The sequence below is a fragment of the Physella acuta genome, unplaced genomic scaffold (genome assembly GCF_028476545.2).
Source record: "Physella acuta isolate Inbredline_101_S28 unplaced genomic scaffold, ASM2847654v3 ptg000171l, whole genome shotgun sequence".
Taxonomy (NCBI): domain Eukaryota; kingdom Metazoa; phylum Mollusca; class Gastropoda; family Physidae; genus Physella; species Physella acuta.
Genome location: NW_026731690.1, coordinates 1,034,860 through 1,179,038, shown reverse-complemented (window position 1 = coordinate 1,179,038; position 144,179 = coordinate 1,034,860). Strand labels below are relative to the sequence as shown.

Genomic DNA, 144,179 nt, shown 5'->3' with positions numbered 1-144,179 from the left:
TTTTTTTTTTCAAATGTTGCAAATGGCTTCTTTAAATTTAATTGTATAATCGACAACAAATATATGATATCTAAATAACACTGTGATGAGGGCTAGGGCTAGGGCTAGGGCTAGGGCTAGGGCTAGGGCTAGGGCTAGGGCTAGGGCTAGGGCTAGGGCTAGGGCTAGGGCTAGGGCTAGGGCTAGGGCTAGGGCTAGGGCTAGGGCTAGGGCTAGGGCTAGGGCTAGGGCTAGGGCTAGGGCTAGCGCTAGGGATAGGGATAGGGATAGGGATAGGGATTTGGATTTACATTTTACATCAGACCCCACACATTATACATCAGACCCCACACATTCTACACCAGACCCCACACATTGTAGACCCCACACATTGTACATCAGACGCCACACATTGTACATTAGACCCCACACATTGTACATCAGACGCCACACATTATACATCAGACCACACATTGTGTATCAGACCCCACACATTGTAGATCACACACATTGTACATCAGACCCCACACATTGTACATCAGACACCACACATTGTACATCAGACCCCACACATTGTACATCAGACCCCACACATTATAGACCCCACACATTATAGACCCCACACATTGTACATCAGACCCCACACATTGTACATCAGACCCCACACATTGTACATCAGACGTGACACATTGTACATTAGACCCCACACATTGTACATCAGACCCCACACATTTTACATCAGACCCCACACATTATACATCAGACCCCACACATTGTACATCAGACCCCACACATTGTACACCAGACCCCACACATTGTACACCAGACCCCACACATTGTACATCAGACCCCACACATTGTATATCAGACCCCACACATTGTACATCAGACCACACACATTGTATATCAGACCCGACACATTGTACACCAGACCCCACACATTGTACATCAGACCCCACACATTGTACATCAGACCCCACACATTGTAGACCCCACACATTGTACATCAGACCACACACATTGTACATCAGACCCCACACATTGTACATCAGACCCCACACATTGTACATCAGACCCCACACATTGTACATCAGACCACACACCTCAGACCCCACACATTATACATCAGACCCCACACATTGTACCTCAGACACCACACATTGTACATCACACCCCACACACTGTACATCAGACCCCACACATTGTACATCAGACCCCACACATTGTACATCAGACCCCACACATTGTACATCAGACCCCACACATTGTACATCAGACCCCACACATTGTACATCAGACCCCACACATTGTACATCAGACCCCACACATTGTACATCAGACCACACATTGTACATCAGACCCCACACATTGTACATCAGACCCCACACATTGTACATCAGACCCCACACATTGTACATCAGACCCCACACATTGTACACCAGACCCCACACATTGTACATCAGACCCCACACATTGTAGACCCCACACATTGTACATCAGACCCCACACATTGTACATCAGACCACACATTGTACATCAGACCCCACACATTGTACATCAGACCCCACACATTGTACCTCAGACCCCACACATTGTAGACCCCACACATTGTACATCAGACCCCACACATTGTACATCAGACCACACACATTGTACATCAGACCCCACACATTGTACATCAGACCCCACACATTGTACATCAGACCCCACACATTGTACATCAGACCCCACACATTGTACATCAGACCCCACACATTGTACATCAGACCCCACACATTGTACATCAGACCCCACACATTGTAGACACCAGACCCCACACGTTGTACATCAGACCCCACACATTGTACATCAGACCCCGCACATTATAGACCCCAAACATTGTACACTAGATCCGACATTGTACATCAGACCCCACACATTGTACATCATACCCCACACATTGTACATCAGACCCCACACATTGTACACCAGACCCCACACATTGTAGACAAAAGACCCCACACATTGTACATCAGACCCCACACATTGTACATCAGACCCCACACATTGTACATCAAACCCCACACATTGTACATCAGACCCCACACATTGTACATAAGACCCCACACATTGTACATCAGACCCCACACATTGTACATCAAACCCCACACATTGTACATCAGACCCCACACATTGTACACCAGACCCCACACATTGTACATCAGACCCCACACATTGTACATCAGACCCCACACATTGTACATCAGACCCCACACATTGTACCACACCCCACACATTGTACATCAGACCCCACACATTGTACATCAGACCCCACACATTGTACATCAGACCCCACACATTGTACACCAGACCCCACACATTGTATATCAGACCCCACACATTGTACACCAGACCCCACACATTGTACATCAGACCCCACACATTGTACACCAGACCCCACACATTGTAGACCCCACACATTGTACATCAGACCCCACACAATGTACATCAGACCCCACACATTGTACATCGGACCACACACATTGTACATCACACCCCACACATTGTACATCAGACCCCACACATTGTACATCGGACCACACACATTGTACATCAGACCCCACACATTGTACATCAGACCCCACACATTGTAGACCCCACACATTGTACATCAGACCCCACACATTGTACACCAGACCCCACACATTGTACATCAGACCCCACACATTGTAGACCCCACACATTGTACATCAGACCCCACACATTGTACATCAGACCACACACATTGTAGACCCCACACATTGTACATCAGACCCCACACATTGTACCTCAGACCACACATTGTACCACACCCCACACATTGTAGACCACACATTTTACGTCAGACCCCCGGTCACACAAAATAGAATACGTACATCACTTTACAAATTAAATATTCATCTGCCATCTGTTAGGCCTTGTAGACCAGGGTAATTTAAGACGGTCGGCTGACTAGAAGTGGAAAAGTTCTCAACCAGAACAGTTTGATGCTGGTAAGCCATTCTACAACTTTAGATAGAATTCCAAAATATTATAATTATTAGGTGTTCTCAAATATTCAGTAACACTTACCATAGATGTAAAACTAGAAACAATGTCAGACCCATTAATCTGATTTTTGAGAATCTGTGCATAATTGAATCTTAATCAGGTAACTCCGCTTATCGGTATGAATGTAATTATATAATTAAGAAGTGACTGAAGTATATAAGGACCGTAATTTTAACAAACAGATCATCTCAACATTGGGTGCTGTTCTTCAGATTGCTGCTAATCTCAAGTCCTACTAGGCAAGTATTTTGATAGATTTTTGTTATGTTGTTAAATAATGCTTGTTAGAAGATTAAATTATTGTTGAGTTTTACGAAACATAAAATATGACGAAGACGTTAAAACAACTTGACTTTCTGGACTTAATCCTCTTTGCTCCTTATGGAACATAAGGAGCCTCCACCATTTCCTTCCATTTCTTCCGATCCACGGCTATTAATTTTGCCATCCTCCCAAGACATCCCTGTTGGCTTCAGTTCTTCAAGAAGACTCCGCCTCCAGGTCTGTCTTGGGCGCCCTCTCTTCCGCTTTCCCTGGGGATTCCACTCAAGCGCTTGGTGTGTAACATTTGGGTGAGCCTTTCGCTGTGTGGCCCACCCAGCGCCACTTCCTCCTTCTTATTTGCACACCCATAGGCTCTTGCCTAGCTTTCCTCCATAACTTTCTCCATAAAACAACAATCAACACTATATGTCACCAACGTTCAAAATCCATCTACACTATATGTCACCAACGTACAACATCCATCAACACTATATGTCACAAACGTACAACATCCATCAACACTATATGTCACCAACGTACAACATCCATCAACACTATATGTCACCAACGTACAACATCCATCAACAATATATGTCACCAACGTACAACATCCATCAACACTATATGTCACCAACGTACAACATCCATCAAACACTATATGTCACCAACGTACAACATCCATCAAACACTATATGTCACCAACGTACAACATCCATCAACACTATATGTCACCAACGTACAACATCCATCTACACTATATGTCACCAACGTACAACATTCCACAACACTATTTATGTAACCTGATTGTTCTAGACACTGGTGATCAAACATAGTGCAAAGACACGTTAACAATCGAATAGAGACACAATGTAATCGACACCATTAATGTAATAGACACTTTAAAAATGTAATAGATACTATTACAATGTAATCGATACCTTCACACTGTGGTATACTCTCTTACAATGTAATGGACGCCCTCACAACATAACAGACATTCTCACAAAATAACCGACACTGTTATTTTTAGTCAAACACACGTGAATAGTTAAATTGAACCAACTGAATTGAATGAAACAACTTAAAACCAGCGGTAGCTATAAAAAATAAATGTTCAAAGATTCTCTAAACCAAAACATTTTTTATGGCGGTATGCCGTTCCACACTTCTGGTGAAAATAATATCATAATTTTATGCAAGGCGTTCTCAAGTTTTTAACTAACACAAAGATAAATAAACCGGGAGTGATCTCCCCTAAACTTTCTCGAATATTCTTATATAACTCGGAATATAGACATGATTTTTAATTACTTAAACTTTTAAAAATAGAATAGAATCTCGTAGAAAAAAGAATTGCGCACCAAGCGAACGCCAAAACAAAATGTGCATAATAGTGCGCAATATTATTAGCACTTTTTAAATTTACATGCGTTTTTTGAGAAATCGGAAATAGCGTAAATTAGTACTTCCCGTCAACGGAAATTACTCAAAAATCGATAGCAGGTAGAGAATTAGATCTTTAACCAACATGTGAAATTTCATTTATCTATCTGATATATCACTGTTATAGGCTTTTTAAAAATTCAAAGTAGAAAAAGTACCACTTCCGGTTATCGGAAATCGCTCAAAATTTATACGGAACTACGATTTTGATAAAATACTTATTTATGAAATTTCATCAACCTAGCTATAACGGTACTCAAGTTATCGTTTTTACACACAGACAGACACGCACACACAGAGACAGACATACAGACTGCACAATTATGTTTTTCCATATCAGTGAGGTGTAAAACGTCGAGATTTGTAAAAATCTCGATTTTTTTTTGCACGATTGTAAGACTTTCTCTATACTTCGTATATACGAGAAAGTAAAAAGCTAAAAATTGTCATAGTTTAAAATCACATTTTTTTATAATAGTTTTGAAACGCATTTAAACCGTTTAAAATATATGTATGTAAACATGATCACTTGTGCATCAGTCATCTTAAAAATGTAAATCCCTTTCAAATTTAATTTTGGTGTACACTTTCCTTAATGCATTAGTTATATTAGAAAGAAATTTGATTTTAAAAAGCGACGATAAAAATAATGATACGCTTTGTAGCTAAAGAATAAATCCAACTGTCGTCATTTGATGAAGTCATTTGTCTGTTACAGGCTATAAAATTAGTAGAATTAAATATTGAATACTTCTAGCAGCGCAATTTATCACGAGTCAACAAATTAACAAATGTATTTAATTGTTAAAGGAAAAGAAAGTCTCATTGTTTTTAAATCTCAAACTCAATCATTTTAAAAGTAGAATAAACCATTTTTTTTTTTCAAATTAAAAAATGTATTCAATTTTGTTGCTCCTAATCACTTAAAAGTGTCTGTTACATTTATAAAATCCATAAGCTTATTGGTCATTAGCTCTACAATTTATAAAATTATTGATCTTACTTTGTGTACAGTTGATCAGCATGAATGCTCAATCCTACTCATGTGTGTCCTGCTATTCTGTGCTATCACTTATGCAAGCACGGAACACCAGGTATTGTAAAACTTAAAAATACTTTGAGAACATTTGAGGTACATTTAACTATACATTTTTCCAAGCACAGCGAATGATGTAAGACGTCACCATTTTGCCTTCTATTTTCTGAAATTTGACTGATTAGTCAAACCGTCCTATATGTTGCTTATATTATTTCATTCGGACATGCAGCTTAAATAAATTTACTTTAGCAATATTTTGTTACATTTTATTTGTGGAGTCCCACCGCAGTTTGTGTTGGTTGACTATAATGCCGTGAGCCTACGTCTCAACTACCCCCCCCCCCCCCCCCCCCCAGCTTCAGCGCTAGAGAAAGGAGATCTTGATGGTTCTCTTAAGATACACCATAAAGTCCACACTAACTAACATTTCTGGTTATTATTTTCAATTGCATTTTTGTTGCAGAATCAATTGTGTGATTGCAATTATTCTATCTGTGTTTGTCCTATTTACTTCTATTTATTTTTTAGTTTGTGGCATTAACTTTGTAAACTAACAATTTGAAAATATGTTCTAAAACGTCTTTAGAGTTATTTTTATTGTACGCTGTCTGATAGATTGACACAAAGGACATAGAGAAAGATGTTGAAGAAAAGAGAGAAGCTGAGGACAACGCAAGGGTCATCAGCAAGAGGTGTGCTTTTACCCCATGGCTATGTGATCCAAACTATGTAGCTAATGCTATGAAGTTGGGGAAACCAAAACAATAAACGTTGTTGTCGATGCATTATTAAGGTGTTTGTTTTTAAATTCGTGTTGTCATTTTGAGTTACGGAGAAATGTAAATGTTTGAAAGACACACTTTTAATATCTGTTAAACACTAAACATGGGGACGATGTGGCCTAAGCTGCAGAGCGCTAGGGTGCTAATCCTAAAGTCTCGAGTTCGATTCCAGGTCCAAGATGGTAGAGCGTCCCCGTGTCAGCCCAGCTCTGATTCGAAACTAAATCATGTTAGGGAAAGTAAAGGCAGCTGGGCAAAGTGCTGACCACACCTACCATTCATATGCCCAGTGATGGGACGGTATGGTCAGGCAATAGAGCGCAATACTGCTAACTGGAATATCTACAGTTCGCAAATTGGGATCAATTCAAATGAATGTCCATGTGTATAGCCAATTTTGGACATTATAATCAATTGTATGCCGAGGTCATAGAAACAGGTGGGTTCGACGTTGTCCTGTATGGCAAAGCTCATAGTCGTTTATCTGAAAAGTCCAAACAAGCATTAAAGCTTATTTTGTAGCATAAAAATTAGAAACAGTGGTTGGTGGGTGGGTGGGTGTTCTCGGGAGCCTAATTACCGTGAACAGTATGCTCAGCGAGAAGTCGAATACTCGAGTGAATGACATTACTTGCATACAGGATTCACACCGGTTACATCTGTTGCCAACACATACAAGTTTCTTGATGGTTGCTTGAGACAACTGAAACCTGCATTGAACCATAGCAATTTGAGAGTGACATGACGTTGGCAAAACAGATGCATTTTTTTACCAGTATCATTTGAATATGAATACAACGTTAGTCAGAGAATATGATACGATGTCTATATATGGTAATGTGTGCGGGTGGGTGTGGTCGATTTGGTATTGCTTATGGTTGGTTAAACAATCTCTTTATAGAGTTATATGTGCTGGTGGGTGTGGTCGATTTCACGAATGGACACTTGCCCGAATTCGACAAATGCCCGAATGGACACTTGCCCGAATGCGGCAAATGCCCGAATGAACACTTGCCCGAATTCGACATATGCCCGAATGGACACTTGCCCGAATGCGACAAATGCCCGAATGGACACTTGCCCGAATGCGACATATGCCCGAATGGACACTTGCCCGAATGCGACAAATGCCCGAATGGACACTTGCCCGAATGCGACAAATGCCCGAATGGACACTTGCCCGAATGCGACAAATGCCCGAATGGACACTTGCCCGAATGCGACATATGCCCAAATGGACACTTGCCCGAATGCGACAAATGCCCAAATGGACACTTGCCCGAATGCGACAAATGCCCAAATGGACACTTGCCCGAATGCGACAAATGCCCAAATGGACACTTGCCCGAATGCGACAAATGCCCAAATGGACACTTGCCCGAATGCGACAAATGCCCAAATGGACACTTGCCCGAATGCGACAAATGCCCTAATGGACACTTGCCCGAATGCGACAAATGCCCAAATGGACACTTGCCCGAATGCGACAAATGCCCAAATGGACACTTGCCCGAATGCGACAAATGACCAAATGGACACTTGCCCGAATGCGACAAGTGTCCATTTGGGAGTGTCAATTCGAGAAATCGGCCTTCGGGCAAACGGCATTCGGGCAAGTGTCTTTTGGGAATTTGTCGTAGACCCGTCATGCCCCTAGTTATATTAATGAATATCTTTTACATACGTCAGTCCATGAGATGCGGGCTGTGAATGGATGTGTTTGACTGCCTGTCTCTGCTGGGTCAGTTAACCTTGGAACGGGATATGAGTCAGAAATAACAGGTGTTAACAGATCACGGGATGATTAATCCTTTTAATTAACCTTTTGAACCTGACGGTCTATGAACCGGTGATGTAGAGTTCACCTATTGCAGTGACAGCGGCATATGAAGGGATAGTGTGGTCAGCCCATTGCCCAGTCGCCTTTCCCATTGCTTGAGTTAGGTACCCATCAGAGCTGGGTGGATTAGAGTTAGGTACCCATCAGAGCTGGGTGGAGTAGAGTTAGGTACCCATCAGAGCTGGGTGGACTAGAGTCAGGTACCCATCAGAGCTGGGTGGACTAGAGTCAGGTACCCATCAGAGCTGGGTGGACTAGAGTCAGGTACCCATCAGAGCTGGGTGGAGTAGAGTTAGGTACCCATCAGAGCTGGGTGGACTAGAGTCAGGTACCCATCAGAGCTGGGTGGACTAGAGTCAGATACCCATCAGAGCTGGGTGGAGTAGAGTTAGGTACACATCAGAGCTGGGTGGACTAGAGTCAGGTACCCATCAGAGCTGGGTGGAGTAGAGTTAGGTACCCATCAGAGCTGGGTGGACTAGAGTCAGGTACCCATCAGAGCTGGGTGGACTAGAGTCAGATACCGATCAGAGCTGGGTGGAGTAGAGTTAGGTACACATCAGAGCTGGGTGGACTAGAGTCAGGTACCCATCAGAGCTGGATGGAGTAGAGTTAGGTACCCATCAGAGCTGGGTGGAGTAGAGTCAGGTACCCATCAGAGCTGGGTGGACTAGAGTCAGGTACCCATCAGAGCTGGGTGGAGTAGAGTTAGGTACCCATCAGAGCTGGGTGGAGTAGAGTTAGGTACCCATCAGAGCTGGGTGGACTTAGGCACGTTCTACTGACTCACACCCGGGATTCAAACTCGTAACTTTCTGGTTAACAGTCGACCACGTCGTCCTTTCCATGAAGATAATAGGTTGTCAAACAGTGGTGATTCAAATAAGAAAATCGGCCAACTTTTAAGTAAAGTTCAACTGTTTCTGCGACCTCGGCCTATAAATGGGATATGTTCTCAGCACTCACATCCGACGCCCCTCACTTTCAGCTCCCCATCAGAGCTGGGTGGAGTCAGAGACGTGCTCCGACTCTAGCAAGGGAACCGAAGTCGAGACCTTCGAATTAGCAGACGTAAGCTATACAACTCGATCATGCCTCTAACAATGTTATAGTTTAAAAGGAAAGCAACACAACAATTTGTTTTACATTTTTAAACATATTTTTTCATCATACATATATTAGGAATAGAAATATTTCCCATTAAATCTGAGCTGATTTCAAACGCACGCAGTAGGCGCGCCGTTGACTATCCTACAGAATCGTCGTTTCTCTATCGAGAGAGGCTCCGCCGCTTCTCTCTTTTCTTCTAAATCACTTGATCTTTCACTAAGGTCAACCTGTATGAAAATAAAAATCAAATGTAAACATTTCAAGAAGATTCATATTTTTAAAGTGACAATTCTAAATGTAAAATTATCAAGAAAAACAATTTGGCAAATGCATACATCGTGTAAAAATGTATATATATATATATATCAATAATGTCTTCGTTTGTTTTGCTCTTGATATAGCGAAAGACAGTGCGGGGGAGGGGGAGGGGGTAGTGTGGTCAGCACTATGACCAGCCACCTAAGCTTCACTTATACACTCGAGCCCGAGATTCGAACTCGCGACCTTCTGTGTAGCGTTCAACAACGTCGTCCCAAACAACGATACTATTTTGAAAAATAATTTTACGATTTTAATGGGGATTTTATTTGTTTACAATTTTATAATTGAAGCAAAGGTATCGAATATTTTATTGTCATGCTCGATATTGTTAACTGATCTTGACAGAATTTGCAGGTAAAAAAAATCGTTTTTAATTAAAAGTTGTTCTAACAACAGTCCGCGAGTGGACTTGGTTGGAGTGGTCGACTGATATTTGTTGAATATGCAAACATTATGTGAAGCAACTGCGACATAAAATCAGGACGAAACACATGAATCAAATACGATTTTTTTTCGCGTTATACATTGCTTTGGAAAATACATTCATCAAATCTAAATAAACATGCTCAATTGTCTAGTTATTATTAACATAAGAAAATAATACCTCATGTTCTTGTTCAGCGCTGGTAATGGTAACGGCATGGAAAAGGGCGACACAAATAAGTAAGGCAAGAACCTTCATGATTAAGGGCTACAGAGAGAGAAAAGGGCGACACACATAAGTAAGGCAAGAACCTTCATGATTAACAGCTACAGAGAGAGAAAAGGGCGACACACATAAGTAAGGCAAGAACCTTCATGATTAACAGCTACAGAGAGAGAAAAGGGCGACACACATAAGTAAGGCAAGAACCTTCATGATTAACAGCTACAGAGAGAGAAAAAGGCGACACACATAAGTAAGGCAAGAACCTTCATGATTAACAGCTACAGAGAGAGAAAAGGGCGACACAAATAAGTAAGGCAAGAACCTTCATGATTAACAGCTACAGAGAGAGAAAAGGGCGACACACATAAGTAAGGCAAGAACCTTCATGATTAACAGCTACAGAGAGAGAAAAGGGCGACACACATAAGTAAGGCAAGAACCTTCATGATTAACAGCTACAGAGAGAGAAAAGGGCGACACACATAAGTAAGGTAAGAACCTTCATGATTAACAACTACAGAGAGAGGGAAAGGAAATGCTGATTGTTATGTTTTAAATCTTTAAATACTAGAATTTATGTTAATATAAAAATACTTTAATAACCCATTCAATATTTGGAATGTAACAGATTATAACTAAAGAAACAATTTACTCGTTAATAATTAGAAAATAAAAATGCAATTTAATTTGAAGAAAGTCGTTTATGTTTTAAATTAAACTTTTTTTTTCATTATAATATTACTGTATGTGATCTTCAAGAAAAAAATCAGCTGTTTTAATGATATTTAACACAAGTCTAAATCAACGCTTTGGTCCTGACACCCTACACTACACTTTAAGTGTGTATCTAAACATGTCAATGTACAAAAGTTGATAAAACACTTACCTTGTAGGGTTTGATGTAAAGAACAATTCTCGAACAGCTCACAGTTTATCTAAACTAAAAAACTATTGGGTTTATATACATTTATTTTATACAATTTTAATTCTATGCAGATTGGAAGCGAGATAATTTTACTCGAAATAAAATTATGCGCAGGTTCTCAAATTAAAACCTTAAACTTGTTATTGAACTATAGGCCTATACCAAATGTGCTTTCGAAAAATATTAACAACGAAAGTAAATGTTTTGAATTTAAAAAAATGATATCATTGCAGTTTTAACACTGTTGTAATCTTAAAAAAAAAAACAAAAAACAGGTGATTAAAGCGTATTTAATTAAAATTACATTTTAAAAAATATTCAAAAGACAATTTTGCGCTGTGAAGCTTACTTTAAAGAGCCCAGTTTAAAGGTCTTAATTAATTTTTAGCGTTTGTAAATGTGGGACGTTCATCCATAAATCAGGACACACTACCGAGTGAGGGTGTAATCGTAATTTACTGACGCTGCTTGATGTTGGGGTGGGATGTGTTCAAATAGTGTGAATTCACACCGTCACTCTTTTGCATTAAACGATTGTAATATTAGGAATCGAATTCTAGCCCTTATTTTGCGTTACAGAAATGTTTGTTTTTTTTGTTTAAAAAAAAAATTGCAATAGAAATTGATCAAACTACTACTAGGTTTACAATGGTCAGTGAATATTTTTAATGATAAAAAATAAAAATAAAAGTTTGTATGTCATTACATGCGTCAAAAAAGTATGAGTTGAGGATTCTATTCAGATATTCTTAAACGTTGATTCGTCTTCGTACATACAATTTCTCTCTGTTCATCTAAAGAAATAAAATGTTGATTAACTTAAGTCAATTCTCGATTCCATTAAAATATCTTTATTCGGTTTATGCTATTTATCATACAATCTGATTTACTAGAGTGACAATTAGATTTACAAAACAGACAATCGATATATACTAGAAAAAACAAAAACATTGACTTTCGATGATTAAATTGAATACAAAACTACACTTGTTATCAAATAAATCTATAGTAAGTACAAACACCAATAATACAATTATTATACACGCTATTCAACGAGAAGTGTTTAATTTCACAACGTAAAACGGCAAAGAAACAGCGATGAGAATTTCAACAGATATCAGAGTTACGAGATGGCAACTAAAGGTGACTGCCATGGAGTAGCAGATCCCAACATAAAAGAGCACGTCACTGCCAAGCAAGTATGCCTAAATGTTTTTTAAAAATTCATATTTGAGATGTTTCTAATTAAAACGTCTTTTTAAATCATCAATGTAACTACATAATAATATAAAATAACTCTCTTTATATATATATATATATATATATATATATATATATATATATATATATATATATATATATATATATATATATATATATATATATGTAGATGTAAATGAATCCTAATAAGGACACATTCAAATTCCGAATGAATATATTTAATTTTTGAAACACACTTTAGTCATGCATATATTTATTTGAAAATTATAATACCAAAAGTTTTAATCTGTGGAGTTTGCAAGAAACATTAAATGTTTTCTACACGTTACTTCTGCCAGCAATACAGGAATCTAAAAGCTTTAGAAAATCTGGAGCTCATGCTGACGTAGATGATAAAATTGACGGACGCCGTCAGTTGGTTGACGAGGTACGACAACAGCAGGGTTTCCTTACTCAGGTTATAGGTGAGACAGTAGTTGGCGTTGAAGATGGTGACGGGCACGACTAGTACCACGAAAACCACACACACCGTCGAGAGCATTCGGATTACTTTCACTTCCATCACCTTCTTCCGCACTGACGTACTGTGGCTGATCATGCTTTTAGTCGACACCTGCAGTTTTAGTATGGTCAACGACGTACAAAGAATAACAACAGTCAATGGTACAGTTGCTATCAGAATCTGCCTGTACACAGTGAAAACAGTTTGGAAGGTCATTCCACCGGCAAGTCGGTCAATAGAATGAATGTCTTCATTGGTAAGGAATTTATTTAAATAAAAAGACTTGATGTTGTTTTCGAATAAATTTATAGTAATAACATACGCCAATAATAAAATGATTATACACGTTATACGACGAGGGGTGTTTAATTTCACAACGTAAAACGGTAAAGAAACAGCGATGAGCCTTTCAACGGATATCAGAGCTACGAGATGGTAGCTGAAGGTGACTGCTATGGAATAGCAGTTCCCAACATAAAAGAGCACGCTACTGCTGCCCAGCAGGTATGAATGCAGGTCCCCTGTGTAGCAGAATCTGAGCATCCCCGAGACGGAAAACAACAGATCAGATACGGCAAGGGAAAACAGGAATATGTTTGTTGCCGTGTCTAACCCTTGCCGAGCAACGATACAAATTGTTGCCGAGTTGCCGAATATCCCAAGGCTAATAAGAAGCCCAAATATTACAAATTCCAGCTTATAGAAGAATTCTATCACTAAGTCAGGATTCACGTCTTCGGTGTGGTTAAATAAAATATCTGAAAACGTATCTTCTTCTTCACAATAATTACATATAAATATGGATTCCATGAGGCTTTTTATTGGGTATAGTTTCGCAAAACGAATGTTACTGATCTAAAGGATTCTGAAAATACATTACAATATAGAGATAGGTTTAAGATTTAAAATGTATTAATAACATGAACGTATATACAATTTTGCGAAAAAAAAACCACAAGTTATACAATGAAAAATGATCCAATAATACAATTTCAAACAGTACATTATCTAAGTTTATAGTTATTCGAAATCAGCATTCACTCAATAAAAATTGAAATTACCACACATTTAAAATATATATATTGAAAAATAAATTTGATGTTTTAAATTTTGATAACCACTCGTTTATTTTTCATTTTTAGTTCAGATTGTAAAAATAAAACTGTATCACGTTTTATAATTTCAGTAGTAAAAGCAATTTTCTCACCGCTAAGTGAATTATTCTTTTTCGTTTGTATTTAAAACATTTGAAATTATTAAAATTCGATTGCAAAATTAGATATTACATTCAACTAATCCAACAAAAATTTTAATTTAACCGTAATTGTAGAATTTAAATTTTACAAAATCAAGCTGTAAGTTTACTAATGAAATCTAGCCTTAAACTAGAAACGAAAATGTTTTGAAAATTTGGATCTCATCGTTAAGTAGATAACAAAATCTACCGTAGCGCTTAGCTGGTATAAAATCGATGTAACCACGCACACCATAACATCAAGCTGAGTTAACGCCCCTGGCAATAAGTAAAACTCCTGTAAAAGCTTGGATGGGATGAGAATGACAAGAAACACCACACACACAACGACCATCTTCCTCATCACTTTCAAGTCTTTGACGTTTGTAAAAACGAGGGAAGATGTAAAATTAGTGTTCGCCTTTTGAGACGAAAGAAAAATTCTGACTAGAATCAATATCGTGCACCCTAGAACGACGACCACAGGAACTGATGAAAAAACGAGAAATCTGTTCATGTTAAAATAATTCAATCCTCCACTAAATCCACTCACTTTAACATCCCCCATAGACGTCACCTCAAATAAATATCCACTGAAGTATATTTCAAAGAAACATACAAGTGATACATAAATAAAAACTGCAAGTAATATAATTTTGATTCGTGTTATTGAAATATATCTTAAACAAGCAAACGGCAAAAAGACGAAGACGAATCTTTCCACGGCCATCAGAGCTACTTGGTGAAAACTTGCTAAAATTGCAAATCGATTCACAAATACCAAAATGTTAAGGAATTCAGTTTTTATTCTGAAAATAAAGAAATAGCAATGTTGGGAACAGGTGAGTAAAATATTACATTGAATCCCTGTGATTGAAAAAAGTAGGTACGTTACACCTAGTGACGCCATGATGACGTCAGTTGAGTCCTTTAATCTTTGTCTTCTCAGGTCCAGTAAGGTCAAACTATTACCCATAATTCCTAGCAGGCTTAACAGATTCAGTAAAACGATGGTTATGGCATAATAGAATCTTTGTGTGGGCACGTAATCGGGCGTTATATCAGAAAATGTGAACGTCCTTGTTTTATTTACATTCAATAGATTTTTATCTCCAAGAATCAAATTTAATAAGAACTGCATAACTCTGTGAAGAGATATTTAAGCTGTCATTCATTTTGCTTCCTGTGACTCGATATAATATTATATTTATAAATATAAATATAAATATATATATATTATATATATATATATATATATATATATATATATATATATATATATATATATATATATATATATATATATATATATATATATATGTCACTTCGATATATACATATATATATATATATATATATATATATGTACATACATACATACATACATAAAGAATGTAGTGAAAACTCACTTATTGAATATATATCTAGAGTATTTTTGAGACACGAACAGGTACTCTAGTTTTAGTAGAGACACGTATATATTCTTTTGACCAGCCTGCTATGAACATTTATTGAAATCAATTTCCGTTTAACGCCCTCGTGTTATTGAAACTTCAAAAGTTTTTTTTTCCTTTCAAGGAAACAAAGGCTTTCTGCATGAGCACAACAAACCAATCCTTAGTGTTAGGTGATTATTTTTCTTACTGTTGGATTTAAATCTCATGAGCATAATTATTTTCTTTTCTCTGCTCTTTACGAGAAAGACTCTAGTTATGTCACCCACATAAACACGACTCATACGACTTGTAATGTATATTTTATTACTTCGCTAGTGGTCAGTATTAGCTGAAAGCACATATGACAACATTATTTTGCCAGTTGCTATTCTTAACGTACATTATGAATTTAAAAAGATAAATATATTAAATGTTATTGAAGTAATAACAAGCACATTGCATTGATGTCGCTTTTATTTTTATTACAACTTATAAACAACAAAAGCAACACAAACATTTTGAACATTGGCGTTTTAATGAAATTTTACATACTATAACCTCGAATAAATAATTGTTATACTTATGTTTATAACGATAACTTTAGTCAGTGTTTTTTTTTTTTTTTGATGACTGGTTTCAAACATTACATTGAAGATAAATGTTAACTTAGGTAAAGTTTGTGAGATATGTAATGTTGCAGTTATTTTAATGTCTCCGGAATCACTGCCCAACATGAAAATAAAACATTTAAAAAAATATTCATACATAAAATGTATATATTTATGTGAGTGTGTATGTGTGTGTGAGTTTCGTGCTACAGATCAGCTTGACATCTATGATTAGAAGGTCAATAATTCAACGGTAACGATAAATTCGACAGTTCGAAGTCTTGGATTTTGCAGATGTGCGCTGTCTTCTCGTAAACAGTTAACAACAAATGCAGAACTAATTGTACTGGTTAAAGAAATAGTAATAGCCGGATTAATAATAGTGGTACGGCTCATGACGTTCAGCAGCAATTAAACTAGTTTTAACATTCTAAACCAATGTAGAATTCAAATGCATTGTCAAAAAATTTAGTCAGGATCTTTAGCTAAATGTGAAGTGTGTTTCATTGTATGGCTCGGAGCTAGGTTACAGACAGTGTAATAAAATACTTAAAAAAACTTTTTAAAAACCACGTTTTTCATGTGTAGCAACGGACTAAAAAGGAGAAAATAAAATACTTAAAAAAACTTTTTAAAAAACCACGTTTTTCTTGTGGACTAACAAGTAGAAAATAAATTTTTCTTCCGACCCTAGGGGATCTACCAATGACTGCTCGTAGATTTTGTGCTTCCTCAAGCTGTGCAGGTTCTTGTGATGACTGTTCATACATTTGATGACAAAAAAACGTGGGTACGTTCACCATCAAATTTCCAAAATTCGTGTGTTGTGTGCTTTTCGCTTTAATCATAAATCTGCCCGACCCACGTTTTTTGTCATCAAATGTATAAACAGTCATCACGTTTTTTTAAAGTATTTTATTTTCTCCTTTTTAGTCCGTTGCTACACATGAAAAACGTGGTTTTTAAAAAGTTTTTTATATAGTTTATTTTCTACTTTATCTAATGACTTGATTAAGTATGACTTGACTAAGTGTTTTTAAATACACGGACTAAAAATCTTGAGCGACCGATACGCTTTAAACAGAGAAGGGGCGTAATATAACTAAGCTAATTTATTTAGGTCTCTAATTGCTAGTTTTTTATGATTGCATCTGAAATTGTTATGTGAGCTTGGCAGTGCGAGACCCACAGCAGCCTACATGCCGTGACCAGGATTCGAACCTGGGTTGTCGCGGCCACAACGCGAAGTACTAACCACTATACGATCACGGCCAGCGCGATCACATCGATTGGGGCCAAAGTAACTGTGTCAATAGGCCTCCAGTCTTGTCGGTATCTTTAGAAATCATGTCCTCAATTTTAGGGTCCTTGGGCGTAATTTAATTAAGCTAATTTAGGTCTCTAATTGCTAATTTTTATGATTGCATCTGAAATTGTTAGGCGAAAATAGCCTGCATGCCGAATTTCAGATGTCTAGAGCAATCAGAAGTGGGCTAATTTTCGTTGTCAATTTTAACAACAAACCCACAAACGCGAAGCTGAGTTAAGAAAAACGTGTTAAAATAAAATAAGAGCATTGAAAAAGTGGTGGTTAGGGCACAATACCAAAAAGACAGTAAATAACATCACTAAGCAGGTGCTGGTGTATTCCACGGGGAAAGAGGAAGAAAAGGAGACAAAAAGTCCTGAAGGAAATAGAGATGGGTGAGGTTGGATTATTAGGGTTTTATCTTCATGAAAATCAAGCGAGTTGAGGGAGTGCTGCCCACGCCTATGCTCGGTAGGAAACCGGAACGAATAAAAAGAAGAAATCAAAAGAGTTTAGAGCCGTGGTTCATAATACATGTTCGATCGAACCCGAGAAGTTCGGTAAGTCAGTCTCAGTGCTTTGGCGGAGGTCATGGCGCACACCCGACTCATAGGATTCACGATCAGATTTTGTCAATTTGGACGATACAACTATTAAGAAGGATTCGTGCAGGCGCATATCAAACTGATAGGGTTTGGTACCTCCAAAAATGTTAAGAACCACTGCTTTAGAGTGTAGTTTGTAAAATGTGCAAGCTTATGTTGTCTACTTTTAGTCTTGTCTTTAGAACAATTTCGATAATAGTGTATTACAGTTGTAAATTATCAGGTAGGTTGAACAAAGTAACAAAGCATTAGCAGTGGTCGTGTTGTACCATTTTTACATTGTTTAGTACATGGGTTCCCAACCTGGGGGTCGCGAATGGCTTTCTTGGGGGTCGCCAACTGGTAGACTAAACTCTAGCAATCAATAAAAAACATAAATATTTAGAAAAATATTTGAAATTCGGCATTACTAACATCACTGGAAGTGGAATAGAGAATAAACAATTTGTACTGTGCAAAGTTGTTCTTAGTCAGGAGTTTATGAAAATTTCTAAACGTCAATTTGAGACGAGTCATTCGGAACACACCAAAAAAGATATGTAGTTCTTTCGTTGGCATGAAGCTTGTTACAAACGTCAGAGACTTAATCGAACAGAACTTTTCACCAAGAAAACACAGCATTAGTGCAAGCATCACATGAAGTTGTATTAAAAATTGCCAAGCAAAAAACCTCTCGAAACAAAGGAGAAAATCTCATCAAACAATGTATGCTGAAGATGGTAAAATTAATTCTTGGGGATTCCAGTGCAGTAAAGATGCAACAAATATCTCTGTCTAACAATACTATGCAGTGGCTTATGTTAAAAGACAAATTTAGAATAAAATCAAGCTTTCACCATTGTTTGATTTTCAAGTTGACGAATCGACAGACGTGAGTTCGTGTTCGCAGTTGCTTGTCTTTGTGAAATATATTCATTCAGATGTTAGCAAATAAGAGTTGATGTTTTGTGAAGATATGATGGAGAAAATAAATACGTTTTTTGAAACTGGAGGATTAAAATGGGAAAACGGCTGTGGGGCTTGTACGGATGGTGCGTCATGTTTCAGTACGCTGGCTTCAATAGGGAATGTCAATCGTGTTTTTGAATTGAAAGATGAAATCAAGATGTTCTTGGAAGTGCAAGAGTGCAAGGAAACAAGACCTTTTGATATACTTTAACGACATGGTGTGGTTGGAGAGAGTATCATACCTAGCAGATATATTCGAACATCAACATAAGCTTAACCTGATAAAGGAACGATTGTTATCTCTTTTCATGATAATCTCTTGGCATTTTTATCAAAGCTGCAAAATTGGCGAGGAAAAAGACATATTTGAAATACTGCCATGTTTGAGAAACTCTGCAGTGTGGTGTAATAGATAAAATTTTTAAAGGATTCTGTGCATCTTGAATCTCTTGACAACGAACTGCGGCGTTTTTTTCCCCGAGCTGAAAGAAGAAGAATCTGAATTGTCACCCATTTTCTGCTTTCCTTGATGTTACCAGCATTGCCGATAAATGCAAGATGAATTCTTAAATTTGCGAAATTTAATTGTTAATGCTAGTTAATGCTTGTTAATAGCATGTAATTTTGCTCATCGTATTAAAACAGTTATCAAGAATAATTCATATTGAAAGTCTACTAGAAAATATTAATTTAGTGCTTATTATTTGCTTTACAAATTTCGACTTGTTAATTATATGGGGGTCGCTGGTCACTTACGTTTTATAAAAGGGGGTCGCCACTCAAAAAAGGTTGGGAACCACTGGTTTAGTAGGTTTCGTGACCATATCTATATGAAAATTCAAGTATTAGGATTTGTTATAAAAGAAGCAATCAAAAGAATGATTTATTCTGTAAAATATACCATTTTTTAGCTATTAAAATTTCGGCAAGAGTATCGTCTTCCGCCAACTGCTCCGACCGTATACCATTTTACTGATCGGATAGCGATTCAAGAATCCGTGATATTTATTTCTCTTTAATACAGTCATCCAGGCAAAATGCAATGCAATCAAGTAAAAGTATCTGATCTCTCACGTTGAAGTCGAGAGAATCGTAAGAATCTCATAAAGAACTAGTGGCGTCATTTCTTAACAAAACTGGCTAGTGAAATTGTACATTACGCGTTAATACAATTAGCTTAAATTCTAATAGTTAAACGATTTATCTAATCATCGTTCCTGTGTAAATCCTTCCCATTTACATAAGCGACGGCCACCCATCATATTTTTTTTATTTTACTGTTACACAATACGCTTTATTACAATTAATTTCTTTTCTAGGTGTTAAAACCAATCCAGTACAAATACTTGCGATTTTTGTTTTCGAAATAGCCCCCCCCCCCCACACACACTCATCCCCACAATCTTGGATAACGTTGGTAGGACAGGCTTTAACGTAACTCAGGGGCGTAGCGAGGGGGTGGGGGCCGAAGTCATAGAAACAGGTGGGATCGACATGGTCAGGTCGGTAAAGCTTATGGGTATTAAACCGAAAAGTCCCGAGTTCAAACCCCGGACTGATGAAAATCGACAGCTGGGGACAGCAGCCCAACAAGGAGTGGAAACTCCAAAATCAAACAACTGCTGTATTGTAGTTTGTTATTGGTTGGACAAAGGCTATGGAAGCAATTCCAAAAATTAAAAGCAGGTTGAATTCAAAGTAAATGGCGCATAACATGTCGACACTTAATACTTAATAGTTATGGAGGAAATCACTTCCAGCTTTACAATAAAGAACCAAGAATAAAAGGAACATTGACAAGTGAACTCTACACCATGTGCCCCATGGTCCGTCAGTTGGAATTTACCTCAAGATTAGATAATTATAGAAATGTATATAAAGTGTCAGCAACTAATCTTTCAAAATTCGATTTGAATGTTTAGCATTTACAAGTAAACAATATAACAATACGAAATTTGAACCCCCCCCCAATGTAATAAAAGCAACGACATTGTTAACCATTATCGAGTTGGAACCCTAGGACAGATAAGGCTCGTTAGCTGGAAACAGCCACTCCTCTAGGAGAGACAACTCCAAAATCAAACAACTGCTGCCTTGTAGTTTGTTATTGGTTGGACAAAGGCTGTGGAAGCAATTCCAAAAAGAAAAGCAGGCTGTAATCGAAATCTATGGCCTCAATGGCGCATGACCAGTTTACACATCTATCTATCTATATACTACTAAAACTCAAGTTAGTTTACATGTTTGAATTTTTTTTTTGTCCTCCTGGTTACGGAAGAGAATTTGCACTATGTGTAGAGCTGTAAAATAGTATTTAGGTAGACAACAATTTTCTTTTTGAAACAGACTTTTATTTACTAATTAATTTAAAGACGTTAATTAATTTATTGATTTATTCATTGGTAGATTAACCACATTAATTATAAAAGTTCAGAACAATGACTCTATAGTGATGTCACATGATTTATTTACTTTTTAAAACAATAATGGCGGCTTCCATACAAGATTTTGTTGCCCATTCAAAAATATAACGCATTATATAGGTATATTAAAATAGCAAACGGACGTATCGTTAAAGCTATAGCCGACAGAAAATTAGCTGTCAGCTATATCTTCAATGATACGTACGTTTGCTATTTTTTTACGTTCCAACACTTATACCAATTTTCAACAGTACTTTTCATTTAAGTATACAATAAATTTCTCTAGATCTAAAATCTAAAGATCAGCTGTTGAAGGAAGTTATTTATAGATCTAGAATCTAGGTCAAACCATAATTGATTAGTTAAAAATAAAAACCGTTTTAAAATCAGAATAATTTTTTTAAACGATGTAACATGTTGTCTGAGACTTGGCGGAACACTGGGCAGGTGAAGTAGAGTTGGTTAGGTGTATAGTTTACATGTGACGTCAGCATATGAAGGGATAGTTTTGTCAGACCCATGCTTAGCCGAAATATGTGTTTTAAAAGACAAAAACATGTCCTGAGTTTGCGGGACACAGGGCAGGTGAAGTAGAGTTGACCTATTTTTGCGATCTCAGCATATGAATGGATAGTGTGGTCAGACAAAGAATGACGGGTAAACTAGTTTACTTTAAAACCTGATCAGCATTTTGCGAAATCTGAAAGTCCATGGTCGACTCATAAGCAAGGATCCAGCGGATCATTTGGTTGAGTATATTTGAAGGAGGAGGAGTTGCAAGCTGAGTGAAGTGGGGTGGCGGTTGTGTTGGGTTGCGAGATAGTGGATGTGGGCCTTGTCTACCTTCGTGACAAATTACTGTAAGAGAGGACATATTATTCGAATATGTAAGCAGGTAAGTAAATTTCCTTTTCTGACCTATCATTCCACGGAATAGATAAAGAAAATTCTTTTCTGCGACCTCGGCATTGAAAAGGGATGTTTTTTAAGCACTCACTTCAGTCCCACTTTCTCCAACATACGCCAGGTCCCCATCAGAGCTGGGAGGACTCAAAGACGTGCTCCGACTCTAGCTAGGGACCCGAAGTCGAGACTTTCGGGTTAGGAGACGAAAGCTATAAAATTCGACCACGCCTTTATCTATGTTCTAGTTTAAAAAGAAAGCAACACAAGAATTTGTTTTTACATTTTTAAATATATTTTTTCAGCATACACATTTGTAAGGACTGGACATTTCCCCATGAAATCTTATCTTTTCAAACATTTCAAACGCACGCAGTAGGCGCGCCGTTGACTATCCTACAGAAACGTCGTTTCTCTACCGAGAGAGGCTCCTCTACTTCTCTCTTCTCTTCTAAATCAGGCGATCTTTCACCCAGGTCAACCTGCATGGAAAATAAAAATCAATTGTAAACATTCCAAGACGATTACAATTTTTTGATGAGACCCTACTAAATATAATATTGACTGAAAAACAATTTTGCAACTTCCCTAACAAGTTATTGATATCGTTATCTTAGTGTCGTCGGAAAATAAGTGTGTTCCCGTCCTCATCACATTTTTAAAATGTTAGTTATAGGAGTAGTCATCAAATAGATTAATACAGCAACATTTCTCCCCATCACAGATAGTGTGGTCAGTACTATGACCAGCCGCCTCAGCTTGCCCTAATAAGTGTTTGATATTGTTACCTTAGTATCGTCAGAAAATAAGAGTGTTCCAGTCCTCATCACAATTTTAAACTGTTACTTATACGATAGTCATCAAATAGATTAATACAGCAACTTATACATTTCTCCCCATCACAGTGTGGTTAGCACTACGACCAGCCGCCTCAGCTTGTCCCTAACACACTCAAGCTTATACACTCAAGCCCGAGATCCGAACTCGCGACCTTCTGCGTAGCTTTCGACCACGTCGTCTTAAACATCGATAGTATATTGAAAACTAATTGGTCCATGTTAATGGAATTTCTTTTGTTTACAAGTTTACAATTAAAACAATGTCTAAATATTTCAACGGTATGCTCGATATTGTTTACTGAACTTGACAGATTTTGCGAGGTAAAAAAATATTTTTATTTAAAAGTTACTTTGAATACAATCCGCAAGGAGCTGAATACCGGATTAGAAGCATTCATGAAATCAAACTAAACATGTACAATTGTATAGTTATTATTTAAATAAGAAAATATTACCTCATTTTCTTGTTCAGCACTGCTAACAGCACAGAAGAGGGCGACAACCACAAGTAAGGCAAGAACCTTCATGATTAAAAGCTACAGAGAGAAAATAAAATACTTAAAAAAAAACTTTTTAAAAAACCACGTTTTTCTTGTGGACTAAAAAGTAGAAAATAACTATTTACATACATTTGATGACAAAAAACGTGGGTACGTTCACCATCAAATTTCCCGACCCATCTGCCCGACCCACGTTTTTTGTCATCAAATGTATGTAAATAGTTATTTTCTACTTTTTAGTCCACAAGAAAAACGTGGTTTTTTAAAAAGTTTTTTTTTAAGTATTTTATTTTCTCCTTTTTAGTCCGTTGCTACACATGAAAAACGTGGTTTTTAAAAAGTTTTTTATATAGTTTATTTTCTACTTTATCTAATCACTTGATTAAGTATGACTTGACTAAGTGTTTTTAAATACACGGACTAAAAAAATCTTGAGCGACCGATACGCTTTAAACAGAGAAAGGGTGTAATTTACGTTGCTGGCGTGGAGATCTACTCACGAATCACGTGATCAAATCTCCCATAAACAAACAAATAAACGCGAAGCTGAGTTAAGGAAAAACGTGTTTATGTGTATTTTAGCATGCCCAGCGTACCAACCGTGTCACCGTTAACAATGTGTTACCGTGTCCGTTCTCCTTTTTAGTCCGTTGCTACACATAAAAAACGTGGTTTTTTAAAAAGTTTTTTTTAAGTATTTTATTTTCTCCTTTTTAGTCCGTTGCTACACATGAAAAACGTGGTTTTTAAAAAAGTGTTTATAAATACACGGACTAAAAATCTTGAGCGACCAGGATTCGAACCTGGGTTGTCGCGGCCACAACGCGAAGTACTAACCACTATACGATCACGGCCAGCGCGCTCACATCGTTTGGGGCCGAAGTAACTGTGTCAATAGGCCTCAAGTCTTGTCGGTATCTTTAGAAATCATGTCCTCAATTTTATGGTCCTTGGGGCGTAATTAAATTAAGCTAATTACGGTCACTAATTGCTAGTTTTTATGATTGCATCTGAAATTGTTAGGCGAAAGTAGCATGCATGCCAAATTTCAGGTCTCTAGAGCAATCAGAAGTGGGCTAATTTTCGATGTCAATTTTAACAACAAACAAACAAACAAACGCGAAGCTGAGTTAAGAAAAACGTGTTAATAAAATACTTAAAAAAAACTTTTTAAAAAACCACGTTTTTCTTGTGGACTAAAAAGTAGAAAATAACTATTTACATACATTTGATGACAAAAAACGTGGGTACGTTCACCATCAAATTTCCCGACCCATCTGCCCGACCCACGTTTTTTGTCATCAAATGTATGTAAATAGTTATTTTCTACTTTTTAGTCCACAAGAAAAACGTGGTTTTTTAAAAAGTTTTTTTTAAGTATTTTATTTTCTCCTTTTTAGTCCGTTGCTACACATGAAAAACGTGGTTTTTAAAAAAGTTTTTTATATAGTTTTTTTTCTACTTTATCTAATGACTTGATTAAGTATGAATTGACTAAGTGTTTATAAATACACGGACTAAAAAAATCTTGAGCGACCAGGATTCGAACCTGGGTTGTCGCGGCCACAACGCGAAGTACTAACCACTATACGATCACGACCAGCGCGCTCACATCGATTGGGGCCGAAGTAACTGTGTCAACAAGCCTCCAGTCTTGTCGGTATCTTTAGAAATCATGTCCTCAATTTTATGGTCCTTTGGGCGTAATTAAATTAAGCTAATTACGGTCTCTAATTGCTAGTTTTTATGATTGCATCTGAAATTGTTAGGCGAAAGTAACCTGCATGCCAAATTTCAGATCTATAGAGCAATCAGAAGTGGGCTAATTTTCGATGTCAATTTTAACAACAAACACATGCACGCGAAGCTGAGTTAATAAAAACGTGTTAACAAATGCTGATTTATGTTTAATTAATTTGAAAATACTGCATTAAATCGCGCTAAATTCATTATGTTTTAAAATAACAGATTTTAACTAAAGAAACATTTTACGGGTTAATTATGTTATAAAAGAAACACGCAGTAAATTTTTAAGCATGTCTTATATGAATTTAATTTAAAGAACTAAAGAATCAGCTGTTATAATGATAATGAAGGAATAAGTCTCGATCAACGATTTTATCATGACAAACGAACAATCCTCTTAAAATTGTGAATTGAAATATTTCAATGTAAAAACGCGTGTAAAATACTCACCTTGTAGGGTTGGGTGTACAGAAAAATACGACGAACAGATCACCGTGTCTCTTATCGTTTAAAACTATCGGGTTTGAATGAAAATATATTATAGAACGTTAATTACATGCAGATTGGAAACGAGATAATTTCACTAGAAATAAAATTATGCACAGGTTCTCAATTTAAAAACAGTTAAACACAACTTGGTGTTGTACCAAAGGCCTGAACCAAATCTTCCTGTTCTTTTCAAAATTATTAACCAAAAAATATGTTGTTTTGGATAAAAACATATTATCATTGGAGTTTTAACATTGTTGTTATAAAAGATAACTAGTGATTAAAATGTAATTAAGTAATTCAATCAAAGTAAATAAAAAAAAAACGACCTAAAAGAAAATTTTGCGCCGTGAAGCTTAAGTTGAACAGCAAAGTTTAATTGTCTTAATTAATTTTTAACCTTTAAAAGACATTTGACTTCTGATCAAGAATTCTAAATTTTATCTTTTGTTAGTAAGTGTGGGACGCCCATTAGTCAACCCCTGTGTCGCCCATAAATGACGCCACACTACTGGGGTGGGTGTGCTAGTAATTTACTGATATTGTGTTTAGATAGTGTGACGTCACACAGTCACAATTTTGCATTAAAAAAAGGTAGTGTTGGGAACTGAATTCTAGCAGTTATTTTGCGTTATAGAAAGTTTTTTTTAAATTGTAATAGAAGTTGATTAAAATATTCAATAGTAAACAAAATCAGTGAATATTTTAGAAAGAAATCGATGTTTTAAATAAATTGCAATGAAAATTTGAGGAGGTTTGTAGGCCGATGTGTGACAGCGTGTGACAATGTGTGACAATATGTGACATTGTTTGACGATGTGTGACAATGTGTGACAATATGTGACAATGTGTGACGATGCAGAGATGGATGTAAAAATTGTCCAAAAAAGATGACGTCGTTTATGGATGGCCACTAATTGTTACCTAACCTGGAGCATATACGTGTCTATGTAGATCAACTAGTTAAACTCAAATTTTCCCTTTTATATGTAGTAGCCAAGTAAGCAGAATAAATCATCATTGTCCGCTGATTTAATAAACGTTTGAAAATCGTAGAGGCGTCGCAAGGCGGGGACACATTGAGGTGCCGTACCGGGTGACACCCGACCTACAATGTTTCTTCCAGACAACTTTCTCCGAGGGGGCACTTGAAATTTTCGGGGGAGGGGGGCGGTAGACTTTCTTCGGGGGGGGGGGGGGGGGGTGGACACTGTTAAAAGTAAATATTTTCTATATAAATTATATAAATTTCATTTCGTTCGGGGGGGGGGGGGGCGGTAGAATGTTTTTCGGGGGAAGAGGTCCCCCGAAGAGATGCCTGGAAGAAACTCTTCCGACCTAGCAACGAAACTGGTATATCGTAACTTCTATGTTAAAATTAAGCTTATGTGTTTCTTACATTAGTTTGAGGACACCTTATGGTTATTTAATATAGGCAACACGTCACATACTTAATTCTGTTAATTAATTGCTACTGAATACCGTAATAACATGAGATGCAGGTAGAGAATTGTTTTGGCCGAGAGATTGTCTGTGTTGCTGTAGTCAAGCGTGAACACAACACAAATCCAGCAACACCAGATGTTGCGGACCATGGTATGAAAGAATAATTCATCCTACGCACAGTCCGTTTTTATTTTTAAAAAACAATTACATAAAAAAAATTCCAATTCAACATCGTCTGTCATTATAAAAATAACATTAAAAAAAAAGTAATTTATCCAGTTTACATTTCCCGCGTTGATTAAAATTTAAAAATGATGTGTATTATTTTACGATTGGTAAGTTTTTCTAATTCTATTCAGATGGTCTTAAACGTAGCTACGTCTGCGTTCATACATTTTCTCTCAATGTTCATCCAATGAAATAAACATGTTCATTAAGTCAATTCTCGATTCCATAAAGTGATCTTTTAAGTAAAACTCCTGTAAAAGCTTGGATGGGATGAGAATGACAAGAAACACCACACACACAACGACCATCTTCCTCATCACTTTCAAGTCTTTGACGTTTGTAAACACGAGGGAAGGTGTAAAATTAGAGTTTGACTGTCGAAACGACACAAAAATTCTAACTAGAATTAATATCGTACACGCTAAAATAATAATAACAGGGACTGAATAAAAAAAACGAGAAATCTGTTCATGTTAAAATAATTCAATCCTCCACTAAATCCACTCACTTTAACATTCTTCTGGACGTCACCTCAAATAAATATCCACTAAAGTATATTTTAAAGAAACATACAAGTGATACATAAATAAAAACAGCAAGTAATATAATTTTGATTCGTGTGATTGAAATTAATCTTAAAAACTTTAACGGCAAAAAGACGAAGACGAATCTTTCCACGGCCATCATAGACGTCACCTCAAATAAATATCCACTGAAGTATATTTCAAAGAAACCATACACCTGATACATACATGATAACGCATTATAATATAGTTTTGATTCCTCTGATTGAAATTAATCTTAAATAATTCAACGACAAAACGTCGAAGACAAATCTTTACAAATGCTAAGGATATTTGTCTATCAAAATTACAGATACACATCCACACATAATTATATATATAAAAATTATATATATATATATATATATATATATATATATATATATATATATATATATATATATATATATATATATATATATGTTACGGTCAAAGCCCGAAGTGCGGCCAAAGCACGCATTGGCCGGCCAATATGCGCATTGGGCGGCTTTCTTTGCCAAAGCCCGAAGAGCTTAGCACTGAGAGCGTATTTCGAACATTGGCCAGCCAATGCGCGCACTGTCTGGGATGACGTGGCCAATGTCCTATCTAGACTACGTTGTGATCGCGTTTTCGTTATTCTGGATGCTGTTTCATTGTGAGTAACGTATTGTTGGCTCTTGTTTGTATAGCGATCTATATGCAATACGACATGGACCAAAAGAACCGTCAGACCAAGAGACAGACATACCAGAAAAAAAATCTAAACCCTTGTCTTACAGAGTATGTGTGTCGTTCTACAGAGTGGTGTGTCGTGCTACAGACTAGTGTGTCGTCCTACAGACTAGTGTGTCGTTCTACAGACTAGGTGTGTCGTTCTACAGAATGGTGTGTCGTCCTACAGACTAGTGTGTCGTCCTACAGACTAGTGTGTCGTTCTACAGAATGGTGTGTCGTGCTACAGACTAGTGTGTCGTCCTAAAAACTACAGTGTAATCTGTGAACAGAGAAGTGATGAAGTCACCGCCTAATCAATACATTGCGTAATACTTTGCGTTGAAATCCAGGGGCCATCATTAACCACCTGTGCATAATGTGACTTAGATTATGAGTCATTATTGCGCATGTCTGACTTGTGATTAATGCAGCCAACCAGTGAAGTGGGCGTGTCCTGTGGGCCGAGAGAGTGGGAGGTTTCACATCGATTGAACAATGACTGGATAGGGTTATGTTGATCATTCATTACAATCAGAAGTGAGCAGTCTAGTTTTAACTAGTCAGAACTTTTTGCTTTTATTTGTGAACAATTGTCTAGAGTCATAAAGTCGCAGCAGTCGTTCTTTGACATAGGACGAGATTTTGTGTAGAAAGTAACAATCTAGTGAAGAAATGACAACGCAAAAATCTGAAGGGTAAATCCTTTGGAATATTAAGAACAAGCTGACCCGCGGCGTATCATACGCCGCTATTTAGTTGTTTTTATCTACTTTTCAGTAATTCATAATTTGTGAATTCGACACTACCAACGCTGCCACTGAAAATATTTCTTTAAAACACTATAAATAGCTCGTTAAGGACGATAACCCCCCTCCCCCCCTCCGTTACAGTAAACTCCACTTAGTTACTTCCCCCCCCCACGTTTAAAATCGTTTCAAACTAAATTATCTGCCCCTAATAGTCGTCACTGAAACCGGCTCTGCTTCTAACCATTTAGAGTGAACCACAGCTCACCAGACCATGTAGGGGTGGGGGTGGTAGGGAGCGCGCTTGCAGCTTGTTTTCTAGCGTCTCCCAGAAGAGAATTATATATATATATATATATATATATATAGATGGTGCTGATATTAATGTCGAATGCTTCATATTTTTCTCATGCTGAAGAATATACTTCACCAAAACAAACCCAACGCGTTATGTAACTGACTTTAGATGGAGAGAAGTAGGACTAGAAAAAAACTAAAAAAAAAAACACACATATGTACTCAATTTCCAACTTTGAAATATTCTATCATTAAAGATTTTCTTCTGGCGTACCTACTTTTCGTGGGCTTCTAACTAATGGCGAGTAAATTAGCCACTTAGTACGCTACTATGTGCCTCTACATCTTAAGTAGAGTTAACGCAGGTCTTCCATCTAGTACTCACCTCATTCATTCCCTTCCCCACAGCCATAGAGATGGGAGCCTTTGAAAAAAAGACATGCTGTGTTAAAGATATGACCCTATGACCTTGACATGCTGTGTTAGAGATGTGACCTTTTGACCTTGGCATGCTGTGTTAGAGATGTGATCTTTTGACCTTGATATGTTGTGTTAGAGATGGGACCGTTTGATCTTGATATGCTATGTTAGAGATGAGACCTTTTGACCTTGATATGCTGTGTAAGAGATGGGACCTTTTGACGTTAACATGCTGTGTTAGAGATTGAACCCCTGGACAGGGACATATTGTGATAGAGACAGTATCACTGGATCTTGTTATGCTGTGTTCGAAAGCGACGGATACCTTGACCATGACATGCTTAGGTAGTGTATAATCTTATTTTTAAACAAACGTATCAGTCACTCCACGACCGAGGCGCCGGCGGATTAGTATAGTGCAATTTTATCGCTGAATTAATTAGTGCCCCTAACTCTCTATGCAGCACGCCCAATCAACGGATAACACATGATAAGACAGCCACCCATTTTTTAAATTCCGATCTTCACGATATGTCTCTGTTGATTCAGTCCAGACTTTGTCCGTGACATTTTGCGACTTTTTAATATTCTCGAATGGGGTGGTCTTTTAGCTTATGTTCAATTAATTACCCGTACGGCGAATTAATTTCTAGAAGTTTGGGGTTTGTTACGACTGTGGTTTGACGTCACCTAAGCTGAAAAGTGTGTAAGGGGCCTCGCAAATATACAAACCTTTAAGTGATCAGCTAGTGACGGGGGTTGTCTGGCCGAGCAAGCTGTGTTTAGTGGCTGAAGCTTACTCTCATCAACTGACCAGGGGTGACCAAGGTAACAGTTGAACTCAGATCTCTTCTTACAAATCCGTTAATTAAGATTTGACACTTGTGTCGTTGCATAATTACTATGCACCTGAAGATTTGGGACTCCGCTAAAAATGGAGGGTAAAATAGACATAGAGGGACAGAGTGGGGTTTGGCGACGATAGAACAGGGAGGTAAAATAGACATAGAGGGACAGTGTGGGGTTTGGTGAAGATAGAACAGGGAGGTAAAATAGACATAGAGGGACAGTGTGGGGTTTGGTGAAGATAGAACAGGGAGGTAAAATAGACATAGAGGGACAGTGTGGGGTTTGGTGAAGATAGAACAGGGAGGTAAAATAGACATAGATGGACAGTGTGGGGTTTGGTGAAGATAGAACAGGGAGGTAAAATAGACATAGAGGGACAGTGTGGGGTTTGGTGACGATAGAACAGGGAGGTAAAATAGACATAGAGGGACAGTGTGGGGTTTGGTGAAGATAGAACAGGGAGGTAAAATAGACATAGAGGGACAGTGTGGGGTTTGGTGAAGATAGAGCAGGGAGGTATCTAGTGATAGGTGTAGCCCACTGGGACGTTTGGTACACCTCAGATTAGAATGGACCGTTAGGGACAAGTAGGTGGACTCGGAGTTTCAGTTATGATAGTGTTTTTTTAGATAGCATTTTTTTTCAATATGTTCTATGTGGTTGCGGTTTTGTGTAAGGTGTTTTTTATCGATGCATTAAAGTGTAAAATATAGTTGATAATTGTGTTTGTTTCCTTATAATTATTCTTGTTTACGAAACCCTGCCATGAAAAAAGAAACGGTTAAAAGATTCGTAACATAACATTTCGTTTACAATTCATCGTGAATGTATTTCAATAATAATTAAAAGAAAATTTCAGTTATTTATCTTTAGTTTTGTAATGACATGTCACCATGAATAATATAAAATGTTTTATCATAATGACTCACGTATTAATTAGTTTGTTACAATTATTTTAAGAACCCTTTTCAATCAACAGACAAAATCAATTGTTATTAAAAGAAGAATTTCCTATAAATGAAGTAATATAACTCAGTTTAATTTACCCAGTTTGTAGATCGACAAATTGTGGAATATTAATTAAACCCACTTTCCATTATCTGATTGAGCTGAAAATTGCCGCAGAGATAGTTCTTGGTTGACAATGTAATAATATAGAAATTTTAATGTATTAGATAGATTATGTAGTTTAACAAATATCGCAATCTTAAATTACAATATAGAGTATAATGAAAGGGAGGTAACAAGATAAAATACTAGCGATCTATTAATCATATGACCGTTAAGGATGAACTGTTTTCGCTGTTGGCTGGTTTTTGCAATTTTCAAGAGATTGTCACACGCAATAAACACATTCAGACTTTTACGTTATTGACTTAACACATGCAGCAGAAGTGTTGGTATTCGTTACCATGGAGACACCTGCCTAAAGATCTTTTCAATCCTTGGCCAAACAACACCAAAATGAACAGTCACGTTAGAATTTCAATGAAAAAAATTCCATCAAGAAACGACAATCAGACTGACCAGACTTAATTATAGACTTGAGGTGTATAAGTTTTAACAAAATAAATAGTCCACCAAATCATTATCATAGCAAGTTACAATACATTTATTTTATTAACACTAATATATGTTTCTAATTATAATTTCTTTAAACATCAATGCCACTACATAAAACATTATAAGAACGGAACAAATATATATAAATGTAATAATTCCGGATTGAGAAACACATATAAACTACAATTTTCGATATACAAATTACGTCATGAATAAATATTTTAAACGAGAAGTTTTCAACGAACATTGCATGCTTTGTTCATGTTACTTCTGCCAGCAATACAGGAATCTAAAAGCTTTAGAAAATCTGGAGCTCATGCTGACGTAGATGATAAAATTGACGGACGCCGTCAGTTGGTTCACGATGTACGACAAGAGAAGTGTTTCGAAAAAAAACACAAGTTATACAATGAAAAATGATACACTAATACAATTTCAAACAGTACATTATCTAAGTTTATAGTTATTCGAAATAAGCATTCACTCAATAAAAATTGAAATATATATTGAAAAATAAATTTGATGTTTTAAATTTTGATAACCACTCGTTTATTATTCATCCTTAGTTCAGATTGTAAAAATAAAACTGTATCACGTTTTATAATTTCAGTAGTAAAAGCAATTCTCTCACTGGGACGTGAATTATTCTTTTTCGTTTGTATTTAAAACATTTGAAATAATTAAAATTCGATTGCAAAATTACATATTACATTCAACTAATCCAACAAAAGTTTCAATACTTACATATTAATTCAATTTAACCGTAACTGTAGAAGTAAAATTTTACAAAATCAAGCTGTAAGTTTACTAATGTAATCTAGCCTTAAACTAGAAACGAAAATGTTTTGAAAATTTGGATCTCATCGTTAAGTAGATAACAAAATCTACCGTAGCGCTTAGCTGGTATAAAATCGATGTAACCACGCACACCATAACATCTAGCTGAGTTAACGCCCCTGGCAGTAAGTAAAACTCCTGTAAAAGCTTGGATGGGATGAGAATGACAAGAAACACCACACACACAACGACCATCTTCCTCATCACTTTCAAGTCTTTGACGTTTGTAAACACGAGGGAAGATGTAAAATTAGTGTTCGCCTTTTGAGACGAAAGAAAAATTCTGACTAGAATCAATATCGTGCACCCTAGAACGACGACCACAGGGACTGATGAAAAAACGAGAAATCTGTTCATGTTAAAATAATTCAAACCTCCACTAAATCCACTCACTTTAACATTATTCATAGACGTCACCTCAAATAAATATCCACTGAAGTATATTTCAAACAAACATACGCCTGATACATAAATGATAACTCCAAATAATATAATTTTGATTCTGGTGCTTGAAATATATCTTAAACAATTCAATGGCAAAAAGATGAAGACGAATCTCTCTATGGCCATTAGAGCTACTTGGTGAAAACTTGCTAAAATTGCAAATCGATTCACAAAAACCAATATGTTAAGGATTTCCGTTTTTATTCTCGAAATGAACGCGTAGCAATACTTGGAACAGATGAGTAAAATATTACACTGTATTCCTGTGATTGAAAAAAGTAAATGCGTCACAGATAGTGACGCCATGACGACGTCAGTTGAGTCCTTTAATCTGTGTCGTCTCAAGTCCAGTAATGTGAAAATATTACCCACAACTCCCAGCAAGGTTATCAGATTCAACAAACCGACAGTTAGTACATAACAATTTTTCTGTTCTGGTGGATAACTTGGTGCGGCGTCTAAAAGTTGGAGCGCCCATATTTTACTTACATTCGATAGATTTTCTTTTCCACGAATAAATTCAAGAACATATTCCATTTTCTGCGAGGAGAAATTCAATTTGCCACCTATCTTGCAACCTAACAATTTATGAATGCTAAGGATGTTTGTCTATAAAAATAACTTACACATATATAAATAAACACACAGGGATACTCATACACACGATTATATATATATATATATATATATATATATATATATATATATATATATATATATATATATATATATATATATGCTGGCGTGCCCGTCCCCGCGCGTTACCGCGGGTTTAGAAGAAAGTCCATGGATAGCCCGGGGAAAATTGCGCCCAGCCGGTGCTCGGTCAGACGCGCCTGATTCAATTTAGTTACCAAATATAATAGTTTTCTAATCCATATTCTAGCACAGTCTTTAAAACGAAAGTATGTGCCATGGCTCAAGGGATAGCCCTGGGCGCCAAATCGCACCTTACTGGGCCGTATGCAAGCGCACCTAATTCAGTGAAGAGAAAGACTATAATGCCCCATTTTATCCATTGTCTATCGCACAGTGTAAAACGAATGTAAGCGTCATAGTTCTCACGGGATTGCCCTGGACGCCAAATGGCACCCTGCCGGGTCGCCGTCCGTGCCAAATTGAAATTTTGGGTAGCAGTTGTGAATACGCTAGGAAAGGTTTCTGCAAAAAATCTTTTTTTCAATTTTTCAGGGGCTGCGCCCCGGGAGAGTGTAATTTTTCTCTGTATACGGCATATACAAATAAAAGTCAAATGCGGCTCGACATCGTTCATCCGGACATCAAGCGGACCCCGGCAGGGTGCGACTTGGCGCCCGGACTTTCCCGTGAGCAATAAGGCGACTACGTTTTTTTTTGAAAACACGGATGTTGACTATGGATAAGATGGAGCATTACAGTCATTCCTTAAATATAATCAGTCGCGTTCACTGGTGCCCCCACAGGGTGCGATTCGACCAAGCACAAGACTGCATAAAATAGGGGCTTAGAGTCGTTCACTAAACATAATCACGCGTCCGCCGGCACACTGGCATGGTTCGATTTTGCATCCTGCGCCATCCAACGCGCCATCCTATCAGCACTATCGCGCCTACGTTAGTTTTAAGAAGCACCCTATATTGACTAATCGGCACACGACATTCGATGGATAAACTGAGCCATAGACCGTACGCGGCGCCCCCTGCGGTAATTTAAGGGGATATGCTATGTTTTTTTATTTTTATTTTTTACAGTTTAAGATCTAAAGCCTTTTGACTACTTTAATCATATTTGGCATATAAAAGTAAGTATTAAACAGCAAAAAAGGGTCGGAAACAATTTTGGTTGTCATGGAAACCCAAAAACCTCCGCCATTTTGAATTTTTCTGTACTTTTAAAAATGCTAAGGCTTTTTTATTTATCAATCTATAGCAATCAAATTTAAACTGCTTATATTTCAGTATATATTAAAACTTTTGTCATGACAACTTTTTGAAATAATTACTAGTAAGAATTTTACAAGGTCTAAAAAATCGTACCCTTTTTAGGATTCTAAAGTTTCAAAATGTGCATATTAATTACCAAATACTTTTTTTTCTATAAAAGCAATCACAATTCCCTCGTGATAAAAGTTGTATTTTCGCATCAAGAACATTTGCTGAAAATATGGTTGGTATTGTTTAATAAATAAAAAAGTAGTAAGCATTTTTGTGTTAAAATCCTGCGAACTGAGAAAAACAGCCAAAAGTAACGAAAACTAGGTCAGGAAAGTACCATATCTGTGTAAACTGCAAAGCCGATTGTAAGCTTTGGACGTTTCCGAGATGTAGGAAATTAAGTTTATTAAATACTTGAGAAATCCAGCTTTCCAATGATGCCAAATACAACATAATGACGGATATTAAACTTTTCATAGAGAGCTTGTAAGATTGGGAAAAATTGATTATTTTTTAATTGATAGGGTCATAAAAATCGTAATTCAAACACATAATTTTTTTTTCTCTTTAAAGTTATTATTTTCTATGTACAAAATGGACAAAGTATCCAAAAGTGCAAGAAACCCATCATGACGAAAAACAGGAAATTTTGTGATTTTTTAAAAATCGGGGCTCTGGAGAGCGGCTTCTACGTTCCCGACACTTAGAAGGTGAATGATTAAAGGTGATATTACTGTGAGTAATCTAGGTAAACCCGTGCCCCGATAAAGGTGATCCAAACGAAGGCATTGTTTGAATTTAAATAACTTAGTTTTAGAAAACATGGTCACACGTCTAAAATATATGATTGGTAACTTGGTAACACTTTAGTGAAACCCCTCTTATATATTTCTTATATATATATATATATATATATATATATATATATATATATATATATATATATATATATATATATATATATATATGTATATATATATATATATATATATATATATATATATATATATATATATATATATATATATATATATATATATGAGTATACCTGGAGTTTTTTTTAAACGGTCGCGTATTCAAGTTTTAATAGAGATATCTATAATTTCGTTTGACTAGTTTGTTGGTGCCTATATAGAAATGTTTCCTTTTAACGGCTTGCGGTTATTCCTCATGAAAATGTTTTATTCCATTTTTTTATAATAAAACTCATTTTTCTGCAGAGACTATAAAGGTTAATAGTTATTCTTTGATTCCACGAAGAGTAGATGTTCTTCCTTTGATCCAAACTTCACTAGTTAGGTCAACAAATATGACATTAACGTTACAACTGTTTGTAAAATGATGTAATGTTTATTTTTATTTCTGGGGCTATAGGAATTCAACGACTGAAAGAAGAATTATATATTTCCAGAACGTTTCTAAATGTACTTGTTAAACAATACAGAGAGAAATTCTTTGCACAATGTACACATTACATTTGTATTTATTACAAATTACAAATCTTATCAGCGTTCACACCACTTTGATTTTTTGACGATGCAGTAACAGTTTAGATACCATAACGTGGTGTGTTTCATTGTTATACTGATGTCTGTATGCCAACGCTAACTTTAGTTTCAACCATTTTCTTGTATAAACGACTTGTTTTAAACATTTTATGTTGAACAATAACGTTGAAGAAAAATCGTGCAAGACTTGAGTAAGCGAAAAAATAACTTGTTATTGTCTTTTTAATGCTTTAAGTTAACATTTTAAAGATGTTATTGAAAAAATAAAATTTAGAATGTATTAACTAATGTAATAACTAATGTAATAACTAATGTACATATTTATGCGTGTATAAGCGTTTGTCGTTCTACAGACTAGGTGTGTCGTCTTACAGACTGGTGTGTCTTCTTACATACTAATGTGTAGTCTTTGAGCAGAGAAAATATGAAATCTTCTCCGCCTAATTAGAACATTGCGTACTACTTTGCGTTGAAATCGAGTGGCCAACTTGAAAGACCTTTACAGAATGTGACTTAGAGTATGAGTCGTCATTGCGCATGTCTGACACGTGATTGATTCAGCCAACCAGGCATGTGGATGTATCATGAGAGGGAAGGGTATAACAGCGATTAGACAATGACTCGATATAGTTTTGTGGAGAAGTCATTACAATCAGAAGTGAGCAGTCTAGTTGTGAAAATACATTAAAAAGTTTGCTTTTCTTTAAGATTACCAAGCTAGCGTCATATTTCAGCAATCGTTCTTTGACATGGGGCGAGAATGATGTCGAAAGTGACAAGCTGATGAAGAAATTACATCGTATAAATCTAAAGTTTAACTAATTTGGAATATTTAAAAAGTGCATTAAACGGTCTAATAACAAGCTTTTGGCGTACATTACATACATTAGTCTCTTTGCTCCTTATGGAACATAGGGCCTCCACCATTTCCTTCTATTTCTTCCGATCCCCGGCTATTAATTTTGTCATCTCCCAAGACATCCCTATTGGCTTCAGTTCTTCAAGAAGACTCCGCCTCCAGGTCTGTCTTGGGCGCCTCTCTTCCGCTTTTCCCTTTGGGTTCCACTCAAGCGCTTGGCGTGTAACATTTGGCTGAGCCTTTCGCAGTGTGTGACCCACCCAGCGCCACTTCCTCCTTTTTTTTTATAAAGAAAGGCGTGGGCCACTATGTATCCCACCAACTTTGAAACAAATCTGTCAGTTAAAAGTGTTCGAAATTTCTCTCTCCCGTATCGATCAATGACGACAGACAAACAAAAGCACGAAATACATTTGAAGCAAGTTAGATTTAAAGCTTGTAAAATATTGGTGATATTTATCATCGATCTGCCATAATTTTCTCATGTGAAAGAAGAAACTTTTCACCATAACAAACCCAACGCGTGATGTAACTGAGAGTGATTATGATTCAGAGACGTAAAACTAGAAATAAACACATATGTGCTCAATTCCCAACTTTGAAATATTATATAATTTTAAATAGTATTTTTTTTCTCTTGTACCTGCATCTTGTGGGCTTCTAACTTATGTCGGGTTAATCAGCTACTTAATACATATCTGTTTGCTGAAGTAGAGTTATTGAATCTCTTCCATCTGGGCCTTATAACATTAATTTTTTCCACACCCAGACGTAGAAATAGGACCCTTAAACCATTACATGCCGTGTTAGATACGAGACCCCTGTATCACAACATGCTATGTTAGGGAGAGGATCACTGGATAATGATGTTCTGTGTTAGAAAGAGACAGAAATTAACCACGACATGCTGTGTTAGAGAGAGATGGTACCCCTGAACCATGACTTGGTGTATTTGAAGATACGGTTCGCTAGACCTTGAGATGCTGTGATAGAGTGAGATGGTACCCCTGAACCATGACTTGGTGTATTTGAAGATATGGTTCCCTAGACCTGGACATGCTGTGATAGAGAGAAGGCCGTGACACTGGACCATGACAGGCAGTATTAAAATGAGACGGAACAACTTTAGCATGACATGCTGTGTTAGAGATGGGACCGCTGGATTATTGTACCGAATCGTGCATATCCCTATTGTATGCGTCACTGAACAGCCGCTTGGCCGGTGGATTAGTCTAGTGCAATTTTACCGTTGAATTAATTAATTACCCTAGGCAGCAAGCCCAGTCAACGATTACGAAATGATAAGATAGCCACCCATTTTTAATCTTGATATGATGTCTCGGTTGTTTTAGTCAAGACTATATTCGTGACATTCTTGGACATTTTGGTATTTTAGGATGGAGTGGAAAAATAGTTGCTAATTTTTTTGTTTCTTTATTGTTCTTCTTCTAGTAACGAAGTTAAAGGGGATCGTAACATGACATTTCTTTTACAAAAAAGTAGACCTATCTAAACTAATATATGAAGTTCAATTTAATACGTGGCGTACAGCGGACACACGGACACGTTATTACAATGACATAAAGTAAAAAATAGACTTGATTGCCATAGTGTTATATATCTAAAGTGCTCAATATCTAAATTAACGATTAAAAAATGTAATATGAAAGATGTTATAGAACAAATTGCATTTACAAAACTCATAGTGTTAATTGACGGAATGTGCATTAAACAAAATTAATGACAACGTATCACCCTTCACAAAAATTCAAATTGTGTTTGAAAAATATTTTTATTTTGTCCTTTAGCACTAAGTACGTTCCTTGATAAATTACGAAAACACAATTACTTCCCTTTTTAAAAAAAATTTCAGCGGGGAAAAAATACTTTTTATTACTGTGTTTTGGTGTTGAGATAAAAAATAATTACATAATTAGCGTCGATTGATAAAGTGCAATTTGGTAAGTAAAACACAGAACGTACAGGTTACTAAATATTATTTGTAATCAATATCAGTTTAGAAGCCGCTCCAAAATGTCCTCAATGTTTACTTCTATGGTTACGTCTATCTTTCCATTTGCGGATAAGCTTAGGGTATTGGAGTATTTCGTTAACTTGACTGTGAGCGCTACGGTGCATTATTTCGTTTTAAACAGTGCGATAGACTATGGATAAGAAAGGTTACTATAGTCTTTAACTTAATCGAATCCGGGCGTCCTCCAGCGCCCCAACAGGGTGCTATTTGGCGCCCCGGGCCTTACCGTGTTTGCTATGGCGCTTACGTTCGTTTAAGTGAGTGCAAAATACTATGAATAAGTTGGGGTGCTCTAGGCGTTTAATAAGTTGTATAAGGCGGTTTAGCCTGTATCCCAGCATTTTGCAATTTCGCGCCACGGACTAGACTGTGAGCACTTAGCGTTTATGTTTGAATTTAAGTTTGTGTTTATGTTTGCGTTTATTTTCATTATTTTGAGTAATGGTTTGCGTTTTGGTTTAGATTTGAGTTTCTATTTATATTTGCGTTTGTGTTTGCATTTGGATTTAGGTTTGTTTTCGCATTCTTTTTTATTTGAGTTTCTGTTTGTGTTTTCTTTGTGTTTGCGTTTTTGTTTATTTTTTGTTTCTGTTTGTATTTGTGTTTGCGCTTGTTTTATGTTTGCATGTTTTTGTGCGTTTTGGTTTTGGTTGGTTGTGGTTTGGGTTATTCGAAAGTAATATATTTCCTAAACCTGGGCGATGTCAGGTATATGCTTGATACTAAACACAATTCTCAAGTTCCTATACAGATATGTTTATTATTGTGGAATAATAAGTTAACCCACTTATCAATTACTGATTGGACATATAATTATGTCTTAGACGACAATGCAATAATAAAGAATTTTTAATGTAATTAGATTATGTCGTTTAACAATTATTACAATCTTAAATAACTATATACACCAAAATAAAAGTGAAGGTAACTATCGATCACGTGATAATATGGCCGTTAAGGATGAATTATTTTCACAATTGGCTGTTTTTTGCCCATTCGCCGAACAGGAATTAAGTATTGGCAATTAAATGAGTTTTAGAGATTACACGCAACTGGATGGATTAGAGCACACAAAATTTGAGTCGTATTTTATGCAGTGTCAAATTTATTGTAAACAAATAATTAGAAAGTGGGAAATAATTCTCACTTAAAACAATTTTTAGGAAAAAGACTTTTATTATATTCATAAATCCTAAAAAAATTGCAATTAAATTAAAAATACAAACAAAAAACCTGCCATTTTCTAGTGTTTGCTACTCGTCATAAACACTTTCAGACTTTTACCTTATGGTGTTGTTTATTGACTGAATACATGCAGTACAAGTGTTGGAAGTTGTTACCATGGATACGCCTGCCTACAGATCTTTTCAATCCTTGGCCAAACAACACCAAATGAACAGCCAGGTTAGAATTTCGATCTCGTACATTCTTAATTTCATCAAGAATAGACAATTAAACTGACAAAGCATAATTATTGCGAATTGAAATAAATAGTCCATCATCCTATTAACATTGACGTTAGCCTCAATTGTTTTATTGACACTAAGATATGTTGTTAATTAAAATTTCATTTAATCATCAATTCCACTATATAATCAAGTACAAGAACGCAACAGAAGACCGCGAAATTAACATTAGATATACATTTACTTTGTGAGTAAATGAATAAAAAATGTACGCTATATTAAACATGACAATTTTGCAAGAAACATTGAATATTTTCTACATATTACTTCTGCCAGCAATACAGGAATCTAAAAGCTTTAGAAAATCTGGAGCTCATGCTGACGTAGATGATAAAATTGACGGACGCCGTCAGTTGGTTCACGATGTACGACAAGAGAAGTGTTTCGTAGGTGAGGTTACAGGTGAGACAGTAGTTGGCGTTGAAGATGGTGACGGGCACGACTAGTACCACAAACACCACACACACCGTCAACAGCATTCGGATCACTTTCACTTCCGTCACCTTCTTCCGCACCGAAGTACTGTGGCTGATCATGCTTTTAGTCGACACCTGCAGTTTTAGTATGGTCAACGACGTACAAAGAATAACAACAGTCAATGGTACAGTTGCTATCAGTATCTGCCTATACACAGTGAAAACAGTTTGGAAGGTCATTCCACCGGCAAGTCGGTCAATAGAATGAATGTCTTCATTGGTAAGGAATTTATTTAAATAAAAAGACTTGATGTTGTTTTCGAATAAATTTATAGTAATAACATACGCCAATAATAAAATGATTATACACGTTATACGACGAGGGGTGTTTAATTTCACAACATAAAACGGTAAAGAAACAGCGATAAGCCTTTCAACGGATATCAGAGCTACGAGATGGTAGCTGAAGGTGACTGCTATGGAATAGCAGTTCCCAACATAAAAAAGCACACTACTGCTGCCCAGCAGGTATGAATGCAGGTCCCCTGTGTAGCAGAATCTGAGCATCCCCGAGACGGAAAACAACAGATCAGATACGGCCAGGGAAAACAGGAATATGTTTGTTGCCGTGTCTAACCCTTGCCGAGCAACGATCCAAATTGTTGCCGAGTTGCCGAATATCCCAAGGCTAATGAGAAGCCCAAATATTACAAATTCCAGCTTATAGAAGATTTCTATCACTAAGTCAGGATTCACGTCTTCGGTGTGGTTAAATAAAATATCTGAAAACGTATCTTCTTCTTCACAATAATTACATATAAATATGGATTCCATGAGGCTTTTTATTGGGTATAGTTTCGCAAAACGAATGTTACTGATCTAAAGGATTCTGAAAATACATTACAATATAGAGATAGGTTTAAGATTTAAAATGTATTAATAACATGAACGTATATACAATTTTGCGGAAAAAAAAAACACAAGTTATACAATGAAAAATGATCCAATAATACAATTTCAAACAGTACATTATCTAAGTTTATAGTTATTCGAAATCAGCATTCACTCAATAGAAATTGAAATTACCACACATTTAAAATATATATTGAAAAATAAATTTGATGTTTTAAATTTTGATAACCACTCGTTTATTATTCATTTTTAGTTCAGATTGTAAAAATAAAACTGTATCACGTTTTATAATTTCAGTAGTAAAAGCAAGTTTCTCACTGCGACGTGAATTATTCTTTTTCGTTTGTATTTCAAACATTTGAAATTATTAAAATTCGATTGCAAAATTCGATATTACATTCAACTAATCCAACAAAAATTTCAATACTTACATATTAATTCAATTTAACTGTAATTGTAGAAGTTAAATTTTACAAAATCAAGCTGTAAGTTTACTAATGTAATCTAGCCTTAAACTAGAAACGAAAATGTTTTGAAAATTTGGATCTCATCGTTAAGTAGATAACAAAATCTACCGTAGCGCTTAGCTGGTATAAAATCGATGTAACCACGCACACCATAACATCTAGCTGAGTTAACGCCCCTGGCAGTAAGTAAAACTCCTGTAAAAGCTTGGATGGGATGAGAATGACAAGAAACACCACACACACAACGACCATCTTCCTCATCACTTTCAAGTCTTTGACGTTTGTAAACACGAGGGAAGATGTAAAATTAGAGTTTGACTTTTGAGACGAAAGAAAAATTCTGACTAGAATCAATATCGTGCACCCTAGAACGACGACCACAGGGACTGATGAAAAAACGAGAAATCTGTTCATGTTAAAATAATTCAATCCTCCACTAAATCCACTAACTTTAACATTCTCCATAGACATCACCTCAAATAAATATCCACTGAAGTATATTTCAAAGAAACATACAAGTGATACATAAATAAAAACTGCAAGTAATATAATTTTGATTCGTGTCATTGGAATATATCTTAAACAAGCAAACGGCAAAAAGACGAAGACGAATCTTTCCACGGCCATCAGAGCTACTTGGTGAAAACTTGCTAAAATTGCAAATCGATTCACAAATACCAAAATGTTAAGGAATTCAGTTTTTATTCTGGAAATAAAGAAATAGCAATGTTGGGAACAGATGAGTAAAATATTACATTGAATCCCTGTGATTGAAAAAAGTAGGTACGTCACACCTAGTGACGCCATGATAACGTCAGTTGAGTCCTTTAATCTTTGTCTTCTCAGGTCCAGTAAGGTCAAACTATTACCCATAATTCCTAGCAGGCTTAACAGATTCAGTAAAACGATGGTTAAGGCATAATAGAATCTCTGTGTGGGCACGTAATCGGGCGTTATATCAGAAAATGTGAACGTCCTTGTTTTATTTACATTCAATAGATTTTTATCTCCAAGAATCAAATTTAATAAGAACTGCATAACTCTGTGAAGAGATATTTAACCTGTCATTCATTTTGCTTCCTGTGACTCGATATAATATTATATTTATAAATATAAATATAAATATACATATAAATATATATATATATATATATAAATATATATATATATATATATATATATATATACTATATATATATATATATATATATATATATATATATATATATATATATATATATATATATATATGTCACTTCGATATATATATATATATATATATATATATATATATATATATATATATATATATATATATATATATATATATATATATATATATACATACATACATACATACATACATACATAAAGAATGTAGTGAAAACTCACTTATTGAATATGTATCTAGAGTATTTTTGAGACACGAACAGGTACTCAAGTTTTAGTAGAGACTCGTATATATTCTTTTGACCAGCCTGCTATGAACATTTATTGAAATCAATTTCCGTTTAACGCCCTCGTGTTATTGCAACTTGAAAATTTTTTTTTTTCTTTCCATGAAACAAAGGCTTTCTGCATGAGCACAACAAACCAATCCTTAGTGTTAGGTGATTATTTTTCTTACTGTTGGATTTAAATCTCATGAGCATAATTTTTTTTCTCTACTCTTTACGAGAAAGACTCTAGTTATGTCATCCACATAAACACGACTCATACGACTTGTAATGTCTATTTTATTACTTCGCTAGTGGTCAGTATTAGCTGAAAGCACATCTGAGAACATTATTTTGTCAGTTGCTATTCTTAACGTACATTATGAATTTTAAAAAGTAAATATGTTAAATGTTATTGAAGTAATAACAAGCACATTGCATTGATGTCGCTTTTATTTTTATTACAACTTATAAACATCAAAAGCAACACAAACATTTTGAACATTGGCGTTTTAATGACATTTTACATACTATAACCTCGAATAAATAATTGTTATACTTATGTTTATAACGATAACTTTAGTCAGTGTTTTTTTTTTGATGACTGGTTTCAAACATTACATTGAAGATAAATGTTAACTTAGGTAAAGTTTGTGAGATATGTAATGTTGCAGTTATTTTAATGTCTCCGAAATCACTGCCCAACATGAAAATAAAACATTTAAAAAAATATTCATACATAAAATGTATATATTTATGTGAGTGTGTATGTGTGTGTGAGTTTCGTGCTACAGATCAGCTTGACATCTGTGATAAGAAGGTCAATAATTCAACGGTAACGATAAATTCAACAGTTCGAAGTCTTGGATTTTGCAGATGTGCGCTGTCTTCTCGTAAACAGTTAACAACAAATGCAGAACTAATTGTACTTGTTAAAGAAATAGTAATAGCCGGATTAATAATAGTGGTACGGCTCATGACGTTCAGCAGCAATTAAACTAGTTTTAACATTCTAAACCAATGTAGAATTCAAATGCATTGTCAAAAAATTTAGTCAGGATCTTTAGCTAAATGTGAAGTGTGTTTCATTGTAGGGCTCGGAGCTAGGTTACAGACAGTGTAAAATAAAATAAGAGCATGGAAAAAGTGGTGGTTAGGGCACAATACCAAAAAGACAGTAAATAACATCAGGTGCTGGTGTAAAGTCCACGGGGAAAGAGGAAGAAAAGGAGACAAAAAGTCCTGAAGGAAATCGTTTAAAATAGAGATGGGTGAGGTTGGATTTTTAGGGTTCTATCTTCATGAAAATCAAGCGAGTTGACGAAGTGCTGCCCACGCCTATGCTCGGTAGGAAACCGGAACGAATAAAAAGGAGAAATCAAAAGAGTTTAGAGCCGTGTTTCATAATACGTGTTCAATCGAACCCTAGAGGTTCGGTAAGTCAGTCTCAGTACTTTGGCGGAGATCATGGCGCACACCCGACTCATAGGATTCACGATCAGATTTTATCAATATGGACGATACAACTATTAAGAAGGGATCGTACAGGCGCATATCAAACTGATAGGGTTTGGTACCTCCAAAAAGGTTAAGAACCACTGCTTTAGAGTGTAGTTTGTAAAATGTGCAAGCTAATGTTGTCTACTTTTAGTCTTGTCTTTAGAACAATTTCGATAATAGTGTATTACAGTTGTAAATTATCAGGTAGGTTGAACAAAGTAACAAAGCATTAGCAGTGGTCGTGTTGTACCATTTTTATATCGTTTAGTAGGTTTCGTGGCCATATCTATATGAAAATTCAAGTATTAGGATTTGTTATGAAACAAGCAATCAAAAGAATGATTTATTTTGTAAAATATACCATTTTTTAGCTATTAAAATTTCGGCAAGAGTATCGTCTTCCGCCAACTGCTCCGACCCTATACCATTTTACTAATATTTATTTCTATTTAATACAGTCATCCAGACAAAATGCAATGCAATCAAGTAAAAGTATCTGATCTCTCACGTTGAAGTCGAGAGAATCGTAACAATCTCATAAAGAACTAGTGGCGTCATTTCTTAACAAAACTGGCTAGTGAAATTGTACATTACGCGTTAATACAATTAGCTTATATTCTAACAGTTAAACGATTTATCTAATCATCGTTCCTGTGTAAATCCTTCCCATTTACATAAGCGACGGCCACCCATCATATTTTTTTTATTTTACTGTTACACAATACGCTTTAATACAATTAATTTCTTTTCTAGGTGTTAAAACCAATCCAGTACAAATACTTGCGCTTTTTGTTTTCGAAATAGCCCCCCCCCCCCCCACACACACTCCTCCCCACAATCTTGGATAACGTTGGTAGGACAGGCTTTAACGTAACTCAGGGGCGTAGCGAGGGGGGGGGGCGGGGGTGCGGACCACACCGGGTGACACCATTTATGGGGTGACACCAAGGCAAAAAATAGCAAAATATATAGAGAAAAACTTGAGGGGGGTGCAAATCGAAAGTTTGAGGGGGGGGGGGTGCAAATCAAAAACTTGAGGGGGGGGGGTGCAAATCGAAAGTTTGAAAGTTTGTCCCCGGGAAGTGTCGCTACGCCTCTGGGGGGGTGACACCATTAAGTGCCGCACGGGGTGACACCCGACCTCGCAACGCCACTGACGTAACTAACTTTTTTTTCAAATGGTACACAATCTTACAATGCGTACATATACGTACAATACGTACATCACTTTACAAATTAAATATTCATCTGCCATCTGTTAGGCCTGGTAGACCAGGGTAATTTAAGACGGTCGGCTGACTAGAAGTGGAAAAGTTCTCAACCAGAACAGTTTGATGCTGGTAAGCCATTCTACAACTTTAGATAGAATTCCAAAATATTATAATTATTAGGTGTTCTCAAATATTCAGTAACACATACCGTAGATGTAAAACTAGAAACAATGTCATAGCCATTATTCCGATTTTTGAGAATTTGTGCATAATTGAATCTTAATCAGGTAACACCGCTTATCGGTATGAATGTAATTATATAATTAAGAAGGGACTGAAGTATATAAGGACCGTAATTTTAACAAACAGATCTTCTCAACATTGGGTGCTGTTCTTCAGATTGCTGCTAATATCAAGTCCTACTAGGCAAGTATTTTGATAGATTTTTGTTGTGTTGTTAAATAATGCTTGTTATAAGATCAAATTATTGTTGAGTTTTACGACACATACAATATGACGAAGACGTTAAAACAACTTGACTTTCTTGATTTAATCCTCTTTGCTCCTTTTGGAACATAGGGCCTCCACCATTTCCTTCCATTTCTTCCAATCCCCGGCTATTAATTTTGCCATCTCCCAAGACATCCCTATTGGCTTCAGTTCTTCAAGAAGACTCCACCTCCAGGTCTATCTTGGGCGCCCACTCTTTCGCTTTCCCTGGGGGTTCCACTCAAGCGCTTGGCGTGTAACATTTGGGTGAGCTTTTTGCAGTGTGTGACCCACCCAGCGCCACTTCCTCCTTCTTATTTGCACACCCATAGGCTCCTCTCACAGTATAATAGACACCTTCACAATATAACAGACTTTTCTCGCAAAGTAACCAACACTTTGATTATCACACCGACACCCGTGAATAGTTAAATTGAACCAACTACTTGAACAAAACAACATAAAACCAGTAGTAGCTATAAAAAAAATCAACTTCCAAATTTAGCCAATAGAAAAGGCACTTGCTTGACAAAACTGAAAGATTTTAGATGACGGTATGTCGTTCCCCAATGCTGGTGAAAATAATACATAATTTTATGCAAAGCGTTCTCAAGTTTTAACTAGCACAAAGATAAAAAAGCTAAAAATTGTCATAGTTTAACTCTCAAACTCAAACTCAATGATTTTAAATGGGTCGGCTTGGTCGAGTCGGTAAAGCTCAAGGTTGCTAAACCGAAAAGTCTCGAGTCCAAACCCTCGGGACAGTAACTCTTCTAGGAGAGACAACTCCAAAATCAAACAACTGCTGCCCTGTAGTTTGCTCTTGTAGTTTGGCAAAGGAAGGAGATCCAAAAAGAAAAACAGGCTGAAATCGGAGACAATGTCCTCAATGGCGCATAACCAGTTGAGACGTATCCTTCATTGTGATGGAGGCGTTGTCGGCAAAAGCTCATGGTTGATTAATTCGAAAAAAGTCTCGAGTTCAAACCATCTAGCAGATAAGACTCGATCCTTTCCAACACTAAAAATTAAGAACGAAGCAGAAGAAGAATGATTTTAAAAGTAGAATAAGCATTTTCTTTTCAAATAAAAAAAAATTATTCAATTTTGCTAAGTTGCTAATCACTAAAAAGTGTCTGTTACATTTTAAAAATCCATTAGATTATTGATCATTAGCTCTACAATTTATAAAATATTGATCTTACTTTGTTTACAGGCGATCATCATGAATGCTCAAATCCTACTCATGTGTGTCCTGCTATTCTGTGCCATCACTTATGCAAGCACGGAACACCAGGTATTGTAAGTTTAAAATTTAAAAATACTTTGAGAACATTTGACGTATATTTAACTATACATTTTTCCAAGCACAGCGAATGATGTTACACGTCACCATTTTGCCTTCTATTTTCTGACATTTGACGGATTAGTCAAACCCTCCTGTATGTTGCTTATAATTACTTCATTCGGACAGACCGCTGAAATAAATTTACTTTAGCAATATTTTGTTACATTTTATTTGTGGAGTTCCACAGTTCGTGTTGGTTGACTATAATGCCGTGAGCTACGTCTCAATTACCCTCTAAGCTTCAGCGCCAGAGGAAGAAGCTCTTGATGGTTCTCTTAAGAAACACCATAAAGTTCACACTAAGATCTCTGGTTAATATTAATTAGAAATTATTCTCATTTGCATTTTTGTTGCAGAATCATCTGTGTTATTGCAACTATTCTAAATTGTTCTATCTGTGTTTATCCTATTTACTTCTATTTATTTTCTAGTTTGCGGCATTAGCTTAATAAATTAACAATGTGAAAATAAGTTCTAAAACATTTTTAGAGTTATTTTTATTCTATGCTGTATGATAGATTGACACAAAAGACATAGTGAAAGATGTTGAAGAAAAGAGAGAAGCTGAGGACAACGCAAGGGTCATCAGCAAGAGGTGTGCTTTTACCCCATGGCTATGTGATCCAAACTATGCAAAAAATATGTTGAAGTCGGATAAACCAAAACAATAAACGTTGTTATCAGTGCATTTTAGGTGTTTGTTTTCAAATTCGTGTTGTTATTTTGAGTTAGGGAGAAATCTAAACGTTTGAGTGACACACCTTTAATATCCCTTCAACACCAAACATTGGGACGATGTGGCCTAAGCTGTAGAGCGCTAGGCTGCTAACACTAAAGTCTCGAGTTCGAATCCGGGTCCAAGACAGTAGAACGTGTCTGTGTCTACCCAGCTCTGATGGGTACCTTACTCACGGTAGGGAAAGTAAAGGCAGATGGGCAAAGTGCTGACCACACCTTCCCTTTCATATGCCCAGTAATGGGACGGTGTGTTCAGGTAATAGAGCGCAATACTGCTAACTCGAATATCTACAGTTCGCAAACCCGTTCAAACTCCGGACAGATGAAAATCGACAGCTGAGGACAGCAACCCAACAAGGAGTGAAAACTCCAAATTCAAACAACTGCTGTCTTGTAGTTTGTTTTTGGTTGGCAAAGGCTATGGAAGCAAATCCAAAAATTAAAGCAGGTTGAATTCAAAGTAAATGGTGCATAACATGTTGACACTTAATTCTTAACGAGCCGAAACACTATTTAGTTGTTTTATTTTCTACTTTTCAGTAATTCGTAATTTGTGAATTCGACAGTACCACTGCTATCACTGAAAATATTTGCTTTAAAACACTATCAGTAAGTCGTTAAGGACGATAACCCCCCCCCCCTTTCCCAAACCCCCCCCCCCCCCCCCCCGTGAAAGCAGCCTTCTCTAAGCTACCTCCCCTAATTTTAAAATCGTTTCACAATAAATTATCTGCCCCTAATAGCCGTCACTAAACTCGGCTCTACGATTGTAAACATTTAGCGTGAACCACAGCTCACCAGACTTCCTAGAGAGGAACAGAGGGGACTGCAAGGCGCGCTTACAGCTTGTTTTCTAACGTCTCCAAGAAGAGAATTATATATATATATATATATATATATATATATATATATATATATATATATATATATATATATATATAGATATAGATAGATAGATAGATAGATAGTGATGGAGGAAATCCCTTCCAACATTACAATAAAGAACCAAGAATAAAAGGAACATTGACAAGTGAACTCTACACCATGTGCCCCGTGGTCCGTCAGTTGGAATTTACCCCAGGATTAGATAATTATAAAAATGTATGTAAAGTGTCAGCATTTAATTTTTCAAAATTCGATTTGGATGTTTAGCATTTACAAGTAGACAACTTAATAATATGAAAATTTATCCCAACCCCCCCCAATGTAAAAGAGCCCACACATTGTTAACCAGCTGAAAAGTCTCGAGTTCGAACCCTAGGACAGATAAGGCTCGTTAGCTGGAAACAGCCACTCTTCTAGGAGAGACAACTCCAAAATCAAACAACTGCTGCCTTGTAGTTTGTTTTTGGTTGGACAAAGGCTATGGAAGCAATTCCAAAAAGAAAAGCAGTCTGTAATCGAAATCTATGGCGTCAATGGCGCATAACCAGTTTACACATCTATCTATCTATATACTACTAAAACTCAATTTTTTTAAAATATATTTTTTTTGTCCGTCTGTTTACAGAAGAGAATTTGCACTATGTGTAGAGCTATAAAATAGTATTTAGGTAGAGAACAATTTTCTTTTTTAAACAGACTTTTATTCACTAATTAATTTAAAGACGTTAATTAATTTATTGATTTATTCATTGGTAGATTAACCACATTAATTATAAAAGTTCAGAACAATGACTTTATAGTGACGTCACATGATTTATTTACTTTTTAAAACAATAACGGCGGCTTCCATACAAGATTTTGTTGCCCATTCAAAAATATAACGCATTATATAGGTAAATTAAAATAGCAAACGGACGTATCGTTAAAGCTATAGCCGACAGAAAATTAGCTGTCGGTTACATCTTAATGATACGTACGTTTGCTATTGTTTTACGTTCCAACACTTATACCAATTTTCAACAGTACTTATCATTTAAGTATACAATAAATGTCTCTAGATCTAAAATCTAAAGATCAGCTGTTGAAGGAAGTTATTTATAGATCTAGAATCTAGGTCAAACCAAAATTAATTAGTTAAAAATAAAAACCGTTTTAAAATCAGAATAATTTTTTTAAACGATGTAACATGTTGTCTGAGACTTGGCGGAACACTGGGCAGGTGAAGTAGAGTTGGTTAGGTGTATACTTTACCTGTGACGTCAGCATATGAAGGGATTGTTTGGTCAGACCCATGCTCAGCCGAAATAGGTGTTTTAAAAGACAAAAAAATGTCCTGAGTTGGCGGGACACAGGGCAGGTGAAGTAGAGTTGACCTATTTTTGTGACCTCAGCATATGAATGGATAGTGTGGTCAGACCATTGTTCAGCCGAAATATTTTGACGATAAGTGACAGACGTGATGTCATTTATGGATGACCCACGAAACCCACAGTTTTCCAAAGGATGACGGGTAAACTAGTTTACTTTAAAACCTGATCAGCATTTTGCGAAATCTGAAAGTCCATGGTCGACTCATAAGCAAGGATCCAGCGGATCATTTGGTTGAGTATATTTGAAGGAGGAGGAGTTGCAAGCTGAGTGAAGTGGGGTGGCGGTTGTGTTGGGTTGCGAGATGGTGGATGTGGGCCTTGTCTACCTTCGTGACAAATTACTTTAAGAGAGGACATATCATTCGAATATGTAAGCAGGTAAGTAAATTTCCTTTTCTGACCTATCGTTCCACGGAATAGATAAAGAAATTTCTTTCCTGCGACCTCGGCATTGAATAGGTATGTTTTTTAAGCACTCACTTCAGTCCCACTTTCTCCAACATACGCCAGGTCCCCATCAGAGCTGGGAGGACTCAAAGACGTGCTCCGACTCTAGCTAGGGACCCGAAGTCGAGACTTTCGGGTTAGGAGACGAAAGCTATAAAATTCGACCACGCCTTTATCTATGTTCTAGTTTAAAAAGAAAGCAACAAAAGAATTTGTTTTTACATTTTTAAATATATTTTTTCAGCATACACATTTGTAAGGACTGGATATTTTCCCATGAAATCTTATCTTTTTAAACATTTCAAACGCACGCAGTAGGCGCGCCGTTGACTATCCTACAGAAACGTCGTTTCTCTACCGAGAGAGGCTCCTCTACTTCTCTCTTCTCTTCTAAATCAGGCGATCTTTCACCCAGGTCAACCTGCATGGAAAATAAAAATCAATTGTAAACATTCCAAGACGATTACAATTTTTTGATGAGACCCTACTAAATATAATATTGACTGAAAAACAATTTTGCAACTTCCCTAACAAGTTATTGATATCGTTATCTTAGTGTCGTCGGAAAATAAGTGTGTTCCCGTCCTCATCACATTTTTAAAATGTTAGTTATAGGAGTAGTCATCAAATAGATTAATACAGCAACATTTCTCCCCATCACAGATAGTGTGGTCAGTACTATGACCAGCCGCCTCAGCTTGCCCTAATAAGTGTTTGATATTGTTACCTTAGTATCGTCAGAAAATAAGAGTGTTCCCGTCCTCATCACAATTTTAAACTGTTACTTATAGGATAGTCATCAAATAGATTAATACAGCAACTTATACATTTCTCCCCATCACAGTGTGGTTAGCACTACGACCAGCCGCCTCAGCTTGTCCCTAACACACTCAAGCTTATACACTCAAGCCCGAGATCCGAACTCGCGACCTTCTGCGTAGCTTTCGACCACGTCGTCTTAAACATCGATACTATATTGAAAACTAATTGTACTATTTTAATGGAATTTTTTTTTTACAAGTTTACAATTAAAACAATGTCTAAATATTTTAACGGTATGCTCGATATTGTTTACCGATCTTGCGTGGTAAATTTTTTTTTTTATTTAAAAGTTACTTTAAATACAATCCGCAAGGAGCTGAATACCGGATTAGAAGCATTCATAAAATCAAACTAAACATGTACAATTGTATAGTTATTATTTAAATAATTACCTCATTTTCTTGTTCAGCGCTGATAACGGCACAGAAGAGGGCGACAACCATAAGTAAGGCAAGAACCTTCATGATTAAAAGCTACAGAGAGAGAAAAGGGCGACACACATAAGTAAGACAAGAACCTTCATGATTAAAAGCTACAGAGAGAGAAAAGGGCGACACACATAAGTAAGACAAGAACCTTCATGATTAAAAGCTACAGAGAGAGAAAAGGGCGACACACATAAGTAAGGCAAGAACCTTCATGATTAACGGCTACAGAGAGAAAACAAATGCTGATTTATATGTTTAATTAATTTGAAAATACTGCATTAAATCGCGCTAAATTCATTATGTTTAAAAAAAAACAGATTTTAACTAAAGAAACATTTTACGGGTTAATAATGTTATAAATGAAACACGCAGTAAATTTTTAAGCATGTCTTATATGAATTTAATTTAAAGAACTAAAGAATCAGCTGTTATAACGATAATGAAGGAATAAGTCTCGATCAACGATTTAATCATGACAAACCAACACTTCTTTTAAAATTGAGTATTTAAAGATTTCAATGTAAAAACGCTTGTAAAATACTCACCTTGTAGGGTTGGGTGTACAGAAAAATACGACAAACAGATAACCGTTTCTCTTATCGTTTAAAACTATCGGGTTTGAATCAAAATATATTATAGAACGTTAATTACATGCAGATTGGAAACGAGATAATTTCACTAGAAATAAAATTATGCACAGGTTCTCAATTTAAAAACAGTTAAACACAACTTGGTGTTGTACCAAAGGCCTAAACCAAATCTTCCTGTTCTTTTCAAAATTATTAACCAAAAAAGTATGTCGTTTTTGATAAAAACATATTATCATTGGAATTTTAACATTGTTGTATTAAAAGAAAACAAGTGATTAAAATGTAATTAAGTAATTCAATCAAAGTAAATTTAAAAAAAAAAACTACCCAAAAGACAATTTTGCGCCGTGAAGCTTAATTTGAACAGCAAAGTTTAATGGTCTTAATTAATTTTAAACATTTAAAAGACATTTTACTTCTGATCAATAATTCTAAATTTTATCTTTTTGTTAGTAAATGTGGGACGCCCATTAGTTAACCCATGTGTCGTCCATAAATGACGCCACACTACTAGGGGAGGGTGTGTGTGTAATTTCCGGACATTGTGTTTAGATAGTGTGACGTCACACAGTCACAATTTTGCATTAAAAAAATGTAATGTTAGGAACTGAATTCTAGCAGTTATTTTGTGTTTTAGAAAGTTTTTTTTCTTTTAAATTGTAATAGAAATTTATTAAAATGTTCAATGGTGACCAATCAGTGATTATTTTAAAAAGAAATCGATGTTTTAAATAAATTGCAATGCAAATTTGAGGAGGTTTGTAGGCTGAGATGATGTCATTCAATACGTTATGTGTGACGATATGGGCCGATGTGTGACAATGTGTGACAGCGTGTGACAATGTGTGACAATATGTGATAATATGAGACATTGTTTGACGATGCAGAGATGGATGTAAAAATTGTCCAAAAAAAGATGACGTCGTTTATGGATAGCCACTAATGGTTACCTAACCTGGAGCATGAATGTGTCTATGTAGACCAACTAGTGAAACTCAAATTTTCCCTTTTATATGTAGTAGCCAAGTAAGCAGAATAAATCATCATTGTCCGCTGATTTAATAAACGTTTGAAAATCGTAGAGGCGTCGCAAGGCGGGAACACATTGAGGTGCCGCACCGGGTGACACCCGACCTACAGTGTTTCTTCCAGACATTTTTCTCCGGGGGGGGGGGGGGGCACTTGAAATTTTCGGGGGGGGGGGGGGGTGGTAGACTTTCTTTGGGGAGGGGGGGGGGGGGGGTGGACACTGTTAAAAGTAAATATTTTCTATTTAAATTATATAAATTTCATTTCGTTCGGGGGGGGGGGGGGGCGGTAGAATTTTTTTCGGGGGAAGAGGTCCCCCGAAGAGATGCCTGGAAGAAACTCTTCCGACCTAGCAACGAAACTGGTATATCGTAACTTCTATGTTAAAATTAAGCTTATGTGTTTCTTACATTAGTTTGAGGACACCTTGTGGTTATTCAGGCATCTATAGGCTACACGTCACATACTTAATTCTGTTAATTGATTGCTACTGAATACCGTAATAACATGAGATGCAGGCAGAGAATTGTTTTGGTCGAGAGATTGTCTGTGTTGCTGTAGTCAAGCGTGAACACAACACAAACCCAGCAACACCAGATGTTGCGGATCATGGTATGAATGAATAATTCATCCTACGCACAATCCGTTTTTATTTTTAAAAAAAAACAATTTTATAAAAAATTTTCCTATTCAACATCGTCTGTCATTATAAAAATAACATTTACAAAAAGTAATTCATCCAGTTTTATAAAATTTTCCGCGTTGATTAAAATTAAAAATGATGTGTATTATTTTAAGATTGGGAAGTTTTTCTAATTCTATTCAGATTGTCTTAAACGAAGCAACGTCTGCGTAGATACATCTCTCAATGTTCATCCAATGAAATAAAAATATTCATTAAGTCAATTCTCGATTCCATGAAGAGATCTTTTAAGTAAAACTCCTGTAAAAGTTTGGATGGGATGAGAATGACAAGAAACACCACACAAACAACGACCATCTTCCTCATGACTTTCAAGTCTTTGACGTTTGTAAAAACGAGGGAAGGTGTAAAATTAGAGTTTGACTGTAGAAACGACACAAAAATTCAAACTAGAATTAATATCGTACTCGCTAAAATAATAATAACAGGGACTGAATAAAAAAAAAACGAGAAATCTGTTCATGTTAAAATAATTCAATCCTCCACTAAATCCACTCACTTTAACATTCTTCTGGACGTCACCTCAAATAAATATCCACTAAAGTATATTTTAAAGAAACATACAAGTGATACATAAATAAAAACTGCAAGTAATATAATTTTGATTCGTGTGATTGAAATTAATCTTAAAAACTTTAACGGCAAAAAGACGAAGACGAATCTTTCTACGGCCATCATAGACGTCACCTCAAATAAATATCCACTGAAGTATATTTCAAAGAAACCATACACCTGATACATACATGATAACGCATTATAATATAATTTTGATTCCCTGGATTGAAATTAATCTTAAATAATTCAACGACAAAACGACGAAGACGAATCTTTCTGTAGCCAATAAAGCTAGGTAAAAACTTGCAACAATTGCAAATCGATTAAAAAATAACAAAGTGTTAAGTATTTCGGTTTTTTTCTTGAAATGAGAGCGTAGCAAAGTTAAGAACAAACGAGTAAAATATTACACTGTATCCCTGTGATTGAAAAAAGTAGGTGCGTAACAGATAGTGACACCATAATGACGTCAGTTGGGTCCTTTAATCTGTGTCGTCTCAGGTCCAGTAAGGTCAAAGTATTACCCACAATTCCCAGCAGGATTATCAGATTCTACAAACCGAAAGTTAAGACATAACAATTTTTCTGTTCTGGTGGATAACTTGGTACGGGGATTTAAGGTAAGAACGCCACTGTTTTATTTACATTCGATAGATTTTCTTTTCCACGAACAAAATTAAATACAAATTCCATTTGCTTCGAGGAGAAATTCAATGCGCCATCTATCTTGCATCTTATCAACTTTACAAATGCTAAGGATGTTTGTCTATCAAAATTACAGATACACATACACACACAAAATTATATATATACATATATATATATATATATATATATATATATATATATATATATATATATATATATATATATATGTGTGTGTGTGTGTGTGTGTGTGTGTGTGTGTTTGTGTGTTACGATCAAAGCCCAAAGTGCGCACAAAGCACACATTGGCCGGCCAATATGCGCATTGGGCGGCTATCTTGGCCAAAGCCCGAAGAGCTTAGCACTGAGAGCGTATTTTGTACTGCGCACTGTCTGGGATGACGTGGACAATGTCCTATCTAGACTAAGTTGTGATCGCGTTTTCATTATTCTGAATGCGGTTTCATTGTGAGTAACGTATTGTTTGGCTCTTGTTTGTATAGCATTCTATATGCAATACGACATGGACCAAAAGAGCCGTCAGAACAAGAGACAGACATACCAGAAAAAAAATCTAAACCCTTGTCTTACAGAGTATGTGTGTCGTTCTACAGAGTGGTGTGTCGTGCTACAGACTAGTGTGTCGTCCTACAGACTAGTGTGTCGTTCTACAGACTAGGTGTGTCGTTCTACAGAATGGTGTGTCGTCCTACAGACTAGTGTGTCGTCCTACAGACTAGTGTGTCGTTCTACAGAATGGTGTGTCGTGCTACAGACTAGTGTGTCGTCCTAAAAACTACAGTGTAATCTGTGAACAGAGAAGTGACGAAGTCACCGCCTAATCAATACATTGCGTAATACTTTGCGTTGAAATCCAGGGGCCATCATTAACCACCTGTGCATAATGTGACTTAGATTATGAGTCATCATTGCGCATGTCTGACTTGTGTTTTATCCAGCCAACCAGAGATGTGGGCGTGTCCTTTGGGCCCAGAGAGTGGAAGGTTTAACAGCGATTGAATAATGACTGGATAGGGTTATGTTGATCATTAATTACAATCAGAAGTGAGCAGTCTAGTTTTAACAAGTCATAACTTTTTGCTTTTATTTGTGAACAATTATCTAGAGTCATAAAGTCGCAGCGGTCGTTCTTTGACATAGGACGAGATTTTGTGTAGAAAGTAACAAGCTGATGAAGAAATGACAACGCAAAAATCTGAAGGGTAACTCTTTTGGAATATTAAGAATGGTGCTGATATTAATGTCGTAAGCGTCATATTTTTATCATGCTGAAGAAGATACTTCACCAAAACAAACCCAACGCGTTGTGTAACTGACTTTAGATGGAGAGAAGCAGGACTAGAAATAAAAGGGAAAAAAAACCTCACATATGTACTCAATTCCCAACTTTGAAATATTCTATCATTAAAGTTTTTTTTTTTTCTGGCGTACCTGCTTTTCGTGGGCTTCTAACTAATGGCGAGTACCTTAGCCACTTAGTATGCCACTATGTGCCTCTACATCTTAAATAGAGTTATCGCAGGTTTTCCATCTAGTACTCACCACATTCATTCCCTTCCACACAGACATAGAGATGGGACCGTTTGACCTTGGCATGCTGTCAGAGATGGGACCTTTTGACCTTGATATGCTGTGTTAAAGATGAGACCTTTTGACCTTGATATGCTGTGTTAAAGATGAGACCTTTTGACCTTGATATGCTGTGTTAAAGATGAGACCTTTTGACCTTGATATGCTGTGTTAAAGATGAGACCTTTTGACCTTGATATGCTGTGTTAAAGATGAGACCTTTTGACCTTGATATGCTGTGTTAAAGATGAGACCTTTTGACCTTGATATGCTGTGTTAAAGATGAGACCTTTTGACCTTGATATGCTGTGTTAAAGATGAGACCTTTTGACCTTGATATGCTGTGTTAAAGATGAGACCTTTTGACCTTGATATGCTGTGTTAAAGATGAGACCTTTTGACCTTGATATGCTGTGTTAAAGATGAGACCTTTTGACCTTGATATGCTGTGTTAAAGATGAGACCTTTTGACCTTGATATGCTGTGTTAAAGATGAGACATTTTGACCTTGATTTGTTGTGTTAGAGATTGAACCCCTTGACATGGACATATTGTGATAGAGACAGTATCACTGGATCTTGATATGCTGTGTTTGAAAGCGACGGATACCTTGACCATGACATGCTAAGTTAGTGTATAATCTTATTTTTAAACAAACGTATCCGTCACTCCACGACCGAGGCGCCGGCGGATTAGTATAGTGCAATTTTATCGCTGAATTAATTAGTGCCCCTAACTCTCTATGCAGCACGCCCAATCAACGGATAACACATGATAAGATAGCCACCCGTTTTTTAAATTCCGATCTTCACGATATGTCTCTGTTGATTCAGTCCAGACTTTGTCCGTGACGTTCTGAAACTTTTTAATATACTCGAATGGGGTGGTCTTTTAGCTTATGTTCAATGTATTACTCGTATGGCGAATTAATTTCTAGAAGTTTGGGGTTTGTTACGACTGTGGTTTGACGTGACCTAAGCTGAAAGGTGCGTAAGCGGCCTCGCAAATATATAAACCTGTAAGTGAACAGCTAGTAACGGGGGTTGTCTGGCCGAGCAAGCTGTGTTTAGTGGCTGAAGCAAGCTATCACAGACTGACCAGGGGTGGCTAAGGTAACGGTAGAACTCAGATCTCTTCTTACAAATCCGTTAATTGAGATTTGACACTTGTGTCGTTGCATAATTACTATGCACCTGAAGATTTGGGACTCCGCTAAAAATGGAGGGTAAAATAGACATAGAGGGACAGTGTGGGGTTTGGTGAAGATAGAACAGGGAGGTAAAATAGACATAGAGGGACAGTGTGGGGTTTGGCGACGATAGAGCAGGGAGGTAAAATAGACATAGAGGGACAGTGTGGGGTTTTGCGACGATAGAACAGGGAGGTATCTGGTGAACGGTGGAGCCCACTGGGACGTTTGGTACACCTCAGATTAGAATGGACCGTTAGGGACAAGTAGGTGGACTTAGAGTTTCAGTTATAGTGGTTTTTTTTAGATAGCATTTTTTTTTCAATATGTTCTATGTGGTGGCGGTTTTATGTAAGGTGTTTTTATCGATGCATTAAAGTGTAAAATATAGTTGATAATTGTGTTTGTTTCCTTATTATTATTCTTGTTTACGAAACCCTGCCCAGAAAAAAGGAAACGGTTAAAAGGGTCGTAACATAACATTTCGTTTACAATTCATCGTGAATGTATTTCAATAATAATTAAAAGAAAATTTCAGTTATTTATCTTTAGTTTTGTAATGACATGTCACCATGAATAATATAAAATGTTTTATCATAATGACTCACGTATTAATTAGTTTGTTACAATTATTTTAAGAACCCTTTTCAATCAACAGACAAAATCAATTGTTATTAAAAGAAGAATTTCCTATAAATGAAGTAATATAACTCAGTTTAATTTACCCAGTTTGTAGATCGACAAATTGTGGAATATTAATTAAACCCACTTTCCATTACTGATTGAGCTGAAATTTGCCGCAGAGATAGTTCTTGGTTGACAATGTAATAATATAGAAATTTTAATGGATTAGATAGATTATGTAGTTTAACAAATATCGCAATCTTAAATTACAATATAGAGCAGGGGTCTCCAAACTACGGCCCGCGGGCCGGATGCGGCCCGCGAAGTCCTCTCATCCGGCCCGCAGAGATCTTTTTGTCCAAGGAAAAATCGTTTGTTGGTGATGGCTGAGGAAGTTTGCCCAGAAAAATAAAAGACATGCCTGGAAGAAACTGGCCCCCGAACTGAAATTTGATAGTTAATGCGGCCCTCGGACTGAAAAGTTTGGAGACCCCTGATATAGAGTATAATGAAAGGGGAGGTAACAAGATAAAATACTAGCGATCTATCAATCATATGACCGTTAAGGATGAACTGTTTTCACTGTTGTCTGATTCTTGCAATTTTCCTTAGACGAGCCGGCCCGCGGCATAACATACGCCGCTATTTAGTTGTTTTTTCTACTTTTCAGTAATTCATAATTTGTGAATTCGACGGTACCAACACTGGCACTGAAAATATTTCTTTAAAACACTATAAGTAGCACGTTAAGGACCATAACCCCCCACGTTTAAAATCGTTTCAAACTAAATTATCTGCCCCTAATAGCCGTCACTAAGCCCGGCTCTGTTTGTAAACATTTAGAGTGAACACAGCTCACTAAGACCATGTAGGGGTGAGGGGTGGTAGGGAGCGCGTTTACAGCTTGTTTTCTAGCGTCTTCCAGAAGAGAATTATATATATATATAGATTGTCACACGCAATAAACACAATCAGACTTTTACGTTATGGTGTTGTTTATTGACTTACCACATGCAGCAGAAGTGTTGGTATTCGTTACCATGGAGACACCTGCCTAAAGATCTTTTCAATCCTTGGCCAAACAACACCAAAATGAACAGTCACGTTAGAATTTCGATGAAAAAATTCCATCAACAAACGACAATCAGACTGACCAGACTTAATTATAGACTTGCGGTGTATGAATTTTAACAGAATAAATAGTCCACCAACTCATTAACATAGCAAGTTACAATACATTTATTTTATTAACACTAATATATGTTTCTAATTATAATTTCTTTAAACATCAATGCCACTACATAAAACATTATAAGAACGGAACAAATATGTATAAATGTAAAAATTCCGGATAGAGAAACACATATAAACTACAATTTTCGATATACAAATTACGTCGTAAATAAATATTTTAAACTTGAGAAGTTTTCAACGAACATTGCATGCTTTGTTCATGTTACTTCTGCCAGCAATACAGGAATCTAAAAGCTTTAGAAAATCTGGAGCTCATGCTGACGTAGATGATAAAATTGACGGACGCCGTCAGTTGGTTCACGATGTACGACAAGAGAAGTGTTTCGTAGGTGAGGTTATAGGTCAGACAGTAGTTGGCGTTGAAGATGGTGACGGGCACGACTAGTACCACAAACACCACACACACCGTCAACAGCATTCGGATCACTTTTACTTCCGTCACCTTCTTCCGCACTGAAGTACTGTAGCTGATCATGCTTTTAGTCGACACCTGCAGTTTTAATATGGTCAACGACGTACACAGTATAACAACAGTCAATGGTACAGTTGCTATCAGTATCTGCCTGTACACAGTGAAAACAGTTTGGAAGGTCATTCCACCGGCAAGTCCGTCAATAGAATGAATGTCTTCATTTGTAAGGAATTTATTTAAATAAAAAGATGTGATGTTGTTTTCAAATAAATTTATAGTAATAACATACGCCAATAATAAAATGATTGTACACGTTATACGAAGAGGGGTGTTTAATTTAACAACGTGAAACGGTAAAGAAACAGCGATGAGCCTTTCAACAGATATCAGAGATACGAGTTGGTAACTAAAGGTGACTGCCATGGAGTAGCAGATCCCAACATAAAAGATCATACTACTGCTGCCCAGCAGGTATGAATGCAGGTCCCCTGTGTAGCAGAATCTGAGCATCCCCGAGACGGAAAACAACAGATCAGATACGGCCAGGGAAAACAGGAATATGTTTGTTGCCGTGTCTAACCCTTGCCGAGCAACGATCCAAATTGTTGCCGAGTTGCCGAATATCCCAAGGGTAATGAGAAGCCCAAATATTACAAATTCCAGCCTGTAGAAGAATTCTATCACTAAGTCTGGATTCACGTCTTCGGTGTGGTTAAATAAAATATCTGAAAACGTATCTTCTTCTTCACAATAATTACATATAAATATGGATTCCATGAGTCTTTTTATTGGGTATAGTTTCACAAAACGTATGTTACTGATCTAAAGGATTCTGAAAATACATTTCAATATAGAGATAGGTTTAAGATTTAAAATGTATTAATAACATGAACGTATATGCAATTTTGCGAAAAAAACACAAGTTATACAATGAAAAATGATCCACTAATACAATTTCAAACAGTACATTATCTAAGTTTATAGTTATTCGAAATCAGCATTCACTCAATAAAAATTGAAATATATATTGAAAAATAAATTTGATGTTTTAAATTTTGATAACCACTCGTTTATTATTCATCCTTAGTTCAGATTGTAAAAATAAAACTGTATCACGTTTTATAATTTCAGTAGTAAAAGCAATTCTCTCACTGGGACGTGAATTATTCTTTTTCGTTTGTATTTAAAACATTTGAAATAATTAAAATTCGATTGCAAAATTACATATTACATTCAACTAATCCAACAAAAGTTTCAATACTTACATATTAATTCAATTTAACCGTAACTGTAGAAGTAAAATTTTACAAAATCAAGCTGTAAGTTTACTAATGTAATCTAGCCTTAAACTAGAAACGAAAATGTTTTGAAAATTTGGATCTCATCGTTAAGTAGATAACAAAATCTACCGTAGCGCTTAGCTGGTATAAAATCGATGTAACCACGCACACCATAACATCTAGCTGAGTTAACGCCCCTGGCAGTAAGTAAAACTCCTGTAAAAGCTTGGATGGGATGAGAATGACAAGAAACACCACACACACAACGACCATCTTCCTCATAACTTTCAAGTCTTTGACGTTTGTAAACATGACAACGGATTTTAAATTACAGTTCGAATTTCGAGACGACACCAAAAGTCTGACTAGAATCAATATCGTGCACCCTAGAACGACGACCACAGGGACTGATGAAAAAACGAGAAATCTGTTCATGTTAAAATAATTCAAACCTCCACTAAATCCACTCACTTTAGACGTCACCTCAAACAAATATCCACTGAAGTATATTTCAAACAAACATACGCCTGATACATAAATGATAACTCCAAATAATATAATTTTTATTCTGGTGCTTGAAATATATCTTAAACAATTCAATGGCAAAAAGATGAAGACGAATCTCTCTATGGCCATTAGAGCTACTTGGTGAAAACTTGCTAAAATTGCAAATCGATTCACAAAAACCAATATGTTAAGGATTTCCGTTTTTATTCTCGAAATGAACGCGTAGCAATACTTGGAACAGATGAGTAAAATATTACACTGTATTCCTGTGATTGAAAAAAGTAAATGCGTCACAGATAGTGACGCCATGACGACGTCAGTTGAGTCCTTTAATCTGTGTCGTCTCAAGTCCAGTAATGTGAAAATATTGCCCACAACTCCCAGCAAGGTTATCAGATTCAACAAACCGACAGTTAGTACATAACAATTTTTCTGTTCTGGTGGATAACTTGGTGCGGCGTCTAAAAGTTGGAGCGCCCATATTTTACTTACATTCGATAGATTTTCTTTTCCACGAATAAATTCAAGAACATATTCCATTTTCTGCGAGGAGAAATTCAATTTGCCACCTATCTTGCAACCTAACAATTTTACGAATGCTAAGGATGTTTGTCTATAAAAATAACTTACACATATATAAATAAACACACAGGGATACTCATACACACGATTATATATATATATATATATATATATATATATATATATATATATATATATATATATATATATATATATGCTGGCGTGCCCGTCCCCGCGCGTTACCGCGGGTTTAGAAGAAAGTCCATGGATAGCCCGGGGAAAATTGCGCCCAGCCGGTGCGCGGTCAGACGCGCCTGATTCAATTTAGTTACCAAATATAATAGTTTTCTAATCCATATTCTAGCACAGTCTTTAAAACGAAAGTATGTGCCATGGCTCAAGGGATAGCCCTGGGCGCCAAATCGCACCTTACTGGGCCGTATGCAAACGCACCTAATTCAGTGAAGAGAAAGACTATAATGCCCCATTTTATCGATTGTCTATCGCACAGTTTAAAACGAATGTAAGCGTCATAGTTCTCACGGGATTGCCCTGGACGCCAAATGGCACCCTGCCGGGTCGCCGTCCGTGCCAAATTGAAATTTTGGGTAGCAGTTGTGAATACGCTAGGAAAGGTTTCTGCAAAAAATCTTTTTTTCAATTTTTCAGGGGCTGCGCCCCGGGAGAGTGTAATTTTTCTCTGTATACGGCATATACAAATAAAAGTCAAATGCGGCTCGACATCGTTCATCCGGACATCAAGCGGACCCCGGCAGGGTGCGACTTGGCGCCCGGACTTTCCCGTGAGCAATAAGGCGACTACGTTTTTTTTTGAAAACACGGATGTTGACTATGGATAAGATGGAGCATTACAGTCATTCCTTAAATATAATCAGTCGCGTTCACTGGTGCCCCCACAGGGTGCGATTCGACCAAGCACAAGACTGCATAAAATAGGGGCTTAGAGTCGTTCACTAAACATAATCACGCGCGTCCGCCGGCACACTGGCATGGTTCGATTTTGCACCCTGCGCCATCCAACGCGCCATCCTATCAGCACTATCGCGCCTACGTTAGTTTTAAGAAGCACCCTATATTGACTAATCGGCACACGACATTCGATGGATAAACTGAGCCATAGACCGTACGCGGCGCCCCCTGCGGTAATTTAAGGGGATATGCTATGTTTTTTTTTCTATTTTTTACAGTTTAAGATCTAAAGCCTTTTGACTACTTTAATCATATTTGGCATATAAAAGTAAGTATTAAACAGCAAAAAAAGGGTCGGAAACAATTTTGGTTGTCATGGAAACCCAAAAACCTCCGCCATTTTGAATTTTTCTGTACTTTTAAAAATGCTAAGGCTTTTTTATTTATCAATCTATAGCAATCAAATTTAAACTGCTTATATTTCAGTATATATTAAAACTTTTGTCATGACAACTTTTTGAAATAATTACTAGTAAGAATTTTACAAGGTCTAAAAAATCGTACCCTTTTTAGTATTCAAAAGTTTCAAAATGTGCATATTAATTACCAAATACTTTTTTTCTATGAAAGCAATCACAATTCCCTCGTGATAAAAGTTGCATTTTCGCATCAAGAACATTTGCTGAAAATATGGTTGGTATTGTTTAATAAATAAAAAAGTAGTAAGCATTTTTGTGTTAAAATCCTGCGAACTGAGAAAAACAACCAAAAGTAACGAAAACTAGGTCAGGAAAGTACCATATCTGTGTAAACTGCAAAGCCGATTGTAAGCTTTGGACGTTTCCGAGATGTAGGAAATTAAGTTTATTAAATACTTGAGAAATCCAGCTTTCCAATGATTCCAAATACAACATAATGACGGATATTAAACTTTTCATAGAGAGCTTGTAAGATTGGGAAAAATTGATTATTTTTTAATTGATAGGGTCATAAAAATCGTAATTCAAACACATACTTTTTTTTTCTCTTTAAAGTTATTATTTTCTATGTACAAAATGGACAAAGTATCCAAAAGTGCAAGAAACTCATCATGACGAAAAACAGGAAATTTTGTGATTTTTAAAAAATCGGGGCTCTGGAGAGCGGCTTCTACGTTCCCGACACTTAGAAGGTGAATGATTAAAGGTGATATTACTGTGAGTAATCTAGGTAAACCCGTGCCCCGATAAAGGTGATCCAAGCGAAGGCATTGTTTGAATTTAAATAACTTAGTTTTAGAAAACATGGTCACACGTCTAAAATATATGATTGGTAACACTTTAGTGAAACCCCTCTTATATATTTCTTATATATATATATATATATATATATATATATATATATATATATATATATATATATATATATATATATATATATGTATATATATATATATATATATATATATATATATATATATATATATATATATATATATATATATATATATATCTATATATATATATATATATATATAGATATATATATATATATATGAGTATACCTGGAGTTTTTTTAAACGGTCGCGTATTCAAGTTTTAATAGAGATATCTATAATTTCGTTTGACTAGTTTGTTGGTGCCTATATAGAAATGTTTCCTTTTAACGGCTTGCTGTTATTCCTCATGAAAATGTTTTATTCCATTTTTTTACAATAAAACTCATTTTTCTGCAGAAAAGAGACTATAAAGGTTAATAGTTATTTCTTTGATTCCACGAAGAGTAGATGTTCTTCCTTTGATCCAAACTTCACTAGTTAGGTCAACAAATATGACATTAACGTTACAACTGTTTGTAAAATGATGTAATGTTTATTTTTATTTCAGGGGCTATAGGAATTCAACGACTGAAAGAAGAATTACATATTTCCAGAACGTTTCTAAGTGTACTTGTTAAACAATACAGAGAGAAATTCTTTGCACAATGTACATATTACATTTGTATTTATTACAAATTACAAATGTTATCAGCGTTCACACCATTTTGATTTTTTTACGATGCAGTAACAGTTTAGATACCATAACGTGGTGTGTTTCATTGTTATACTGATGTCTGTATGCCAAAGCTAACTTTAGTTTCAACCATTTTCTTGTATAAACGACTTGTTTTAAACATTATGTTGAACAATAACGTTGAAAAAAAATCGTGCAAGACTTGAGTAAGCGAAAAAATATCCTGTTATTGTCTTTTTACTGCTTAAAGTTAACATTTAAAAGATGTTATTGAAAAAATAAAATTTAGAATGTATTTACTAATGTAATAACTAATGTAATAACTAATTTACATATTTATGCGTGTATAAGCGTTTGTCGTTCTACAGACTAGGTGTGTCGTCTTACAGACTGGTGTGTCGTCTTACATACTAATGTGTAGTCTTTGAGCAGAGAAAATATGAAATCTTCTCCGCCTAATTAGAACATTGCGTACTACTTTGCGTTGAAATCGAGTGGCCAACTTGAAAGACCTTTACAGAATGTGACTTAGAGTATGAGTCGTCATTGCGCATGTCTGACACGTGATTGATTCAGCCAACCAGGGATGTGGATGTATCAGGAGAGTAAATGGTATAACAGCGATTAGACAATGACTCGATAGGGTTATGTGGAGAAGTCATTACAATAAAAAGTGAGCAGTCTAGTTGTGAAAATACATTAATAATTTCGCTTTTCTTTGAGTTTACCAAGCTAGCGTCATAATATATCAGCAATCGTTCTTTGACATTGGGCGAGAATGATGTCGAAAGTGACAAGTTGTTGAAGAAATTACATCGCATAAATCTAAAGTTTAACTAATTTGGAATATTTAAAAAGTGCATAAAACGGTCTAATAACAAGCTGTTGGCGTACATTTCATACATTAGTCTCTTTGCTCCTTATGGAACATAGGGCCTCCACCATTTCCTTCTATTTCTTCCGATCCCCGGCTATTAATTTTGCCATCTCCCAAGACATCCCTATTGGCTTCAGTTCTTCAAGAAGACTCCGCCTCCAGGTCTGTCTTGGGCGCCTCTCTTCCGCTTTTCCCTTTGGGTTCCACTCAAGCGCTTGGCGTGTAACATTTGGCTGAGCCTTTCGCAGTGTGTGACCCACCCAGCGCCACTTCCTCCTTTTTTTTTATAAAAAAAGGCGTGGGCCACTATGTATCCCACCAACTTTGAAAAAAATCTGTCAGTTAAAAGTGTTTGAAATTTCTCTCTCCAGTATCGATCAATGACAACAGACAAACAAAAGCACGAAATACATTTGAAGCAAGTTAGATTTAAAGCTTGTAAAATATTGGTGATATTTATCATCGATCTGCCATAATTTTCTCATGTGAGAGAATAAACTTTTCACCATAACAAACCCAACGCGTGGTGTAACTGAGAGTGATTATGATTCAGAGAAGTAAAACTAGAAATAAACACATATGTGCTCAATTCCCAACTTTGAAATATTATATCATTTTAAATAGTATTTTTTTTTCTCTTGTACCTGCATCTTGTGGGCTTCTAACTTATGTCGGGTTAATCAGCCACTTAATACATATCTGTTTGCTGAAGTAGAGTTATTGAATCTCTTCCATCTGGGCCTTATAACATTAATTTTTTCCACACCCAGACGTAGAAATAGGACCCTTAAACCATTACATGCCGTGTTAGATACGAGACCCCTGTATCACAACATGCTATGTTAGGGAGAGGATCACTGGACAATGATATTCTGTGTTAGAAAGAGACAGAAATTAACCACGACATGCTGTATTAGAGAGAGATGGTACCCCTGAACCATGACTTGGTGTATTTGAAGATACGGTTCCCTAGACGTTGACATGCTGTGTTAGAGAGAGATGGTACCCCTGAACCATGACTTGGTGTATTTGAAGATACGGTTCCCTAGACCTTGACATGCTGTATTAGAGAGAGATGGTACCCCTGAACCATGACTTGGTGTATTTGAAGATACGGTTCTCTAGACCTGGACATGCTGTGATAGAGGGAGATGGTACTCCTGAACCATGACTTGGTGTATTTGAAGATACGGTTCTCTAGACATTGAGATGCTGTGATAGAGAGAGATGGTACCCTTGAACCATGACTTGGTGTATTTGAAGATACGGTTCCCTAGACCTTGACATGCTGTATTAGAGAGAGATGGTACCCCTGAACCATGACTTGGTGTATTTGAAGATACGGTTCTCTAGACCTGGACATGCTGTGATAGAGGGAGATGGTACTCCTGAACCATGACTTGGTGTATTTGAAGATACGGTTCTCTAGACGTTGACATGCTGTGATAGAGAGAGATGGTACTCCTGAACCATGACTTGGTGTATTTGAAGATACGGTTCCCTAGACCTTGACATGCTGTGATAGAGAGAGATGGTACCCCTGAACCATGACTTGGTGTATTTGAAGATACGGTTCCCTAGACCTTGAAATGCTGTGATAGAGAGAGACGGTACCCCTGAACCATGACTTGGTGTATTTGAAGATACGGTTCCCTAGACCTTGAAATGCTGTGATAGAGAGAGACGGTACCCCTGAACCATGACTTGGTGTATTTGAAGATACGGTTCCCTAGACCTTGAGATGCTGTGTTAGAGAGAGATGGTACCCCTGAACCATGACTTGGTGTATTTGAAGATACGGTTCTCTAGACCTGGACATGCTGTGATAGAGAGAAGGCCGTGACACTGGACCATGACAGGCAGTATTAGAAAGAGACGGAACAAATTTAGCATGACATTCTGTGTTAGAGATGGACCGCTGGATTATTGTACCGCATCGTTCTTTAGTGTATATCCCTATTGTATGCGTCACTGAACAGCCGCTTGGCCGGCGGATTAGTCTAGTCTAATTTTACCGTTGAATTAATTAATAACCCTGACCCTCTAGGCAGCAAGCCCAGTCAACGATTACGAAATGATAAGATAGGCTCCCATTTTTAATCTTGATATGATGTCTCGAGTGTTTCAGTCAAGACTATATTCGTGACATTCTTAGACTTTTTGGTATTTTAGGATGGAGTGGAAAAATAGTTGCTAATTGTTTTTGTTTCTTCATTGTTATTCTTCTTGTAACGAAGTTACAGGAAAAAGGGTAAATAAGAAATTTCTTTTACAAAAAAATAGACTTATCTAATCTAAATTATAAAGTTTAATTCTATATGTGACGTTCAGCTGTCAGACGGACACGTGATTACAATTATATTTAGTAAAAAATAGACTTGATCGACATAGTGTTATATATCTAAAGTGCTCAATATCAACATTAAGGATTACAAAAATTAATATGAAAAGTGTTATAGAACAAATTGCATTTACAAAGTTTACAGTGTAAATTGACGGAATGTGCATTAAACAAAATTAAAGAAAACATATCACTTATCATAATTAGCATCGATTTATAAAGTGCAATGTGGTAAGTAAAACACAGATATTTTGAATACTGCCTTTTATTTATTTTGTACACTGAACGTACTGTTTACTAAATACTATTTGTAATCAATAATAGTTTAGAAGTGCTCCTAATTGTCATTTATGTCTACTTCTATCTTTACTTTTGCTGATAACTTGTGATATTATAGTAGTTCGTTAAATGAGGCGCGTCCGCCGGCGCCTCGGCAGGTTTCGATTTGGCGCTGTGGGCTTTACTGTGAGCGTTATGGTGCATTATTTCGTTTTAAACAGTGCGATAGACTATGGATAAGAAAGGCTACTATAGTCTTTAACTGAATCGAATCTGGGCGTCCTCCAGCGCCCCAACAGGGTGCTATTTGACGCCCCAGCCTTCCCGTGTTTGTTATGGCGCGTACGTTCGTTTAAGTGAGTGCAAAAGACTATGAATACGTTGGGTAGCTAAAGTCGTTTACGAAGTTGAATAAAGGGATTTCGCCCGTGTCCCAGCATTTTGCGATATTACGCCACGGGATAGACTGTGAGTAATTAGCGTTTATGTTTGCATTTAAGTTTGTGTTTATGTTTGCGTTTATTTTCATTATTTTGAGTAATGGTTTGCGTTTTGGTTTAGATTTGAGTTTCTATTTATATTTGCGTTTGTGTTTGCATTTGTCTTTTCTTTGTGTTTGGCTTTGGGTTTGTGTTTGTGGTCGGGTTTGTGTTTGTGTTTGCGTTTGGATTTAGTTTTATTTTTGTTTCTGTTTGTGTTTTTTTTGTGTTTGTTTTTGCGTTTTTGTTTTTTTTTGTTTCTGTTTGTATTTGTGTTTGCGTTTGTTTTATGTTTGCATGTTTTTTGGCGTTTTGGTTTTGGTTGGTTGTGGTAAGGGTTAATTCGAAAGTAATATATTTCCTAAACCCGGGCGATGTCAGGTATATGCTGGATACTAAACACAATTCTCAAGTTCCTATACAGATGTTTAATATTGTGGAATATTAAGTTAACCCACTTTTCAATTACTGATTGGGCTGAAATTTGCCATATAGGTATGTCTTAGACGACAATGCAATAATAAAGAAATTTTATTGTAATTAGATTATGTCGTTTAAATATTATTACAATCTTAAATCACTATATACACCAAAACAAAAGTGAAGGCAACAATATGAAATACTATCGATCGCTTGATAATATGGCCGTTAAGGATGAACTATTTTCACAACTAAATGCGTTTTAGAGATTACACGCTACTGGACGGATTTGAGCATAACAAATTTGAGTCGTATTTTATGCAGTGTCAACTTTATTGTAAACAAATAATTAGAAAGTGGAAAATAATTCTCACTTAAAACAATTTTTAGGAAAAAGACTTTTATTATATTGATAAATCCTAAAAAAATTGCAATTAAATAAAAAATACAAACAAAAAACTTGCCATCTTCTAGTGTTTGCTACTCGTCATAAACACATTCAGACGTTTACCTTGTGGTGTTGTTTATTGACTGAATACATGCAATACAAGTGTCAGAAGTTGTTACCATGGAGACGCCTGCCTAGAGATCTTTTCAATCCTTGGCCAAACAACACCAAATGAACAGCAAGGTTAGAATGTCGATCTCGTACATTCTTAATTTCATAAAGAATAGACAACTAAACTGACAAAGCATAATTATTGCGAATTGAAATAAATAGTCCATCATCTTATTAACATTGACGTTAGTCTCAATTGTTTTATTGAGACTAAGATATATTGTTAATTAAAATTTTTTTTAATCATCAATTCCACTATATAATCAAGTACAAGAACGCAACAGAAGACCGCGAATGTAACATTAGATATACATTTACTTCGTGAGTAAATGAATAAAAAATGTACGCTATATTAAACATAAAAATTTTGCAAGAAACATTAAATATTTTCTACATTTTACTTCTGCCTGCAATACAGGAATCTAAAAGCTTTAGAAAATCTGGAGCTCATGCTGACGTAGATGATAAAATTGACGGACGCCGTCAGTTGGTTAACGAGGTACGACAACAGCAGGGTTTCATAGCTCAGGTTAAAGGTCAGACAGTAGTTGGCGTTGAAGATGGTGACGGGCACGACTAGTACCACGAAAACCACACACACCGTCAACAGCATTCGGATCACTTTTACTTCCGTCACCTTCTTCCGCACTGAAGTACTGTAGCTTATCATGCTTTTAGTCGACACCTGCAGTTTTAATATGGTCAACGACGTACAGAGTATAACAACAGTCAATGGTACAGTTGCTATCAATATCTGCCTGTACATATTGAAAACAGTTTGGAAGGTCTTTCCACCAGCAAGTCCGTCAATAGAATGAATATCTTTATTGGAAAGGAACTTATTTAAATAAAATGACGTGATGTTGTTTTCAAGTAAGTTTATAGTAATAACATACACCAATAATACAAAGATTATACAAGTTATTCGGCGAGGGGTGTTTAATTTCACAACGTACAACGGTAAAGAAACAACGATGAGCCTTTCAACAGATATCAGTGCTACGAGATGGTAACTGAAGGTGACTGCCATGGAGTAGCAGATCCCAACATAAGTGAATAATTCAATGTTTCGGCGGTAAACGTCTTCGTTTCCCGAGTAGCCAAACTTGGCTATCCCCGTGGCAGAGAAAAGCAAATCAGACACAGCAAGCGAAAACAGGAATATGTTCGTTGTCGTGTATAAACCTTGCCTAGCAACGATCCAAATAGTTGCAGAGTTGCCGAAAATTCCGAGGCCAATGAGAAGCAGAAATACGAGGAACTCCAGCCGATACAAGAATTCTAACAGCACGTTAGAGGGCTCATTTTCTGATAATTCACTGTTGTTTATCGTAAGATTATCTGAAGATATTTCTTCGACTTCACAATCGTAACATTGAAATGTGTAATCCATGAGTCGTAATATTTTATATGGTTTTAAAAAAAAATGTTGATTAATATAGTAATTGTTTCTGAAAATAAAGATTAAAATAGACAATATATAAATAATTAAAAATATGAACAACAATAATTTTTTATACAGTAGAAATAGAAATATTTACAGATAAACAAGTAGGAGAAAACATGAAATTTTAAATGTGTAGCATAACAAATATTACAATATCCAACTCTTTATAAAAAATATTGGTTTAACAAACATTATAAAATTATCCTTTTCTGAGAATGATGACAGATTGTTAAACCATAAAGTTTAAATTAGAAACTTTTGGAAAACTACTTCTGATAGTAAGAATATTGAGGTTTATTATTTTTTATTTTTACCTTAAATGCATTTCTTAATTATATTATATCTTAATTATATTTTACAAAAAGTTTTTAAAAAAAACACAACTCAGATTGTTTATTCTTTTGCATAGTTAACAAAATCTACAGACTATACTGAAAATATTTTTTGTAACTCTATTTGAAAGTTTAGACACATTTTTTAATAGAACAAAAATATAGCATACTAAAACCGTAACTATCAAAATCGGTAAGATATCAAATAATGAAAATAAATATATTAAATGTGTAGATTTTCAATAACATTTGTATTATTTTAAATATGTAACTAATATTAGGAAAATAAAACATAAATCTCAATAGTTTAAATTTAATTTCAATTTCAAAAGCTCATAATTATATGTTATTTGTTGTTTTATATATTAATTGCAATAATATTTTTTACAAGTTAAAGTGTTATTTTTAAACAAACTTTGATTCATGATTTATTTTAAAAATATATCTTTTGGTTTTATTTAATGAACTCATAACAAACACAAATATCTGATACAATTGAATATTAAATTTTGTAACAGTACCAACCCACCTAGAATCTCAAAACTATTAATAACGTTAAGTTATATAAAATGCGCTTTGTAATTCTAACTATAACTTGAGCAGGTTATATAATGGAGCTATAAGATTAGAGCTTAGCAGAGAAAATGTCTAAGTATTTTGACAGTTAGAATAGTAATGAAAATATTTTAAAAATTTAGTTCTCATCGTTAAGTAGATAACAAAATCCACCGTAGCGCTTAGCTGGTATAAAATCGATGTAACCACGCACACCATAAAGTCTAGCTGAGTTAACGCCCCTGGCAGTAAGTAAAACTCCTGTAAAAGTTTAGATGGGATGAGAATGACAAGAAACACCACACACACAACGACCATCTTTCTCATCACTTTCAAGTCTTTGACGTTTGTAAAAACGAGGGAAGATGTAAAATTAGAGTTTGACATCCGAGAAGACATAAAAGTTCTGACTAGAATCAATATCGTGCAAGCTAAAACGATGAGCACAGGGACTGAGGAAATTGCGAGAAATCTGTTCATGTTAAAATAATTCAATCCTCCACTAAATCCACTCACTTTAACATTCCCCATAGACGTCACCTCAAATAAATATCCACTGAAGTATATTTCAAAGAAACATACAAGTGATACATAAATAAAAACTGCAAGTAATATAATTTTGATTCGTGTGATTGAAATTAATCTTAAAAACTTTAATGGCAAAAAGACGAAGACGAATCTTTCCACGGCCATCAGAGCTACTTGGTGAAAACTTGCTAAAATTGCAAATCGATTCGCAAATACCAATATGTTAAGAGTTTCATTTTTTATGCTGGAAATGAAGGCGTAGCAATGTTGGGAACAGATGACTAAAATATTACACTGTATCCCTGTGATTGAAAAAAGTAGGTGCGTCACAGCTAGTGACACCATGATGACGTCAGTTGAGTCCATTAATCTGTGTCGTCTCAGTTCCAATAAGCTCAAAGTATTACCCATAATTCCTAGCAGACTTAACAGATTCAGTAAAACGATGGTTAAGCCATAAAAGAACCTCTGTGTTGGTACGTAATCGGGCGTAATATCAGTAAAGGTGAAGGTCCTTGTTTTATTTACATTCGATAGATTATCTTCTTCACGAAACAAATTTAATAAAAATTCCATTATGCTGTGAAGAGAAATGTAATCTACTATTCAGTTTGTTTCTTGTGTTTCGATATAATATTATATATATATATATATATATATATATATATATATATATATATATATATATATATATATATAGTATATAAATAAATAAACATATCTATGTATATATATATATATATATATATATATATATATATATATATATATATATATATATATATATATATATATAGATTGATAGATAGATATAGATATATATATATATAATACAGTGAAAACTCACTAATTGAATACGTATCTTGAATATTTTTGAGATAAGACTAGGTACTCTAGTTTCAGTAGAGACACCTATATATTTCTATGCACATTTATTGAAATCAATTTCAAACACTTACAATATATCTCTATTGTTATTTCATTATTTTTCTTACTATTGGATTAGAATTTTACGAGCATAATATTTTTTTCCTTTGCTCTAATCTTAACGAGAAAGTTACTAGTTATGTCAAAACATAAGCACTACCATTACAAGTTGCAATGGCCATTTTTATTACACTGCTAGTAGACAGTATCGGCTGAAACCACATTTGACTTCGCCATTTTGTCGTTTTCTAACATAACGTACACTATGAATTTTAAACTGATCGCTAGGTTAAATGTTATTGAATTAATTTCAAGCACTATATGTTGATGTTACTTCTATTTTTATTTCAACTGATAAACATAACCAACACAAAAGTTCCAAACATTTGTGTTGCCATAAAACTTTATATACTATAACCTCGAATTAATAATTGTTATACTTATGTGTATACATTTAGTGAATGGCATTTGTTTTGATGACTGGCTTTAAACATTATGTTGAAGATAAATGTTAACTGAAGTAAAGTGTCTGAGAAATGTATTCTTTAAGGTTTTTTTTTTAATGTCTTAGACAACACTTCACAACGAGAAAGAGAAATAATTTTAAAAATATATTCATACATAAAATGTATATATTCATGTGAGTGTGTATGTGTGTGTGTGTGTGTGCGTACGTGTGAGTCTGAATAACATGCCAGTTTGTCGTCTGTGATCAGAAGAGCGTTGATGATTTCTCTACATTTTAAATATGTTAATTTAACTTTGAACTAAATCTATAGATGACGTCAGTGGCCATCTTGGACTACATGTGCAGGATAAGGGTGAGGTTAGTGGTCGTCATTGCGCATGTCTAACACGTGATTTGTAGTAGCCAACCAGAGAAGTGAGCGTGCCATATGGGATGAGAAAGAAGTAGACGGAAATGTGATTTAGAAAAGCACTAGTGTAGAACGGTTTGTTTGTAGATGTTAAGTTACAGTCGTTTTTGCCAGTCTAGTTACAGTTGTGTTGTCAGAGGGGGGGGGGGGGGCAGTCTAGTTGCAGTTGTGTTGTGTGTGTGTGTGTGATAGAGGGGGTGGGGGTGGACATCTCGCGTATAAAACAATTAGTAATACGCTAACAAGTGCCACTATACTGCCACCCCCCACCCCCACACACACACAATTATATTCTGCAGGCACCTGCATTTACTGCTGGCCTACAGATTGGGCAATGACATTTTTATCACCTGCATCATAACAAAATCACTGAAGCATATCTAGCCAGTTCTGCTGCTTGCCTCTATGTGTCCTGACTCTACGCTGGTAACTAGTGATCAGTTGAGTGTCTCTTATAAATTTATTGACTAGAAAGTGTTTACTTTTACCTAGTTCCATTATGTACATCACACTCTGTAATCATTTTCGTCGTCTAACTTTAATTTAAGATTTTAACCAGTGTTCCGGTTGGTGTATATGTATACTTATGAGATTGATACAAATTTGACGCTTACACATTAATTTCTTTTTTTTTTTGGTTGTACCAAGGGTGTCGGTGGGTTGTGTTTGGTGGGATCATTAAAAAATAAAGAGCATCCAATAGGTATTGTAGTGAGGCAGAAACTGTTTACCAACAGCAGGCCTCTAAAAAATATCAGCAAAACAAAATTAGTCCTAGACCATGCTACGCTTTGATCAAGATGACTTAACCGCGGGCTGCACTACGGGCCTCATCAGTAACGGTATTAGAATTTGATTTTATGCAGCTTATACTTTAAAATCTTGACACAAAATTCCTCTCTGTCGAGCTAAATTACTCGGTTGAGTAGCCAACGTTGAGAGTTTATAGTGTTAGAATCTACAACCCTATTTCTTGAGATTGGATTAAAATGAGTATACGAAGGGAAGTAATCTATTTTAAAATATTTTGAGCAATATATTGGTAAGAAAGCAACAGATGAAATTAATTTAAAGAAAAGAGATTTTTAATGAATCATAATTTTTATAAAACAAAACAAAATACACAACATAAACTATGTAGTATAGGGAATGTATTTTATTAAAACAAAATGGTATTTTTTTTTATAATGTTTTCCAATAATGTACATAGTATTACACATCTATCTACCACATTTGAGAGCACATTACCACTAAACTATGGACTTATGTCCAAGACTAGTTAGCCTATCCAATTAGTATGGTAACACATCTTTTAAAATGACATGCGAAAATGTCAAGAAAAATTATGTGCAAATGACAGGTGAAAATGACAGGTGAAGGTTAATGAAAACAGGGTCACTTTTTGGTCATTAATCCAATATTTGTATTGCGTGACACCAATATGTTAACACATTTGGAACAGGCAAATATTGTATTACTTTTAAAATTCATTATAAATATTATATACAGGTAGTCATAGCCTTTATTTACTTGTGTAAAACTTAATTTGTTTATATATGAACTGACGGGGGTTTGGTAGAAGGTCGGGTTTGTGATGTCTTATGATTCAGGCGAGTGATAACTTTAGGGTTGGAATATTTAAAATATGCTAATAATAATTTTAGGGTTGCAATATTTAAAATAAGCTAGTAATAATTTTAGGGCTGGAGTATTTAATATAGGCTGGTGATAATTTTAGGGCTGAAATATTTAATTAGGCGAGTGATAATTTTAGGGTTGGAAAATTTAAAATATGCTAGTAATAATTTTAGGGTTGGAATATTTAAAATACGCTAGTGATAATATTAGGGCTGAACTATTTAATTAGGCGAGTGATAATTTTAGGGTTGGAATATATAAAATATGCTAGTTATAATTTTAGGGTTGGAATATTTAAAATAAGCTAGTGATAATTTTAAGGTTGGAGTATTTAATATAGGTTAGTGATAATTTTGGGTTGGAATATTTTAAATATGCTAGTAATAATTTTAAGGTTGGAGCATTTAATATAGGCTAGTAATAATTTTAGGGTTGAAGCATATTATTCAGGCTAGTCATAATTTTAGGGTTGAAATACCTTGCCAGGGCGAGTGATAATTTTTAGTTGAAACTTTTAAGGCTAGTAATAAATTTCAGAGCTGAACTATCTTATTTGGACTCGTGCTGATTTTTGGGTTGTACTACTGAAATTAGTTTTTAATCAAACAGAAATGTTGGTTTACATTTTCAATGTACACATAATATCAATTACTTTATAGATTTGGTTTAATTGAGTTCATGAACAAGTGTATTATAAAGCATGTAGCACTATAAGTCGAGTTTAAACACAACACATGTGTAAGAAAAGTATACTGATCGGTGGGGAGTAGTTTTCAAATAGTAAAAAAAACATACTCATAAAGAATGATAAAAGTTAAAGTAAACTTTCGAACGTGGCAGTCCTATCAGCATGTGTACTTGAAATTGATACATAAACGAATACATATTTCGTTGTAATAAAGCATGATTAAATAAATACAGTTGCATAATTTCTTTAAAGACTGTTCATGGGTAGTAACATAAGCAGAATGATGTAATATCAATGTTATAACGTATGAAAACTGAAAACACTTTTAATAATGTGTAGGGATGTTTTAGAATATTTCAATTTTTTTTTAGTCTGTGCTTGTCGACCTTTATAGTGGAAGACGTGTCCTGATATTTACAAACACAAATTTTATAACACATTCTTCCTAAAATTAAAGGCTGCTGTCTTTTATAACAAAAGATCGACTTTTTATAGCACGTGGAGCTAGAAATATTTCCTTCTGTGTCTTGGGTAAGTTACTTTTCCTGGCTTGAAAACTTCGAGTTTTGTGTGTGGCTGTGTGGTGTATGGCTGTGATGTGTGTAGCTTTGTTGTGTGTAGCTGGCTTGTGTGTAGCTATGTTGTGTGTACCTGTATTGTATGTAGCTGTGTTGTGTGTAGTTGTGTTGTGTGTAGCTCTGTTGTGTATAGCTCTGTTGTGTGTAGCTGTGTTCACTGGGTCCCTCAACACACGCAGATCGTGATGTGCGATGACTAATGGTATCGTCCCATTATCGATCTCATACTCCCGCGATACATTGTTTGACTGGCGAGTACGGTCCGGTATCGATTCCCGTTTCTTCATCACACGGCTAGAACCTAGGATGTTTGTGGAACTCAGGAGTTCTGTCCCCTGTCTCAGAGTTGCTCTCTCTGACCGCTTAATGACGGCCAACCTCTCGGCCTCCACGTGTTCTAGATGCATGACCAGGAAGATGAGAAGCGTTTCTATGGTAACCATGACTAGCAGGAATGTGGCGAATTTCGTTTGATCTCTCCGACACTGGGGCATGTTCTGCAGAAAAAAAAGAACAGTTTTAGTTGTTGATTCTAAAGTTTTGTCCGCTGTTTTCGTGTTTAGGCAATATACAATTCTTTACTTCCCTATTTTTACAAGCTTTTTATTTAGCTAACTTCCTCTGTCTGTCGTCATAGATCGAAACTGCCGAGCGAAATTTCGAGCACTTCTAACTGACCAATTCGTTTTTAACATGTCACGTGGATCAAGACCCGACGATAGTGCAATGTGACATTAAATTTGTCTCAATTGGATGCCTAATTATTTTTATGAATGAATTAAAATAATATACTAATTAAAGTGTGATGACCTATTATACCCGCATTTTCCTGTTCATTTGGTGCCCAATCGCTAATATAGTGATCCACGCTTTTCTTTCTAGTTATTTAAATAGTAGTATATTGTTATATATTTAAAGAAAATAATCTATTTTCTCCTTTTTAGTGCATTAATACATAAAAGCTTGTTTTCATCATTTTTTATACCCGACTATCGATTTTGCATCCACATTTGATCACTCAACACCTAATTCATTATTTTATCTGTACATGCTTCACTTACAGATCCCCGAACTTAACGGTGTATAGGTCAATAGATCTCTGTCAACACTCCCCTCCCTCACCCCCGATGGACTGTCAGCGTCATGTCCACATGAATATCAATATTTCGCAACATGTAAACGTTATACCTATTACTAGAAATGGTGTTTATGATTTTATACTAGGTATTTGTGACGGGTAGAGATCATCATGTTTGGATGAGAACAATTTATTTTTGGATTGATTAAAATAAAATAGAAACAAATTTATTTTGTCCAAGTTTAAAACAAAGTTTAGTCAGGAATTTATAAACATTTTTTTTGCTCTAGAATACCTGGTTAGAGACTAATTGAGATAAAAATATCAAGCAGGCTGAAAGAAGCCCTATCCAACATTTCCTCTTCGATGTTCATTACGTAATATTTAAAGATGATTTAAAGAATAGGACGAATTACATTTGTCAAGAATTCGTAACATTGGTTGGAAATGCTTAGTAGTGTTATTGTTAATTGGGCTATAATTTCCCTATATTTTGAGGATTAAATCTGTTTTAGGCCTTGGTAAGGAAAATGCCAAAACGTAAACAAAGGAAAAGGGTTAAATATATAATTAAATAAAAGTTACTGTTGGCTAAAACTATGAACATGTTTCTTAGAGGACTATAAAATAGCTGAAACAGTTTCTATTATTTGATCTAAACCATAACTTTTTTAGAACACAGAATTGACTCACTCGTCTGCTTCCTTTGAGATCCAAGGCCTTTGTGTGACGTGACGACCGTCCATGAATTCTTCAACGTCTCGCTTCATTGATCACGCCTCCTCAACACTTCGTCATTGTGTGCACCGAACCGTGACGCTTTAGACCACGTCAGAGCTGAATACATCCTTTCACCTTTGTGAGAAAAAAAAACACGCTTTACATATAAGTTCTAGTCACAACGTAGCGTTAAAATATAATTAGTTTTAGATGATTTTAATTTTTTGACAACACACTGCACACCAATATTTAATTTCTCATTGTGGTTGCAATATGTGTAGAGCTGTCAAAATGTGAAGTATTTAAACATAAACCATAAGAAAGAGATAAACATAACCATCATACTAAATGATAAACATACCGTGAAAACCTCCCAAAATCCGAGATGGCCGAAAATCTCCCACACGCCGGCTAGAGCTCTTCGCACGCAGTGTGTTATCGACTTTTTTAGCCTCCGTGTTTATGATGCAGCTTTCTCCTCATGCGGTATTCAAAGAACAGCACTAAAATAACTGGTAGGGAGTAATCGATTAACGCGATGTGAGGTATAGAGACATAAAGGGTTAATTGCCTATGGTGAATTTATCTGTGTCCTTAATTCAGCTATCTGCTATACTATGTAAAATATAGTAAAATTTATAAAAAAACAATTTTAATACCGTATAATGATAATAATAAAATGCTACAGTTTCTCACACTTTTCTAGATCTCTTGAATGTAATAATTAAAATGTAGATATTTTTCTAGATACGATGAAAAGGTAAGTCATAGTTTAATAGCTGGTTTGACCTCATGTTATGAGATGATGTTGTAGTAAGTATTTCCTTGGGTTGTGTAAGATAATTAATAATACCAGCGTAATTACATGAAAAAGCTAGGTGAAGAATTAATATTTGTTAAATATTTCTAAAAATTTGAACAAAAAAAGAAATTATATTCAATCGTAATGTTTTAATGATGGATAGTTTTAGCTGAATCTGTTTCATTATGACCACACGTGGTAAATTCAAAGCTATTGTTTATTTTAACGGATTTTTCGCCATATTAAATGTTCTGTTTTACACACGTATGGATTGCGGTAATCATGAGAAAAATATCGTCTGTTTTTCACAAAATAAGAAGACCTAATTTTAAACCGCAAGAGGAGAAAGCCGATTTAAAATACTTTGTGAAAACGTCGATGTGACACGCCGTGTCTGGCGTAGGAGGGAACAGTTCGATCTGGGATTATTTAGGGAGGCTTGAGACACGTTCAGTAATGTTCGATCTGGGATCATTTAGGGAGGCTTGAGACACGTTCTGTAATGTTCGATCTGGGATCATTTGGGGAGGCTTGAGACACGTTCTGTAATGTTCGATCTGGGATCATTTGGGGAGGCTTGAGACACGTTCTGTAATGTTCGATCTGGGATCATTTGGGGAGGCTTGAGACACGTTCTGTAATGTTCGATCTGGGATCATTTAGGGAGGCTTGAGACACGTTCTGTAATGTTCGATCTGGGATCATTTGGGGAGGCTTGAGACACGTTCTGTAATGTTCGATCTGGGATCATTTGGGGAGGCTTGAGACACGTTCTGTAATGTTCGATCTGGGATCATTTAGGGAGGCTTGAGACACGTTCTGTAATGTTCGATCTGGGATCATTTGGGGAGGCTTGAGACACGTTCTGTAATGTTCGATCTGGGATCATTTAGGGAGGCTTGAGACACGTTCTGTAATGTTCGATCTGGGATCATTTGGGGAGGCTTGAGACACGTTCTGTAATGTTCGATCTGGGATCATTTAGGGAGGCTTGAGACACGTTCTGTAATGTTCGATCTGGGATCATTTGGGGAGGCTTGAGACACGTTCTGTAATGTTCGATCTGGGATCATTTGGGGAGGCTTGAGACACGTTCTGTAATGTTCGATCTGGGATCATTTGGGGAGGCTTGAGACACGTTCTGTAATGTTCGATCTGGGATCATTTAGGGAGGCTTGAGACACGTTCTGTAATGTTCGATCTGGGATCATTTAGGGAGGCTTGAGACACGTTCTGTAATGTTCGATCTGGGATCATTTGGGGAGGGAAGTAATTTTTATTGGGGAGGCTTGGAACACGTTCGATAACGTTAAAAGACATCACGCTTTGATTTACCACATCGTTAATGTTCCATTAGAATTTAATTTTTCTAATAGTTTCTGTACATATTTCCTTACAATCCTCACATACAATTATAACTGTGTAGGGTGTTGAGAATAGAATTAAAGCGGTAGGGCAGGGGTCGGCAACCTTTTGAGAAGGAAAAGCCAAAAGTTAAAATTTCCAAAATGTCCAAGTTTTTAAAGAGCCACTAACATTAAATTTTTCAATATTTTGATATTTGATAAGGATTTTGTAAATAAGCGTGGTTTTTGATTAGAAATAAATAGCGTTAAATATGAACTAATATTGATTCATATAAAAAACATACAAATGTTTCGCACAAAAAGTGTTTTAGCTAGCTCTGCTATGATAAAAGTAGAAATCAAATAATATAAATATTTGACTATCCCAATCCACTTTACAAGCCAATAACTTTTTTCTTTCTTTACGGACACCACTGGCTCAGGAGGCGTCTCCCATAGCCGGACAGGCCTCAACACGGCAAACTCCGACTAACTGGCTTGGGTATCGGTTTGATTACTGTATCGGTCGCTACCTTCCTTCGGTTCTCACTCTACTCGTATCCGACAGTCAAGTACCTGGCCTAACCGTAGGAAGCTAATAACTAAAATATTACGTCCCTCAGGTCAAATTAATGCATACTGACAGGTAGAGGAATGCATTCTGAAAAAAAAACAACATTCCCCATTTAACGATATTCGAAAAAGTCGGCACTTTGGCAGTGGCAAGCATGGAATTTTTGCCACGGGTCCGGTTAAAGCACGACTGTGGGGCTGAGCTGTTATTAATATTTGTACAAGAAACTGGAGAGCCGCACCTTGACATCAAAAAAGCCGCATGCGGCTCGCGAGCCGCATGTTGCCGACCCCTGCTCTAAACGCCTTTATTAGTTTTTTTAAATTATTATTTCTAGCAATATGGATGTCAAGGGAGACAACACTAAATTAAATTAGAAAATTATAGAAAATGTGTAACCAACGAAAAAGTTAACCAAATTAATACACTTGTATTCAGTATTGCAATGTGTTTTTACATAAGTACGTTAAAACAAACCTGCTATTTTTTCCATATATGAAGCACAATTTAAAATTATGATTGAACATAGAACCCAACACAATGTCGGTAAAGTATTCCTATAATTTTAAATACACAGTTTCCTATTAATTTGCACTTTAATGATAACTCCATTTAAAACTGCTATTTTCGAAATAAAAAATTGAAAAAAAAAGGAAAAAAAGGAGGACGGCGTGGCATAGTGATCGAGATCTTTAAGCCAGGGGTCGGCAACCTTTTGGGACGGAAGAGCCAAAAGTTACAATTTACCAAATATCCTAGTGTTTAAAGAGCCACTAACATTTTTATTTCAAAATTATGATATTTATTGATTAGGATATATATATATATATATATATATATATATATATATATATATATATATATATATATATATATATATATATATATATATATATATATATATATATATATATATATATCTCAAATAATATGTATTCAAATAAGAACATACACATGTTTCGAAGAAAAAATAATTAAAGTATTTTATCTAGCTCTGCTAGAATAATAAAATCAGTAATCAAAGTATATAACTTTAATTATTGAATACTATTTACAACAGTTTCGCCTAACATGCCTTTTGAAAGTTTGTTTAAACCTGGCTAATAACTTGTTTTCAGTTTCAAGCACGCCTCTAGTTTTTTATTTGTTAGTTGGCTCTTATGCTTTGTATTATATTCATGCAAGAAAACGCTTGCTCGAATGAATATGTTGACCCGAAGATCGTCAGCACTCCAAATGCCAACTTCTTCACCTCACTGTGGCATCCTGGAAGACTATTTCGTGCGTCACATAATAGGGCCTTAACTCGCGACATTTCTATTAGAGTTGTCCAGTTGTACAGTGAAACGTGCATGTTTTACTGGACCTCCAAATCATCTAACTTGCTCTTGAGATCTGTGAACTAACCGCTCTACAAATGTTTGGTTTTCAAATCTAGCAATTTAGTTTAAAGCGAACCAGCAACAATTCCAAACAGCTCAATGTTAATTTCATTTGTTTTTTGCCTTGATAGAATCCACTATGGACGTCAGAGTACTTGCATTTCTTTTGAATTTCTCAAATCTCTCAGTGAACCTATCCTTCACTTTGTTTATAGTAATGCTGAAGTTATTTAAGTTAACAGTAGCGTTGGTTTTATCATGATAATTTTTTTTCAGATTCTTCGAAACAAAGTAATTTACCGCTCTCCGGGTGTTCAACAAAATGAAGTAGTTTTTTTTTAAACAATCATCTTCTTCAAGCAAGTCATAGGCTGGGTTTTTCTTTTCATGCAGTTTTACATTTAGCTCGTTTATTTTATTTGTGATATCCACCATGAAGTTGAATGTTTCAATTTGGGATAGACGAGTTAATAGGAAATACATTGAAATAGGGGCGTAAATAAATATTCTTATAGAATAGCGAGTGTTTATCGTTTATATTTATTATTATATTGTTCATTACCGACTGTTGCAGAACAATATTTTTATGAGTTTTGAAAACAAAATAAAATAATTATTAATATTGTGCATGGAGCTGAAGAGCCGCATCCCGACATCCAAACAGCCGCATGCGGCTCACGAGCCGCAGGTTGCCGACCCCTGCTCTAAACTACTGGCCCAGGTGTCGGCAACCCTCGGCTCGAGAGCCGCATGCGGCTCTTTTGATATCAAGATGCGGCTGTCGTTCCATGTACAAATATTAATTATATTTTATTTTCAAAACTCATTACAAATATTTACTGTAAAGAGACAACAAAACGCCTATGTACGTCAGCATCGCCCATTATAAAACTTACTCAAGTTATCGTGTTCAAAGAGACACAGACACAGACACACACTAAACACAAACACACACAAACACACACACGGACAAAATTGCAATTACTACGTTTTTCAGACTCAGGGAGGTGCAAAACTTTGCGATTTGTAAAAATCTCGATTTCGATGTTTGCATGATTACAATACTTCCTCTATACTTCGTATACGAGAAAATAAAAAGAGAAGTAACAAATCTACAGAGAAAAAAAGAGGTCCAGTTCAAAATACAAACAAATTAATAAATGTTTCCAATGACAACGTATCTAACTATCTGGTCTAAGAAGTTGTTATTTTCTTTCCAGATCTACAAAAAAAAACATGAAAATATATGGTAGATTTTTTTTGCATAGATTTTTAACAAATATTAAATAATCGATATTAACTAGTCGAATTCATTTATTTATTTACTTACATAGCCTATTGTAAAAGTCTATTGCCTATTTCGATATGTCACTTTTAATAATATATCATATTCACATAGGCACGACCCTGGGGCTGAGCTGTTATTAATATTTGCACAAGAAACTGGAGAGCCGCACCTTGACATTAAAAAAAGAGCCGCATGCGGCTCGCGAGCCGCAGGTTGCCGACCCCTGCGGTAGGGTATTGTGAATAGAATTAAAGAGCGTGAACTTAACTGTATTAGTCATGTCCGCGTTATTTTTGTTAGCCATGACTGGGACCTGTGAGTAAGGTGAGTTTATGTTCTTCTGACAAACATAATTCAACTCGTAGGTGGTCGTTACGGCTGGTCGCTCGCAACGTCCAAGTGTTGGGTGGTGTGATCAATGAAGCGAGACGTTTAAGAATTCATGGACGGTGTTCGCGTGATACAAATGTAAAGCAGAAGTGTGAGCTCTGGCCCTCAAGTGAAGTAGTCGAGTGAGTACACATGTTGTTTGCAGAAAAGTGTAATCGTTTCAGCTTCAACAATAGCCATAAAAGTATCGATCGATAATAAATGATGGAATATGTATGAGTACAATGTGCATTATATTCTCATGTAGTATTTGAACACTGTTAACGTTATATTATATGCAGTTTGCTCATTATTCTTAATCAGGCATACAAAGACATACAAAAGTATGTTGGCTAGACTTAGCAACTCATCATGCTAAAAAAATAACAAATGGTGCTGTTCGCTTAGACAAAACTGTAGAACATTAAGCTGACACTTACTCTACTCTTACCTTACAGAGATTTTCATCTCGTCAACCACCGTCGACTCAGCTCATTATGTAGAATAATGTCATTGATTTGTTTGGATGTTTTGTTGTGAACATTGCTTCATGAGTCAGTTTTTGTAAGACAATATAATATCATTTTGTAGAGCCTTAATATCGAATAAAAGCTCGTCAAAGACCTACCTACTCTGTAATGCGTTTAAGGCTATGTCGGGAGTTCTCTTTTGTTTTACTGTAGTCTATTCACAAAATATCTTTTTCGTAGGGGCTTTATGTCTTTTTATATAGAAGAAGAGTATAGTTTCTTTTTACTTTCTCGTATATACGAAGTATAGAGAAAGTCTTGTAATCGTGCAAAAAAATCGAGATTTTTGCAAATCTCGATGTTTTACACCTCACTGATACGGAAAAAAACATAATTTTGCAATCTTGTTCGTATGTCTGTGTGTATGTGTGTGTGTCTGTGTGTGTATGTAAACACGATAACTTGAGTACCGTTACAGCTAGGTTGATGAAATGTCATATATAAGTATTTTATCAAAATCGTAGATCCGTATCAACGTTTGAGCGATTTCCAATAATCGGAAGTGGTACATTTTCTACTTTTGAACTTTTCAAAAGCCTATAACCTGAGCACTATTTCAGATAGATAAATGAAATTTCACATGTAAGTAAAAGATCTAATTCTCTACCTTCTGTTAAATGTTAAGTAATTTCCGTTTACTGGAAGTACTAATTTACGCTATTTCCGATTTCTCAAAAACTAATATAAATTTATAAAGTGCTAATAATATTCCGCACTATTATACACATTTTATTTGGCGTTCACTGGTGTGCAATTATTTTTTCTACGATATTTTATTCTATTTTAAAAAGTTTAAGTATTTAAAATGGATTGAAATTCATGTCTATATCCCGAGTTCCCATCCCCTGTTTTTTTTATATAAGAATATTCGAGAAAGTTTAGGGGAGATAAATCCCGGTTTTTTTTTGAAATTGTGAAGTAGCGTTCGCCTTTTTCCGTGGCATCGGTGAATGAAAGGATAGTGTGGCTAGCACTACACACTTTTCTTTTCCTAACGTGATTAAGATACCTATCAGAACTAGCAGGACTGAGGCAAGTTCAACTGATTTGAAACCTGATTTGAACTTGAGACAATAGCAGTCTATAGCTAGGCCACGCCCTCATTTTTGTGATTTTCATATGTGATTACATGTGAATTAATCGTAAGAGGATACACATTTGATTAACTGGCTTGAAAATAAATTAACAAACTTATCGTTTACATTTTGTTTATTCTCTTTACATTACGGATATATATTTGAGACATGAAGATATTTTCTCTCCCATTACATCATATCTTGACTTTCCGTATGTTGTAATCACATGGAATATCAATGCCAAAAAATGATCCACAGGATTTTCTTTTGTCCACGGAGACCGACTCCGCTTCTCTCTTGTCTTCTATACCTGCCCCTGCTTCACGTTTGTCTGTCTGTAACATAAACATTCGAAAATCTAATTCATAGTGCTAATGAAAAGATTATGATATATACACAGTGGCGTAGCGAGGTCGGGTGTCACCCGGTGCGGCACTTAATGGTGTCACCCCACCAGAGGCGTTGCGACCCTTACCGGGGACAAACTTTCAAGTTTTCGATTTGCACCCCCTCCTCAAACTTTCGATTTGCACCCCCCCCCCTCGAGTTTTCGATTTGCACCCCCCCCCTCAAACTTTCGATTTGCACCCCCCCCCCCCCTCAAGTTTTTCTCTCAATATTTTGCCATTTTTTGCCTTGGTGTCACCCCCCTAAATGGTGTCACCCGGTGCGGTCCGCACCCCCGCCCCCCCCCCCCCTCGCTACGCCCCTGATACAATATAAAATAGCTAATCTTGTGTAAGGAAAGGTTTTTAATATTAAAATTATGATATCAGCAAAACTTAATTAAAATAGCAACATATTATTTAAAAATTTAGAAAGCAAAATTTAAAGTCTTATAATTAATACACCACCTGCTGCGACCATTACTTTGGTCTAGACCAGGGGTCTCCAAACTTTTCAGTCCGAGGGCCGCATTACCTATCAAATATCAGTTCGGGGGCCAGTTTCTTCCAGGCATGTCTGATTTTTCTGGGAAAAGTTCCTCAGCCATCATCAACAAACGTTTTTTTCGTGGACAAAAAGAGCTCCGCGGGCCTGATGAGAGGACCTCGCGGGCCGCATCCGGTCCGCGGGCCGTAGTTTGGAGACCCCTGGTCTAGACATTGAAAGCAGAGTAGACACAACTTTAAATGCTGTCTTCATCGTGCTCGTTTTAATATTAGAAAATCAAAGCTTTACCATTTTAATTTTAATTTTAGGTAAGATACAACGACGATCTGTGCATTTTAAGATATGATAAAATGTTCTAATACATGATATTTAAAAGATATTTTTAAAACATTTATTAGCCTCATTCTTTGCAATTTTCAGCATGAAATAACTAATGTTTTATATTTTTAATTTTAACCAAAAAAGCATATAACTTTCGTAAGTTTGTATAAAAGACATTTTTTTCTTCTTTTTAGTGCTTTTTTTGCTTTTGCGATTTTATTTGTGATTTGCGAATATAAATTATAAGTCTTTGCCTAAAAAAACTATTTTTTGTTATATTCATTGTCAAGTTTTTAGCCATTCGGTGTTGTCTCGTTGTGCGGGTGACTAAGATTGTGTCTACTGGTTGCAAGGGTAACTAAGATGGCGTCTAATGTTAATTTTGGCTTCAGTAAGTATTTGCAAATTGTAAAGTTAACGTGTGATGTTCCTTGCGTGAGTAGCCACTTTGTTATTTTATGTAGATTTCGGTGTGTTGTAATGAAGTAAATAATTAGATGAATATTTCAACTTTTATAGTTTACTGCAAATATTGTATTAATTTAATTAAATCTTTATTGTAACTTTTTTCCTACCCTTTTCGTTTTTCTATTATAATATCTCAAGTGTTTTAATCTATTTTTTTCTATGTGTAAGTGTATGTCACATTATGTTTGACCCATTTCTGTGGACTGCGTATTACAATAGTTACTAGTAAATATGTAATTACATCTTGTATCTTTCATACAACAACAAGCTTTCACAGAAATTACATTCGGGATTTAAATTAAGAAACAATTTAGATTTATAAATGGAAATAATGTAAAAATGCAAAACAACTTGAATGAAATATAAAAACTTTACCTCTAGTTCTGTCTCAGCGTTAGTGGTGGAGTAGAGTAATACTACACACACGAGTAGGACCAGGACCTTCATGATGATCAACTGTGTAAGAAGTGTACGTGTTATTTCTTTTTTCTCTGACAGTACGAATACACGTTTAGGCTTATCATTTTTACTAAACCCATTTTATACTACAAACAAAGTGCAAAATATATTTTTTTTTCTTTAAAGGAATTTTTTAGAACGTTTAGATTACAAAAAAATAGCTTTAGGCCTACTAAGAAGCAAGCGGGTACGGTCTACATTTTCCGGGGTAGGGGGACAGATACTGGTAAAAGTATATGTTTTCTATATAAATTCCATCTCATTCGGGGAGGGGGGGGGGGTAGACTTTCTTGGGGGGGAGGGGGGGGGGGCGGGGTTGTAGACTTTCTTCTTGGAGGGAGGTGCGGGGGGGGGGGGGCAGAACCATCCCGAAGAGATGCCTGGAAGAAACTCTGCGCCCAATTATGTTTAATCAAAATAAGATTTTACCAAATGTTTACGTGATCTCAAATCACTCAAGGTCAGCCGTTCGAAAAATGCAAACGACAGTCGAACACCGCCTTTTTTAATAGCTCCTATGGTTAAACTCAGGAGTTCAAACGTGTTTTAACATTCTACATTAAACAGCGTATCACGAACTGACACAAACTTACAATTATGGATTTGTTTTAAGCAGCAAACGTTCACGAATCGGAGAAAATACTTCCGTAAAACATCTGAATTTAAATACATCTTCATAAAAAATGTACGATTAAATACATATTGACAACGACATCATTTTATCTAATATATAATTTTAAGATATAGTTGTTTATTTACAAACGAAGAGCTGTTTTACTTCAGCCAATCAAAACACGTGTAATGTATTTCTTTCCTTATAGTTTTATTTATTACGGATAAGAAGAACACAGGTCTGCTAATTTAAAAACAAATCCATGATAAATTACCGTCGTCTGTAAATTACGATATGTGATAAAACAATGTTCTAACTAAGTCGATTCATATAACATTCGTCGGTACTTATAATCAAACTAATGCTTATAATTAGACCTTGTATAATTAAAATAACGTATACCGAAATAGTATAATAGGATAAGAAAGTACAAACATCAGATTATTGTCACTACTTTTCTAAACGAATGACTTAGTAGATTAAATCGTAGCTTAACAAATAGTTAACTTAGTTAATTAATATAGCTTAATTAAATAACAGACACCTTCGTATGGTCATGTCATACAGCTATCAAGTCAAAATTATCTTTTCGGAGCTGGCAGTCATCTTGGGAACTGAAGAAAAGTTTAAAAGTGTTTGTGACCTACTCATATGAAGTTCTAGTTCTAGTTCTAGTTCTAGTTCTAGTTCTAGTTCTTGTTCTAGCTCTAGCTCTAGCTCTAGCTCTAGCTCTAGCTCTAGCTCTAGCTCTAGCTCTAGCTCTAGCTCTAGCTCTAGCTCTAGCTCTAGCTCTAGCTCTAGCTCTAGCTCTAGCTCTAGCTCTAGCTCTAGCTCTAGCTCTAGCTCTAGCTCTAGCTCTATCTCTAGTTCTAGTTCTAGTTCTAGTTCTAGTTCTAGTTCTAGTTCTAGTTCTAGTTCTAGTTCTAGTTCTAGCTCTAGTTCTAGTTCTAGTTCTAGTTCTAGTTCTAGTTCTAGTTCTAGTTCTAAATCTAGTTCTAGTTCTAGTTCTAGTTCTAGTTCTAGTTCTAGTTCTAGTTCTAGTTCTAGTTCTAGTTCTAGTTCTAGTTCTAGTTCTAGCTCTAGCTCTAGCTCTAGCTCTAGCTCTAGCTCTAGCTCTAGCTCTAGCTCTAGCTCTAGCTCTAGCTCTAGCTCTAGCTCTAGCTCTTGTTCTGGGTCTTGGTCTGGGTCTGATTCTTGTTATGGTTATGGTTTTCACACTTACACATTACTTTGCACAACCCACACACAGTTTTCTAATAACCCACACCGTTTAATTTACATACCCACACAAAGTTGCTCACACACACACTCTGTTCTTTATACACCAACACATCTCTTTACTCATACACACACAGTGTTTTTACACCACCACACGTTTCTTACAACCACACAGTGTTATTTACAACCCGAATATGTATTTCAGACAACCACTCAATGTTCTTCACTCACCTTCCCTGTTCTTAACACACAACCACAAAATTCTTCACACATCTGCATGGGCAGCTAAAAATCCCACACATTCTTTTACACACACACACACACACACACACACATACACAATCGTTACATTTACAACAACATTAATTGGCATTTTCTGTCCCTGTCATAATCATATATTTGGAGTTTTTGTTATGTATTTGAATTATACTTCTTTTACATAGAGAAAAAAAGTAATGTAACACCAATAAATATCACCGTTTGGTTAAAGACGGTATCATTGATTTAAACCATTGTTAAATACATTCAGCCAGTTAACTATTATTTTAGTTACATTTTGTACTTATTAAATTTCAAATCTTGAACCTACATCAATTCCTTTGTGAGTCAATAAAATAAAAAATGTCAAATCCTTTTGTTATCAAGCAAGAATAAAAACTAAAATTTTCAAAATCTATGGTGGATTTGGTTTTCAATGTTAAACTTAGCGATCTATTGAGCAGATGAAATAGAGTTTATACGTTTCTTCAGATAAGCATAAGAAGGATCACGTGGTAAGCATTATGCCCAGCCTCATTTAATTTCTCCAACATGAGTTAGGTACTCATCAGAGCTGGGTGGTCTCAATGACATTCCCTAACTTGAAGTTGGTTTCGAACCCGTGACTCTTGGGTTAGCAGTCTAGCGCCAGGCCGTCCCATAAACAGTAAGTCATTTCCAAAACTTTTAAAATCAGTGATATCTTGCCAAATGGGTTTTGTGTTGTCCGAAAATTTAAAGTGCCCCCCCCCTTTCGGAGAAAAAAGTCTGAAAGAAACACTGAAGTCCGCCTCATGCCTGTTGGTCAAGTTAATACATCAAACAGGACTTTAAATTTGTAGAACAAAACTCGATCTTGTCGATATATTTTGACGACCACAAGAAAGAAAGAACGCAAAATTATAAACTGGCATCTAGCCCTAATGCCCGACATGAGTTTTACGATTTAATCTAAAAATAGTTGGATATTTATTCAAATAATATTTAGTGCATATGTTGTTTTCTTTGTGTAGGTTCGTTTGTCAAAGGAGATTTAAATCTCAAATATATTAACGATAAATTGTTTTCGGCATTTTGAAAATTTAAAACAGCAATTTAAACAATCAAATTTTTTCTAGAAAAAAATCATTCTTAAGTGGATGAAAGGTTTTAAATTGTTATTGAAACAAAATATATTGCTTGGAATGGCTGCAACAAACGGTTATTCCAATTATAGATTATTAACAGTTTGCGCCTTGCAACATTTTCTTGTACAATTTTCTGTGTCAAACTAATGTGATAAATTTGATAAATATGACATTTTCTTGTATTTTTACAAACAAAAATATCTCTACGCGCTTTTTTAATTATAGCCTAGTATCTATTAAAAATGTGCACAATCAAATGTAATTTTCAAATTTTCAAATTTACGTGAATTATTGAATTTCTTCATGTCAAAGTGAACAAATGTCACCATCTTGCAATTTTTACCTGACCTAAACTAAATAACAAGAACAATTTTCCCCTAGACATAATTAGGTTTTCTTAAAACAATTAAGTAAATCAATAGTAACAAGTGGTGAAATAACATTTACGGCGTTTAAAAATAAGAATCCTCCCAAAATTAATTTCGTTTGGGTATATTTTATAACTTCGATTAAATAACGAATTACTTAATAACAGATTGAACCTAGCTTTCAACTGTGCACACTTGGTAACTGCATTTATTATTTAGACAACACACATTTACCTATTAATTTGGACAAAAATATTTTGTTTTCCTGATATAAAGAAATGTTATTATAAAAATCAAATTTCGTGTCGTATCTCCGAAAAGTTTGTAATATATTTCTAGAAAATATTCCTTAGTAACGCACACTACTTCACTTAAATCAAATCAACGAGCTTGCGAATTGTACATTTGTACACCAAAAAAAAAAAACAATGCCAGGCTCAGCAAATGGGACTATTTTATTACTGGGATCTCAGTTTGATGGTAACTTTACGTTAGAAGGTTCTATCATGGCGATTCTTCGAGGAGTAATATCATTTCTGGGGATGGTCGGCAGTTCTTTGAACATTCGGACCTTCCTTGCCATGGGTCTTCAAGACGGCGTGACCCTGTCTTTCCTGTTTCTATCCGTCCTTGACCTTTTGTACCTGACGTCAATCACGACTGCGTCATGCGCGTACATCTGTCTGTGTATTGAGGTCGTCACTGAGTTTAACATCTACTTTCATCTCGACCCGTACGCTGTGGATATTTTTTGTGTGAACATCGGAAGCGGGTTGTACACACACATCATGCTGGTCTTTACCTTTCTGTCTATGTCGAGATGTCTGTGCATTGCCAAACCTGTATGGTACAGACATACCTTAGCCTCTCGGCAAACTGCTATTTGTGCCATGTCGATAATTACCGTCCTTGTTTTACTAATGATGACGCCGATATTATCCTTGATGGGAATCATTCCTCAGTACAACAGTCGAGCTAACGGATCCAGACCTACGCTTTGGATTTCTCCTTACAGGAAACATGCTACATCCGTAATCTGGCCGATTAAGGATGTACTAATTCCCTTCGCTGTGCAGTTTATTCTCGTCATGTGTTCCATAACAATGTTTATTTTTTTAAGGAGAGGTTTTCAGTTTCGCCGTAAGCACGTACTCGACCGTTCAGCGAGCCAAAATTATCCGGGAAACATCGAAACTAATGGTGAACCGGAAGTGAAAACTATTTTTAACCTCAGCGGTAAAGAGCTACACATCCTTCAGCAGATGCTGGTGCTAACGTTAGTGTTCATCTTGGGGAACATGCCCAAAGTGTGCATCAATGCTGCGCAGATTGTGACCCCATCCTTCGCCATAGACGGCAAACTTGGCACACTGTATGAGAGCTTGAGCGTGGTGCGGGATGCTTTTCAAATGTTGAATTCCTGCAGTAATATTTTTGTGTATTACAAATACAATTCCAAATTTAGATCAGTTTTTAAAACAAAATACTTATAAATGTGCAAGGTTCGCGTTGCATTAAGGCTGGTAAGTAGGTCACCAACCAGTTCTATGGCTCATGCAGGTTTTATTGAGCCGTTGAACTGGATGGTGACCTACTTACCAGCTCTTTTGTCGCAAGCTTAAGTCAAATAAAAAGATAAACAAAGTGTTTTTGTGTATAAAACCTACTTTAAGATTGATAACTACAGTAACAGATTATCCTTGTGTCAACCCGTCTGTAATTGTTGTGAATCTACAGAGTACAGTGTATTTTTATTTATGTAAGCTGAGCACTTTACAAAAGTATACAAAAAATGGTAGCGGAGGTAGAAATTAGACGACATATAGAATGCAAAACATAAAATGAGATGTTTAGAATGTAAAAAAATTTCAAATTAGCTGAATCAAAGTAATGTTATTTTTAAAAATCGCAAAAAAAAAGAATATTGACTTTTCTTTTTCTTAAATAAGAACTGCAGGAATAACGCTAGAAATGCCATACTCTCATCTGCATAAAAACAGTAGCAGAGTTGAATCGTTAGCCCTAAGTATAATATTAGCGGGGTGATGAGATAGTGTGATGCCCTAGGATGAGATCAAACAGTGTGTAAATTGCTTCTTTACATTGTAAGTCTACATCTGTATTAAGGCAACGTCTTGCAACTTACGTGATGCATATGCGGTGAAACTAAAATAGTGTGGAGCCCACCCATACAACCTTGATTTAGAAACATCTGAAGTTTTCTGATGGTAAAAAGTTATGAACAAGTGTGGATATTCCATACTCAATCATTTTAAATGTTGAGCAAAAAATATCAAGCGAGATAACTCTAAAAAGCAACATCTTGTTTAAATGCTTGTTTAAATACCTCCCTTGTAGAGTGGCGTTTTTATCAAGAGGCTTTATAGCAAAAAACATTTTTAACATTAAAGCACTTCTAAATGAAAGTTAGCCAAAACGAATTAAAAACTTCACATTGATACTTCGACATTCAATTTGCATAACCTGTCTTCTTAAGTTTCCTATTTAATCAATGTTTTCAACGGGAGTTAAATTTCTTTATTTGCCGGTTTCTTTTGATTCAAAATAACCGTAAAGACTTTACATGTCCAGTCTGGTTTTTATGAAAATGCCATGCCCAAAATTTACCATAAGAAGGCGAGACATCTCTTGGACATTTTTCAGCAACTTATTCCCACTTACAATGAAACAGCTCAAAGAACCAAACATATGCTCCACCCAGTGATTTATTTGATGCCTACAATTCCTAATGATGAGACGTACCCCAACAAAACAACGATGCACTTGACTAAAATAACATCCCATCTTGTCTGTCTTGTGTGTCTTAGTTTATCTTTGACAATGGACGAAGTTAAAATACATGTTATATTACTTTTTGTACAACGCGTAAGTAGGCTAATATGTTTTCTGAATGTATATTTAATATTATATACTATTTGTATGTGATTTACAAGTGTATTTTGAATAACACTCGGAACTAAGTTGATTAATTTATTAAAATTCCTTCAGTTTCTGTTTTGTTTCAACTTTCAACCATTGTCTTATATTCAAGTACTGAGAAAAAAATATATTGTTCTTAAAAAATGTGTCAGTATGTTGCTGAGTATATGACACAATTTTCATGAAATATTCTGGCTGAAAATTATAGAAAGTCATCCTAAAGAGGCTTTTGAAAAAAACAACATAATTTGTTTCAAACTCCGAAAATAGACTGCACACTTAAGTGATTAAATAGATTGCACATGCTTGAAAACAAGGTCGAGAGTTAACATTGACCTAAATCTGAAAATCTGTAAACACGAACAGAAACTATTACCAGAATTTTGAATAACCGTGAATCAACCAAACCTGATGCTTTCTGTACTGTAAGGCTAATTTATTCCCATCCACTTGTGGGAAGGATTGATTAAATGCTTTCTTTGTAGTGTTTTTGTTGTTTTCGAAACTAGAGTTGACCTATATTAAATTAGATAGATCTTGATCTAAAAACTCAATTGTAAATCAATATGAGACAATGTCGCCGTACTTTTATTAAACTTCCTCCTGATACACTACAAAACAGCGTGGGTCAAAACAATTTCGTCATTTTATTCAATTGCTCTGTAAATTATAGCGGAGTTATGTACCACTATGATTACATATATATCTTCATGCTCAATCAATGATTTTACACTGTGTTGATACAGATTGATTTTTGTGTACTTTAAAAATGGAACCAGAAGTAATTAATATCATGCTGTTAATTTTAGTAATCACATTTCCACATAGAAATGGTATGTGAAAACTAGAAATTAATTTTCTAACATAATTATCTAGGCAACTTCTTCTTCTTCTTCGTTCTTAATTTTAGTGTTGGAAGGGATCAAGCAAACTTGAAAAATAGTTAAATAACTAAATTACCTGAGAGCCGTCAGTGATTCGATCCGGCTCTACGATTGTAAAGCGTGCGCTGTGGTGATGCCCCACGTGGTTGGGCGACGTAGAGAATTATGTATATAGAATATAGATAAGGATTCTTTTAAAGAAAATACATTTTGAAACGTTTGCTCATTCACATATAAAATAAACCGGGAGTGATCTCCCCTAAACTTTCTCGAATATTCATAATAATATATAACACTACAGGGGATTGCAACTTGGGATATAGACAATATTTTTAATTATTTCAACTTTTTAAAATAGAATAGAATATTGTAGAAAAAAGAATTGCGCACCAAGAGAAAGCCAAGAAAAATGTGTATAATAATGCGGACTATTATTAGCGTAAATCATTACTTTCGTTCAACGGAAATTACTACAAATTTCAAAGAAGGCAAATAATGAGATCTATTACTTACATGTGAAATTTCATTTACCTATCTGGAATAGTACTCAAGTTATAGGCTTTTGAAAAATTGAAAGTAGAAAAAGTGTTACTTCCGGTTATCGGAAATCGCTGAAAAGTTGACACCGATCTACAAATTTGATACACACATAGACAGACTGACATAAAAACACACACACAGACATACGGACAACATTGCAAAACTATGTTTTTCCGACTCAGGGAGGTGTAAAACGTCGAGACTTGCAAATATCTTGTTTTTTTTTTATATCGGTAAGAAGTGAAATATGTAGCGTAGAGGAGTTTGAATCATGTATCGTTACTGAAATTGTTATATAAACAGAAAGTGCTGTTTCAATGCCAAGGGTAGACACAGCATAGAATATAGTGCGAGCTGCTTTACCCTAGGTGTGATTCGAACCCACCATTTCATGCGGCAACAACGTGTAGGCTAACCTCTTCAGCTAATGAGCTCTACATCAATAAAGCCTCCTTGGCTATTACTGTTTGCACACGGAAGACGCCCCAAAATATTATAAAAATGTAAGATTAGTGCGTTGCTGTAAAAATTAGACCTTCTCGACAGTTTGTCTACACTGATGACGAAAGAAATAATCATGTTTAGTTATAACAGAAATCTGTGTAAAACTTAAATATCTTATTAACAATTATTTGAATAATTTTAATGAAATTTTCTCACTTATTATGCGATGAACAATCTATTTCAGCCCAAACTACCCACACAGATCTGATGTTTTATGACGGTCAAGGATCACCCATAGCTGTAGTGGAGGCCAAAGAGAACGATGAGTTCGTGTTATCGTGTTCTAGCAACTCCACGAACAAAAACAAACTGTATCTGCAATGTGACGAAGACATCACACCATTAAAGTTGGTTGCATTTATTCCAAGAGTTGAGATAAAGGCGAAGCGTTCTATGGATGGAAAGGAATGCCGTTGCCATAGTTACGCAAACAATGTTGGAAAAACTATAAGACTGGATATTTCATGTAAATAAATGTACTTTCTGATGTAACTAGCACATGTTTAAAACAATAGCAATATGCTTGTAAATAAATATGTAAAAGAAATCGGCATATATATATATATATATATATATATATATATATATATATATATATATATATATATATATATATATATATATATATATATGTATATACATTGATCTGTGTAGGCATATTTCACTATATATATAATTCTATCATTGTTTTTAAAGACAGTTCGACTGTTACGGATTTTCGACTTGTGAACACCACAGGAGATGTTATAAACACACCTCCGTCAGTAAACTTAACTGTGAAGTTCACGTGCACGGCAACAGGCAATCCTACACCAGCACTGAAGCTGATTCACGAAAACGATGTTGATAGCCCCAAGGTTCTAATTCAGGTATGTAAGGTTCTACTAATTACATAGATCTATTTCAAGCTTCGAAAACCAATAACGTAACACATGTTCAGAAAATACTATTGTGAATGGCATGTAAGATTTCTAATGATTATCTTTCAGACGAAAGGATTTACATTAGAGTATTCTACAACGACAAGCAGTGAACTGGCTGGAAGATTTAGGTGTGTCGCAGCTAATAAACTGACCACTATAAAAAGCATCAGAGAGATAGTACTAAGAGTTAGAGGTAAGAATATAATATCTTAGAGATGTTAAATTACTTTACAGTTCTATGAGTCAACCTTGGTACTTGATTGTGCTAGACAGCATAGACAACACGTCTTGTCTCTGGCTCTATCTGTAGGTAACTGCCTCACAGCTACACATCAACAACACATCAGCTAAACGGTAAACACTGAGTAAACAAGGGATGTAGCTACGATATACATATTAACAATGGACGTAACAATAACTATCAAGACATAATGTAACAAGAATAGTTTAGGACGCTTTAAAAACTTGCTTTATATATTAAGGTAAAAGAATTTCTCGATCTGCTAATCTCTAGGACTTGTGTCGTAATTCCCTAGGTGTCCCAAAACTGTGTCAACATGTAGAGAATACCATCTATACCGTACCTATGTCTGAACTCTTCCAGATTGAATTCTGCGTGTTGCATTACATTCCAGAGTTATATGATTCTCATGTTTCTAGACAAGGTATCTGTGACACTATTTCAATTTGTCTGTTACTGAGCTAATGGTGTTTTTACAATTAAAATATAACTTAGATAAAAAGTACAATTTGGCATAATTTCTTTATTACTGAATGTTTAGCAAATTTATTTTAGAGTTTTTTTACGGTATAATTCCTAATGCGTATTATCTTTTCAACCATGTGAATACTAACCATATTACTCTAAATCTAGAGAAAGGTCAATTTAAATTACTTGAGATCCCTGTCAACTTTACCTACTCTACCCCATCCCTACTAAGGGGACAACTGACGCTGACAATAAACCTGACAACGCCAGAAGATTAAGGGGATTATATTTTAAGTATACACTACAAACAAGAGGCGCTCTATGACATATATTTTACCCTACAGCCAAAAGGTAAACTACATGTTATTTTTAGGTACTATCCTTTATGTAATTCAAAATTTTAAATGGTTCATTATTTAACATACGGGTTTAAGCCACAGATGATAGAATAAGGACTGATTATTTATTTTTTTGTTTTATTGATTAAATATAAAACAAATAATCGAAAAAAAAACTTCGATTAAAGAAAGTTGTAATGTAAAGACTTGGGTGAATGTATTAAATATAATCTTCTTTCCCCGTTCATGCCCAAAGGCATGACTCGAACTAGATCCCCGGTCTCCGAACTCGAGACTTTTGGGTTACAGTCGTAAGTTCTACCACTAGACCAGGCAATCCGCATTAAATACTGTCTGTCTCAAATGCAACGTTTTGTTTAAAATAGAAATTACTTTTTTGTAGGAGAGAATAATAGTTTATTATTTGAAATTCTTAAAATTGGTACCTAGTTATTTTAATTGTTTTCTTAATATGCATCATCTTATTTATTATTTCACCTATCAATATATTAACCTACTTTTAATTAAAGAGTACTATTTACTACATTATATTTGCTGTATAAGGACCCCAATGCCCCACACATCTCAGTATTATATCAGAGGACAAGGACTCAATAACCATCTCATGGATCCCACATGACAATAACGGATCACAACAAACCTTTCTCGTACTTCAAGCTGAACCAAACCAAGAGTTTACTAAGGTCGCGGAAATCAACGAAACTCTCGACAACATGACGACTTACAGTTTGACAAGGCTAGTACCAAACACGGCGTAAATCTTGTCTGTCAATGTTTATAATAAATTTGGAACAACGAACTGCTCTCATCTCTCGGTCGTTGCCCGGACTACAGGTATTACAATTTACATGATGCTTGGGGTTCAGTGGCGGAACTAGAAAAAAAAGGCTCCCCCGCAAACAAAAAAATTTGGCCCCCCCCCCTATATGTATATATATATATATATATATATATATATATATATATATATATATATATATATATATATATATATATATGTATATATATATATATATATATGTATATATATATATATATGTATATATATATATATATGTATAAATATATATATATATATATATATATATATATATTTATATATATATATATATATATATATATATATGTATATATATATGTATATATATGTATATATATGTATGTATATATATATATATATATATATATATATATATATATATATATATATATATATATATATATATATATAAGTAGCCCGCTCCTCTAAATTTTAAATAGTGTATTACCTGAGTATTTTAATCAATTTTATAGCAATGTATTACCACTCTGAGATAACGAGCCAGACAACAGAGTCAACAATAAGTCCGAACTCATTTCGGGCCCGTAATAATCGTGTTTTACAAATGATTGTATTACGTCTTATGGTTACCGAAAATCGCCAAATAATGTTGGCTGGTCAAAATTATATAAACACGTAAGCTTGATTTTGCAATGGTTTCTCGCGTTATGTTTATGTTTATTTTTATGATTTTTTGTATTTATATTATTAGTTTTGAATACATTCATTTTTATAGCTATAGAATTCTTTAGTATGCCTCATTTAAATAATAAATAAGAGAATAAATGGCTCTTTAATTTACATAGTACAAAACTATTTAAATGAGCTTTATGGGCACTTGTGTTTTAATGAAGGGCAGTAAGTCATGGAAGTAGTGTGAACGTTTGCCTATCTTTCAAAGCAGAGCTCTTGTAGATTTTATATTTTTCTACGCAACAGTGTGTGTTAGTTACTGTAGAACAATCACTGCTATAGTAGACCTGTTTGTTTTTTACAAAACCACTATCAAGGTGCACGAAAAACATTATTTATGAAAAGAAAATGCATTGTTTTTTTGGTCGGAATTGGGCCCCTAAACGTCGTGGGCCCCCCCGCATTGCGGGGTCTGGCGGCACTGTAGTTCCGCCCCTGTTGGGGTTTAGAGTAAGATACATTGAAATGTTCATAACGTAGGTCCAACTACATTATATTTTTTTTATAAAAGACATCACTATAATATTACAGTGATACGTGTATCCATTTAAGGACAAACAACAGATGTTTTTGAACAATTACACTAACATGCGTATGTATTATATATATATATATATATTATATATATATATATATATATATATATATATATATATATATATATATATATATATATACATATACATATATACATATATACATATATATATATATATATATATATATATATATATATATATATATATATATATATATATATATATATATATATATATATCCTTTGACTAAAAGTGTAACCGAATTGAATTTAATAATATGGTGATTTATTAGCTTTTAAAAATTTCATACTGATCGATTTCAGCTGAGTATACCTTTTCAAAGATTGAAAGAAATCTTATCATGTATGTGTGGATCGGGTCACATCTGGGACTTGTCCTGTTTACGGTGTTAGCACTTATAATTAAACGTAAATTACATGCAGGTAAGTGCAATGAGAAGTTGTTGAACAGATTTTAATAATATTTTAATTACCTGACGATCTTTAAAGAAATGATTAAATTGAAACCTTTGATAATTTAGGAACTTGCTGTATAGGACGTCAGGACCTAAACATAATTATGACAACCCTAGAGATGACTGGACATTTAGGAACTCTTACATCCCCTGTGGGTAACAATAGTTATATGTTGACAACTGCTCTCAGTGAAGGAAATGTTCCTGTAATGCCTATTGGCCTTGTGCCTCCGCCAAATGGAAACGTGGCTCCTGCTACATCTATTGTACCCGCATCTCAGTCGAACGAAGATTTGGCACCTGTCTATGTCAGAAGTTGGGACCAACACAGAATCTGATTATGAGTGCCGGTGTTTATGTCGATTGCTTACAGAGGACGGAGGGAATCGAGAAAATCTTTACTCCAGTATTGAGGACGCTCACCAGGATTATGCTAAAGGTCAGTTGAGTTCTGCAGACAACAGGCTGGTGCTAGACCGAGGCAGGTTAGCAGAGAATCAGGTCAAGGGCACTCACTCTACAGAGTCTGATTGTGGTTCCAGCGAATACACATCGCTGTACGATTTCATAGATAACCCAACACACAGTGACGAGCTTCTGTATGCAGTGCCAAAGTGAAAAAAAACCAAACAAACGAAATTTGTTTTCCGTATCGGTTCATGTTTTAAATTTTTATTGATCAAATAAAGCATGCTGGTTTATTTACATCCTTGCAAAATTTTAAGCTACAGAGTTTTTATATTTAGTTTTTTGAAATACTTACAATGAAACATATTTTAAATATAGTATTTACAATTATTATGCATATTTTTAAAAATATTTATAATTTCCTGTATAATTTACTTAAGACAATATTTGAAATATGTAATTATATTTGTATTCAACTATTTATAATGATATCGCAGGAGACTGATACATTTCGCATAAATTTCTTTGTGTGTAAACCGTTCTGATTTCTTTAACAAATAAAAAGAGATAATTTCATTAGTCTTATACCCAACCAATAATCTAATACCCATCGGGTCAGAGTGGACTTAAAAATATCCTACGGACTTGAGCCCTTTTGCTTTCTTAATTTAGTCTTAAATACTTCCATTCGGTATTTAATACATTTTTTCTAAATTTATCAAATTTTATTAAAGTACTATTTATTTTGTATCAGCAAGCATGGTATCCGCTCCTATATATTGATCGAAATCAAATTTAGTGACCGGGTGTAATAACCTGTACATCATTTCTAATAGTAAAATAAATAAATTAAAAATAATTGGACTTTTGTAAATGTGAAAATTTTAAAATTATATGTTATTACATTTAGAACTACAAAAATAAAATGAAACAAGTACACAAATACTAGTAATGTTCATTTTCCACAGCAAGGGGAATAACCTAATTTTGCTTGTCTTTCCTAAACTTTGTCTTTTGTTCGTCTCTCTTTCATTCCATCTGTTACTTTTACAATAGTAACAATGTGCACAGCTTGTTTAAAGCTCTAGCATTAAATATTATATTTATAGAATCTAATTTAAAATACCAAGTCATACATGTCTATATTTCTCAAAACATCATTTGTATAAAAATAAAATAAATACATTTGTGAAAAGCGTTCATAAAAACATACAAAAATCAGCAAAATCAATAAGATACGTGGGCTGGTGAAACGGATATTTTACAAACATACATTTAAAGTGCTTATGCTGTGCATGTTAATTAGCTAAGTTAATTAACATGTAAACCAGATTACCAGTCGAAAGAATGAGAATAAATTTAATACAATACAGCAATTTGGTGGTTTTTAAAATCCATCACAGACATTGTGTAAGGGAGTATTTGTTTTCTGACCGGAGTTTACACGACGAATTGAAAAAAAGATTTATCTTCTTTATTCTTAATTGTACTATTGAACGGAATTTCCTGCAAGTACTACCTGTCACCATGTCAAGTGCTATGTGACCGATTGCTGCATGCATGTCAAAAAAAAAGCGTTTGATAAAAATATAATGTATTCGCTTTATGTTAGAAAATATTTAAAAAACGAATAAACATTATATCAAAGCAGAACAATCACAAACGAAATTTTAAATATCCCTAAATATTTACTATCCTTTGCCGATATAGCAATATTATTCAAAGTCAAAGGTGGACACAAGTGTAGAATATAGTCATGGTAAATGACGAACAGTTTGACCGGACGGGATCCGAACCCACCCCTCCACAAATTTACAGCTGAAATAACACTTCATGTCAACATTGAGACTTTAGTCACAACGCCTGCTCCCAACTCTTCTATATTGTAATCTTACCATTGTCCCATAGTCATCTCACTTGATGCGGAAAACGCGAGTGAGTTGATCATCAAGCGACATCTTTTAGCTTAAAGCTAGTTTAATCGACTGTAAAATTAGGCTTGTCAAATGGCCATTAATTAAAAATTAACTAGGCCATAGTTTTAAATAATATATGTAGATATAATCATGTGTTTATATAGACTATAACACAACTGTACATTGTTAGAAGTGTTTGAGTGGAGTGAAACACGATCCACTTGTTTGGCAGTTTAAACTTCCGTGTACAACACAACACTGTGATCTTGACACAAAATGAATTCAAAATCAGTTTTATAAACTGTAGTTAAATGTGTTTTAAACTGCTAAGTTCATAGTCAGATTAACTAGCGAAAATTCATTGAGTGTTAATATATATTGATTGGTGTGTAATAACACAATGAAACCGGAAGTAATTTTAAGTCACCTGTTGATTTTGAAAATATCATTTTTACTCGGATCTAGTATGTACAAAGACAAACACATTTTGCTATGCTTTTTATTTTGTATTTGACATACATTAATTTACCTATGTAAGAAATGTAGCACTACATGGTGAAACTTTGATAAACTTTGATTAATTAATTTGATTAATAACTGTATCCAACTATTTCATTGATTGGCCATGAGCGCGTAATATTGAAAAATATATCCCGTCATAAGCTGAAGTCAGAGACAGATGAAATCGTTTGCCAATTGGATTATCTTGTCTGAAGTTGTATTTGTTAAATCAATAGCGATTCGTTATAAACAACGAAATAAAACTACTGACGTGAGTGATGCAAAAATACTGTCTTGACCCGATAAGCAAAATCATAACCCTTTCAAACCTGGCGACCCAAGATGAAGCTGAAGTAGAGTTCACGTGTTTCTGTGAACTCGGCTTATAAAAGTGATAGTGTGATTAGTACTTTGTCCAGCACCTTTTACTTTTCCCAACTTTAGTCAGCTGGGTGAACTCATGGATTATATCTTTCGTGTTAAGAGTTAGGCGCTCTAAATCAAACAACTAGGCTTTGTAGAAGTTTCTATGTAATTTCTTCATATGGCTATAAATGCTTTGTTTATCTATGCGAGGACATAACCATGTGGACTTAAAACGATCGATACCTTGTGGAAAATGGAAAATAATTTTTTAAACAGCATCGGAAACAATTCCCATTGCGGGGTTGTCAGCATAAGGTATTTCAATAATTTACTAGTGACTTTATAGTGAACGAAGAAATAATGCGGCAAGAGAACAAAGAAAAATTCACAATCACTAGCCTAACTGTTCTTTTTCTATGATCACTAGCTTTAGGAATAATATCCTATATTAAATATAAATGAAGACCAATTCCAATGTAACATGGTCAAGTAGATGATGCATAGTAATATTCAGTTGACTACGAGGTAGTAGGTTTTGTTAAGAGAAAATGTAATTAGAGATTAGTGAGATATTGGCCTTCGAGATCCTAGTAATCACATTGAATTTGAAGGTAACATGTACGTATTATAATTAAGTGTTAATAGATGAGTTTGTCAACTTGTGTGGCGTTAGGCTGAGAATAAAAGAACTACAACGTTAGTTTATATAAACTATATATGTAAAGGAAAAACAATACGCTTTTATACTGTGAAAGTTTTAAAATGTATTTAATAATCTTTCAAAGTTTAGAATACCTATTTTAGAGGATTAATAAATGCGTATATCGTATCAACTCGATAGATTACAAATAATCTAATAGTTTTTTTTCTGTTATTTCTGATACGATAGGTGAGTCATAATACTATTACTTTATAAAAAAGATAAACATATGTATCATTATGTGGCGTTTATATTTCAAAGACATAGATGACATTTTGGTGTCCGAAGACGGCTTATAGCGTGAATGATAAAATGGATTAGACCAAATCATCTTTACAGTTATTCGATAATGTATGAACGTTCTTTTTCAGCCCAAACAACGACCAACGATCTGGTGTTTTACGATTCTCATGGATCGGCTATAGAGACAGTGGAGGCTAAAGAAAACGATACATTCGTGTTGTCTTGTTCTAGCAAATCATCAAATACACTGGAACTATATTGTGACAAGGACATTACACATAAAACATTTAAAGATGTAAAATCTAGAGTGGAGATTACAGCAGATCGCTCATCTCATGGAAAGGAATGTTCTTGTCAAGATCTTACTCAAAGCACGGAGAAACATATAAGGCTGAACATCAATTGTAATAATTATATATATATATATATATATATATATATATATATATATATATATATATATATATATATATATATATATATATATATATATATATGTATAATATATATATATATATATATATATATATATATATATATATATATATATATATATATATATATATATATATATATATATATATATATATATATATATTATACATATATATATATATATATATATATATATATATATATATATATATATATATATATATATATATATATATATATATATATATATATATATATATATATATATACATATGGGTGTTTGTGTGCGCGCTTTGTTCATGTATACTAATGTATACATGTTTCAACTTAAGCATCATCTTCTATTTATGTTAAAACATTGTACATTATTCTTTACATTTGTTTACCCAAGACCATGCAGAAATATCAAATTTTGGTTTGATGAGAGGTCCTTCAGTTGTTGTCAATGAACCTTTACCTGAAAACGTAAGATTTAAACTCAAGTGTGAGGCTACAGGAAATCCTCCTCCTGTACAACAGCTGATCCATCAAAATGAAAGTCACGTTGGAAATGTTCTAAATTATGTATGTTGATAAACATAGTTACATACTGAAATTGTAGTTATAAATTTAAAATTAAATACTATTTAAGTATAAATAGAACTAAAATGAGATGGTCAGAATGTTTTGTTAAATCTCCCATAGACAACCGGCCATTCAATAGAATACAGTGAAAAAGCAAGCTGTGAACTGGCTGGACTATTTACATGTGTTGCCACAAACCAGCTAAACACCGTCAACAGTAGCAGGGAGATGATTATACAAGTCGAATGTTGGTATTTAATTCATTTAAATGTATCGTTTCTTGGGAAAGAACATTTTAGTAGTAATTATATTTATAGGCTATTGTATTATGTATAGAAATCACATATTTATAATACAATGTATTGTCAATGCACTAACTAGGTCCACCTAAATCATGTGAGTCAAGTAAAGACCTGGTCTATAGAGTCCCTTTAAGGAAAATAAACCAGATACAGATTTGTGTTTTGCATTATATTGAAGGATTGTATAATGTTCAATTAAATAAGCGTGGTAAGTTTTGTTTTATGTTTTCATTGAAAATCAATAGGCTTTTCATTTTAATTAAAATGGATTTTTTAATCGATGTCTTTCAGACTAGGAAGTTAAATTAGATTTAGAAACTGACCCAACTATAAAGTTTCGCTAATTTTTTACGTGATTTGAATTATTTCATACTATTTCCAGTAAACAATTCGGCTATAACAGTATACTACCCGATCACCTTCACCTACACAACACCAACACAACTGAGGGGGGATTTCACGCTCACTCTGAACCTGACCACACAAAATGATTATGGGGAATACTTTTTACGAATAGAAAAAAAAAAACAATAGACGTCATATAGGTTAGATTTTACACTCCAGCAGTTAGGTAATTAATTTACTTTATATTGCCACATTGTTGATTTAAATGTTCATTGAAGTATTTTTATATTAATTCTCAATACATATATACAAGACATACAATTTAAGTAACGGTACTAACTACCTGCAGAGGGTTCTGAATAGTACCACTTATATAAGCAGTTACTAAATTATATGAAGATATTATCGTTAGAACAAATGAGTAGATCTGTATACATTTATTGGTCTTTCGATGACCTAACTGTTCACAATATGTTTAGCCCTAACAAAATGTTTTTTTTTAGTAAGCAATGGCAAATCATTCAATTGTTTAGAATGAGTTTTATCCGTATTATGGACAATATAAAAAAATACATGTTTTGAAACTAATAAACATCTCAAAAATGTTTATATCTTTGTAGAAACGAAAATAAGATTATAGTAAATTGGAGGGAATAGACCTGTTTAATCTTGTCTAAACATAAAAAGCTCAAACGAAAGTTTAGATAATATCATATTTACTGGGGCGGGTAACTAGTACCAAGGGTAGCCTAATTTTACACGCCATCTCGTAGTACGCTTTAGTCGAGGCCCCGCACATGTTTTCGACTGTTAAATTTTGTTTTCTACTAGAATGGGTTTAACAAAACATTTGCTATTAACACAATTTAGCTATCTAACCTAAACGTTTTAAACCTCTAAATCTAACGGTTATCCTTTTATTGCGATGTGAAATATGGTAACCCCTATCACTACTACGCGGATAGCGGCTATCTAGCATGTGTTACGTGTTTTGTAGCCCCCCCAGGCACTCAGTACATGTTGGTGCAGCGATTGTTTGGTTCTAAAAACGTAGGATAAGCGTTGTTTTCAAGAAAGTAAAATTTCACGTCAAACACAATATAAGGGCATACGCGTAAAAGTAATGAATGGGTACATTATTTTATCATTATCACCTTTTTCCCTCTGCGCACTTGGGGCAGCCGCACAAAGCTTTGTACGGTCTCTGGCAACTTTTCTGGGTCCTAGGACCTTTGACCACAGGTGCTTTGACCATAGGGGGTTTGACCATAGGGGGTTTGACCACAGGTGCTTTGACCATAGGGGGTTTGACCACAGCGGAGCTTTGACCATAGGGGGGGTTGACTATAGGGGGTTTGACCACAGCGGGTCTTTGACCATAGCGGTGCTTTGACCATAGGGGGTTTGATCATAGGGGGTTTGATCATAGGGGGTTTGACCATAGGGGGTTTGACCACAGGTGTTTTCTCAGCAGAGGGTCTTTGATCACAGGTGGTCTATCAACGGGTGTTTGATCACAAGCGCTGTGTCCGGCTTTATTTATATATATATATATATATATATATATATATATATATATATATATATATATATATATATATATATATATATATATATATATATATTACAAAATAAAACAATGTAAGCATTATATATATATATATATATATATATATATATATATATATATATATATATATATATATATATATATATATATATATATATATATATATATATATATATTTCAATATTATATGAAGAAAATACCATCAATATCATCTAGAAACGCCTCAATGCCCCACAAACCTCAGTATAATACCAGAAGGCAAGAATTTCCTCCTATCATGGATGGCTGGAGATGATGGAGGATCAAAACAAACTTTTATCGTTCTACAAGCCACATCAAATAAAGAGTACACTGAAGTGGGACAAATCAATGACACACTGGGCAATATAACAACATACAAGTTGGTAGGACTTGAACCAAACACGACGTACGTTTTCTCTGTCAATGTCTATAACGACATAGGAACCACGAACTGTTTTAATATTAACGTCTCTGGAAGCACATCAGGTATTCAACTTATGTATGTATGTGTTATTATGAAATACTGGTTTTACTTTACCGCTCCAACTGTCTTTATATCTGCCGCTACCCGAGCCTCAAAGTTTGGTTTTGAAACTAACTTCCAACTCGACCACCTGAATCCGAAAAGCCCATTTGGACTGGCCCAGGCATAAATGTATAAAAACCTACAGTCACCTTAATTCGATTTTTCACCTTTGTGGCTTTTTCGTGGCAACTATCATCTTGTATTCATTTATTTAATTTTCCTAGATGGTAATAAGCGAGGATTTCATAAAATAAAATAAAAATATATGCTGAAAACATAAACAAGTAACTACAAAACATTTACAATGTTTTATTCAATAACATAAAAATGTAGTCGCAATCACTTTTAACGATTAATATAGATAAAAGTTTGGATAATTATAATGTTAATTTGAGTATTAAGTGAAAAGTGTCAATTACGGGAGGACCAAAATCATTGAATTTAAAGTATAAAATAAACATATTAGTTTTTATCCAATCTAATCTGTATATTGTATAAGGTATTATTATTATGATAATAAAATCTAATATATTATTGCATTTACGCTGTGCCAATCCTCGTTTTATAGCTGACCAAAGACATGCAGACTTCAGTTTATCAACAATCATCATAACTGTTGCTGGTTTTGTGGTTCTTATTGTACCTGGAGTGGTTATTTGCATTCTGGTTAGATTTAGAAGCAAGCACAAAAGCGGTAAGAAATCTTTATATTAGAAATGTTTTTAATGAAATATTTTTTAAAAAAAGCAACAATATTAAAGAGCAGTGATACTTTTATTCAAAGCGTATCCTTGAATATAATTTAGGCTATTAAATTACTATAATGATGCCGTTTGTAAAATAAAAATAAAAATAATTTAAGCTAAAATTTAAAATAAGTATAAATGTAAATATTTGTAATATTTAGAAACAAAATAAATGCTACATAGTTTTGCTATTATTACGCTTCTTTTATACAAATTGGTATATTATCAGATGTTATCTAAGTTACATTGTTTGTTAAATTCATAGTTGCAGTAAGAATTACTCTTTCAGTTTTATGCTAACAAGTCTTTACATTCTTATACTAGAGAATTTTAATGGATGTCAACCGACACTATTCTGTGAACCTAACTTTGAAAACTTTTGAAAGTCGTACGTTGTTACCTTAATTATCGAAAAAAAATCTGACCTTGAGTTTGATGCAGATAATTTATTAATATTGTATATTGTTTCTGTTTGTTTTAGAATCTTTATGCTTTGGTTGTCAGCACACAACTGAACCAAAGACAACGGAAGAAACAGAGCTGACAGATCAGTTACGAACCTTGACACTTCCCACAGACGACGATGGATACTTGATGGTATCAGAGGCTAGGCAAAATTTGGTTTCACAAACACAGTCAGGTTTTGTGCCTCAGTTAGAAGCTAGAGACAACAGGACATCAGAACTACACAGACGTCAGTTGGGCCAAATCGCAACACAAGCACCAACAAATCCAACGAACGAAAACCATTATGATTTGATAGAAGATGGACTTCAGAATGTTGTCAATAATTCTAATTTTCGTGGCGCCTGTCATCAAGAGCTGAATAGAGATTCGTCACCAGAGAACGTACCACCAAATCTAACAAGCGACACGACACATGTTGGTGAACATAGCTCTGGCAATGTGAATAACATTAGTGACTACACATCGTTATATGATACCCCGATAGCAACATATATAACAATGGAGAACACCAGTATGCCGTGCCTAAATACAAATGAATAAATATTGTTTTTTTTAAGGACCTGGTATTAGATTTGAGATACATAAATAATTCCTTGTTAAGAAATCATATTTTTATCTTAGAAGGTTTAAATTTAAAATACACATAATAATATCTTTATTTGTTGGCACATCTCGTTTTCATTATATTGTATTTTTCATTCTGTGCATATGGCAAGATGGATTTTATTAATTTATACTTAAAAATATAATTATTCTATATTCTATTATTTACACCATTAAACACGTTTTAATGTTTTAAACATGTTTAAATTGTGCGACCCTTTCAAGCACACCTAACTGAAAGAACAGAATAAAAACATTGTAACGTTTACAATTTATTCACATAGAAACTGATACTTATTATTTAAGCCGTGCTAATTTTTGAACAACGATACTTTTGTTTGTTTTAAAATAAATCTCAGACTAAATCACAGTTTTAAACATTACTAGTTAGTAGGCATGTGTTATAGAAAAAGTTTAGTAAAGATCGTTAGGATAGAGATATTATCTTTTATATTTGTACCTTATTGTTTTAAAGTGTGAACCATTAAAGCTTTACGAATATTGGTGGTTGTTGTTGTTTATTTCGAGTGTATTTGGTATGGAAAGTTTGCTTTACACTGGCGCGAGTAAGATACTAAATGACATTACCCCTGTAAATTATCCCCCACCCCCTTCTGTCAGTTAATCCTTGTACATTACACCTTTTCCTATTGATCAGTGAACTCATCTTTGATTACCTCCTTCAACATTAACATGGTTATTACCCTTGTCTTTTCAAATCATTAAATGGATTAAATGTGTGTTGCATCATGTAAAAATCATCTGATACGATTGAAGCAAGTTTGGTTCGACAAAATGTTAGCAGCAAAAGTAGTGAATCTTGTACGCCCTAAATGTGATGCCGCTGAGTGGTTTTTTTTTAAACATTTGGCAGCTCAACTTTTAAAATACATATTGTAATGTTGGATAGAATACACATGTAATGAAATGGGACTTTAGTGACCAATTAGATACAACTTAAAAACATTCTAACTGTGAGGCCGCTGTTTAATGATCTTTGAAAGCTATCAATAACTATCAAGAAATAGATTTAAAACCAGACCGGAAGAAGTATAGAGTTGATCCATGTATTAGAATCTATTCCCATCTAAAATTAACTTAGGACACCCCCCCCCCCTCTTCCTTCCTCCCCTACTGACTCTAGCCCGGTGAAAAAAAACGGAATAGTATCAGGCAACGTCTGTGACAGCTACGTCCAAATCTCTACTTGATTTATCGAGTGTAGACCCATACATATAAGATACAATCATAGTGATGAGTGTATATAATATAATGTCGAATTGATTTATAATAAATAAGCCATTATAGTTTGAATGGATGTTCCGCTGAAGGGTATTTTACGCAACATAAACTTACATTGTCACAAACAAATAATGAATCATTCAGTATGTCTTGAGCTAAAGTGATCCATGGTCGTTCAATTATTACTGCACTACTATTCCCTTGTGCACAGAGACTTGTAATAATACGATAGGTTGAGCATACATAGTATTTACAACTGAATGTTTTCTATTTTATAAAAACTTATCAGCGAGAGACACTGGAACAATAAGACTTAATTCATGTGATTAGGTAACATTAGTTTGATTGGAACATGCGTCTCCCCTCTTCTCTCTGCATATAAGATTCAAAGCCTAGTGAAGCGTTCACCGTCTACAGTTACAATGACATAATATATATGACATATATATTATGTACAGTGTTTCTTTCAGGCATCTCTACCGACCCCCCGAACGAAATGGATTTTATATAGAAAATATTTACTTTTAACAGTGTCCGCCACCCCCCCCCCCCCCGGAAATGTTAGTCCCCCCTTTCCCCCCCCCCCCCCCCACTACCCCAAAAAAATTTTTTAAGTGCACCCCCAGAGAAAATGATTACAAAAGAATATCAATACTTTAATACAAACTAGAGATTGGCTGAAAGGTTCTAGTGACATTTGATCGACACTTTTTTTGTTTCTTTTTTTTCGCCACAGACATGTAATTTACAGCGTCAGTTTGCCTTGTAAGTTCGCTTTGGTATAACAGTTTTCATCATCGGCTTGTGAAGACTGATACAGATTTACTATAGTAATACTTCTTTTTTTACTTGTAGCCTACTTTTATTCATTTAAGATGGTTTACTTATTCATAGATCTAATACAACATTTTATTTAAAACAAGAAAAAAAACAACTAAAAATGCAAATGTGTAATAAAATGATGATTCAAGGGATTTTTTTCTCCATCGGCGTGGTGGGCTTTTAAATAGAGCTGAACATTTTATCGACACGACACCTAAAATGTTCACGCCTTTGTTTAACCCAGCTTAGAAAGAGGGATGCAGCATTTGATAAAAAAACGATATTTATATATACATATGTATATATATATATATATATATATATATATATATATATATATATATATATATATATATATATATATATATATAATATATGTGTGTGTGTGTGTGTTTGTGTGTGTGTGTGGATAGTGATTGTCAAGGGTGACTACTTACTTGTTGAATTTACATTAAGTAATTATGGAGTACACTCCCTTTAACAACATCTCTTCGGCAATATTCTGTTAACTGTTTCTGACATTAACTTTCATTTTACCAGGTGTCATCATTTCTTTCTTGTGTGAAATTTAGATTATAATAAGATAACATAATCTGTTAACACGTTTTTATATTTCTCCTAACTCAGTTTTGTATTTAAAAATATGAAAAACTTACAATTTTTTATATTAACTTTAAAAAGTAAAATATAATGGCATGTACATTTCATACAGGTTAGTTAGAATTAATCTTGAAGATAAAGTAATGTAGCATCACACACTAAAGTGTTACATCATTATGCGGTGCTGAAAATGACAAGAATTTACGCAACATACATTGATTGTGTTGGTCTCTTGTAAAGCTTATATGATATAACACATTTTTATTTGTATCAAGATTTATATTTACCATACATAACATTTTAGTTTTAGTTTAAAACATTGATCTTGTTTCTTGGATTTACTGTATAAATTATGTTACAAAAAATGCAGTTTTCAATGTTGGCTGATATTGGGTGTTGCCTAACATTATTATGCAAAAGTCAGTTTAATCACTTAATTGAATTAAAAATGGTTAAACGGGGCTTTAATAGTATAGAATGATGACTAAATTTAACAGGTAACGTTCAGTAGACACTATACATTCAACAGTGTACAATTACATGAACCTATTTCTATATAACTTATTATAAAGATTAGAGAGTCCTCTATCTTTCTTATTCTGTCCATTTCTGTCTTTCATTCTCCCTCTCCCTCCACTTCTCTCTCTTATTTAGGTTAGCGATGTAAGTTCAACTAGTGCTAAAATAAAATAATGGACACAAAGGCTAGAGTGTAGTTTACAGGATAGACCATTCAGTCAACATATTGTTCATTGTCCTATTGTTCAAATCACAAATGCTAGTTTGTTACCATTCAGTTTACTTTGTCATAAACCAAATGATCCAGAGACCAGTCCTTCTGCAGTATTGTAACACTCCCCGCATACACAATGATAAATTACTTGTACGGACGCTGTAATTTATCAACTCGTTGTCTCTACAATTATACGCAACAGCTGCGACTTTACTGGAAGTTAGTTTAAAAAATGTTCCATAGCATCCTACATAGACTAGGACATAAAATAAACCACTATTCTTTTACAATAATTATTACTAGCTATAGTATCAGAGGCGTAGCGAGAAGGGGGGGGGTGCGGACCGCACCGGGTGACACCATTTAAGGGGGGTGACACAAAGGAAAAACTAGCCAAATATATAGAGAAAAATTTGATTGAGGGGGGGGGGTGCAAATCGAAAGTTTGAATGTTTGACTCCGGGAAGGGTCACTACGCCTCTGGGGGGTGACACCATTAAGTGCCGCACCGGGTGACACCCGACCTCGCTACGCCACTGTATAGTATCCCAACAAAAAACATGGTAGAGCAGGCTTGTTTTGTCTTACTCAACTTACAGCACATGTAAAATCTACGACCAGCTCTGGTGGTATGTCGATGATCACCTGTTGCTGTGAATTGGGATTGCTACATGCGGTTCACCAGAAGTAATCAATCATTAGATATAAGTATATGGATTTTGGTGCTTTAACCATATGCAATATGTGGTTTGTCCAAAGTGGGACAGCTTCGACAATAGGTGCTTTGACCAAAGTTGCTGTGATTATAAGTGCTTTGACTATTGATGCTTTGTTCATATGTTGTTTGAATACATGTGGTTTGTCACAGAGGGACTTTGACCGTAAGTGCTTTGAACATAGGGGCTTTGACCATAAGTGCTATGACCATACGTACTTTTATTATAGGTGCTTTAACTATACGTGCTTTGTTCATATGTTGTTTGAATACATGTGGTTTGTCACAGAGGGACTTTGACCATAAGTGCTTTGACTATAGGGGCTTTTATATAGATCGGTGCTGTGACCATTGGTTGTTCGTCCTTGTGTAGTTTGACCTGTGGTCAATGTCCCAGCATCAAGTATACGCCTCTTGTCATTGAGATTAATGTAAAGCGCTTGACCTGTGTGTAGTTCTGTGAAATGCTGTACACATATCTCTCATCCGTGATTGTAAGCTGGGCTTACACTGGTTATCACGACACGACAAAACTTCCTGGTAGAGAATTAAAAATAAACCAAATGTCAAGAGCTAATTGGTGTCAAGTTTCGTTTGTTAGTTCAGATAGTCCAGCTCGACCAACACACATTAGGGCTTCCCCTTATGATAATACGCTGCACCTCCACTATCTTATTTGTCGATTAAACAATAAATATAACAGTTTTATTCGCAGCTCTTGTTGTAGCTCAGCTTATTTCATTTATTATATTCCTCTATATAACATGTGTTACAATATTAATTGCAACGGTATGAAAAAAATAAATAGATTTTGAGAGCGTTTTATCGAACTATAAAGTTGAGTGCTGAATAGTCACATGGATGTTAATCTTTTCGAAATCTTTTCTTTGCTGCTGTTCAGAGATAAACTTGGATTTGATTAAACTAGATGAACAAAACTTTTCGGGGATACAAAAGCTAATTGTTTTCTTTAGTATTTACAGCATTCTACATTTTATTTCGACTAAGGGAGATAATTTAATTTCTTTAAAAGAGTTTTTTTTTGTTAAAATGGTAATTGGATTTTTGACTGTTCAGTAAGTTCTTAACATAACTAGACTAACTGCAACATCATTTGATGGTTTCTTTTGTCGTTCTTCAATTAAGGCTCGGCTGTATCTTGTAGATATAAAACAGGGAAGTATTTTAACATGTTTTCCCAAACTCTGTTCTTATCGGAATTCGAATCTGCATCTAGTTAATACAAGTCGCTAATTGATGCTTCATCATCGGGTTTGAATCTGTATCTAGTTAATATAAGTCACAAATCGATGCTTCATCATGGGACTTGAATCTGTATCTAGATAATATAAGTCATCAATTGATGGTTCATCATAGGACTTGAATCTCTATCTAGTTAATACAAGTCGCTAATTGGTGCTTTATCATAGGCCTTGAATCTGTATCTAGGTAATATAAGTCGCTAGTTTGTGTCTCAGATTTCACATACCCTCGTACAGGTGCCCTGTCGAAACGGTGCGCGGACCTTTGACCACAGGTGCTTTGACCATAGGGGGTTTGACCATAGGGGGTTTGACCACAGCGGAGCTTTGACCATAGGGGCTTTGACCATAGGGCGTTTGACCACAGCGGGCCTTTGACCATGGCGGTGCTTTGGCCATAGGGGGTTTGATCATAGGGGGTTTGACCACATGTGTTTTCTCAGCGGAGGGTCTTTGATCACAGGTGGTCTATTAACTTGTGTTTGATCACAAGCGCTGTGTCCGGCTTTGATCATAGGTGTGATACAATTAACACGATTTTATACATGTTTCCTGAGAGTACGTTAATAGAAATTAGCATGTATTTTAAAAAAAGCCAAGAACTATATTTTAGTCTCCTCATAAATGCTGGTGCTAGGCCTCATAGATTTATTTTAAATATAAATGAAACACAAATAATGCGACATATAACAAGTTTCACAAATAAATAATGTAGATGTACTTAGCATACATAGCATATATAAAGGATATAAGGATAAAACATGATACAAAACTTGCCAACAATATAGTCAAAGATGTAATACATAAAATGGTTAACTAAATGACAGATGTGCTATAGCACGCAAATATGTCAGTACATCTGTTTGACCATATGTCTGGACAGCACGTTGTACTTTTTCGTGCAGCATCTTGTATCGCTTTTCAGCTGGGTAGCTTGCATGTCGAAAATTAAAATATAATTTAGCAACTTTTAAAATAAATCCTTACCATATATGGACAGCATTGGACAAACCACCTGAGATCAGAGAACATATGTGGACAAAACACCTGAGATCAAAGACCCTATGTGGACAAAACACCTGAGATCAAAGACCCTATGTGGACAAAACACCTATGATCAAAGCCGGACACAGCGCTTGTGATCAAACACCAGTTAATAGACCACCTGTGATCAAAGACCCTCTGCTGAGAAAACACATGTGGTCAAACCCCCTATGGTCAAACCCCCTATGGTCAAAGCACCGCTATGGTCAAAGGCCCGCTGTGGTCAAACGCCCTATGATCAAAGCCCCTATGGTCAAAGCTCCGCTGTGGTCAAACCCCCTATGGTCAAACCCCCTATGGTCAAAGCACCTGTGGTGCTCCCGACATATTGGCTACCGAAAAAATGACTCTCGACATATTTCACCAGATAAATGAATAGCATGACCACTATTGGCATAAAAGTAACCATTTTGTCCTACCTCCACTACAACTATAACCTCTTTTTAATGCCTGAATAAAATTGTTTTTCATGAACCAACATCCATTCACAAACAAATCAAGCACTTAACAGCTAAAATCTACCAATTCTAAAATTTTGATAATGTTTAATTTACAAAAGTAAAGATCTGTTGCATAAAAGCGAGCACAAAAGTGAAAATGTACGATATACATGATGTTTACAGGATAACGACATTTTGTTTTGATAACCTACAAGCATACTGGAGGTAAAAAGGTACAGCGTGGACCCTTCTGAGTTGGAACAGCCTATAACTGACTCATTTATGGAAGTCATAGATAGATGACCCTTAAATTAAAACATACTTTATTTTAAAATAGATAAACTAATATAAAAATAAGGCCTGCCGAACAAGAGATGCATACGTTGTATTACATAAGAATGTTTGATAAGCTAACTCTAAAAATATTGATGAAGGGGGTCCCACTAGCAGGTGTCATATTCAATTAGACCGCTTTGCCGGGAGACTTAGTCTCTACAGAAACGGTATTGTCAGTGGTCCTTTTGTCTGGAGCCAAATTGATAAGAGCCTTTTTGTCGTGAGCCAAAATGACGCTAGCCTATTTATCGGGAGTCGTAAAGGCCGTTTTGTGGAGAAACTAAATGGCGGGAGCCTATTTGTCGGAGTCGTAATGACGGGGGCCGTTTTGTTGAAAAAACTAAATGACGGGAGCCTATATGTCGGGAGCCAAAATGACGGGATCTTACTTGTCAGGAGCCTTATTGACTGGAGCCCTTTTGTCGGGAGCCGATATAACGGGAGCCTATTAATCTGGAGCCTTTATGACGGGGTCCATATGTCGCTGGCCATTTTGACGGGGTCAATTTGACGGGGCTCTTATGTCGGTGCCAATTTGTCGGGGTTGTTTTGACGGGGCCGTTTTGTCATTGGCCGTTTTGACGCTGCACGCCTCTGACAATATGAAACGACACCATGTCCTCACAATCTTACACATCTTACAAAGAAAAAAAAAAAAAAAAATAGGCAGTCACACACGAAAGGCTAAGTTTTGATTAAAGGTAGTACATATACGAAGCAATGTTTTCAACTCTTGACCTATAGCTCCGAAAGGTTGTAGGGTTTAACAGTTTGACGTAGCATTTTTTGAAAGTTAATTTGCTGTTAAGCAGATCAATTTTCTTTTATAATTACGCGAGAAGATTTGTATGATAATATACCTGTTAGTGTCCCCTTTCATAAGATCTCCTGTAGATAAATCCCTGACATTTATATTTAGTTCACAATTGTATTGGGTGGTTTGAAGGTAGAACTAGTTTTTTCTGCAATGATTAAACTTCCATTTTACATGACAGTTAGCGGTGTTCATGATACTTATAAATTACCAACACAAGACGTTGTTTTTGAATTGTCAAAGAATAAGGTAATATAGTGAACAGATAACCTTTATCTTGAATTATTGGTTATAAAAACGTGATTTAACCAGGCTGTATACGAGCGACTGAGGTTCAAGAAATAATTCGCTTACATAGTACAATTAAGTAGCTGGGAAAGATTGATCGATTTATTAGTCTAAATAGTCTAAATTGATATCGATTTAACACGTGAGTGACAGATGCTTCTTTATTAGATTTTTTATCTGACATCTTATGTAGAACAATTAGCTGGACTCTAGTTTAATAATATTTTAAACGGCAATCGTGTATCTCAAGAGAAATATCAGTAAGCACGAAATATATGTTTCAGTGTCGCTTAAGTAAGTAATTATAGTTTACAACAGTAAATCAAACTCTGATGGTTGCCAGACTCTAGTTGGAGATAGGGATCCATTTAAAAATAAATCAGATCATTTCTAATTAATCTTAAGCGATTTTTTAAAAATTAACATTTTACTGAGTTTACTAAAATAATATGTTTCAATATTCTACCAGAATCTTTACATGAATATAGGATATTTAGCATGTATTTACCGGTGCATAGGGGCAGTGTGGTCGAGTGGTAGAGCTTTGGACTGATAAACCAAAAATCTCCAGTTCCTTGTCCTGGCTAGAGTAACTTACCTGAGTCCACTCAGCTCTAATGGGTACCTGACATACGTTAGGGTAAATTAAGGCACTTGGGCATAATGCTGTCCAAAATATTCCTTCATTATCGGAGGTAACAGAAACAGGTGAACTCTACCTCACCAACCCTATAGACCGCCAGGATGAAAAGGGATACTTTACTTTTTACCAGTTACATGCGATTTTGTACATGATGTAATGAATATAAAAGAAATACTTTCCGTTTTTTTTACTAGAATATAGGACACTGAAGAACGTTTATACAAGAGTAATGTGCAAATAATTCCTACTATAAGTTATGTGATTGTAAGAATTCCCCCCCCTCCCCCCCCCCCCCCTTCAATACTTTAGCCAAATTCCTGTAAAACAAAATATAGACCTCGTGGATTACTCCCGTTCCCTCCCAGTAATATTACCACCAGGGTCATGTAAATTGTTAAAGGTCCGTTAGGTTACACGTTTCATGTATATATATATATATATATATATATATATATATATATATATATATATATATATATATATATATATATATATGATAGGTGTTTGCCGTATAGTTCTACTTAGAGAGAGTGATAAATTGAATTATTCACATCCAACTACTATTTAAACATTACAGGGTTCGAGACCTTAAAACAGTATGCGAGTTCACAAATTTCTAATGCATTTATGACTTAAGATATAAGAATTAAAGATGACTGGACACTATCCCTTTGTATTCCAATGTCAAAGCAAAAGGTTAACCTTACATACCCTACTGCCCACCAGGTTTAATTAATTTTTACAAAACTAAGTGAAACAAAGGCTCGTTAACAAAACAGGCTATTCTAAATATAAAAAATAAGCGAGTACACAAAATAAGATACAGTACAGAACTCACCTACACTAAACTTGTAGAAGTACTGGACTGAACTGAGGCAACCATACACGTTTTCACACACGTACACAAAAAAGGTACAAACAGGACTATCCTAACTCACATCATGAGGATTGTGAACAGGGACGAACGGGACAGGGTACAAAGTATAAATAACATTCACCCCTATTCATCCCCTTCATTTATTCACCACAATTTTTTTAAGGGAGCTTTAAAAAATGTCCCTCTTCTGAACTTGACTGTACATAACAGAGTCATGTTCGTGACCTCGGCATATAAAGGGATAGTGGTAAACACCATGCCCAACCGTCTTTACCTTCCCAAATGTAAGTTGGGTACCAATCAGAGCTGGGATGACTCAGCGATGTTTTACTGACTTAAACCCGTATTCGATTTCGAGATTTTTGGCTTAGCTATTTGGGGTTCTACCGCTTAGTCCTGCTTTTTACAAGCTTTTATTTAACTCATCACCTCTGTCGTCAGTCTGTCGTCAGTAGTCAGTCTAGATCGAAACGCCAGAGCGAAATTATGGGCACTTCTAACTGACAGATACGGTTCGTAGTTTGTACGTCGGTCAAGACATGAAGACAAAGCAATATGACATTAAATTTGACTTAATTGGTTGCCTCATAAATTTTGTATGAATTAATTAAAATTTTGTCCAAATGAGTAGAATGTATCATCAAACTATTCAGCACTATTATACACGCGTCATCACGTTCATAATGTGCACAAAGGTTTTTAATCATGCAACTCTGTTGTAAATTTAAATCATTTGAAGTATTGAATGTCATGCTGCGTTGTCTTCATGTTTTGACCCACGCGCCAACGTTGGATCGTATCTGTCAGTTAGAAGTGCCCGAATTTTCGCTCGGACGTTTCGATCTAGGCAGAGGACAGAGACAGTGAGTTAAATAAAATCTTGTAAAAAAATTCATAAAAGACGTTTTAATAACAGTAGACAATAAATTATACACTACTATTTTAATAACTACAAAGAAAAGCGTGGGTCACTTTAGTATCTATTAGATACCTTTACTAATTTTTAGGAAGAGACCCACGCTATTCTTTATAGTTATTCAATTAGTTGTGTATAATTTATTTTCTACTTTTTAGTGCATTATTACTTAAAGGCTTGTTATTAAAAACGTTTTTATGAATTTTTTTTCAGTGATTCTTTAAAAAAAAAAAAAGTTTAACTTTATTTGGAAAAATTAAGAGACACATTTGGCCCACTTAATGCATAAGCTATGTCAATTACAGTTGTTTACATAAACATCACGTAGTAATTATATAGTTTGATTTATTTCCTCCTTTGTTGTATGTATACATGTGTAAACTACATATTGAAAGTGCACTGCGAGCCGGGATAATAATCTATTTTCGTCGAAGAATTTTTTTCTTTCTCGAAAAACCTGTTTACTCATTTAATGTACACAGTGTTCTTTATTGGCAAGTAACTGGGCCGTACCCATCAGCATGCCGAATTTAAATCATGTTGGCACAACTTTATGTTATCTCTAGCATTCTTTAACTCACCTGTGTATTGGGCCGACTGTTGGGATAGGGGTGGGGGAGGTGGCGAATTAATATATAGTCTGGCTGCTGTCAATAACAGGGATGTTAAGCAGACTTATGTAGATTATACTTCTAAGTTGGTGTTATTAGAAGAGTATACAGTTATAGAGAGGTATGAAGTAGGTTGAGACATGTACAGACATAGTTGAAAGAATAAAAACTAAATGTACGGTCTATATGAAAAACAGGAGATAAATCGTGAACATCCTCTTTTGTTTTGCTCACAAGGTTAATCTTTAGATGAGTTCATTTGTCACTAAATCAAGGAGGGCTACACCTAATACGATAATACTAGGTCAATTTGTCCAGAAAGTGGGACTTATTAAGTTCATTTCTATTTTAAGCTAATAATTTTGTCTGTTTTTGAAATTTGCGACGGATCTTTAATCGATTAACTTGATTTGTATCAAGGTTTCACTAGTGGCTGTATTTATTGGCGTAAAAAATGCACAATCTGAAAATGGGGCATCATTTGAAATTCCCATGGTTTAAACACGTGCATCCCACTTTAGCAATTAACAACACTCGTAGTAGCTAATTAAATTATAAATGCTAAAAAAATCACATACAATATTATAGTAAAACATCTTTTTAACAAATATTAATTTGCCTGCATAATGTTTTAGGAAAAAACTATGTTTGTATAATGACATTATTTAACTTCTTTCACAAAGTAATTCAAATAAAGTCATTCCACCACTCCTATGGAGCAATAGCGCACACATTTAGAACCCTCGTACTTCACGAACACACTTGTGCCATAGAACAATAATATGTTCAACGCGAGATAAACAAAAGCGGGGACATCCGCTCTGTTTAGTTTCTAGAAAATAATGTTTTATTGTGAGTTTTATTAAATTAAATTACTATTAAATTAATGTGCTATTTTTATTTAGTTCCTCTTCAGGGAAGTTCATTTCTACATCTTGTAAACGTCTGATGTAGTGCTGTAGTGAAACTTAAGCAAACGAAGGAGCTCACGATAAACACTACTGTGTTACTAACATGCCGATATCTAGGTCACACGTGATGTAACGATGCAGATAAAATGAAGTGGGAACTATTTTCGTTTCATTTGGATGTATGGCTATGCCTATATGTAAATTGGATACAAGGCAATGGTGATGGTAAAATATATCTCATTAATACAAATTTATAGATAACAGTATAATGCTTTATATATCCATATACTAAATCATTTGCATATCTAGATACACTTTAAAAGATAACGATCTTCCACACATTATACAGCAACATAGGTTATATTTAAACCGCCTTTCCTCTCTGACTAAATGCTAAATAAATTAATTTGGCTCTGTGTACAAAAGTGGACTTGAGTCCTCTCTTGCAATATTGTTCTGTCTTTACATTATATATATATATATATATATATATATATATATATATATATATATATATAGATATATAGATATATATATGTATATATATATATCAGAGGCGTTTCCAGGTTTTCGGCGCAGGGGGAGCGAAAATAGCAACAAAAAAGGCGCCGAATTTGTAATATCTTATATATATACGAGCCGACCCGCTGCGTATCATACGCCGATATTTAGTTGTTTTTTTTTTGTTTTTTTCTACTTTTCAGTAATTTATAATTTGTGAATTCGACAGTACCAATGCTGCCACTGAAAATATTTGCTTAAAAACTCGTGAAAGCAGCCTCCTCTTAGTTACCTCCTCTAAGTTTAAAATCGTTTCAAACTAAATTATCTGCCCCTAATAGCCGTCACTAAACCCGTCTCTATGATTGTAAAATGTAAACAGCGTGACCACAGCTCACCAGACTATGTGGGGGTGGGGTGGGGGTGGTAGTGATAGTGATAGAGAGAAAGAGAGGGGACTCCAAGGAGGCGCTTGCAGCTTGTTTTCTAACGGCTCCCAGAAGAGAATTATATATATATATATATATATATATATATATATTAGCTGTATGTTATTGCTTCGCTATGATGTAAAACAAACTTAAAGTAGCACTCTGAAGAAATAAAAAAAAAACACACAATGTTGGCCGAAAAAAAAATGTGTCACTCTAAAAAAAAAAAAACCAATATATACATATAATTATATATACATATAATTATATACATATATATATATATATATATATATATATATATATATATATATATATATATATATATATATATATATATATACACTACAACCAAAAACAATGAACGCAGCATAATCTGTTTCGTAATCCTTGTAAAAAAATCACATAATAATTCCTGACATTAATTAAGACAAACGAAAAGGGGAGATAATCAATATCTTAATCTAAATATGTATATGTCTACACATTTTATTATAAATATCAAAACAGCATTACAGCATAATGAACGTTCTTTAAATCAGAGTTGGTATAAAAGCCAGCTTTTCAATTTAGTAGTAAAATATTCGGAATAACAACTTACATATAACTAAAATATCGGTCTAACATTTCAGATCATAGACTTTATTAATTAGCTACTGACTTTTTGTGTTCTTTAAAGATAATTTTTTAACATAATGAGAAGGTATGGGTTAGATCAATGAATTGCTCACACAACTTTAACTGGTAATTGCAAAAACAATATTCACAGAGATTTACGTTTCAAAAGCTATGATTCTGGGGGCATGGTACTTTGATACATCATTACGCGTTTTCCCTAATGTACTTAACAGATCAGTTCGGGGTGGGTTGAGGGGGGAGGAGGGGTTTAACTTCATTCACCACTGTCCGGTCACTTTAGGTCAATTAACCAACCCAGCGTATACCTAGGTGTGACATTAATGTCGCTCTACACAATTGTGTTGGTGAGGTGGGGTGGATAACTAACTCAGAGTGAACATAGCGTCTTTTTTTAGATGACTGTTCTAAACATTATGTATTACATATTCAATTACGCATGTATACTGATTCAAAAATAGATTTAAATAAGTAGCGGATAATTAACTGTGCGATCTGTGTTAGTTTAAATTGAGTTGTTGTTTTTATAATACAAAATATAGCATTATTCAAATATAATATAGATCTAGATCTAGTAAACTAAAATAATAATTAATAGAAAGTTAATACTGTTTCATATAATTTGTAATCGTAATCAAACTGTCATAATACTACTACTTCATCGTGATAACGTTGTTGACCTTGACAAAATTTCCCCACCGCTACGCAGTTCGCCCATAAGTAAATTTAAATAGAGATGCCACATTAGTTGCATTTGTGTCTGCATTGTATTTTGAAAAAAAAAATGAATTATATACGATTTAAACTGTAATTATGCTTGAAGTTTTATATGTAACGTTTTCTAATTCAATTATTCGTATGCAAATACATTATACAGTTGCCTTAAACTTAACACCCCTCTAGCCAAGTGGTACTACCCGTAAAGATTTTTTAAACATTGCAATGCATCGTAATGGTTATTTTTAGAATGACAAACTGATACAGCTGCTAATGCGTGTTGTAAACGTTGACTCTACTAGTCTATTACTGCTATAATTAATTGTTGCATGAAATAAATCTTGTGATTTGCATAGATATTTTTAACAAATATCAATGTTTAAAACTTTGAGTTTAAAAAGTTTCCAAAAAGGCGCCACTTTGCTAAAAATGGCCAGAGGAGGAGCGGCCGCTCCCCCTGCTCCTCCCCTGCGTTTGATACTTATATATATATATATATATATATATATATATATATATATATATATATATATATATATATATATATATATATATGTATATATATATATATATATATATATATATATATATATATATATATATTGTAAGCTTTGTTTTTTTATAGCTATAATACGATTTCTAGATTTGTAAAAAAGTACAGTGAATCATTCTATTGTGTACACAATTATGGTACTCTAAGCCCTGTTCTAAAAAATCAAGGGTTGCTTCTTTATTTGAAATGGATGTAAAATTTTACTATCTGTAGTGTAAGCAGAAAATATGTTAAGCCACTTTTGTGATTATTGTTATTCCATTATCCTAAATAGCAACGCTTTAGCCAGGTTTTGTATAAAACATCTGTTGTACGGCACTAATAATTATGATTAAAAAAGTTTAAAAAAACTCACGTTTTCTGATTGAACTAAAAAGTAGAAAATAAATGCTATACATCACAATAATGCAAGCGATCACTCTACTATAAGCGATGAAAAACGAGGGGCGCCGAAGTAAATGTTATATTACTATTGATTAAGATAATACTATTGACTTTTATTAGAGAGTCAACAGTATTAGAAACTTTAAGAAAATCACGGCGCCCCATGTTTTTCATCGCTTATAGTAGAGTGATCGCTTGCATTATTGTGATGTATAGCATTTATTTTCTACTTTTTAGTTCAATCAGAAAACGTGGGTTTTTTAAAACTTTTTTAATTATAATTATTTTCTACTTTTTAGTCTTTTGTCTGTTTGTTTGTATTAAAATCTTGCTATAGATTTTATCTTTTCGCATTCACTTTTTTTGGGGGGTAAACGAAGACAACTCGTAAAAAACACGTGCCTTGAACCCGTGTCGAGTGGGTTAGCAATCGTGTGCCCCACCACTCGACCATATCGTCTCCCCCATACTGGCCACTAGTTGTTCCGGTTGTTTGTACACAAACACCACGTGAACACTACTCAGGAAGCAAAAAGAGGGAGAGTACCGAACCTTGTTTTCATCAAATTACTGGGTTATGTCCCTTTTCCCCCCACGTTTTTTTAAATAAAAATATAGCGGTCTAAAATGATCAATAAAATGTTTCCATGGATCAATTTAGTAATTTTAACAATTGAATATTCTATTGTCATCGGAAACAAAGCTTCCCTGAAAATTTCAGCGCGCTAGCTAACTGGGAAGTGCCCGAAATTTCGATCGCAAGATTTGATTGGAAAGACGCGAAAGCAAGTTAAAGAAAACGTGGTAAAAAGTACACGTTATCACTACCTATTTCTGTGTACTAATGTATCTCACCATTCGTAATAAGTCAATGGATTAAATATCTTAAAATGTATTGAAGCAGATATATCCAGCTACTGAGGAAATGTAGGAACAAATATTTGGTGATAATCCTTAGTGTGATCATAAAAAAATATTTTGCCTTATCCCCGGGTATTTACCCCACTCCCTCCAAAATAAACCATAAGACCAGCAGCCCCCGCGACTATGGACAATAATTCCCTGCTTGAGGATCAGCTCTCCTATCGTACAAGAAAGTGTTATCAAGTTTTCTTTTACTTTAAAATCTAAACTAAGTGTGTTACTTGGACGAGTGATTCTTTGTTGGTGTGTTACTTGTGTTTCTTCTTCCAGACTATTCATATGCTGTACTGCTTTACAATACCTCAAGTTGCGGTAAATGTGCACCATGTAATGATTCATTAAAAAGTGCATCAATAGTTGTACCATGAATCTTTTTTAAAGATTCATATTCTGTCTTGATTCGTCTTTTTTTTTCAAAAACAATATAACGAAATACCGTTTGTAATATATTTTTGCTTTATATAAACATAACCTTAAAAATAAATTTTTAATTGTCTTTAGTAGATTATACGAAGTGTACAGCAAAAATGGTTTGAAACTTGTGGTGGAAGATACATTGCCGTATTTAAGTCATGTAATCAGAAGAAGATATAAATCAACCTTCGGACGGTGAATCTCACTCATTTTCTTTTATTAAAAATTATTTGCTTTGATTTTGAGCTAGTATTCAACAATTTACGATCCCCTACAACTTTATTTCGTATACCCAAACGTTGCCGTTGCCCAGTTACCGTTTTTTTAGGGAGATAGTATTGTGTTGTTGAATTAAAATAAAATCCTAATAATTAAATGCAAAATTATGTAAAAGCTAAAGTTTCAAATTGCTCAGTTTTGCTGGGGTTAATATTCGCATTACCGGATTGGAGCCTCTGTCTGTGGGTTACTGTCGTCGGGATATTTGGCCAAAATTTCGAAGGGTCGGGGACTTAATAAGTTCTAGATATAAGTTTCATTAGACGCTTGAAATATCGAATTACAATGCTTATTCTAGAAGAAGGCATAATTCAAACAGTATAGGCCACTGATTTACAAATGAATAATGTGTAAATCATATCAACACAATAGATTACGAAGAATATAATTTTAAAGCATATTATAAACTATTTTCCAATAAAATCTAATCAACTTAAAATCTTTTTTCTTCGACTGTTATTTCTGATACGATAGGTGAGTCGAAATACTATTACTTTACTGAAAGATAAATATGTTTATTTTTTATCATTATGTGGCGTTTATTTTTCAAAGATATGTTGACAGTTTGGTGTCCAAATCATCTTTACAGGTATTCAAAACCGTATGAACATTCTTTTTCAGCCCTAACAACCACCAACGATCTGGTGTTTTACGATTATCATGGATCCCCCATAGACACAGTGGAGGCTAAAGAAAACGATACAATCTTGTTGTCTTGTTCTAGCAAATCATCAAATAGGCCTACACTGGAACTATTCTGTGACAGGGATATTAAAAATAAACCATTTAAAGACACAAAATCTAGAGTGGAGATTACAGCAGATAGCTTATCTCATGGAAAGGAATGCACATGTCAAGATAATTATGGCTTAGAGAAAAATATAATGCTGAATATCTTATGTAAGTATTATATATAAATGTATATATATATATATATATATATATATATATATATATATATATATATATATATATATATATATATATATATATATATATATATATATATGAATATGGTGACAGGACAAATGATCTCAGGACAAATGATCTCAGACAAAATATCTCAGGACAAATGATCTCAGGACAAATGATCTCAAGGACAAATAATCTCACGTATAAAAGATACCAGGACAAAATATATCAGGACAAATGATATCATGGACACATGATGTCAGACAAAATATCTCAGACAAAATATCTCACAGCAACATTTTAAAAAGTGTATTGGATGATTTTAGTTGATCTGAACATTTTTTCAATTGCTTGAAATATGTTTTTTTTTTACTATGGTTAATATTGTTTATAGGCCTATATAATAATTGTGAGAAATGCTTGCCGTATAAATTTGTAATATTGCACTAAACATTTTAAAATTAAGATTGCTAATGTAGTATGCGAAGATTAAAGAAATTTTTTCGACAGCCACCGTAGGTGGGCTTGCCAAACAAGAGACAATCCTACCAGGTCAGGTGGGCGAAACTAGATCAAAGGGGATGAAATAACAATATAGACACACCTTCGTATCAAGGTGGCAGCCCGCTTTGATGACAGAGACATGCCTTAAGGGAAAGACATCCGTCCTCCATGGACAATACAAATAGCATCAACAGTCAATACTTATGTACCGGTCACACCTTAGTGATCAGGTGACAAATGCTTATTTAAACGACATCGGTCATCGTAAGTTTGTCGTAGTGTGCATGCAAACAAAGCAGTATTAGTGGTGCTTACTCAGCTTTGGCCTCATTCGTTACCTAGCAGAATAGTTTTAGGACATTAGTTTTTGGTGAATTTCTGCTTATAAAAGCCATAAGTGGAGCAGCAGGCAAAGAGATTTGGAAATGTGAAGTTAGAACATGTCGAGCAAGAGTTCACACAATAGGTGATCACAGATTGATCATAACGATGTACCTGCCAGCAAAAAAACCTAAACGTTTGTGTTGATGATGCAATAAAAACTAAAGTTTATATGTTACGAACCTGAAGACCCATTCACATTTTTGAAAAATATTTCGCGTGATTTGAACATTAATGTTATTTTGTTTGTTTTATACATTATCATTTATTATACTTTTCAGGCTAACGGATTAAATTTGTTTTAAAATTTACTTTTTCAAATCAATTACTATTACAGAGATTAAGTTTAATAAATCTTTCGATGATTTGTTAAGTTTAACAAATTCATTTTATTCACAAATACTATGCGTAAAATAGTAAACAAAACCATATTGACAGTCAATTAAAAAAAAACTCAAATTACCAAAATCATCGTACATACTATAAAATTTTGCTGTGAGATATTTTGTCTGAGATATTTTGTCTGAGATCATTTGTCCATAATATCATTTGTCCTGAAATATTTTGTCCTGGTATCTTTTGTCCGTGAGATCATTTGTCCTTGAGATCATTTGTCTTGAAATCATTTGTCCGTGAGATATTTTGTCTGAGATATTTTGTCTGAGATCATTTGTCCTGAGATCATTTGTCATGGAACCATGAATATATATAAATGTCTGTGCGTGTCTCTGTGTGCGCTATGTTCATGTATACTAGTTTAATGGAGATGTATATACATGTTCAATTTTAGCGTTATCTTGTTTTTATGTTATATCATTGTACATTATTCTTTACATTTGTTTACCCAAGACCATGCAGAAATATCGAATTTTCAATTGATGAGAGGGGCTGCAGTTCGTGTTAATGAATCTTTACCTGAAAACGTGAGATTTAAACTAAAATGTAATGCTACAGGAAATCCTCCTCCATTACTACAGCTGATCCATCAAAATGAAAGTCAAGTTGCAAATATTCTAAATCATGTATGTTGATAAACCTAGTTATATAATGAAATTTTAGTTTTTTAAATTTAAAATTAAATACTATATAAGTATAAATATAATTTAAATAAGATTGTAAGAATGTTTTGTTAAATCTTCCATAGACATCTGGTCATTCAATTGAGTACAGTGAAAAAGCAAGCTGTGAACTGGCTGGACTATTTACATGTGTTGCCACAAACAATCTAAACACGGTCAACAGTAGCAGGGAGATGATTATACAAGTCAAATGTTGGTATTTAATTCATTTAAATGTATCATTTCATACGAAAACACATTTTAGTAGTAAATTATATTTATAGACTATTGTATTATGTATAGAAATCACATATTTATAATATAAGCATGCATTGTCACTGCGCTAATCCAGGTCCACCTAAATCATGTGAGTCGAGTAAAGACATTGTCTACAGAGTTCCTTTAATGAAAATACCCCAGATACAGATTTGTGTGTTACATTACATTGAAGGATTATATGAGGTTACAATTCACAAGCATGGTATGTTTTAACTTTTCATTTTAAATCAAAACGTAATGCATTTAGATTAAAATTAGTTTATTTTATTATTTAAATCTATGTCTTACAGACTAGGAAATTATATAACATTCAGAAACCAACCCAACTCTAACGTTTAGCTTGTTTTTAACTTGTGAACTTTATAATATTCTATTCTATTTCCAGAAAACAATGATGTTACAACAGTTCAATACCCGATCACCTTCACCTACACAACACCAACACGACTGAGGGGAGATTTCACGCTCACTCTGAACCTGACCACACAAAATGATTATGGGGATTACTTTTTACGAATAGAAGAAAAACAATTGACGTCATATAGGTTATATTTTACACTCCAGCAGCTAGGTAAACAATTTACTTTATATTGCCACATTGTTAATTTAAATGTTCATTGAAGTATTTTTATATTAATTTTTAATACTTATAAGAATTTAATAAGTAACGGTGCTAATTACTTGCAGAGAGTTCTGAATAGAACCACTTCTGAGATTAATAGTCAGGCTACTAATTGATGTGAAGATTTAATCGTTAGAACAAATGAGTAGATCTGTACACATTTATTTGTCTTTCCATAACCTAACTGTTCACAATATGTTTAGCCATCACAAGTTGTTTTTTTTAGTTAACAATGTCAAATCATTCAAATGTTTAGATTGAGTTTTATCCATATTACATATTCCCTGCTAAATTAATAATTTAGTTACATTGTCGTAGATTATAAAATTCAAGCAGGTTCTACTGATTACAAAAATCTATTGACAATATAAAAAATACATGTTTTAAAACTAATAAACTTCTAACAAATGTTTATATCTTTGTAGAAACGAAAATACGATTATAGTAAATTGGAGGGAATAGACCTGTTAAATCTTGTTAAACATAAAAATCTTAATTAAAAGAATAGATAATATCATATCTACTGGGTAACTAGTACCAAGGGTAGCCTAATTTTACACGCCATCTCGTAGTCGAGGCCCGGAACATGTTTTCGACTGTTAAATTTTGTTTTTTACTAGTATGGGTTTACACAAATTTTGATGGTAACATCATTTAGCATTCTAAGCTGAACGTTTCAAACCTCTAAATGTAACGGTAATCCTTTTATTGCGATGTGAAACATGTTAACCCTCATCAAATGTTCACACTACTACGCGGACAGCGGCTATCTTCGAACCTGTGTTACGTGTTTGGTAGCCCACCAGGCACTCGGCAAGACACTCGTGTGCACGTTGGTGGGAGAATTTTTCTTTGTTCGAAAAATAAGTGCGATAAGCGGTGTTTTCTAGAAAGTAAAATTTTACGTCAAAAACTATATAAGGGCATACTCGTAAAAGTAATGAATGGGTACATTATTTTATCATCATCATCGTTTTCCTTTAGTGCAGGACACTTGGGGAAGCCTCAAAAAGCTGTGTCCGGTCTCTGTCAACTTTCTCGGCAGTTCCCCAAAGATAGCCCGTCGTTAAGACTGATACATTGTACTTCAGCTATTTGTGTTTCACAATGACCATAATGACCAATGACTGTATGAATAAGCACGTTATAATTTTGTATAATGCTTAGATTGTTTTACTTTGTAATATCTCTCTCTCTCTCTCTCTCTCTCTCTCTTTATATATATATATATATATATATATATATATATATATATATATATATATATTACAAAGTAAAACATGTAAGCATTATATATATATATATATATATAAATTACAATATTACATGAAATAAAAATACCATCAATATCATCTAGAAACGCCTCAATGCCCCACAAACCTCAGTATAATATCAGAAGGCAATAATCTCCTCCTATCATGGATGGATGGAGATGATGGAGGATCAAAACAAACTTTTGTAGTTCTGCAAGCCGCATCAAATAATGAGTTCACTGAAGTGGGACGAATCAATGACACATTGGGCAATACAACAACATACAAGATGACCGGACTAACACAAAACGCAACCTATATTTTTTCTGTCAATGTGTATAATAACATGGGATCATCAAACTGTTCAAATCTCACTGTCTCCATAAGTACAGCAGGTATTAATATATATAATATAATAACTAATATATATATATAATAAAATAACTAATATATATATATATATATATATATATATATATATATATATATATATATATATATATTTTTGGTATAACACAATGCACAGTGAATATATATAGACTGATTAATATATATTATTAATATTAATATATTAATATATTAATATATATATATATATATATATATATATATATATATATATATATATATATATATATATATATATATTATATATATATGTGTGTGTGTGTGTGTGTGTGTTTGTATGGATGAGTTACTATGTTTAATTCGCTGATTTGAATTAATAACATAATTTTTAAAAAAAACCTGCAATAAGTAACATATTTTTAGAAATAAAGGTAAACTATGTTTACCGGCATCAAATCTAAATTCAGTTTTGCTTATGTCTACATACAAAAAAGCGACTTCATAATAAAGAAGTCTAATATGAATGTTTTATTATTTTACAATGTACTCTCATATACAATGATGTATTATTTTACAGCAGACAGCCGAGGGGATAAAGAAAGTACGCAGAAAGAAGACAAAATTATAATAATTGTATGTGTCATATTGGGATTTTCGGTTGCGGTCCCAGTAATTTTCTTTGCTAGAAGACATCATATTAAAAGTTATGGTGAGTTTAACTATTGCTTTTTACACCTTAACAAGTTTGAAGTCTATAACAAAGATTTTTAAATCAACTGAATTTTAGATTTACCAGACAATACAGACACTATTATTTTTGACACAATTTTTTTTTCGATTCATAAAAGCGTTCTGAAGTATCTGAATGTATTACAACGATAAACCACAGTCTAGCTAATTTCCTGGTCGTTTCAATGTCCCATATTACCTCCAACCTTAATGCAGTGTTTTTTCCAGACTTTTTTTCTCCGGGGGGGGGGGGGTGGGGCTTGATTTTCGGGGTGGCGGATATTTTCAGGGGGGGGGGGCAGTGGTAAAAGTATATGTTTTCTATATAAATTCTAACTCGTTGGGAGGGGGGGGGGGCGGTAAACTTTCTTCAGTCATCCCCCCCCCCCCCCCCCCCCCCCGCGAAGAGATGCCTGGAAGGAACTCTGCCTTCATGAACCGGGGGAAATCGTGGTTGGCTGTTAAAGATTTCGACTACTAACCCGAAAGTATATAGTTCAAAGCCCAGTTTTGTGTCCGTAGAGCGTCCCTGTTCCTCCAGCTCTAACGTGTACCTGACTCATGTTAGCGAAAGTAAAGGTAGAAGAACATAATTCTGACAACAATATCTCTTCATATGCCGATGTCACTGAAGCGGGTGAACTCTAATTTACCAGCCACATGGTCCGTCAAGATTGAAATGGTACTTTCTTTTACATACACTGCAGTATAGTAGATATAATTGATCGAATATTGGTTGATAAATCGTTGTTTTATTAAAACAATCAAGACCGAATAGGCAGAAGCACGTCATGTTATTTAATTAACCTCGAAACGTGGCTTACTTTATCTGTTCCCTCATATTCTTATGCGCAACAATGAAATGATACAAGTAGCTAATAATAAGTTAACTTGTAATGCATATAATTCGTATATCAAAATTCAGGGAGAAATAAATATATACGGCAATCATTTTATAAACATATAATATATATGATAAATTGAATTAATTATTTTTATATTGTCATATAAGAATGTTCGAATAAAATAGAAATTCTAAAAGGCGCAAGAAATAGAGCACTAAATTTACTACATAATCCTGATTGATATTTTTGTTTAACAGAATGGGACACCGGATTTATAATATCCTTAACTGCCATAATTATTTTTTATATTGCGTATCACAGCTGTTCATTAAGAAAAAAAATCAAAACCTGATAATAAAGAAATACCCAACAATCACTTCAGGGGCGTAGCGAGGGGGGGGGGGGGGGGGGGCGGGAGGGTGCGGACCGCACCGGGTGACACCATTTAGTGGGGTGACACCAAGGCAAAAAATAGCAAAATATATAGAGAAAAACTCGAGGGGGTGTGCAAATCGAAAACTTGAAAGTTTGTTCCTGGGAAGAGTCTCGATGCCTCTGGGGGGTGACACCCAGAGGCGTATACAGGTTTTCGTTGTAGGGGAAGCGAAAAGAGCAAAAAAGGCGCCGAATTTCACGTTCTATATACGTGTATTATATATATATATATATATATATATATATATATATATATATATATATATATATATATATATATATATATAATATTACTAACTGTATGTCATTACTTCGCTTTGATGTAAAATAAATTAAAAGTAGCACTCTGAAGAAATAAGAAAAAAACACACAATGTAGGCCGACAAAACAAAAATTATATCAATCTAAACAATAAATATATATATATATATACACACACTACAACCAAAAACAATGAACGTAACACAATCTGTTTTGTATTTCTTGTAAAAAAAAAATTCTTACATAATAATTCCTGTGAAATTATTTAAGACAAGTGAAATAGGGGAAATCATCACTCTCTTGATATAAATATGTATATATCTACACATTTAATTATAAAGGTCAAAACAAATAAATAATTACTTTAGAATATAATGAAATTGTTTAACACTATTCGTGTTTATAAAATGTTGTTCTATATAATCATAACTTAATATATCGTCATCATAAATGCTAAAGTATTACAGCATAAAGAAAGTTTTTAAAATCAGAGTTGGTATAAAACCACGCTTTTTGATATGATTGATAAACATTCGGAATTACAGCCTACCTTTAACTAAATATTGGTCTTTTAGTTCAGATAATCTGTTTTTTATTAACTACTGCTTCTTTATGTTCTATAAAGATCATTTTTAACATAGTGATAGGTATGGGTTAGATCACTGTATTGATCACAATCCTTTTACTGGTAATTGCAAAAACAATATTCACAGAGTTTTACGTTTAAAAAGCTAATTTTCTCGCGGCATGGTACTTTGGTACATCATTACGCGTTTTTCTACATGTACTCAACAGATCAGTTCGGGATGGGTTGGGGGGGGGGGATGGGTTTAACTTCATTCACCACTGTCCGGTCACTTTAGGTCAATTATCCAACCAAGTGTATACCTAGGTGTGACATTAATGTCGCTCTACACAATTGTGGTGGTGAGGTGTGAAGGGGGGGGGGGAAGAGATAATCAACTCAGAGTGAACATAGCGTCAGTTTTTGGATGACTGTTCTAAACATATATATATATTACACAAATATATATTACACAAATATATATTACAGAAATAGATTTAAATAACTAGCAGTGGTATATTATGACAATATTTTTTTTTACAGAGGGGTCCATGTGGGAGGGGGGTTGTAACTGTTTCATATAATTTGTAATCGTAATCACTATCGCCCAAAATGTAAGAATACTACTACTTCATCCTGATGACGTTGTTGAACTTGTCAAAATTTCCCCACCACTACGCAGTTTGCTCATAAGTAAATTTAAATAGAGGTGCCACATCAGTTGTATTTGTTTCTGTATTTTAATTATTTTTTTAAAATTAATCACACGATTCAAACTGTATATATAAAGTAATTATGTGTGAAGTTTTATGTATAACATTTTCTAATTAAATTATTCGTAAGCAAATACATTATACAGTTGCCTTAAACTTAACACCCCTCTTGCCAAGTGGTACTACCCGTAGAGGTTTTTTAAACATTGCAATGCATCGTAATGGTTATTTTTAGAATGGCAAACTGATGCAGCTGTTAATACGTGTTGTAAACGTAGACACTACTAGACGAGTACAATAATGCTTAATTGCTGCATGAAAAGAAATCTTGTGATTTACATAGATGCGCCGACCAAAAATATTTTTTGTAACACATATCATTGTTTAAAACTTTGAGTTTAAAAAGTTTCCGAAAAGGCGCCACTTTGCTGAAAATGGCCAGAGGGTGAGCGGCCGCTCCCCCTGCTCCCCCTCCTGCGTACGCTACTGGTGACACCATTAAGTGCCGCACCGGGTGACACCCGACCTCGCTACGCCACTGAATCACTTTGTTTTTTTTTAATGCCACCATGCTTTTTTGTTATTTATTTATTTATTTTTTATTTATTTTGTATCTCAGGTTCTGGTAAAATTAAAAAATCAAAACTTGAAAAGAAAGAAACATCCAACGATCTATATGATTTTGATCCAGCTTTACCCCCTGATTCAAGTGAGTTGATCATTAGACATTAGACACGAGTTAAGTTCTTAAATTATCTAAATGTTTCCTCTGATTTATGACATCTAAATTTACTGTATAACATTTGTATTCCCAGATGTAAAAAAATCTATCGATGAGGAAAATGTCAGCAAACTTGTAGGGGTCGAGCAAGAGAAAAAAGCTTTGATTGCAACAAAGTATGTAGATTCGTCCAAGTTATACGATCAAATTAAGTTTAAGTTGATAAGATATCATAAATCAATGTAATATTTGAAGGAAGTTAAACCATGACTTTAAAATTTTCGGAACACATTTTCTATTTACTTTAAAACTTTTAACAAAGTCATCTGTTTATCTTTCACACACAATCAGCAAGGACACAAAGACAAGTAACAGCCTAGAACAGAACGTGTACGGAAATATGGAAGAGAACAAACCTCGCCACAACAGTATGGACACTAGTGGCGCATTGATTCAAGTTTTGTAAACATGGAATGTCTACCACTGTAAACATCAGTGATTACCACTCTCTAAACGAAGAATTGAGTGTTAACAAAACATTATGTTGTTGTTATTTCAAATCAAAAATAACTTTTTATTTTTAGAAACCGGTTTTAAAAATGATCATATTTAGTTATTTATTTTACTGTTGAAGCATGTGCATGATATAATTCATTTAACATACTAAGTTTGAATGTTTTTGTTAAAATTAAGGATACAAGATACCCATGTTTTCGATAAAAAAATAATTTTGCTCCCCAAAATTTTTATTTCTTAATTCGGTACTAATACCTTTTATCTATCTAACCCGAACATTTCGGACTTCTACGCCTTACGGTTATCCGTTTATTGCCATGTGAAACATGGTACCCCCCGGCAAGTTTTCACACTACTACGTGGACAGCGGCTATCTTCGAGCGAGTATTACATCATTTATTGCCCGCGAGGCACCATAAACTTTACAGCAATCTAAGGGCCAAGCACTCGTGTACCTTCTGGTGTAGTGACTTTTTCTTTTGTTCTACAAATAAGTGGGATAAACGTTGTTTTCTACCAAGTAAAATTTGATGTCAAAGTCCATATATGGGCATGTGCGTAAAAATTATGAATGGGAAGAGATTCATTGATACGTTTGACCAATCATACAATAGTACAGTAAATCAAAATAATCTGCGATAGGTTGCAACTAACCACGTGTGCTAGGGATTGTAGGAAAAAAAGTCACAGGAAAAAAAAACACAGGAAAAAAAAACACAGAAAAAAAGTCACAGGAAAAAAAGTCACAGGAAAAAAAGTCACAGGAAAAAAAGTCACAAATATATATTTGCATGGGATTTGTTAATACTTTTATGTATTAAATATTCAGAGAGTGCAAACTAACTTAAGATTAATTAAATGTAATGTAATGTGTGTAGGTTGTATACGTATAGTAATTTTTATAATTCATCTAAAAATATTTAGTATGCATTATGTAGATTGTAATTATGTTAAACATAATATTTATAGCATTTAATAGAATGTCCACGGTTTTCATCGTGTTTTTTTTTTAAATTAAATTACCGTGAAATGGTAAGGTCATCTGAATTACTGCCCTCAACTCATCGCAACAATAGTTATGTTTAGTTCAACCACCTTTACTGCCCACATTTATCACGCTCATTACATAACAAAACTTAGGATCAAAACAGAGAGCCGACGAGGTTCAAAGGCTGTCATTGACACAAAACGTCAACAACACAAAATATGTTCGGACAATGCAGACTGAGGAGAGGCCGACCATAGAATAGCCTACGGCAAAACCCATGCAAAACACAATGATGTGCCTAAATTTCTTTTATAGTTAACTTTTCTACCGCGTATGTAACTAAATACGTAACAAAAGTTAAGATTGTTGTGTAAATTATCTTAGAGTATTTTTACTTACAATTTTTATAAACCATAATAATTTTAAGGTCTATAAATAATTTATGCTATCAAAAAATAAAACCCACAAAAATAACATACAAAATTTTACAATTCTTAACAAATAAATCAAAAGATTTCTAAAAAGATTTGTGTGACTTTTTTTCTGTGACTTTATTTCTGTGACTTTTTTTCCGATAAAATTTTTCCATTGTGACTTTTTTTCCGTGACTTTTTTTCCTAGCAAAAACTGTGACTTTTTTTCTGTGTTTTTTTTTCCTGTGACTTTTTTTCCGTTTACCGTGCTAGGCAGCCATCTTGTTTCTAGATAAACAAAACAATCACCTGTCTTGTTTGTTTACATCATTAGCGTATACTCTTCTATTTGTTGTTTTAAAGTTATAGAACAACATTAAGTTTAATAATTGAAACTTTACCAACAAATGTTCTGTTGATTGTCACTGGAACACTATTAAACACTGTTTCGTACGCTTTATTATACTAAGCTGAAACAATGCGTCATGGACATGTCTATCAGTTTGAAGAATGTACTAAGTCCATCCCCTTTATCCCCCTCATCCCCTTCTCGCCATTCAACCAACGGCTGTTTTATAATCTTGTTACGGCATGCTGTGATAGGCTTGAACGCGTTCATCAGGCTTTACACCGGACTGTATACGACACATGTGTTAATGTGTATGCCCGCCCATCTCACCGT

General features: G+C 34.8%; 1 non-coding gene across 1 annotated transcript; it reads right to left on the bottom strand.

Annotated features, from left to right (window-relative positions):
* Nucleotides 1–17,622: 17,622 nt before the first annotated feature.
* Trnah-gug (transfer RNA histidin (anticodon GUG)) lies at nucleotides 17,623–17,694 on the bottom strand. Its single transcript has one exon. It is a non-coding gene; the product is annotated as a tRNA-His (tRNA).
* Between the last annotated feature and the right edge of the window lie 126,485 nt (nucleotides 17,695–144,179).